The 112,546-nt window shown below is 43.2% G+C and overlaps 3 protein-coding genes and 1 pseudogene across 4 annotated transcripts; 2 read left to right on the top strand and 2 right to left on the bottom strand.

Annotated features, from left to right (window-relative positions):
- Positions 1-10,419: 10,419 nt before the first annotated feature.
- Positions 10,420-39,397, top strand: NCBP3 (nuclear cap binding subunit 3). Of its 2 annotated transcripts, XM_044249228.1 has the most exons (14): positions 10,420-10,605; positions 12,513-12,578; positions 14,425-14,530; positions 25,732-25,857; positions 28,069-28,197; positions 28,414-28,490; positions 29,246-29,354; positions 31,218-31,317; positions 31,612-31,715; positions 33,523-33,814; positions 35,373-35,527; positions 37,253-37,414; positions 38,258-38,420; positions 38,894-39,397. In XM_044249228.1, the coding sequence occupies exons 1-14, from the start codon at positions 10,423-10,425 to the stop codon at positions 39,000-39,002; spliced, it is 1,881 nt and encodes a 626-aa protein (XP_044105163.1). In that variant the 5' UTR covers positions 10,420-10,422; the 3' UTR covers positions 39,003-39,397. The 2 variants fall into 2 exon arrangements, with proteins under 2 accessions (XP_044105163.1, XP_044105164.1); XM_044249229.1 differs by having other exon boundaries at positions 38,258-38,986.
- On the bottom strand, positions 22,810-22,900 carry LOC122908068 (annotated as a pseudogene).
- Positions 39,398-48,185: 8,788 nt separating the features above from the next.
- ITGAE (integrin subunit alpha E) lies at positions 48,186-111,389 on the top strand. The gene is made up of 31 exons (XM_044249231.1): positions 48,186-48,845; positions 65,084-65,204; positions 74,564-74,655; positions 75,883-75,950; positions 76,328-76,445; positions 76,658-76,789; positions 77,185-77,300; positions 77,897-78,048; positions 79,219-79,372; positions 79,960-80,110; positions 80,596-80,663; positions 81,403-81,538; positions 82,118-82,260; positions 82,611-82,751; positions 83,392-83,616; positions 84,634-84,764; positions 86,098-86,228; positions 86,994-87,160; positions 88,527-88,655; positions 92,468-92,541; positions 95,966-96,098; positions 97,735-97,833; positions 98,369-98,448; positions 99,201-99,278; positions 99,756-99,819; positions 99,907-100,014; positions 103,301-103,357; positions 103,663-103,758; positions 104,879-104,974; positions 109,471-109,584; positions 111,084-111,389. Exons 1-31 carry the CDS (start codon positions 48,812-48,814, stop codon positions 111,177-111,179), a joined length of 3,504 nt encoding a protein of 1,167 aa, XP_044105166.1. The 5' UTR covers positions 48,186-48,811; the 3' UTR covers positions 111,180-111,389.
- HASPIN (histone H3 associated protein kinase) lies at positions 99,945-103,141 on the bottom strand. Its single transcript, XM_044249230.1, has one exon. It carries the CDS (start codon positions 103,100-103,102, stop codon positions 100,787-100,789), a length of 2,316 nt encoding a protein of 771 aa, XP_044105165.1. The 5' UTR covers positions 103,103-103,141; the 3' UTR covers positions 99,945-100,786.
- Positions 111,390-112,546: the final 1,157 nt, after the last annotated feature.

Consider the following 112,546-nt stretch of genomic DNA (forward strand, 5'->3'; position numbering starts at 1 on the left):
AGAAAAAGAACTTTGTTTCTGGGGCTCTCTGAAACCATGGTCTTAGAGGCCATGGGCTCAGCAATCTTGCATGATTGGTATTTACCTGTCTGTGGAGTTCCCAGTTGGGTGAAAGGAGACCAAGCCAAATGCTATCCAGTATGCTGAACAGTTGTTCCCTCTGAGAAATGGGTACCAAAGCTGTTCTTGCATGTTTCATGGTCATCCTGGGAAGGTCCCATGAGGGACTGTACCAAGTCTTCTCTAAGGGGCACTGGTAGCCAGGCAGAAGTTTCAAATACCAAGGCCAGTAAATAGGTCTATCCCCACTTCCTCCCCACCATCTCTCACTCCTCACTGGTCTCCTGGCCTTGGTCCTTGGGACTCTAATCCATCCTCTTACTGGCTACCAGAGCAATCTTTAGTCACCCACCTGACGATGCCCATCACTCAGACCCTTTCCACATTTCTCCAGTTGTCAGTCTGGCATTTGAGGCCCCTGTCATCAGGTCTGCTACCCTCTGGATGCTCTCCAGACCATGCCCCACACTCCATTCACTCCTTACTCTCCACGATTCTTCAAGCCCACCCACTCCTCTAGAGCACTGCTTTCCCCCATCCCCGCCTCTGTTTGTCAAAGTCAGCCCCACTTCCAAGGGGCTGGTTCATCCCCAAGCATTGCTCACCAAGCCCTGGGCCTGGGTTTGACAGGCCAGATCCTCACGCATAAGAGCTTTTAGGACCATGGGTGCATGATGTCATTTCCCCTCAAGGACAACCACTCTAAGAAGCAAACTCTGGCAGGGAAACTGAGGCCCAAGGAACAGTCTCACATAGCATAGTCACATAGCAAGTCAGGGAAGAGCCAGACTAGAGTCTAGATCCCCTGTCTATCCGCCCCACCCAGGTCTTCCCACATCAGCGGCCAGGAAAATGGAGAACCCTATACAGGGAAAGGACATCTAGGGAAACCAGAGACAGAGGCTGCCTTTCCAAGCCTAACCACACAGAAGAGCTAAGCCCAAGCCAGCCGGGTCCAGCTGAAGGCTAAGGGGGCAGTTGGGTTTTTCCTCAGAGGCCCCAATTACAGAGAATCTTTTTGGGCTCTGAAATCTACAGGCACTTTGGTCTCTGCTCTTCTCAATCCCTATCATCCTATATGGTCTCTGCCTGAAGTAGAAGGAAAGGGGGCTCAAGAGAAATGGGGTTTTTCAATTTTCCAGGGGGTCACCCAGACACATACTGAAACCCATATAAACACCCCATAGATTACTTAGTCTGTCTCTCTCTCTCTCTCTGTCTCTGTCTCTCTCTCTCTCTCTCTCTCTCACACACACACACACACACATAATCACACTCACACAGAGGCCTATACACCTACATAGCCTCCCCTTGGGCAAACAAGCAGGCCCGCCTCCTGGGCCATTGGGACTCTGCCAAAGGAGGCCGGGGGAGCCATGCAATGGGTGGTGCTGGACCCTGGAGGTCAAATGAGGCTCAGAAGGAGACCAGGAGGGTCTGGGGGAGCGTGTGCCCTCCACCTGGCCGGTAGAACAGTTTCTTACCTGCAAGGACTCCCTGAACCCCTCCAGCCTCTAGCTAGACTGCATGGCCATGGCTTAAAGGACCATCTCGTATCCGGGTCCCCTCTGTCATACACACAGAGAGACCTGGATTTTCCCTCTGGGATCTCAGACTCATTTATTTCTCTAGCTAGGATGTCCCAGGGAGCAAAGTCTCAATCCTTTCATTCTCCAGGGCAGCTGCCAGTCCCCTCCCAGGACAAACTGACCAGTTTGTCATTAGCCCATCCCAGCTTTGTGGTCAACCTCCCTGCCCTCCCCACTACCTAGCCCACACCCCCCAATCTCCAAATCACCTCCTCCAGGAAACCTTGCCCGGCCTCAGCCCCAGAGACACCCTTGGCACATGGCCTGGTGTCTAGTCCATCTCCTACAAGACTGGGATTCAGGGCCCAGGAATTGCAACCTCATCCACTGACTGATTCACTTTCTTAACCTATATCTGCCCACTGACTGTTCCACCATGATGAAGTCCATTCGAAGAGCATCTCTCAGCTGAATCACAAGATGCGGTCTTCCCTCTCTCCACTTGATCCCCTGTAAGGCCCTTCTCTGGCTTGTATCTGACTGACTTTTTCTGGTCCCCTGTTCCTGCTCCCCAGCCGGCAAAATAGTTTAGGCCTCCCCTATAGCTATAACCCAGATTTCCATCCCGTGGCTTTCCAAAGGCTACTACCTCACACTCCTGGGCATATAGGAGGAAGCCCCTCCTCCCTCTCAGATGCCCCCTACTCTGACTCCTTCTTTCCTGTTATTGCCTGACTCACTCTGTCCCATTCCCAGCAAGACAGGTCACTTTCCTAGTCATGGTCCATGCACTTGGCTGATACTGTCTGCATTAAGAGCCTTGTGACACCCCCACCCCACAGACCTTTGGTCTCCTCAAGAGCCTACCTTCCATGGCCCAGACAGGGGTCTATGCTGAAGGAATGGAACTGGAATAATGGGGAACTGCAAAACAGGAAGGAGCAGGTTAAGCCTGTATACTTGCTCTCCCCCAGAGTCCAGGGAACCATCACTAAGGCCCTGGAACTTTCACAGAAGAGGATCCCCTTGCCCTCAGGTGCTCCCATCTCCTTCTTTAAGACAAGCTGACCCAATATCTACCCACCTTCCTGGGAAACCCACCCCAAAGCTGAGGGAAGGCTCCCCACTCTGGTCTGTCCCTCCCACTCCCATTTCAGTCTAAACAGTAGTTATCAAAGTGCCTACATGCTAAGATCTCCTAAGGAGCTTTGGGGAAAAAAAAAATCAAAACAAAAACCCTGATGCCTGGGCTCTACCATCAGAGATTCTGATTTAATCGGTCCGGGATGTAGTCTGAATGTCAGGATTTATTTTTTAATTAATAGGCTATATTTCATTTGCTGTGCAGAAGCTTTTGATTTTGATGAAGTCCCAGAAGTTTATTTTCGCTTTTGTTTTCTTTGCCTTTGGAGACATATCTTGAAAGAAGTTGCTGTGGCTGATATCAAAGAGATTACTGCCTATGTTCTCCTCTAAGATTCTGATGGATTCCTGTCTCACGTTGAGGTCTTTTATCCATTTTGAGTTGATCTTTGTGTACGGTGTAAGAGAATGGTCGAGTTTCATTCTTCTACATATAGCTGTCCAGTTTTCCCAGCACCATTTATTGAAGAGACTGTCTTTTTTCCACTGTATATTTTTCCCTGTTTTGTCGAAGATTAATTGACCATAGAGTTGAGGGTCCATATCAGGGCTCTCTACTCTGTTCCACTGGTCTATGTGCCTGTTTTTATGCCAGTACCATGCTGTCTTGGTGATCACAGCTTTGTAATAAAGCTTGAAATCAGGTAAGGTGATGTTTTTCAGCATTTCCTTAGCGATTCGGGGTCTCTTCTGATTCCATACAAATTTTAGGATTATTTGCTCCAGCTCTTTGAAGAATGTTGGTGGAATTTTGATCGGAATGGCATTAAAAGTATAGATTGCTTTAGGCAGTATAGACATTTTAACAATGTTTATTCTTCCGATCCAAGAGCATGGAATGGTCTTCCATCTTTTTGTGTCTTCTTCAATTTCTTTCATGAGTGTTCTATAGTTCCTCAAGTACAGATCCTTTACCTCTTTAGTTAGGTTTATTCCAAGGTATCTTATGGTTCTTGGTGCTATAGTAAATGGAATCGATTTCTGCACATTGACTTTATATCCTGCAACGTTGCTGAATCGCTGTATGAGTTCTAGTAGTTTGGGGGTGGAGTCTTTTGGGTTTTCCATATAAAGAATCATGTCATCTGCGAAGAGAGAGAGTTTGACTTCTTCATTACCAATTTGGATACCTTTTATTTCTCTCTGTTGTCTGATTGCTGTTGCTAGGACTTCTAATACTATGTTGAACAAGAGTGGTGAAAGTGGGCATCCTTGTCTTGTTCCTGATCTCAATGGGAAGGCTGCAAGCTTTTTCCCATTGAGGATGATATTTGCTGTGGGTCTTTCATAGATAGATTTGATGAGGTTCAGGAATGTTCCCTCTATCCCTATACTTTGAAGTGCAGACAAAAGGTTGAGATCCAGGATCTATAATGAACTCCTCAAACTCAACCCACACGAAACAGACAAACACGTCAAAAAATGGGCAGAAGATATGAACAGACACTTCTCCAATCAAGACATACAAATGGCTATCAGACACATGAAAAAATGCTCATCATCATTAGCCCTCAGGGAGATTCAAATTAAAACCACATTGAGATATCACCTTACACCAGTTAGAATGGCCAAAATTAACAAAACAGGAAACAACATGTGTTGGAGAGGATGTGGAGAAAAGGGAACCCTCTTACACTGTTGGTGGGAATGCAGGTTGGTGCAGCCTCTTTGGAGAACAATGTGGAGATTCCTCAAGAAATTAAAAATAGAGCTTCCCTACGACCCTGCAATTGCACTCCTGGGTATTTACCCCAAAGATACAGATGTCGCGAAAAGAAGGGCCATCTGTACCCCAATGTTTATAGCAGCAATGGCCACAGTCGCCAAACTATGGAAAGAACCAAGATGCCCTTCAACGGATGAATGGATAAGGAAAATGTGGTCCATATACACTATGGAGTATTATGCCTCCATCAGAAAGGATGAATACCCAACTTTTGTAGCAACATGGACGGGACCGGAAGAGATTATGCTGAGTGAAATAAGTCAAGCAGAGAGAGTCAATTATCATATGGTTTCACTTATTTGTGGAGCATAACAAATAGCATGGAGGACAAGGGGCGTTAGAGAGGAGTAGGGAATTTGGGTAAATTGGAAGGGGAGGTGAACCATGAGAGACTATGGACTCTGAAAAACAGTCTGAGGGGTTTGAAGTGGCGGGGGGGTGGGAGGTTGGGGTACCAGGTGGTGGGTATTATAGAGGGCATGGCTTGCATGGAGCACTGGGTGTGGTGAAAAAATAATGAATACTGTTTTTCTGAAAATAAATAAATTGGAAAAAAAAACTACAACCTTCAAAAAATAAAAAAAAATAGGCTATATTTCAGAACATTTTAGGTTTATAGAAAAGTTGAGAGGAAAGTACAAAGAGTTCCTATATACCCTCAGCCTCCTTTCCTGCACCCCAGTTTCCCCGTTAGTAACATCTTGCCTTATTGTGGTGTGTTTGTTAAAACCAATGAGATAGTAAAGACCATAGTGTACTTCAGAGTCCACTCTCTGTGTTGTACATTATGAAATTTATGTAAGTATGATAAATGGATATCACCTATCACCCTTACAGTTTCATACAGAGTAGCTTCACTTCCCCAAGAATCCCCCATGTCCCACTTGTCCGTCCCTCCCTCCGCCCAAACCCCACCCTCACCTACCCTCAACCCCTGTTAACCACTGATCTTTTTACTGTTGCCATACTTTTGCTTTTGCCAGAATGTCATAGAGTTGGAATCATACAGTATGTAATCTTTTCAGCTTCCTCATTGATTTTTAAGTTTTTTCATTATTTTTAATTGAGATGCAATTGACGTGTAATATTCTATAAGTTTAAGGTGCACAACAGGTTGATTTGATACATTTGTATTGCAATATGAGTGCCACCATAGTATTAGCTAACATCTCTGTCTCTTCACATAATTATCATTTCTTCTAGTGGTGGGAACAATTCAGATCTAGTCTCTTAGCAAGTTTTATATTTATAATAATTTTGTTGTCTATAATCACTGCACTGTGTATTACATCCCCAGGACTTATTTATCTACTAGTTACAGGTTATGTATCTTAACCTAGGTGATTTTAATGAACAGTAATGGCCGGTATTGAATAGCCCTGGTCTAGAATTTGGTAAAGGTGGGTGTAGATCTGATGCTCCATGTTTTTAAATTTAACGTGGGCAAAAGTCTTGTTTTCTTTTGATATGCCCATCCATCCATCCATTCATCATTTCAGTACATGTCCAGGGCCTTCTATACCTGGGCACTGAGTTAGACAATCAGCTCAATCAACACTGTTCCTCTTCTCATGGCTCTCACAGTCCATTGCCGGAGTCAGACATTAATCAAGTTGCCATGCATGTATGTGGATGATTTTTTTTTTAAAGATTTTATTTATTTATTTGAGAGAGAGACAGTGAGAGAGAGAATGAATGAGGAGAAGGTCAGAGAGAGAAGCAGGCTCCCCGTGGAGCTGGGAGCCCGATGCGGGACTCGATCCCGGGACTCCAGGATCATGACCTGAGCCGAAGGCAGTCGTCCAACCAACTGAGCCACTCAGGCGTGGATGATTTTAAACTGATATGAGTGATATATAGAAACTATGTTGTGGTGATTGCTCTCTAAGAGTAGTTGGGAGGTTTCCCAGAGGAAAAGAAGCTCTAGCTGAGATCTGAAGTTAAGGAAGAACTAGCTAGGCCAAGGAGGAGGAAAGAAAGCTTGGGAAAGAGACCAAGCTGTGCAAGACCCTTGTGGTAGGAGGGAGCCTGGTGCTTACCAAGAACTGAAGTGGTGATGTTGGGAGTGAAGAGGAACACAGTACAAAATGAAACTGGAGAGGAAGGCAGGCCTGGATAATGTGTCCTGAAAAGATCAGTCTGCCTACTGTGTAGAGGAAGGATGAGGGTGGAGAAACCAGAAAAATGGAGAAATCAGTGGGAAGGCCACTGAGTGTCCAGACAAGATAGGATACGATGATGGCCGGGATGGAAAGAAGCTGAGGAATGGTAGCCATGAGAATAGAAAGAAGCAGATGGACAAGAGGGATATGTAGGAGAAGAGAGGTGCCTTGAGACATTCAAGGGAAGATGTGCAGTAGGCAGTTAGACATGTGGTTTGGAGCTCAGAGGAGAGGGGAGATTTGGAGATGGAGATGTGGGCAACCTAGGGGTATATATGGTGGGGGAACTGGAAGCCATGGATATGATAAGATGGCTTAGACACTGAGTATGTGGTGAGAGGAAACAGGGTCTAGGACTGAGTCCTGGACAACTGTTAATATTGGATAAAGAGGAAAACCCCAAAAAGGCACAGGAGCAGGATCAGCAGGGAAGGTGAAAAAGGAAAACCAAGTGTGGCTTTATAACAGAAGACTGTGTGGTTTCAAGAACTAGGGAGTGACCATCAGCATCTATGATACGGAGTTGTCAAGTCAGATGAAGAAAATGAGGGAAGATAGTCCTTTCAAGAATTTATCTGTGTAGGACGTTAGGGAACATGAATACAACTCCCTTAGCAGGGTCAGCTGCCTCATGAGCTTTCCTTTAACTGTGGAAAGTTTTCCTTAACTAACAACCTGCACATGTTCCAACGATAGACATAAACTGAGGGGGCGGGGGGTGTGAGGCATGGGTTGTATGTACCCAATTTAGAACTGCATTAAAGAACATCTCTGAGTAGGCATCACGTCTGGTGAGAGGACCATGTTACCAGTCCTCAGGTAGCATTTGATTTCACCTTAGAAGCTTATATTACATTTTAATAGCTTTTCCTTTTGTTACCCCTATGAGAGGTAGACTTCTACTATTTTTATTCCTCTTCTCCATGAATGGGAGAGAGAAAAAGGACAGGGTGTGGCCGATTTCAGTCAAAGGAAAAAAAAAAGTGAATTCTGCAGAGGACCCTGTTAATATCCTCCATTGTCCCCTAGCCTCCATCTTCACAAACTTTTTAAAAGACTTGTCAGTACTTTTCACATTCCACCATTAATCTACCTTCTCCTTCATGGGCACTGGTCTCCTCAAGGTCACCAACAGTCAACAAACCTCTACACCCTAGCCAAGTTTCACTGAATTTGACACTTGATCACTTCCTTCATGAAACTCTCTCTCCTGTTTCCCCCCACTGTTCTACTCTCCTGGTTTCTCCTGTTAATAAGAAATCATCCAAACTTTGGAAATAGGAAAAAGAACAGCAGTGATGTCCTCTCAGAATAGTCTCTGGTGTTATTCAATGTGTCAGTTTCACCTGGGGATCATTGATTTTTTAGGGACGTGTACTTTTGCTTGACTTCTGATTTACTACTGAGTATTTTACAACTCTGTAAGAGTAGAGGCTAATTCATAGGAAACTTATAATGAGTAAATGATTCTTGTCAAATAGCAATGCAAATATTTTCTGTCTGATAAAGGGGAATCCCAAAGGTTGCACTTTCTTGCATTGTAGGGCTTTAAACTTTATTGTCAAGTTCATTTCAGCATTCCTTTGACTGACCAACTTTGTATTCATTCTCAGATTCTCTTGTAAATTAGTATTAATATCTTACTGATGCCTACATTAATCAGTGAATAAAAGCTTTGACATGTGTATGTTTTATACTTACATCACTTTTTTTTTTTTACCTTTTGTTTATTTATTTGACAGACAGAGATCACAAGTAGGCAGAGAGGCAGGCAGAGAGAGAGGAGGAGGAAGCAGGCTCCCTGCTGAGCAGAGAGCCTGATGTGGGGCTCGATCCCAGGACCCTGGGATCATGACCTGGGCTGAAGGCAGAGGCTTTAACCCACTGAGCCACCCAGGTGCCCCTTTTTTTACTTTTTGAAAATTATCCTTACCCCTCTTAATTCTGTTAAGTGGCTTGCCAAAGTCCCACATGGTGTAAGAGGCAGAGCCAGTCAGTTTGAAACCCAGACATGTGTGATGCTGATTAAGCCATTCCTTGGTTTATAGTTATTTGTTCCTCCATTAGTAGAGCTATTAGGGCCTCTGAGAACCTAGGGTCTCACTTACACCCTCTTCAGATGGGAATACTGGCTCAGAGAGTGGCCAGATCTAGCCCAAGGTAACACAGGAAGGAAGGTGCAAAATCAGGACTCAAAAGCAAAAACTGACCAGTGGTAACCTCTGGAAGCCTGTCTCCCTGTCTCTCCCTGTCTCCCAACCAGGATATCAGAAACGTTGCAAGAAACCATGCTCAGGAGTTTACAGTGGACTGAGCCTTGGAGAGTCAGGAAATTTGGGTTCAAGCTCTGGGCTTTGGGCAACTCACTACTCTTCTGGAGTCTCAATATTTATGTATTTCAAATGGGCCAATTATTGGGAGACTTGAAAGAGACACCAAGGTTGGCAAGGCAAGGAGACAGTAAACCTACCAATAGTCTAGAAGTGAAGGATCAAGGCTCTGGAGCCTTAAGCTCAGATTCAGGTTTTCTTTTCTTTTTTTTTTTTTTAAAGATTTTATTTATTTATCTGACAGAGACAGATCACAAGTAGGCAGAGAGGCAGGCAGAGAGAGAGAGGAGGAAGCAGGCTCCCTGCTGAGCAGAGAGCCCGATGCGGGACTCGATCCCAGGACCCCGAGATCATGACCTGAGCCGAAGGCAGCGGCTTAACCCACTGAGCCACCCAGGCGCCCCAGGTTTTCTTTCTTTCTTTCTTTCTTTTTTTTATTTATTTATCAGAGGGGGGGGGGGAGAGAGCGAGCACAGGCAGACAGAACGGCAGGCAGAGGCAGAGGGAGAGGGAGAAGCAGGCTCCCTGCTGAGCAAGGAGCCCGATGTGGGACTCGATCCCAGGACGCTGGGATCATGACCTGAGCCAAAGGCAGCTGCTTAACCAACTGAGCCACCCAGGCGTCCCCAGGTTTTCTTTCTTAAATAGCCTGTCACCTGGGTACCTAGGTGGCTCACTCACTCAGTTGAGCATCCCACTCTCGATTTCAGCTCAGGGGTCTCGATCTTAGGGTTGTGAGTTTAAGCCCCACATTGGGCTCCATGCTGGAGTCTATAGAAAAATAAAAAAAAATAGGGACACCTGGGTAGCTCAGTTGGTTAACCGCCTGCCTTCGGTTTGGGTCATGATCCCAGGGTCCTGGGATTTGACCCCTGTCAGGCTCCTTCCTCCGCGGGATCCCTGCTTCTCCCTCTGCCTCTGCCTGCTGCTCGCCCTGCTTGTGCGCACTCTTTCGTTCTCTGACAAACAAATAAAGAAAATCTTAAACAATAATAATAAATAAATAATAGCCTGTCACCTTGGATGAATTTCTATGCCTCAGTTTCCTCATATGTGAAAGGGTGCTAGTAATAGCACCTATTCAATAGAGTTGTAAGATATCAAGCAGTCAGAACAGTCACTGACATGTAACGATCATTTAGTAAAGCTGACTTTTATAACATGTTTAATGCTCAAGGCGTACCTATTCTCTAAGCGAAGGAAACATCGATCTTCCCCAGGCCCCGCCCCCTCCGGCAGCCCCCGCCCACGTCCCCCCTCGGGCCCTCCTCTTCACCAGGCCCCGCTCCAGCTGTCCTGGGTTCCTCCCGCCACCAGGGGGAGGGGGCGCTGAGGGGGAGGGGTGTGGAGCTTCTTGCCGAAGTAGGCGACACTCTAGAGAGCAGCGGCGACTGCTCTGTGGCCAGGGGCGGCGACGCTCTAGCCGGCGAGTGTACGAGGCGGGTTCTCAGTGGTGCGGCCGGCGGGCGGCTATGGCGGCCGTACGGGGCCTGCGAGTGTCGGTGAAGGCAGAGGCCCCGGCGGGGCCGGCTCTAGGGCTCCCGTCGCCTGAAGCGGACTCTGGTTTGGAGCGTGGCGAGCCGGAGCCCATGGAAGTGGAGGAGGGCGAGCTGGAGATTGTGCCGGTGCGGCGCTCGCTGAAAGAACTGATCCCGGTACGGGCGGGGGGCGGGGGCGAGGAGGAGGTCGCCGAGCTAGTTCCCCGCTGCGGAGCCGGCCCGCCGGAAAGGGAGACGGCTGGCGCCTGGGCCCGGGGAAGTCAGGGGAAGGGTAAAGAGGGGAGTGAGCGCTCAGGGCGCGGAGGCGCCAGGCTTGAGGAGAGTCGGGGACGGGAGAAGGGACGCCGGGGCGCCCGGAAATGGGTGTTGAGGGGGCTGGAGAAGATGGGGGAGACTAAGGGGTATTTGAGGACACTCCCTTTACTGCTTCTTTGAGCCAGGCTGTGCAGGGTTGTGAGCGAGGAGGGGCTGGAGTTGTCTGGGGGCTTGAGATAAAGGCGGGGCCCGGGGCGGGAATGGGAGGAACTGTCGGGTGACGCCTGCATCAGGGTCTCCGTAGGAGCTGATGTTTGTTAAAATACAGTACTCGCGGTTTTTCTTAGAGGGTTGGTTTTGTCAGCAGCCGAAACTCGGTGTTTCTTTTGTGACTTGGGAGTCATCTTGTCCCCATTCCACTTGATCTGTAGCATCTACACCGTGGCCCCAGCATGTGACCCTTAGTGAGACCAAAACATAAGCAAACCAGCAGTAGTCCTTGGTCCGTCTTTCATCACATGGGGAGGGGCGGGGAGAGGTGTTTCGCTTTTGGTCTTCTGGTCCTCTGTCCCGTTCTTAGAGCGGTCTCAGGCCTGCATGGCTTTTATGTACTTAGTTTCTCATCTAACATGAACTACTTTTTAACCACATGTCAGCAAGTCTGGGTTTTAAACTGAAGTTGTGGGAAAAGGCGAAGAAGATAGGATCACTAAAGATAGCAAATGATGACTCTGGTAACAAAAAATAACATAGTGGCATTTTACTATTTACTACATTATGTTGTTTAAATTTCACTGCAGTTGTGAAGTAGATATTATTCCTTTAGTGCAATATGGAGTTATTGCATCCCCCACTAGGTGCCAGGCATAATCCTAGGCACCTGATCAAGGTCAAGATCAAACTGCCTCCGGGAGTTTGTTTTAGGAGGGGGACATAAATACAGAATTTCTAATAGTGGTAAATGCTATGAAGAAGGTAAAACAAGTTAATGGGACAGAGAGTGCAGAAAACAGGGTAAGTGTGCAGAGCCAGAAACCAAATGCGATAGGATGGTCAGGGAAGTCCTCTGACAGTGACATTTAAGCTGAAGCCTGAGTGACAAAAAGGAGCCAACCATGTGCAAGTTTGGAAGAAAGTATTTCCAGCAGGAACAACAGTAGGTGCAAAGAATCTGAGATGGGAACAAAATTGTTTTGTTAGAGAAATGTAAAGTTCTGTAGAGCAAATGGGAGAGCAGTTAAGGAGGTCAGGAAGGTAGGCAGATACCATGGAGGAAACCCAAGCCCAGAGAGGCCAAAGGAATTGTACAGTGGCAAGTAATTAGTGAATCTCAGAGCTGTGACTTCAGTCTTTGGCTTCCAAATCCCGTCCTTTTCATTGCACTGTGCTATGTTTTCCCAGGAGGTCTAGATGAGTCTGGACTTTTGGTAAAGACTTGTGCTCCACCTGGTGGCCTGACGTGATGGATTTGTTTTGTGTGTGGCTGGGGAGATGAGTGAGTGTGCCTTACTTAACTTGGACATTTTTCATGAAAGCCTGTATTTTCATTTACATAAATACCTTCAGCAAATGGACTTAGTTAAGGTTTGGGACAGGGTTTGATCTAGATAAGACGACTTCTTAGAGTGGTTGATTGTGTATTACCTGGTGTTACAGAGACAGGCTTCCTCATGAATAAAGGGTTGCCAGGGTGAGGAGGGATTGCTGAAAGGAATGACTATCCAAAAGCAATCTGTTACAGGGCTGTCTTTTATCACGAGTTTTTCTTCAGTTGCTGTTAGCATTTTTCACTCTTCCCCTCGTGTTAGGACACAAGCAGAAGGTATGAAAACAAGGCTGGCAGCTTCATCACCGGAATTGATGTCACCTCCAAGGTAAGACAGACCATAAATTATTTATTCATTTTGATAAGCCGGTGAACTTAATGAACTTGGTCCCTAGGATTTGTGAAGCAGCAGTTATTCTTTACCTCCTTTTTTCTTTTGTTGCTTCATTAAGGCCTTTTTAAACTTAAATTTTGTATTACACAATAATGTCTTCATGCATCCTTAAAAACATACAGACAGCATTTGTGTTCTTACATTTATGGAAAGATAAAATCCATGTACCTAGTTGCCTGTGCTTAGCCATATTTAAGAAAAAGTTCTTCACTTGGGATGCTTTTTTTATGTTACATGAGCTCTTTAAAAATGTGTTTTTAATGCTGTTTCCACTTCAAATGAGACAGAACATGAAAAGTACCTAGCATATATAGTAGGCTGATAGTAAATGTCTTTATTCTTTATTGATTGCAGGCTTAGAAAAATAGGATGTCCTGATTGTGTGGCTGTCTAAACTTTGAAAGCCAAATCAGCTGAATTATTCTCAGTACCTGGGAGTATTGCCTTTTTTCTAGTGACTGCTATTACTAGGTTACCAGCTTTCCTGTAACTCTTTACAGAGCCTAACCTATTGTTTTCCTTATTATAAACAGTCAGGATACATTTGTTGCTTTAATTGGTGATATCCAACTTAAACATTCATTCTGATTTTAATGTGTGCAGTTTAGAACAGAATTTTGAATTATAATTCTGAGTAATGTTTAGCTATATTGGGTGCATAAAAACAAAAATAAATATGTCATGCTTACCTTTTTGTATTTTATCTGGGTCTCATTCTCAGATTGCTTAAAAGCCAAAAGAAAGAACTAGTCATCTTTTAGACAGGCAAGGAAGTAGAATAAAGTGAAGATATTTTCTTACTGTAATTGAAAAAGAAGTAGATTGTTCTGTTTACTTTTGTACAGTTAGCCGTTATGTGAAACATCTATGAGGGAAAGGGTGGTACTCCCAGAACTGGGACTTAAATTGTTACTAAGGAAAGGTAGATTTGTTGTTTGCACAGGGAAGACTTCAGTAAAGAAAATTAGCATAACTGTTGGGAAATAACAAAGTGTTGCTGCTTTACCAATCCCCACAAGCTTTCTTGTAGTCAGACCTTCAATTAGTGTGGCAAAGTCAGTGTACAATTAGTGAAGAGTTTCTAAGAGCGATCAGAAACCCATAGTTGGACCTGGACTTATTTTAGCTCTTGGAGAAAAACTTACGAAGCTGATTATTTTTTCAGGGAAGTATCTGTGCTTCTTGTCACTTAAAGATGAAAACTGGCAATTCCATGGACATAAGCCTAGAATAGAGGAGAGAGTTTCTTTGCTTCAAAATTATTTTTAAACAGGGAAAATGCTTTAGGAAGTGGACTGCTCAGGCAGACATAATGTGATAGGTGTGATTACCATGCACACAGATGATGTGAAATGGGGGTGGTGGTGGGGCTTCTAGAAATAGTACTGAGATCAGAAGATCTGCACTCCCACCACCAGCCAGAGTATCTCCAGCAAACCTTTTTACTTTTTTGTATCTCAGTTTCTACACCTGGAAGATTGGAGTGAGATTGTTTAGTTGTAATTTGTTTGCATGATTGCTAATAATAAGTAAAATGTCAGAGAACCAAAACATTCATTACTCATTGAATCATGGAGGTTATTACAAATTATAGCAGTATTAGTATATTCTCCACCAGTCATTGACTAAATATCCGTTTCTCTGCAAAAATTATTAAAGGCACAGTGTTGGTTATTTCTTCTGATTTACTTTAGGATTGTCACTGAAGCATTGTGTTGCATTTATGATTTAACTTTCCTCCTCCATGTGTCACTTCTTTGGTTTTTTCTGTATCTTCTAGGAAGCAATTGAAAAGAAAGAACAGCGAGCCAAGCGCTTCCATTTTCGATCAGAAGTAAATCTTGCCCAAAGAAACGTAGCCTTGGACCGAGACATGATGAAGAAAGGTACAATGTGTTGGGGTATTTTTCTGCATTTTCCCAGAGAATGGGTTTTCCCTGCCATGGCCTTGTGCTTCTGGCCTTCCAAACACTCTGAAAAGAAGGGACTTATCAAACCTCCATTTCTGAGTGATGTGTTTAAAGTTGAGCTGCTGGGGCATCTGGGTGGCTCAGTCCCTTAAGCATTTGCCTTCAGCTCAGGTCATAATCCCAGAGTCCAGGATTAAGCCCCACATCAGGCTCCCTGCTCAGCAGGGAATCTGCTTCTCTCCTCTGCCCCTTACCCCACTCTCATGCTCTCTTTCTTTCTCAAATAAATAAATAAAATCTTAAAAAAAGAAAAAAATGAAGTTGATCTGCTGCTAGCTGTGTCTTAGATGCTATAGCTGGAAGAGAGATCATCTTGTCAGAAAGCCCAGAGACGGTTACTCGGTTAGTGGCACAGCTGAGATTAGAACCTGTACTTCTACAGAATCTTACTCATTTTCTGCTTTTATCATGGAAGTGTCAACTTTTCTTTGCCTGTGAAAGTGTGGGATGTCTGGGTGGCACAGTCGGTTAAATATCCGACTCTTGGTTTTGGGTTAGGTCATGCTCTCATCGGGTCATGAGATTGAGCCTCATTTGTGCTCTACGCTCAGTACAGTCTGCTTAAGTCTTTCTCCTCCTTCTGCCCCTCCCCTCCACATGCTTGTTCATATACACTCTCTCTCAAATAAATAAATGAATCTTTTAAAAAAATGTAATGGAAGTGTATCACACTGATGGTTTTTTTTTTAAGGGGAGTCAGAGGAATATTGGGATTTTAGGGGAAAGCCATTAATATTTGTGTGATCCAGGTTCGTAATTTTATTTTTGTGTTTTATTAAGGTAAATATTTTGCTTCCTAGAGCTCACCCTGAGGTATATATAGTAATCTGCTGTAGTCTTCAAAAGCAATTTATAAAAAAGGAAAAATTAATACTTTTTAAATTCACAGCCCATATTATTTCATTCTAATATAAATGCATCAATACAAATGGTCTCCTTCTCTAGTATTTGCAAATTTGGGTATTTGAAGGGCTTAATAGGCATCCCTCTAAATGCATGTTAAAGGTCTCTGCTTTGATGTGTGAGTTTCTCTTGTTGGGAGCTTGCTGTCTTACCAGGCACTATGTTAATTAGCACATTACACATTTGTTTCTTAATCATTTCTCACAGCAACTCTATGAGGAATATATTTTTATCCCTATTCTACAAAGAAAGATAGAGGCTCAAAGAAATTTAATAAATGCCCAGGGTTACACAACTAATACAAGTAGAGTCAGGATTTGAACCCTGGTTTTCTGACTCTAAAGCCTTGCTCTGAATTACTTTGCTGTTTTGCCTTATAGTACGTATATGATACCATAAACCTAAACCTCCTCAGTCCATCCCACTGGATAGAGTAGTTTGGATACAGACTCAACTCTGGATGCTGCTTTACTCTTTTTCTGCATCATGAGTTCAAGTTGGAAATATGACCTTGGTTCCTGTGCAGGCTGGGTTTCCAGGAATCTGCTTGAGTGGATTTCTGTTTTAGGAAAACAGAACAGCTGTGCAGCTTGGCATTCATGTCTGTACAGTCTGGGCTCAGGTAGACGTCTGAGACCTCTTAAAACTCCACCTTTAAACACCATCATTTTACTACAGCTGTTTACTTCTAGTCCTGTGAACATTTCTTGTGATATCCCTTTTTTTTTTAAGATTTTATTTATCAGTCAGAAGAAAGCAAGCAAGTGTGCACACAATTCAGGGGGGAGCTTCAGGCAGAGGGAGAAGCAGGCTCCCTACTGAGCAAGGAGCCCCATGTGGGACTGGCTCTCGGGACCTTGGAATCATGACCTGAGCCGAAGGCAGATGCTTAACTAACTGAGCCATCCAGGTGTCCCATCTTATTCATGCCTTTCAGTCGGGTGATTAGCCCTTCCTATTGTCCCATGCTTTATCTGGTTTGGATGTCACTTCCTCCATAAAGCATCCCTAATCACCCACTCAAATTTCTCTCCTACTTCTGTTGGAACTCTTTAGCATGCTAAGCCCTCCTGGAATTCAGTCTCAGTTTCTTTGTGAATGTGGGCAGGTTATTGAACCTTTTTAGGTCTCAGTCTCCTTGTTTATAAAGTGGGAAAATGATACCTACCTGAAAAGGATCACTTTCAGAGTTAAGTTTTAATTTAAAAAAAAAAAAAAAAGTTTTGTTTGCTTTTCTGTTTTTTTTTTAAAGATTTTATTTTATTTTAATATTTTTTTTTTTTTTAAGATTTTATTCATTTATTTGACAGACAGAGATCACAACTAGGCAGAGAGGCAGGCAGAGAGAGAGGAGGAAGCAGGCTCCCTGCCAAGCAGAGAGCCTGATGCGGGGCTCGATCCCAGGACCCTGGGATCATGACCTGAGCTGAAGGCAGAGGTTTTAACCCACTGAGCCACCCAGGCGCCCCAGCTCTAAAAATACTTCTAAAAAGCAGTAGATCTACCAGGAATGTACGCTAGAGCGGTTGCTCATCACTACATGATTCTCATGTAGGAGGGAGCAGCACCTAGGATAACATTGAACTCTGGAGAACTCTGGTGTTTATCCATATCATTTTAAGTTAGAATGGGAGGGAGGTTGTAAAGGTCCCAGAGATAGTTCTTTCTTTTGTGTCTCCCCTAGTAATTCTACTGTATAGTCAGGATCGAGAGCCTTTACTCTTATGGTTGAGAGCCTGGGTTCTGAAGCTTAACCTGTCACTTTCTAGTTCTTTGACCTTGGGCAAGTTACTTAGCCTCTAAACCTGAGTTTCCTTATCTGGAAAGGCAGATTAACAGTAATTTTTATATGGTTATTGAGAGGCTTTACTAAAATGTTACAGTTCTTAGGGTGTCATATATAGTAAGTGCCCAGTTAATGTTGTAATTATCTAATGTTCTCCATCTCAGGCAGTCATCTAAGTGGCCTAGCCTCTTGGGAGAATGGGGACGTTGGAATAAGTATCTTGACTTCCTGCAGCTGCACCAGGTGTCAAGTTATTTTTCCTCCTCTTCCTCCCTTTCCCTGCACCCCCTTCTTCTTCTTACTCCTCTTCATTCCAATAATACTGAAAGATACCACTTGATAAATGCTTATTATGTGCTGGTCACTCTGCTATGTGGTTAACTTACCCTTTGACGAATGCTGTGAGAGAACAGTATTCATCATTTGTTTTCCTGATGGGGAAACTAAGGTGCTGAGTTTGAGAAGCTCACTCAGATCCTACAGCTAGGACGATCCTACAGCAAGACGAATTTGAAGGCTGGTCTGACCGAGGCCTGTGTTCTGTGACCTTTCTGCCACATTCAGGGACATAATTTGGGATATATTACACTAGACCATTCTGCATCAGGAGTTCTTGCTACTCTTCTTGAGTGATTCGGTGTCAAGCAGCTTTAGTCTCCTTATCCCCAAGATCAAAGCTCTCATGTTTGGAAGGGACTTAGAGGTTATCTACACCCAACCTCCTACCCAGTGCTGCACGCCTTTTGGCAAGGTTCTCAGTGCTCTTTTGGCCTTTGCCTGAACATTTCCTAGTGGTGGCACCAGAACTATTTATGAAGCGGTCAGTCTTATATTTGGATCCATCCTTGTATTGAGCAGAAATTGCTTTCTAGTAATTTATGTTAGTTACTTTGTGACTCTTAGAACAACCTTAAGTCCTTTCCTTATTAACACAGTAAACCTTCTGGTGAGGGAATTGGCAGGCTGTGCCCTAAACTCTCTTTATGTGACATGACTTTCTGGTCTCCTTCCTCTAGACTCTTTCCAGTCTCAAAATGCCCTACATAAGGGGAGGTGTAGATTCCAGACATGGTTGGATTCATGGGGAGTGTGGCAGGACTATTACTGTAATCTCTGTCCTATCTATTTCATAGTGTTGTTTTAATCTTCTAGTGCACCTGAGCATCCAGGGCTTTTCCCCAGGGATCAAAAGTCTTCCCATCTTGTACTTGAAACATTTTTAAAGAATTACCTTTTTATTTATCCTTACCAATTTACATCTTGTTGATTTCAAGACTGTTTCAGCTTATTGTGTTGATTTTATCATAACTACCTTTAAACATTTTAGCTATACCTAATCTACACTTTGGTATACATGGCTTCTGCATCTCTATCTGTTGGTAAATCTGAAACAAGATAATCCTGATGTTAGTTGTTTAGATTTTTATGTTTATTACATTAATTCTCTTACATTAGTCATTAGTAATTTACTGTTTATCTTCCATGTTTGTTCTTTGACAGGTTGTGCTCCCCTAAACTCTGCTGCCTTTTCTTTTTGAGGATCACCTCTCATACTTTGAGTTATTATATTTAGTGTATTCCAAAGTTTTTGATCATTTTATTTTTAAATTTGTTTTTAGGATTTTATTTACTTACTTCAGAGTGAGAGAGAGGGAGGGAGGGAGCTCAGAGAGAGAAGGAGGGTCAGGCTTCACAGGGAGCCTAACACACAGGGCTCTATTCTAGAACCCTGGGATCATGACCTGAGCCAAAGGCAGATGCTTAACTGACTGTGAGCCACTCAGGCGCCCCAAGTTTTTAATCAAAGGCCTGGAATTGACTACTTTTTCTCTGGATTTTCAGAAATCTGCTTTCCTAAAAACCTGAGTTTTGTGTCCTACTATCTGTCATTCTTTGTCTTCTTTCCTGCTAGGAAGTCAAAGATGATTCCCTCACCGCCTTGCTTTTACGTTAGTACTCAGTAAATGTCCAGTCTTCATTCCCCAGTGCATGTTTTCAGTGCCACATCAGCAATTAGCCCTTTCTCATGGTTGGACATAAATCTAGGTGCCTTTTTTGTTGTTTATTTTAGGCAGTGACACCAGCAAGGTGAGGAGGTATTGAGCATCCTTTTTTTGGGGCAATCTTCCATCAAATCTTGAACTTAACAAAGTTTCCATCTCCAATGGATCTTGCCACTGTCACCATCAGTCAGTTTGGTTCTCTTTTGAGAATGAAACTTTTTTATACTCCAGCTGACTGAGAGTAGTTTTTGTCTGGCTTTTGCATCCCTTTTTTACATCTTTGCTTCTTTTGACCAAGATTGTCCATTGCCCATTTCTAGATTTTTATGTCATTCTCTCTTCTTCAAAATATAAACATCTGAGCCTAGAAGCTTTGTTCCTTCTACTCTTTTCCTTTTGTTTGTAAACTATTTTTTCATTATAGGGTTTTATTTTTAATGTTTTAATGTTTTGATAGAATAGTGCTGTGATATTCTTGATACTTATTTTTGTCTTTTTTTTTTTTTTGGTTTTTATTTTCTTTGCTTATCTCACTTATGACTAAATCCTTGTTATCAGATCAGCAAGTCTCCAGAAGATATTTTCTCCCAGGTTTTGTCATTGCCCCTTCCCATATAGCTCTGAGGATCACTCAGTCTGTTCCAACTGCTGGGCCACTGCTCTCCCTGTTATTTGTTACTTTTTTCAGAACTGTGTCTTTACATCCCGTGGGATTTTTTCTTCCAAAGTCCTGATTTAGCTAGAAGAACTAAGAAGGCTCCTGTCTAATGTGGACAGCCATCTCAGTTGTATTTGGGCTCTGTTCACCATTGAACTGCTCGTCACTAATAAGGACTTGCCAGGGCTCATAAATCTTGATGGTATCTCTGTCTTCATGAATCTGGCTGCAGGAAAACACTCCCCTGATTTAGTCTGACCATACTTGTATGGTTTCTAATTAAACCTATCTTTCACTCTTCAAAATGACAAGTATTTAAACATTTTTTTATCTGAACATGTTCACATACTTTTAAGTGAATATGTAAATACTTTTAAGTTCATTAGTTTTGCTTTTGTTTTGGGGTTTTTAAAAAGATTTATTTATTTATTTATTTATTGAGAGAGAGAAAGAGCATGTGCGACAGGGAAGGAGCAGAGGAAGAGGAGAGAGAGAATTCTAAGCAGACTCCCTGCTGAGCATGGAACCTGACATGGGGGCTGGACCCCATGACACATGAGGTCATGACCTGAGCTGAAATCACTAGTTGGGGTTGCTTAACCATCTCAGCTACCCAGGTGCCCCTAGGTTCATTTGTTTTAGATAGATATATGAAAATATACTTGAGAGTAATGAACATTGAATTCCTAACAAAATTACTTCAGAGAAGGGAGGGAGAGAAGGGATGTGGAGGAGTTACACAGGCCTGTTTTGGAGGTAATGTTTTATTTGCCTCAAGTCTTTTGAAGAAATTAATTGTAAAATTAGGTGGTGGATATGCAGGTATTTAAAAAAATTTCATTGGTACATTTGCATATTTTACAACTACAAAGATTAAGTGAGATATATGAACTGAAGTATTTAGTTAAAAAATAAATAAATAGGGCGCCTGGGTGGCTCAGTGGGTTAAGCCGCTGCCTTTGGCTCAGGTCATGATCTCGGGGTCCTGGGATCGAGTCCCACATCGGGCTCTCTGCTCAGCGGGGAGCCTGCTTCCTCCTCTCTGCCTGCCTGTCTGCCTACTTGTGATCTCTCTCTGTCAAATAAATAAATAAAAATCTTTACTAAATAAATAAATAAATAAATAAATAAATAAATAAAAATATCACAATCCGGGTAAGGCTGAGGTTCTTTTTTTGGAGGATGTGACCTTTATTTATTTATTTTCATTATGATTCTTGTACTCTTTAATCCTTATCACCTATTTCACTCATCCCTCCACCCCCATCCGCTCTGGTAACCATTAAGAGTCTGTTTCTCGGTTTGTCTGTCTCTTCCCTTTTTTTTCCTTTGCTTGTTTCTTTTGTTTCTTAAATTCCACATATGAGTGAGATTATATGGTGTTTGTCTTTCTCTGACTGACTTCTTTCACTCAGCATTATACTCTAGCTCTATCCATGTTGTTGCAAATGGCAAGATTTCATTCTTTTTTATGACAGTAATATTCCTGTGTGTGTGTGTGTGTGTACACCACATTTTTTATAAAGATTTATTTATTTATTTGAGAGAGAGAGGGAGACCAGGAGGGGCAGAGGGAGAAAGAGAAAGAAGCAGACTCCATGCAGAGCCCCACACACAGCTAGATCCCACTACCCAGAGACCATGACCCAAGCCAAAACCAAGACTCGCTCAACTGCGCCATCCAGGCACTTCTGTATACACCACATCTTTCTTGTCCATTCATCTGTCAGTGGACAGTTGGGCTGCTTCCTTAATTTGTCTATTATTAATAATGTTGCATGTATCCCTTTGGATTTGTGTTTTTGTTTTTTGGGGGTAAATGCCAGTAGTGTGATTATAGGATTTTAGGGCACTTTTATTTTTAACTTTTTTGAGGAATCATCATACTGTTTTCCACAGTGGCTATACCAGTTTGCATTCCCACTAAACAGTCCAAGAAGGTTCCTTTTTCTCCATATCCTAGTCAGCTCTTACTGTTTCTTGTGTTTTTGATTTTAGCCATCCTGACAGGTGTGAACTGATACTTCATTGTAGTTTTGATTTGTATTTCCCTGATGATGAGTGATGTTGAGCATTTTTTCATGTGTCTGTTGGCCATCTGGATGGCTTCTTTGGAGAAATGTCTGTTCATGTCTTCTGCCCTTTTTATTTTAAGTTTTAATTTTAATGCCAGTGTTTCAGATGTACAATATAGTGATTCAGCAATTCTATACATCACTGTGTGCTCATCACAAGTCCACTCCTTAATCCCCATCACCTCTTAAACCCATCCACTCTGCCCTCCTCCCCTCTGTAACCATCAGTTTGTTCTCTGTAATTAAGAGTCTGTTTCTTGGGGCTTTTGGTTGGCTCAGTGGGATAAGCCTCTGACTTCTACTCAGGTCATGGTTTCAGGGTCCTGGGATTCAGCCACACAGTGGGCTCTCTGCTCAGCAGGGAGCCTGCTTCCCTCTCTGTCTCTGCCTGCATTTTTGCCTGCTTATGATCTCTCTCTCTGTCTAATAAATAAATAAAATCTTTTAAAAAAAAAAAAGAGTCTGTTTCTTGATTTGTCTCTCTTTCATTTTTTTCCATTCTTTGTTTTGTTTCTAAAATTCCACATTTAGGGTGCCTGTGTGGCTCATTTGGTTGAGCAACTGCCTTCGGCTCAGGTCATGATCCTGGACTTCCAGGACTGAGTCCCACACTGGGCTCCCAGCTCTTTAGGTAGTCTGCTTCTCCCCTCTCATGCTCTTTCTCACTCACTCTCTCTCAAATAAATAAATACAATTAAAAAAAAAGTTTTAAAATTCCACATTCAGATGGTATTTGTCTTTCTCTGAGTGACTTTTTTCGCTTAGCATTAAAAAATGTGGAAGGCTGTCATCCTTGTTTAGGGACCATGCTCATCTTCTCTGTATCATTCTGATTTTAGTATATGTACAGCTGAAGCAAACACTTAATGCCCATTCTTAAATGGGATTATTCATTTTTTGGATGTTGAGTTTTATTAATTTCTTTATATATTTTGTGTACTAACCCTTTGTCAAGTATGTCTTTTGCAAGTATTTTCTTTTCCCATTCAGTAGGTTGCCTTTAAGTTTTATTGTTTCCTTTGCTCTGCAGAAACTTTTTATTTTGATGTACTCCCAGTAGTTTATTTTTGCTTTTATTTTCTTTGCCTCATGAGATCTATCTAGAAAAATGTTGCAACAGTCGATGTCAGGGATACTACTACCTGTGCTTTCTTCAAGGATTTTTATGGATTCAGGTCTCACACTTAGGTTTTCAATCCATTTTGAATTTATTTTTGTGTATGGTCAAAGAAAGTGGTCTAGTTTCATTCTTTTGTATGTGGCTGTCCAGTTTTCCTGATGCCATTTGTTGAAGAGACTCTTTTTTTTTTTTTTTTTTTACATTGTATTCATTCATCCTTTGTTAAAGATTAATTGACCATATAATTATAAGTTTATGTCTGGTTTTTGTCTTTTGTTCCATTGATCTTTGTGTCAGTTTTTATGTCAGTACCATACTGTTTTAATTATGACTGCTTTGTAATATGAGTTGAACTTTGGAATTGTGATACTTCCATTTTGTTTTTCTTTTTCAAGATTGCTTTGGATATTCAAGATCTTTTTGTGGTTCCATACAAATCTTAGTATTGTTCATTTTAGTTGTATGAAAAATGCTGTTGGCATTTTGGTAGGGATTGCATTAAATCTGTAGATTGCTTTGGGTAATATAGATATTTTAACAATATTTGTTCTTCCAAACCATGAGCATGGAATGTCTCTCCATTTCTTTGCATCAACTTGTATTTCCTTCCCTGGTGTTTCAGATCTTTCATTAGGTTCCTTTTTGACTATAGCCTTCAACCTTTCTTCCTCCCTAGAGGTAGTAACTGTTATCAGTAGAATTGTTCCAGGCCTCTTTTTAGGTATTTGTATACACAAATATGTACCTTTAGAAAAATGTATGGTGGCATTTCTATTTTATTTTTTTAATGTCGTCATATTATATGGGAACACCTTTTATTGCATTTTGCAGATGCTGCTTTTTTTTTTTTTTTTTTAAACAAATTGAAGGTTTGTGGAAACACTGTTAAACAGGTCTGTTGGTGCCATTTTCCCAAAAGCATTTGCTCATATCAAATCTCTGTCACATTTTGGTAATTATTACGATATTTCAAACTTTGTCAGTATTATTTTATTTGGTATGGTGATTTGTGATCAGTATCTTTGATGTTAACAATTGTAATTATTTTGAGATGCTACAAACCACTCCTTTATAAGATGGATAACTTAATCCACAAGTGTGCTTGTTCTGACTGCTCCACCAACTGGCCAGTTTCCGTTTCTCTCCCTCTCCTTGGGTCCCCATTTCCTGAGAGAAAACAATATTGAAATTAGGCCAGTTAATAATCCTACAACAGCCTGTAAGTGTTCAAGTGAAAAGAGGGTCCATGTCTCTCACATTAAATCAAAAGCTGGAGGTGATTAAGCTTAGTGAAGAAGATATATCAAAAGCCAAGAAAGGCCAAAAGCTAGGCTTCTAGTGCCAAAGAGCCAGTTTGTGAATGCAAAGGAAAAGTTTTTCTCAAAGAAATTAAAAGTGCTACTCCAGTGAACACATGAATGATAAGAAGTGAAACGGCCCTTTTGCTGATATGGAGAAAGCTTTGTGGTCTGCATAGATCAAACCAGCCCTTTTCCCTTAAGCCAAAGCCTAATCCAGAGCAAGACCCTGACTCTTCTGTAAAGGCTGGGAGAGGTGAGGAAGCTACAGAAGAAAAGTTTGAAGCTGGCAGAGGTTGGATCAGGAAGTTTAAGGAAAGAAGCCATCCATCTCTATAACCTAAAAAGCACAAGGTAAAACAGCAAGCATGTAGAAGCTGCAGCAGACTATCCAGAAGATCTAGCAAATTAGGGAAGGTGGCTGTACTAAACAACAGATGGGCAGTGAAATCTCGTGTTTTGTTTCCCATGTGCACTTTCCTGATTACTGGTGAGATCAACCATCTTCTCATTTGTTTATTGGCCGTTTGTATTTCCTTTTGTGTGAAATGTGTGCTCATGTTCATTTTTATTTTGGGCTATCATTTTATTATCAATTTGTAGGGTTTCTTTTTTTTTTTTTAAAGATTTTATTTATTTATTTGACAGAGAGAGATCACAAGTAGGCAGAGAGGCAGACAGAGAGAGAGGAGGAAGCAGGCTCCCCGCTGAGCAGAGAGCCCGATGAGGGACTCGATCCCAGGACCCTGAGATCACGACCTGAGCCGAAGGCAGCAGCTTAATCCACTGAGCCACCCAGGCGCCCAATTTGTAGGATTTCTTTACTCTAGTTTCATACTTTGCTTTATATTCAGGAGCAGCGTCTCTTCCGAATAGTCTTGGCTATTGCACATCTCTATTTGACATATATTCTAAAATTATAGAATCAGCTTGTCAGGTTGAAGGAGTAACCCTGTTGAATTTGGTATTGCTTTAATTACTACAGATTAATTTGGGGAGAGGTATCATCTTTTTAACAATACCATTTGTTTAATCTTTCTCAGCCTAATATACCTTTCTGAAGATCATTTGTTTAATGCTGTTGCTCTGTGATAAAAATTAAAATAGCATACCTTACTGTTATATCTCATTTCTCTGAAAATAATTGTCATCTCTTCTATAGCACATTTCTTTTCTAAACACAGGTTATCTGAGCTGTTACAAAGGGGTGCTGCTGAGATGTGCAGCAGCAGGTGAGAAAATTCTATCATCTCTTTTTTGTCTTGTTTTTCTAGCAATCCCCAAAGTGAGACTGGAGACAATCTACATTTGTGGAGTAGATGAGATGAGTACCCAGGATATCTTTTCCTATTTTAAAGAATATCCTCCTGCTCACATTGAATGGTTGGATGATACCTCCTGTAAGTACACTCAAGTTTTTTGTTGTTTTTGCCATCTCAGATGGTGAATATTTGTGATTGAGACTACTCGTCTGTTCCCTAACCTCTGCCTTTAGCCTAGGGGAGAAAGAATGCCCATTGATGAGAATCACATTGCCTTAGCCAGTCTGCCAGATCATATTCCATGAGTATTTCAAGTCAGCTCGGATGTGATGACCAGGAATCTAGAAGATTGGTTGCTGGTATCTGAGTCTTGTGTACATGATTGAGGCCTCTTTAATTCCCACAATTTCCCAACAAAGGGGTGGATCCAACTATATAGACTTGAGGCTCTGTGTTCAGGGCCTTAGATTTTGTCATTGCACCTTCCCATATAGGTCTTCACAGGCCGGGTCTGCCTTAGTATCTGATCTAGGACTAAACTGGAACTTTCTGATACTGTATGGAACCTCTCATCTCTGCTTGCTTTGAAACTTCACTTGCTTGGGGCGCCTGGGTGGCTCAGTGGGTTAAGCCTCTGCCTTCGGCTCAGGTCATGATCTCAGGGTCCTGGGATCGAGCCCCGCATTGGGCTCTCTGTTCAGCGGGGAGCCTGCTTCCTCCTCTCTCTCTGCCTGCCTCTCTGCCTACTTGTAATCTCTGCCTGTCAAATAAATAAATAAAATCTTTAAAAAAAAAAAAAAAAAAAAAAAGAAACTTCACTTGCTTGAATTAGCTAATATTTTTACTTGCATCCCCACTCCAAGTCTGGTAGGACCTGTGGTAACCACTCTGCTGGCTTCTTGTCTTAATTCACTTCTAGTCTGGCTTAGCTTACTGCCAGCTTGCTGACCTGCTAGGCTGTACCTTGAATAGCTGCCTGGTTTTCCCTGCCGCTTTTTTATTTATTTATTTTTTAAAAGATGTTGATTCAGCATTGAAAGGAGAAACATGACAGAATTGAAGAGTTTTCTCCGTTTTTCCTTTTGCTTTACTTACACTACCTAAATCAAGGGTTGGCAGACTTTTTTTTTATAAAGGGCTAGACAATAAATATTTTAGGTTTGGCAGGCCATACAGTCTTTGTTTTGTTATGTCTATTCAGCTCTGCTATGATAGCGTGAAAGCAGCCATAGACGTATGTTACTGAATGAGCCTGCCTGCTTTCCGCAGATCTTTTTTTAATAAAAAATATGTTGGATGTGTAGTTTATTATTTATTTATTTGTAATTTGATATTTATTTATGTGTAGTTTATTATTTATTTAATTAATTATACCTATATAAAGCTGGTGTAGATATAAATAAATAAATAAATGAATAGGTGGTGGGCTGGATCTCCTTTGCTAACTCCTGATCTACGTTACTAAAACTGTAGCTAAGGGATATTAGAATCAGAGAGACCCTTTAGACTTAACCATTTTTACTAACTCATGTTGAACATCAGTACTGAGAAGCAGAGAAGGAAAATTGTTTGCCCAAGGCCACATTGTATGTTTGTAACTAAAGTGAGAATCTGTAGGTCTTCATATCTGAAACTGAGAATGTAAAGATAACTCTAGTTTGAGAAATGCTGCTTTAAATGAGATTAAGTAGATTTATTTTCTGTAAGACTTCTCAACATCTTTTTCTTGCTAAATTCTCTTGCTTAAAGAAGCAGATTAAATTAGTTGCTACAAAGCCAAGTGGCTGTCATGGCTCCACTGTATATATTCCATGGATACCATCATCACCCACACTTTATAGTAGGAAACAATCATTTAGCGTGTCTGAATGACAAGGTACAGCAGACGGCTTCCCTGTAGAGGGCAGTAGTAAACAAGAGTCTCTTTTTTTTTAGATTTTATTTATTTATTTGACAGAGACAGATCACAAGTAGGCAGAGAGACAGTAGTATAAAGGCCAATCCACATTTATTTGACAGTAGTCTTCTTGCTATCATCATCATCATCATCATCACAAGAATGCTAACACTATATAATACTTACTGAGTCAGGCATTTTTATATATAGAACCCTTTTTTCATGGAATACAGTTATTTTGTGGAACTTCGTTTGGCAATGCAGCTCTAGGCTAATTTCATCAAGGAGTTTTACTGCCACTTTCTGTACTGCTTTCATTAGTTGGTTCGTACATTTACTGATACCGATCTGTAGCTAGATGAGGCCATAGCAATGACTATGTTGCAGTCTCTGTTTTTAAAAAATTTACCATATGGGTATGATATAATGTTTTATTTTATATTTTGTTTTAGGCAATGTGGTTTGGCTGGATGAAATGACAGCCACACGAGCCCTTATCAATATGAGCTCTCTGCCAGCCCTGGATAAGATAAGAACCAGGGATGCAAATGAGGACAGGTCATCTGAGAAAAGTAAAAAAGGTAACAACACAAAGGAGGGGCTTTAGGGCTGAAAGTCCTGTTCTTTACACTCTTGGTTTAGGTTTCTCTGCAAAGCATTATATAGTATCTCATTGTCGGTTATTTCTAAGATAAGCTGTGATGCTTTGGATCATCAGTATATAGGAGAAAATAATGGACTTCTAAGTTACGTGAGATGGAGTTATGTTAAATTTCATCTTGTTCCTTGTATTTTAGACAAGCAGGAGGACAGTTCAGATGATGATGAGGCTGAAGAAGGAGAAGTTGAAGATGAGAACTCAAGTGATATAGAGGTTAGTAATAGGGCAAAGATATAAACAAGGTTATAGTGTAAAAAAAAAACCCAAACTGTTGACTTTCTTTTATTTAAGGCTTAAGGACTTACTAAGCTGTGTTCTTCCTTTGATTGAACCTTTTGAGATTATATGAGGCTCCTGGCCTTTAAGTTCTTATGGCTATAATGAGTGACTTTTCCTGAAATCTTAGAATAGTACTCATTCTTCTATTTAAGAGAAAATGGTTTTATTGAGGAATACTTTGAAGTAAGAAATTAAGAAAAAACAAGTGACAGAATATTTCCTAATGGGGCATGTGCTGTTATTAAATACATTAAATACATTAGAGTGTATTCATTTAAAAAATATTTATTGAATACCTACTATATACCAAATTCTAGGTCCAATGGATATAGCATCAAACCAATGTCCTTCTCTCTTGGAACATATATTCTAGTGGAGAAGACAGACAATATACAGATACACAGATATATAATGTCAGAAAGTGAGGAGTGCTATGGAGAAAAGTAAAGAAGGGTAAGCAGATAGAGAATGATGGAGACTATTCTTTTAGACAAGGTGTTCAGGGAAGACCTCTGACTTAGAAATGTTTCAGAAGAACATGTGCTGTCCTGCTTCAAGAATTGTAGAAGAGAAGAATGAATGTAAAAAAGAATGTAGAAGAAAGAATGCTTTCTCAATGGTGACTTTGCTACTGAATAAATATGAAAGAAGCTTTGATGTTTATATTGAAAATGCTCTTTTTTCTTAAGTTGGACACATTGTCTCAAGTAGAAGAAGAGTCTCTGCTAAGAAATGATCTTCGTCCAGCCAACAAACTTGCTAAAGGAAATAGGTTATTCATGAGATTTGCTACAAAAGGTAAATGTGATATTTGGCATTAATTTTTAGTTTTATTCTAAGTCATGTATTTTTGAGTGACATCCTTTTCTTTTGAAGAGGAAGTTAGGTCAAGTAATCTCAAATCCCTTCAAACTGTAATGTTCTATCTTTGTGAAATTATGGCTTGCTGCCTGAATTGAATTTCACACTTTGAAGGTTAATGTTAGCTGTTTGTATACTTTTGTGATTTCTGGCTAAATTAAGTTATTTTCTCTTAAAGCTAGTTCTCTGTGCTTTTCAGCCAAATTATCTTCTGAACTATGAAAACATTTTAAAATTATACTTTCTTATTCATCATAGCAATATCCTCCTGGACATTGCTAGTAGTGCCATTCAGCCTTATCCTCTAAGGACCTAAAAGCCTTCTAGGCTCTCTGTGCACAATGATTCTGGTGTGCATTAAAATATATATGAAATTTGAATATGGTATACACTTCTGGTTTATTTTTCTTGACTGAGACATGTTTAAAGATTCTAGGCTCGTTATTTTATAGACTGCCCCTCAAGTTTGTTTTTTTTACTATCTCCTCCTGATTGAATCAGACACTGCATATTAGGCAAGAGTATCACAGAAGTGCTGTTGTGTCATTTGCAGTACATCCTGTCAGGAGACACGTGATATTTACTTGTCCTATGTTTGGAGGTGTTAGCTTTTCTCACTTAGTTAAGGTAACGATAGCCAGGTTTCTCCTATTTTCTGTTTGTAATACAAAAATTGGCAGGAGGTACTTTGAGATTATATAAATAGACTTTGGTTCATCATACTTCCACTCAGCATCCATTGATGACTTTTTAACTCTACATTTCTTTATTAGTTGGCATTGTGCTTAAGGAAAAATTTTTTCTTTTTACCCATTTATTTACTTATTTACTTAACTGTATCAGTTTAGGTTCATGAGTCTTATTTTATTTAGTGGGTTATTCATTCATGTCTTTCTTTCGATTTACAAATCTTCTTGGATTTGGCCAGTCGAGCCCCTTCAAGCTGTATTATTTTGACATGCCTTCATGATTCTTTGAACACTTTCATACTTTATGGCACAGTAAAACATCTTGTTTTTCCATACTCAACATGTACTATCCCTGTCCCAGATCTGGAATCAGCCATTTCTCCCAAACAGCTGGTGGGCATGTCTTTTAAAGGGTGCACATACTGGCTTGTGCCACTGTTTACTTATAGCCCTGGATACGTGTGCCTTGGTAATCATCTTCTGTAATCAGTGAGTGCCTCAACGAAAATGTGTATGATCAGTGACCACCTTTTCTTTCTATTAACTGGCATTTTAACTTGATGAAAGTGATACATTCTAGATAAATGGTGCAATACTGTTTTCTTTAAGCCATTTTACGAAACGTCATGATAGATTGGAGAAAATGTTTTATGAGATATATGGAGTTATGTATAATCTGTTTCTTTAATACTGATTCTTTGTTATTGGAGTGTTGTCATTCAGAAACAAATGCCATCTTTCAGGGGAGCAGGAAAAATGCTACCTCCTCTAGAAAGACCTTTTCGTTCTTCAACAGCTGTAGTGACTGAAGCTCTCATAAGCTTCCTGAAACCTTGTATGTTGCGTTATTGTTGTTGTTAATAATATTTTCTCTATGAGGTCATTCAGCTCCTTAACAGCAGCTTAACTTCATTCATCTCTATTTTGCTCCACCTGCTCTATACTGCACTGCTTTTTAGGCACTGAGAGTGAATATTTGTAGCATATCTTTCCCTTTTGTTGGCAGATTGTGCTGATCTGACCTCCGCTATGGAAAACATATTTTTAAACCATTCAACATTGTCTTCATACCAGTGGGAAATCCTAGGTAACTGTCGTAATTAATTTTTAGATGACAAAAAGGAACTTGGAGCAGCCAGAAGAAGTCAGTATTATATGAAATATGGGAATCCAAATTACGGAGGCATGAAAGGAATTCTTAGTAATTCTTGGTGAGTCTAAAACTTTATAATAGTTTAAGTAGTACTTAAGCTTTTCTTAATCCCTCAGTTGGTATTCTGCCGTGGAATGTCAACACCATGTGTGCACTCAAAGGAAGACAAGAAGAAAGAGTTCAAGATTCTTAACTCTAGGGTAAATGGTATGAAAGGCTGAGTTTTAGTTTCACATAGAATGTCTCTGTTTCAGTACCTAACATTTCATCAGTGTATAGTTGAACTTAATTAGTGGATTTCAAAGTCCTTCCTGTTGGTTTTTGACGATGTGCTTATTTTGGAATGTTGCAGGAAGCGAAGATATCATTCCCGTCGCATTCAGCGGGATGTGATCAAGAAGAGAGCCCTGATTGGGGATGACGTTGGCTTGACATCCTATAAACACCGACATTCCGGTAGTTGCCTGCTCAGCTCTTGGGTAGACACATGTTTGGCTCCCGAAATCATATTCTTATTCTTAATACAGTCTTTTAAGGTTCCAAACTTTATCATCCTCTCTTCCTTGCCCTCACCCTCTGCCAACATATAGGAAAGTAAGTCAAGTCACGATTAATTTTAAATTGCCCATACAAAAGAGGTCAAATGATTTAATAAAAGCTGTTCTAACAAAAAAGGCCAAATGTGACATAGGAAAAATTGAAATAAAATTTTCTGTAGGAATCTAATTTTTCTACTATTTATATCAAAAGCTGCATGAAAATTTTTTGTTATTTTATCAGATGACTTGATTTTATTATTTCTTTGTCTGATGATAAAAATAGGCTGCTGTGTCTAATGTTTTATGCTTATTTGCTTGCGCACACGAATGCCTCTGTTAAGTATCATGACTTGGGTTTCATTTTGTTTGTTCTGTCCTTCCTTCTTTCTTTCTTTTGGTGCTTACATAAGAAGCATTTTCATTATGTTTTTAGAAAGATTTGTTTCTATTTTTAATCTAATCTGTAGAATTTTCTACATGCTTTGTAGAACTGCTAAGTCAGCGTACAAACATGGGATAACATGTATACGTGTTTATCATTGTAACAGGGACAGGTGAAGTCCATCATTTTTATTTAATGCATATATCCAAAGTTGTATATTTGAAATCTGCATCTTTAAAAATGCACATACTTTTCTGTTACACAGTTACATAATTTCAGTTACTCTAAGATATTCTTATCATATAATCTTTATCTTATCATATAATCATTATCTTGCATTAAGTTAAAAAGCAAATTGCCCCTAATTCTGGCACTCTAACATAAACAACTGATTTCATTTTACATTTTTCTTACTTTTCTCTTTTCATAATAAATATAATTGTTAACATATATTTTATAGTCTTCTCCCACTTAAAAGCATTTTTCCATGAACTTTAAAGTTACAATTGATTTTCATTATTCATAGTGATTATGTTCTATAAAGTTATTGTGATCATTGATATAGTGAATACTAAACCGTTCAGAGACTCTGGTCACACCATTTTCATCAACTGATCAATATATAACCTTTTTGGATTGTGTTTCTGTTTAAAGACATCTTAGTTAATGCATATTGTTGATTCATTAACATTGGACTCACAGCCAACAGCACTGTATCTCATGCTTGAACAAAGCTTATTTAACACATGTTTATTCTATAAGGCACATCACAGCCTTTTTGGGCTTAGGGACTCTAGACAGCTTTGGCAGTACACTTAGAGGACATTTTTAAAAATTTTTAAATGAAATCAACAAAAGCCACAAAAATATGAAAAGCATGGCACTTAAGAAACTGCAAAAAGAGCACTTGTTTACAGTATGAGAGCTGAAACAAGAAAGCAGAGTGTTGCCTCGTTTGACCTCAGCTGGGAATATGCACATCTGATGATTCAGTTTTGTGCCACTATGCACATGTTCACAAATGACAAGAAAACAACACTACAGGTGTTGGTGTAGAGTTACAAATAAATTTGGCTGAATACAGAATTTATGATTAATGACAATCGACTGTACTTTAGATTACTTTATAATATTCCATCAGGTTACTGGATCATACTTTACCTAGCCATTCTTCTGTTGTAGGTATCAGAGTGGCAACTAGATGGGCCCTTACATAGATAATGCTCCAGTAAGATCTTGGGCATGGGAACCCCACCTTTTGAAAAGATCACCAATATAGAGTAGAAAATCAGATTTGTTAGTTTTAGTGCTTTTCCTAATGTTTTTTGGTTAAATTTCTTAGGACTAGTAAATGTTCCAGAGGAACCCATTGAAGAGGAAGAAGAGGAGGAAGAAGAGGAAGACCAGGACATGGATGCAGATGACAGGGTGGTGGTGGAGTACCATGAGGAGCTCCCAGCTCTCAAGCAGACCCGGGAACGGAGCACATCTAGGCAGTCCAGCGCCAGCAGTTCAGACTCTGATGAAATGGACTATGATCTAGAACTAAAAATGATTTCCACTCCTTCACCAAAGAAAAGCATGAAAATGACCATGTATGCGGACGAAGTGGAATCTCAGTTGAAAAATATTAGGTAAAAATATTTTTTCTTTTTAGCAATGCTAGCTTTTAATTTTATTTTAAATACTAATCATAGCTTTCTCTTAACTCCTTTTCATTCTGTAATCGCTTTTATCTGTTTTCTTATCAGTCCATTGAAGAATTTGAATAAAAGCATCCAGTTTTTCTTGTACATATACCAGAAGTAGTCCTTGTTATAAAAAGTGAGATAGTAATAGAAAGTGAAAATCACCCATAATGTCATCTTTCCGAAAAGAACAACTTAGCCATTGAATTAATAACTTCCCTGCTAATTTTATGCCTATACGTAAAGCATGGAGAAATTATATAGTTCTACAAAAATGAAGTTGTATGTATATGGTTTTGTAGTGTGCTCTTTCTGTTTAATATACTGAAGATTTTTGCTATTTTTTCACCCAGTACATTGTTTGAAAGTATCGTGATTTATTTAACCAGTTCCTTATTGAAAGACATTTAGGTTTCTATTTTCTTACTGTTGCACTAACTAAATTTCTTGAATCCCATTTATTGTACAAAACTACATAAATGTTTAAAAATGTGATGTTGCTAGGAGTACGTGTGTGGCACAGTTGGTTGAGTATCCAGCTCTTGGTTTCAGCTCAGGTCATGATCTTAGGATTGTGAGATTGAACCCCGCATTGGACTCAGCATGGAGTCTGCTTAAGACTCTCCTTTCCCCTCTATCCTTCCCCACCCACCCCTATTCTCGCATGTGCGTGGTCTCTCTCTTTCACTCTCCAAAATAATAAATCTTCAAAAAAAATTGGTTTTGCTAAATATCCTTCCAAATAGGTTTTACTCACTTTATAACCTATTACCTATTACTCACCAGTCTTAACCAGTCTTTCTAATTTTTGCTAATTTTGTGGACCAAAAAATAGGTATTTTAATGTGTATTTCTTTGATGACTAGTGGGGATGAGCAGATTCCTGAGGGCAGATAGCATATGCACAACTCAAAGTGTTGGGGTCTAGGGGTTCTCTAAGTGTTCTTGGTAGTGTATTTGGGGAAGGGAAAAACAATTCAGTCTAATTCTTTTGTATGGCTTTGTTCATATCCTTATTTTTAGTTGTCAGAGAACTTTCCAGTGTTGAATACTGCCAGAATAATGCTGGTGCCTAGCATGGTAGCAGATGTCTTTGACAGAGAAGTCTGCCCTTTACTGTAGACTCTTGCATCTTGACTACAGCAAAATCACAGCATGGGTGAACAGAGATCTGTGAGCCCTTTGCAGGCCTTACTTGACATTTGTCCTATAAGGGAGGGGACTGAGATTCACAATTACACATTCTTTGGTAGTTTACAGATACTGTTTGTGGAAACCGCCCTGGACAACTCAGAAACCTTCTTGCCCTGATTGATCTCTTTATAGCAGGCTGATCATATGTTATTGTAAATAAATAATTATTGGTATGTGGTATTTGTGAGTGAATATTGGCTATATTAAATTGGGCTTCTTAAATTGTTTTCTCCAAAGTATATGAGATTATTGCATAGTCATTACCCCATAGTTGAAGGTCGTTAATTGTACCTTTTTTTCTTTTTTAAAGGAACTCCATGAGGGCAGATACTATATCCACAAGCAATATAAAAAACCGAATTGGTAACAAATTACCAACTGAGAAGTTTGTAGATGTCCGACATCTGTTAGATGAAAAACGTCAGCACACACGTCCACGGCCACCAGGCAGCAGTACTAAGTCAGGTATTGTTCAGTTGTGTTTCTGAGCTCCAGAAAGCAAATCAGGACAGAGATAGGTCCTTGGATAAAACATTGCCAGTAATGAACTGATTTGGTTGTCCTAGTTCATCACTTCTAAATTTTGCATTAGGTATTGGAACTTTAGGACATGAAAAAGAATCATACTTTTGCAGTATTAGCTTTCAGTATTTTTGTCCCAGTTATTTTATTCTGTATGTCATTGATATACTTTTTACATAAAGATGATAGAAATTAAGTTGAGTTGTTGGTCAAGAATTTGAACTAGACGCCTGGGTGGCTCAGTTGGTTGGATGACTGCCTTCGGCTCAGGGCATGATCCTGGAGTCCCGGGATCGAGTCCCACATCGGGCTCCCAGCTCCATGGGGAGTCTGCTTCGCTCTCTGACCTTCTCCTCGCTCATGCGCTCATGCTCTCTCTCACTGTCTCTCTCTCTCAAATAAAGAAAGAAAGAAAGAAAGAAAGAAAGAAAGAAAGAAAGAATGAATTTGAACTAGATGGTATACAAGTGCAAAGTGGGTACTTGGCCATGCCTGCTATGTGCTGGACCCTGGGTTAGATGCTGGGAGTGTTAGAATCTTTGGAGGGGATGCAAAGTCATCATAGAACTTAGATGGAGAAAGGCAAGTGCGCGCATTCAGGTAATTCCTGAATTGCAAAACAGAGTGGAGTAAGTGCTCTGCTACATCTATAAGCTGTGGGCCATGGAAGAACAGAGAGGAGTTAGATCTATGGGGGGAATTGTGGAAGGCTTCTTAAAGAAAGTGGCTTTAGAGCAAGGCTGACGGAGGGAGTGGGATCTCTGTTAGCAAACCTGTGTTTTTGAGGTGGGAAGTAATCTGATCTTATATCTATTTTAGAATGATAATTTGTGGCAGGATGGGGTAGAGTAGAAAGTCAAATAAGTAACACGGGCCTGAATTAGATCAGGGAGAGTGGAGGTAGAATGGATGAGAACATCAAACCTTGTGAAGGAAGAAGACTTGGTACTAGGAAGTGAGGGAGCAAAGGGAAAGAAGCCAAAAGGCTCAGACCTGAGAAACCAGAAAGTTGGGGATGCTGCTCTCTGAGACGATAAACAAGATGGATGAAAGCCCCAGTACAGTGACTTGCTAATACACATGTTGTTTACATGCTGTCATTGTTAGAGGGAACTCAAGAGGACAGGTTTCTGGAGGGATTGGAGGGAGGAAAAACAAATTTGATTTGACATATCTTCCCTTGATCCTTTGGTTTTTGTCAATCTCATTACATTTACTGTTAAATATAGTAAGTTTATTAAGAATTCCTTATATGTTGAAAGGTTTATTATTTATTATATTTATATTTATTATTTTATTATATTTATTATATTATTTATTATTTATTAGTTACAGTAATGTTTGTTAGCTGAAATGTTTGTAAATTCTTTGGTATGCTTGGTCCTACTTAAAAAACAAAAAGCTTGCACAAAAAGCAAAAACAGCTGGTTTTGTGTCAGAAGGTCCTTTCTGGAGCAGTTCTTTTCCACTGAAAGCCCCTATATCTGACCTTTCCTAGGGGAATCCAGACTGATTATTTAGAGAGAAGGATTTTAGAAGTTTGATTTTGTAAGGCTCTTTGTCATCATTTGGGGAGATTGGCACCAGGTCCTCTAGGGATCTCAGGTTGACAGTATCATTAGCAAAGCTCATGTTTGGTCACAGTAATACTTCTTTTTCTTTTTCTAGATATACGCCAGCGATTAGGAAAAAGACCGTATTCTCCAGAAAAGGCTTTTAGTAGTAATCCAGTCTTTCGGAGAGAGCCTTTTTCTGATGTACATAGTAGGCTGGGTGTTCCCAGACAAGACGTTAAAGGCCTCTACTCTGATACACGGGAGAAGAAATCAGGTTGGTAACACTTAAAACTGAGTGAGATAGGAATTGGGTAAGAGCAGACTATAGCATAGAAATACTTTGTTGGTCAAAGGCAGGAAATAGCATATGTCAAAAATAAATTACTTTTCCTCTTCCATTATAGTCGTCATAATTGTAATAATAAAGGTATGGAAAATTCAGGAAATAGGGGGAAAAAAAACCCCCACCTTTGTTCTTTCTGTTTAGTGCAGATACTTTTTAGGCTTAAGTCTCTAGTCACATCTTTGTCAATATACATACTCTGCTTTGCACATACAGGATTTTATTGTGATCATTTTTCACATTGTTAAATTCTTTATAAATAAAATGTTTAATTGCCTTTATAGTGTAGTATGCTATGAAATCCTAAACACATATTTCTCTATTGCTAGATATTAATAAAGTATATTTTAAAAAGTATAGTGGGATAGTGGGCCAGATCTCTGGAAGTGTACAGTATAGCAGGCCTATCAGTTTGCAGATTTTATAGCTGGTAATGATCTGGGAATGGCCCACTCCTGGCAGAATGAAGCTCTACAGAGAATGGTGAGTCTCACCAGGGAGGGGCAGGTGTAGCATAAGCAGCTTCCCAGGTGTTTCTGTTAATACACGGGAGGCACACGTCCCCTAGCTGCGAGACCCCAACTGGGTCCAGATCCCTCAGTTCACAGGCAGGGATGATAGCCAGGGAAATGAGATTATCTTCCTAACGCTGCACAGAGGTTACAAGAGCCATAGACCCCTCTCAAGAAGGGCAGTGCCCCTTCTTCCTCAGTATTACCCTGCTTCTCAGCATTGATCGAGCACCAAAACTGAAATGCCTTCTCACCCAAACAGGTAGTTTATGGACGCGCTTAGGATCTGCACCCAAGACCAAAGAAAAGAACGCAAAGAAGGTGGATCACAGGGCGCCAGGCACTGAGGAAGATGACTCTGAGCTGCAAAGGGCATGGGGGGCTCTGATAAAGGAGAAAGAACAGTCTCGCCAAAAGAAGAGCCGGTTAGATAACTTACCATCTCTCCAGATTGAAGTTAGTCGGGAAAGCAGCTCTGGTTCAGAGGCAGAGTCCTGATGCCCTTGGGGCTAATGGCAGCTGCCCTAAAATCTGACATTCTCATGCAGGGTGGGGTGCACAGTAGGAACCTTTCCCCTCCCACCCCCCTGCAGGAGTTGGCGCCCCTCCTGCTCCTACACAGTCACCCTCAGCTCTTGCTGCTTCAGCAAGACATGTTAAGAATGTGACATGTTTTGAAGGGCGTCTGTCTATCTTTTGCTGCAGAGTAAGAGTTCTGGGCCCTCAGTTCTTTCCCCACTACCCCACAAGCTTTACCCTTTGAGGAGAAGGCAGCCCTCCAGATTTTGTAGACGTTTTTCTTAATATTTTTAACATTGTGTCTTTTAAAGAAATGTTTTACACAGTTCATCCAAAGAGCAGAGAACTGAACTTCTCACTATTGCCTTGGCCCTGACAGCTGTTACCAGCACCCTTTTCCCAAGAAAAGTCAATTCCCAGGTGCTTATTGGACAGCCTTCGAGGGGGAAGATGAGGGAAGCTGCCAGCTCACCCTTCCGGGACCCTAGTGTGGGGGCCGAATCTCATGGACCTGACCTCAGAGGTGCACCAGTGCCGCCCAGGTAGATAAGAGATGCAGCATCGATCGTGCTTCCGTTCCTCCCTGGGGATTTCTGTTACGGGCCCCTTAGCAATCAGCTTAAAGTGAAGATCAAGTTCAGTGCTGTGCGATTTTTAGGAACAAAAAACTGTGACTTCTGGATTTGGGGTGGATTTTTGTGCTAGGGGTGGGGTCATAGGTTAATGTTGAACAATTTTTAAGTCTGTATTATGTTTAAAAATATTAATGATTTAAAAGTTTAAATTTTTAATTTTTATATGTGAAAATACTTCCTGTTGGCTACAAGGGAAGCTCAAGTGGTGTCTTATGTGTGCTGTAAAATATATATTATATACTTTGGAAGACGGCAAGGAGAGGAGTCTCATTATTTTTAAATGATCCTAATTGTATAGTCTTGTCTGTTGTATATAGTGTTCAGCTTGCTTTTTGGCCACTGTAGGAAAAAAATCCATCCATCTGAGATGGGGTCCTGTTGTTTATTATCACTTCAGAAGTGATACATTAGTATTTATTCTTTGTATTTCCAAGTTCTAGCACCTGAAGATATCTTTAAAACTGCCAAATAAGATAATAGTTACAGAAATTTTAGTTTATTTCTCATTTACTTCTAAACTCCTTTCAGATTATTTTAAAGGCAGTAGATTATTTTGTCTTCCTATTTGATCTTTATTTTGAAGTATTTAATGTTTGTATTCTTCTGCAGGCTTAAAAATAGTGTTTCACTTCAGTTCACTAGAACTTAAGAATTAGAGAGTAAGCCCTTGTCCCATTGTGATATCACAGCTCCTCACCTGTCTGGAGTGTTTCAGTACCTGGTATAGTCCTGGATTCTAAGATCTTTGCTTGTGGCATTGAGAGTTGATTACAGTGTGGTGTGATTAAATGCAGAACACTGCTGCTAATAAAGGAAGGAAAGGGCTGCAGGACTTGAGAGCTGCAGCAACTTTACTGTACCATGTTTTGTTGGTTAACCTGTTTTTCACTCCCTTTGGAAAGATTAGAGGCTGTAACTATGGTACGTTTCCATTTCTGGAGTGGCTTCTTGGAGAGAGATGGTTCTCTGCCAGTTGAAACCTAATGTTTCTGAGGTTCCTCCCTTTTTTGTTCTGTGGAGCATACAGCTGAGAGCCAGATTCTTGAGATGGGCAAGGTTTGGGGACTTGCTAGAGTGAGAAGAACAAGGACCTGAGAGTCAGAGACCTGGATGCCAACCCCTGGTTTCTGTTCCATCTGTCCCATCTAGCAAATGAATGGAGGTACCAGAGCTTCTGACTTTGTTGGTGCATCTCAGTGGTGTTTTACTCTTCTGAAGCAATGGTTGTGGTGGGCTGGCCAGCACTGGTTTCTTTTGCATGTGTGGGGAGGGTCAAGAAGGGCATGCATGAGGTTTTGGGCAGGGATTCATCCCTATCCCATTTCCATTACAGTCTCTGGGTCTTCTAGTGGGACAGAGATATCCTTGTGGTCAGGGTCCTAACTGATGTGGTCTCAGCAGTATTTTAAAAAAGCCCTTCTTCTGTGTTTGCCAATTATGACCTTTTCCACCAGTAGTTCGGGCCCATCTACCCCATGGTCTAATAGCCCTTCCCAGTCTCCTGCTAGAGATCAGAGAGTGCTTTCTGGAAAGGTGGTGGTGTATAGTCAAAACTGGGCCTTTGATCTAACCAAGAAAAATGCCTGCTTAGGCAGCCTTGCAATTCTTACAAATATACAGATCCCAGAAAAGTATCTTAGAAGATTTTACTTCCCCAAGTTATTATTGGCCACCTCTTCTCTCGCTCTCTGGCCCCCCCTCAGGCACTCAGATCTTGCAACATCTTACACGTGCTCTGAATGCCCAGGCCCTTCCTTTGGAGTTTGGGAGTGAGGGTGGACTGTTAGGATGGTCCCTTGGTGGCAGCTCGTTGTGCCTGGGTGCTCCTTATGTATGTGGGCTTCAGGGCTACACACTTTTTTATATTCTTCTTAGTCTTTATGCATATGAGATTGCAAATACATTTTTGCTGCTTCATAGTAATTTCAAATACCTCATTTCTGTTTCCTACTTTCCCTCTTGGGAGAGACGCCAGCTACCTAGGAGAACTTGTGGAGCTTGTGACAAGCCCTCCTCTGGCCCCTTTGTCTGGTCCCATGAACCCTTCTCTTTAGTTCAAATCACTGTCTCTTCTCCCACTTTATGCCTGTGACAGCCTCCTCCCTGATCTCTTCCCATACCGCATCCCTCCATCTCTGTTCTGTGTACTACAGCTGGGATGAACTTTTGTTGTTTGCAGCTTGACAGCTATTATTTACATAGCATACCCCTTCACTCCTTTAAAGTATACACTTCAAGGTCACTTGGCTATCTCAGTTGAAGGAGCATGCGACTCTTGATCTTTGGGTTGTGAGTTCAAGCCCCACGTTGGGTGTAGAGATTACTTAAAAAGTTTTAGGAAAAAAAAATGAAGTATACACTTCAGTGGCTTTTAGTATATTCAAATTGTGCAACCATCACCATAGTCAGTTTTAGAACATTTTCATCACCAAAAACAAACCCTATATCCATTAGCAGTCATTCCCCATTCCTCTCCCCTCCTGGCAACCTCTGCTTTTGGTTTCTATGGATTTGCCTATTCTGAACGCTCATGTAAATGGAACCATACACTTTGTGGCATTTGTGATTGGTTTCTTTCACTAAACATATTTTTGAGGATCGTCTGCGTTGTAGCCTGTATTAGTACTTCTTTTTGTTAAAATAATATTCCATTGTATGAATACAGTACATTTTATTCATTCACCAGTTGATGGACATTTGGGTTGTTTCCACTTTTGGCTGATGTGAATGATGCTGCTATGGAACATTTATGTACAAGTATTTGTATGGTTATGTTTTCATTACTCTTGGGTTATATAACTAGGGTGGAATTGCTGGGTCATACAGTCTGTCTTAACCCTCTGAAGAACTGCCAGACTATTCTCCCAAATGGCTGCATATTTTTCCATTTTCCCCATTAGTGTATGAGGGCTCTAGTTTATACACAGTCCTTGACAACCCTTGTTATTTCACAGCGCGAATTGGTATCTCATTGTGATTTTGATTTGCATTTCACTGATGTCTAATGATGTTGGGCATCTTTTCTTGTGCTTCAGAATGAACTTTCTTAAAGTTATTCTGTTACTTTTCTGCATAAAACCTTTACTGTTGTCCTTGGAATAAATGCCAAACTCCAATGATAGCTCACAAGAGTTGTCAGAATTTAACTTTTGGTATCTTTGGCCAGTTCTCCCTGCCTCCCCTGCCCTGTGCCTTCTAGTTCCTTGGACCCATCTTGATCTCACCAGTCTTTCAAAATCTGCTCAGTGCTTTTCTCCCCTAGCAGTGACACACTCCCCTGGCTCTTTCTCCCTTCTGCTTAAGCTTTGCCTTCTTTTTTCCCTCATCCTCAAGGACTTAAAGACCCCTCCAGGTGGCTGCCTCCAACTTCCAGAGCCAGGTTATGGGCCCCTGCTATGTATCCCACAGTACTGCCATGAATGAGACTCTGCTCATTTCAGGGTTGGGCTATACAGTCACACCTAAGATAAAAATGGAGTGTAATCAAAATTCCACTTGGAAATCCTGAGGAAGGTGCCATGTTGAAAACCAGCATCATGGGTTCCTGCCTGTGTGGGACCATACTTTCTTTGGTTGAGTTATAGGTGAAGTGGTTGGCCTACAATGAAGGCCATATTTTGTAAAAAAGAAAAAAAATCCACTTATTTTTAGGTGTTAAATTCACTCAGGCAAGCAACTCACTTTTGAAGAGGCTCTTGGGAACTGTAACAAGCCACAGGTGTGGCGGGGCATAAGCTTATCTTTAGGTGAATGGAGGTGAAATGGCCCAAATGACTTAAAATTACTTTGCTTTTTCCTTGTTTGTTTGTTGTTTTATTCAACTTTTTCAGGAAAATATACCATTGTGTTTGCCTAAGTGAAATGTGTGTATGATGCCAAATCTCTGTAACTGCCCCCAAAGCCAGCACACCTATACACTGAATTGTAATGTCCTATTCCTGCTTTGTCTTTTTTGCTAGATTGTAAGCTCCATGAGAGCAGGGACCAGGTCTGATTTGATCACGAGGGTTTCTCTAGTCTTAGAGAAACCTGGCAGGTTATCTGTAAACATGCGGTGACTGTATAAATCCCCCAACTGCAGGAACAGCTTCAGTCTCTGAGGCCTTTGGGTCCTCTTACAGGCTAGTCCTTGTTTTCTGCCTTGTACACACGATACTTGATGTTCATGTTTTATTTTCCCTTTTAGCCTGTGAGCTCCTAACGAGCCGGTGTCTTCATGTTGTTATCTCTGTATCCTCCTGACATACCAGTCCAGAGTAAGTAGTACTTAAAAAGTGTTTGGTAAATGAGTGAATTATGGTAACAACCCAGCTCTGACTCCTTTGCCTACAGGCTAGTCGAATTCTAGCTGACACTACCAGATTGAAAAAGATGAATATTATTTAGAAGTGCATAAACTGTATTTGTATAAGAAAAAAATGGCATTAATTAGACTTCCATAAATTTCAGATTTTGGTAATCTGGCCACATCTAAGCTGAAGTTTACCTGCTGTGTAAAGAATTTGCAAGAGCATCATGTAGAGTATTTTTTTGGAAAGCATTCATCTGCCCCAGGAGAGCAGGAAGGGAAGCCGGCAGCTGGTTGAGAGGCCCCAAGGAGGAATTACTGAGTCAGTTCTTAGCTTTGGTTCCTATTGGAGAGGAAAGTGGTGGCAGTCCAAAGAAGGCAAAGAGAAACAACTTGTTCAGGCAGCAGCTCTTTGGCCTCCAGTAATAGTCCACCTCTCACTCAGAGCATTCTTAAAATTACGCTGAAATGCTAACAGCCCGTTTGGATTAACATTAACAGCAAATCATGGCTTCACAGATTAATTAATTGCTGTATAAATAAATTTGGTTACGAGTACTTGCTTTTAAACTTTATATAACAAGGAAGAAAATGAGAAGTTAATGCCTTTTTTTTTTTTTTAAGAACTAATAGGACAGAATGTTTTTGATAATTTTGAGAATATCACACTTGAGTCAAGGCAGATTGTTATTGCATAGTCTGACCAATGAAAATCCAGAACTTTTCTTACATGTTTATAAAATAAATCTTAGAAGAAAAAATATGGTAGCATTTTTTCAAATGAAATTCTATGAGCATTTCACAGGATTTTGATATTCCTGGGATAAGTTAGAGAAATGCTGGCTCAAAAGCCTATTTCAGATTATGAAGCACTGAAGTGGGACTTTCTGTGCTATAAATAAAACTCTAGAGTGTGGGTGGTATTAACCTGCAAAAGTCAATTCCCTGCCCTAGGATTCTTACCTGTTTTTACTTCAGCAGTTTGGAGGCCTTCTTTGCGTGACCAGATTCTTTAGTAGGTGAAACTTTGTGTTGCACAAATTGCATGTCACCCTCACCACTGACTGATGTAGGTTAGTGGAGGCAAGAGGCCCACACCGTTGGCAGGAGAGGAGACATGACCTTCCTATCCCTTCCTGGCTTTTTGTGTGTTTAATCATGTGGCGCATCCCCTCTTATCATTGGCAAGGAATACTCAGGAAGCCTATGATCAGGAGGTTACTCTTTTAGCTCAGGTAGAGTGTCTTTGGAGGATGGTCAAATAGAATAGTGTCAGACTGGGCCTGAAGCCCTGGGGACTCATTTTTTCGCACACACAAACTGGAGAAGACTGAATAAGTCCCTTCACCTCTTTGGACCTCAGTTTCCCTGTCAGATGAAGGGGTCAGCTGGGATGGTCTCCAGATTTCTTTCTATTGCTAATGTGAGTTCTAGGATCTTTGCTCTACTTTTGTAAAGACCATTAGAAGCCCAAGTTGAATAAGAAGGTAGTTGGGCAAGCAAGAGGCCTAAGCCCTTGGACCCTTAGTCCATAGTCCAACCCCTCAGTTACAGAGGAATAAGAGGATTCTCTCCCTTGCTTCTTCCCCACTAAGCCCACCTTCCCCAAGAAACACGTGCGCGCACACACACACACACACACACACACCCAAGTGTTTTGTTTGGGAGGCTTTTTAGGAGGTAGTCCATTGTATTAGTTTAGGCTGCCATAACAAAATACCACAGACTGGCTTAAACAACAGAAATTTATTTTCTCTCACAGTCTAGAGTCTGAAAGGCCTAATGAGGGCTCTCTTCCTGGCTTGTAGATGGCCATCTCATCATAGTGCCCTCACATGGCCTTTCCTTGGTACATGCCCATGGATAGAAAGATCTCTCTTCCTTTTCTAAGACTGCTAAGCCTATTAGGGCCATATTATTTATGACCTTAAATTATCTCCCCTAAGGCCTTTAGACCTTATCTCCAAATAAACTCAAGTCGGGGCTTTATGGCTTCAACATATGAATTTGGCAGGGGGCACACAATTGAGTTCATGACACCCAGTGATGCAAAAATCCCAGTATATGTTTGTGAATGAGGTCTCTGCTTTTTAAAAGCTCATGAACTGGGAGGAATTTAGACCCATGGGTATGAGGGTAGGAGGATTGTAGTAGTTCAGAATCCTGATACTGGAGGAAAGCACTGAAGTGGGACTTTTCTGTGCTTAAGTCTTAAGTCCCAACTCTGCCACTTATTAGCCATATGGCCTTAGGCAAGTTACTTAACTTCTCCAGTCAAGTATCCTCATCTGGGAAATCAGGATAACCAAGTAGGTTGGCTGTTAGGATGAGATGAGGGCTTTGCATGGAAGGCCCTTGGCACTGAATCTGGCATTCCCTCCTTAGTGCTCAGTCAATGGCAGTGATTCTTACTGTTCCTCAGACTTCCCCCAGGTGCCCTTTGCCAGCAGTCCCATCTCAGTAAGTCCTCACTCTTCCAAATTTCCTCTGCCCAGCTTCTCAGGACTCAGAAGGCTAGTGGGTAGTTAGAACATCTGTGTCCAGAGGCGATGAGGCAAGACGAGGGGAACTGTCCCATATCCGCTGGTGAGTCCAGATGTCGGAGCTTTTGACTCACTCTCAAGACAGGGAGCAGTTAGTACTTTTACCTCTTGCTGAACAGGTCTTCTCCATCCTGTAACTTTTAAGACAGTTTTGAAATATTTTCAAAATTACAGAAAAGTTTCAAGGATAGGACAAAGTACATTTTGCCATTCATTCTTTCCCTCCTGCCTTCTGTCCCCCCATCACCTCTGAAGCATGACCTATTTGAGAGTGACTTGCATACACCTGTCCATTTACCCCTGAATATTTTAGTGTACATTTCCTAAATTTCTTAGGAAATAAGGACAGTTTCTCATATGACAATGACATAATTATCAAATTTAAGAAATGTATAATTTTATCTAATTAGTACAATAGTAGCTAATCTTTAGATACATGTTTCATTTTTGTCAGCTATCCCAATAATGTTCAGTAATGTTTTTGAAAACTTTTTTTTTTTCCTGGTCTATGATCCAGTCCAGGATCACACTGCATTTTGTTTCCTTTCCTTAGTCTCCTTTAACCTGGAACAATTCCTTAACCTTTGTCTTAGGATACTGATGTTTTTGAAGAGTTCAGCCCAGTTATGTTGTAGAATATCCCTCAAGTTGGTCCCTTACCATTTGTCTAAAACCTGTATGAGGTGCCATACAGAAGCATTGTAGAACACAGTCTGGCTCTTTCCTTGTGAATCTTAGGTTTGGATTTGTGGGATAGTAGTTAATCTCAGATAGGCTCAAAGGACCTGTGTGTGCTCTGTGATTAGGGTTGTGCCATGCTGACACCAGCAAGCTTGGGTAAACACATTTTTGAGGAATGCAGGATGGGTCTGCATTCTAGATGTCCCCAAGGATGCAGAAATGGCCCTGCATCCTGTCCATCCTCCAGTCATCAGCTTGGCTTGGCCTCCTGAGGTGCCCTGAAGTTCATACTACAGACAGGAAGTCCTGCTTTCAGAAATCTTGAGCATCTGCAGTCCTGGGTTCTAATGTGTCCCTCCTGCTGATCTGCTCTGTGGCCTGGGGCTACTCTCCAACGCCTCTGGGCCAGTGATGGGGAGAGGAGCCTATCCTGGCTCTGCAGAGTGCCCCTGGCACTCCAAACAAGTGTGGGGTAGGGGGAAAGTCACTGAGCCTTGGAGTGTTAGGAAAACGGGCCAGGGGTCTGGACCACGACAATTTGGAAGCCAATTTGGATAGTCGTCTTTTATCTGGCAGGCGGAACATCAGACCTGGAACTTTGTTTCCAGCTGTCGGACAGTGTCAGAAACAGTGAATTGTAATCTCTGTTCAAGCAATCATACAGCATCAGGGAACTGTCACAATAGTTGTGGGTATTTTGTCAGACCAAAGCAGACAATGCAAGCATGTTTTAAGTGTCAGTGACCTCCACAAGACTGGCCAAGCAAACTTTCAAGGTGAGAAACAAAATAAAATTGATTTTCATCTTACCGTTAAGTCAACGCCCTTGTCTGCTTTAACGCTTGCATTAACACTACAGCATGCTCTCCCTGGGGATGCAGAGACAAAGAATCTCCTGCCTTTTTGAATGTGAATTCATTAAAATTAAATAAAATTTAAAATTCAGTTCCTCAGTTGCACTGGTAACATTTAAAGGGCTCGGCAGCTACATGTGGTTAGTGATTACCATATTGGACAGTGCAGATCTAGAACGCCATCATAGTTAGGATGGACAGCACTGCACTGCACATAACAATCTGGGAAGCGGGGACACTTCCTTCTGTGACAGATGACAGACTTGGTCACAGGGAAAATTTGACAAATTGTGAAGTGAGCTTTTAAAGATGACTGCAAGCTGTTGGCATTGTATCGTTGGGGATGCTGGATTGAATCAGAGGTATGCTGGAAAGATTTATGGAATTTTCACGTTTTCTGTCTGGTAGCTCAGAGCTCTGTTAAGTTAGTTCCCATGTCATGGTACTATAGCTAGTTTTTTGTTTTTTTTTTTTTAAGATTTTATTTATTTATTTATTTGACAGGTAGAGATCACAAGTAGGCAGAGAGGCAGGCAGAGAGAGAGAGAGAGGGAAGCAGGCTCCCCACTGAGCAGAGAGCCCGATGTGGGGCTCGATCCCAGGACCCCGAGATCATGACCTGAGCCGAAGGCAGCGGCTCAATCCACTGAGCCACCCAGGCGCCCCTATAGCTAGGTTTTAAAGAGAATGTAACCAAGCTGAATTCACTGAGGTGGTGATTTCAGTCAGTGCATTGGGTCTTAACATTTAACGGGCCCTCCATGGCCTCAGGGCCTTGAGACCAGGGGCCAGGTGCAGGAGCCCAGTTTCTAGCTGTGGGGGTACTTCAGGTGGGAAGGGGACCTCATTCTAATTGCTGAGGCAGTGCCACTAAGGACCCTGGGCTGGGTGTTGGGCTAAGGTATCTGGTGGTAGGTTCTAGAGCAGGTCCGGAGGCTGCGACTCACTCACATGAATGATAAACTTCTGGATTAATACTATTTCTGCACTCAAACATCTGATGAAGACATCCAGAGCTATGTTCCCAGGCTAAGCCTTGTCTCACTGTTCCACGAAGTGTGAGTCATGGGGAAGGGCTGATAAGTGTCTCTGAGCTTCCAGGACCCAGCCCACAACTGCTGAGGAAGCCTCACAGCTGGCTGTGCACAAGTGGGAACATCCGTGTCTATGTGAAAGTGCCTGTCTGCCTCTGGGTCCTTGCTTCTGTGTGTGCCTGTCCCCGCCTCCTGGCCACCAAGCAGAGGAGGGGAAGCTGAATAAGCTGAGGTCCACGCTGCTGCCTCTGCTCCAGCTAGGATGTGGCTCTTCGACACTCTGCTCTACATAACCAGTAAGTCAGCCTCACCCCCGTCCTGAGAGGTTGCTGTGCCCTCAGCACAGCCTATCTGTCTAAATGGGGCTCACTCAGAGTGAGAGGTCAGAGACCGTAGGGAATCCCTAAGGGAGTCGCTCTTGTTTGCTGGGTTAGATCCTCAGCCTTGCTCAGAAGGGCCTCTGAGGCTGTTGGCAGTGCTGATATCCTGTGGCTTCAGACTCCAGAACTCTGCCACCCTGTTCCTCCTCCAACCAGTTTACCCTCCCCACCCTGGGCCTTTTCCCTACACCATCCATTCTGGGCAGATCCCTGGGTCTGTACAAGTTTGTTCTCAGAGTATGGAGGCTAACGATATCCACCTTCCCCAGCAGAGCACTCTTCCATCCCAGATTGGGGCTCAGCTGATAAGGGTGGGGGACTGAGAACATGAGCATTGAGGAGAGACTTGGTGGGGGGAGGGCATGTGTCTGTCTGGTAGAATGCGAATGTACTGGGGGACCCTGCTTCCTGTTTCTGATGTTAGGGCTAGTATGAGAAACTGTGTGTGGGTGGAGGGGGGCACTTCCTCTTCCCCCAGGCTGAGGGGTCCCATTCTGGCCTTTAAACTTACCATGGAGGCCACCTGGGGCAAGGCAACCCATGAGCCTGCACCTGTCAAAAGGCCTTAAGGACGAGATTGAGCATAGTCAGGGAGCCCCTGGAGGCAGCTCAGATCAAGCTGGGGGCTAGAGTGGTCCAGCATAGTGATCAGCACAAGCTTCCCCAGGGGTCTCCTGCATTGCTCAGAAGCTTGGTAGAAGAATGAGATAAACATCAGGCAGATGTTTTCAAGGCTCTTGGGAGCCTGAGTTCTCCATGAAGGATGGGCAGGGGCCAGCAACTGAGTACCAGACTGTCTGAGAAAGCTGAATCCATTGTTGGGGGGAACTCAGAGTTAGCATCCACCCTGCGACCAGGTCACCAGGAGGCAGGCCACACATATAAGGGACCAGCAAAGCATACGTTTTGGACACATTTTAATATTTGATATTCAAAATAATCATTATGAAAAGGTCAGAACTTTGTGAACTTCATTTTCCTTACTTTACAGTTTAGACTTCTTTTTATTTTCAGTCACATACAGAGTGTGGAGAGGGTTTCACACTTTTTATGGTTTAGGGCTTTGATCCCCCATCACCAAGTATGTCTGAAAAAGAGACTAGACTCTGGAACCCAGAGAGATGCAGTGACTGTCCAGAGGTACAAGCAAGTACATGTAGAAATGGGGCTCAAGCCCAGGCCTCTACCCTGACTCCCAGCTCTAGAATGGTCTGGGGTGCTAACCTTGGCATCATTCTGAGTTCCTGCTATTCAGTTTCCCGTGGCCTCTGACATGAACAGCTGTTGCCCCTTTTTCAGCAACGCTGATCCACGTGACATTTCTCAAACCCCTTCTTGGGCCGAGACAGTCTCCAAGCTGATGGACAGCTGATAGCAAGGTGGAGCAGGCTTGCAATGAGATCATTTAGCTCACAACTTGGCTAAGCGATGGAAAGGTTGTGTGAGCAAGGCCTCAGAAGCTCCATTCTGAGTGGGAGAAATGAAGCTGTGACAGGTGGCATGGAGGGGTGGGCCAATCCTGAAGTGTTTCCTGGAGGAGGTGAGACTGGTGCTGAGTCTTATGGGCTAGAAGAGTCTGAGAAAGTGACATGGAGACGCAAGGAGGGTGGGAGGAAGCCCCAGACTAGGACTCCAGACCCAGGGCTGTGAATCCTGTGCCTGGCTGGGCTTCCCTAGACTGGAGGAAATCTAGACATTCTGGCCTGACCCTGATCTTTTACCCTTCCCAAGATACCCACTATGATGATGTCCACTTCTCATCTGTGAGAGCAGATGAGATAACATCAATTGTCTAATAAGAGTTTTTAAGCCAGGAGCAGATACACAGACCTACTACAACCCTGGAGCCACCCTTACCCCCACTCCTAGCCCTGACTTGCCCTGCTGCCCTACAGCTTGCTGTCCACAGCTCTGCCTTTACCCTTGAGCTATTCTTTGACCCCAGTCACTGACTTCTCCTTTCATCATCACCGTGCAGTGGTAAAGAAGGAGCCAGAAGTCTAGGGCCTGCTGCACTGTTGTACCAAATTCAGGCTGAGCCCTGTTCCGTCCGGAGTGGAAGATGTCAGACCTGGCTCTTCCCAGGGCACACCCCAATACCTGTGGGCAAGTATTTGATGGAAAACCTTGGTTGTTAGGGATGAGAGACCAGTGTCCAATGTGGCCCTGAAGATGGAGGAGGTCTTAACAAATATAGACTGTTGGAGGGGGGCCTTTCTGTTTAGTATGGACAAAGACAGGGAGTGTGAGGAGTCTGTTTAGGAAGAATGCAAGTCAAAGATTGAGTGGGAGCAGCAGAAAGCTGCTGTCACCACCACCCCCGCCCCAGCACTTGCTGGGCCCAGGGCGTGAGGGTGCACTGTCCCTGTTCTGGGCCCCTGTGTGAAGAGAAAGCAGGCTGCCCAACAAACTCTAGCCGGAGCTAGTGGGTCCATTGAGGATGCCTTCGGTTCTCACACATGGGGGTTGGGAAAAGGGTGTTTCAAGCAAAGGCAAAACATCCGTTAAGAGCAATGTTTGTGGGCAAGCCAGGTGTGGACTGGGTCCCTGTGGGAACCAGATGTTTCCAACCTTTGCTGGAAGGCTGGCTTGTAGGGTGTATATGGGGGGCTTGTGGCCAGTCAAGTTGGAGAGGTCCAGGATGGTGGTGGGGATATGGAGGCTAAGGGAGCTTAGACCTCACCCTGAGGGGAATGGGAAGCCACAGCAGATCTTGAGCAGGGTGACAGCAGTGAGATGTACATGTTGGAAGGTGGAATCCCAGAGAAAGGGGATGAGGCTCCTGTGTGAAAGAACAATGTGGGTGACTTGAAGGTGAGCTGCCCCACAGGACAGGCAACTTGCATGTGGCTATGAGGCATGAGTTTCCCCTACGGCCGTTTTGGGTGTTCTGGGCTGATTGTCAGATCACCCGACTCTAGTCCTAGTTCTACAGCCAGCTCCTTGTATAAATTTGGACAAACCATTGCCCCTAGGCCCAAGTTTGCTAAACCAAGAATAGTGCTGTGAGAATGTGTACTTAAAATGCCCATAAGAGACTCTTAATTGTAGGAAACAAACTGAGGACTAATAATACACTGTAATACAGTGATAATACATTATATACTAATGAATTGAATTTAAACAAAATAAAATTTAAAAAAACTAAAATGCCCAGTGTGTTGGAGGAAGATAAAGATTTAAGGGGGGAGGCAGTGCTGGCTGACAGGATGAAGGGAGGGTCTTATTCTTACTCAGCAGGCCTAGGTGGCTGGAGACAGCTTGGGAGAGGCAGCTCTGTGGGTAGTGTGGTGACAGACACTGGTTTGGCTGGGCTCACGTGTCTGACAGCACATAAGAGGGGCTTGAGATGGAGGGTAAGGCTGTCGGAACATGACAGGCCCTCCCTTGTGGTTATAACACTAACAGCAGCGCCCACATACTGAGCCTTCAGCGTCAGACCCTGGGCAGGCATTGTCCTGTTTGCTCTGCACAGCCATGTATCTCAGATGAGGAAACTGAGGTGAGATGACAAGTCCAAGGTTCTTCAGCATGACTCTGTGGCAAGGCAAAGATTTGAACACAGGACTTTGTCTGTCTGGGGCCCATGCTATATTTTCTTGAGTCTCAGTGGGAGGTGAACATGATAACCACTACACTATGGAGACACTGCATCTGAGTCTCAGTGGGAAAGGAAAGGCTCACCCCATCTGGCGACAACCCAAGCAAAGGTAGAATGTCAGGGGCATGGAGGGAATGTGCTCTAGCAAGGTGGCCCATGGCTGGCAGATCCCTGGCTCCAGCCAGCTCTCAGGGTGGGTGCTGGTGACTAGGGAAGCTCAGTGAATATGGTAAATCCCCTCTACACATGTTCTCATGCCACTCTGCTTGCACAGGAGGTTCTCGCTGACCTAATTAAACAGCTGTCTAACCCGGAGCTCTGCCCAGGCTCAGTGAGGGGCTGGCACCACTGGGAGCTCTGCCCAGCAAGAAATGTGCCCGGCTTCTGGGGCCATTTGTAACTCTTTTTTCTCTGTTTACCAACCCCTCAGTGCCTCCAGCTTTCACTAAAGGCTTGGGTTAGGCAGACCTGGGCCCTAGACACAAGTATTCAATTTGCCAATGGACCACAAACAAATCACTCAACTTCTCTGAGCCTCAGCACCCTGTATGGTGCCTGGAAGAAATCAGGTGATCTGGGAGGGTAGCTGTGATTATCTCTCTGCTCATCTGCTGCCCCTTCCCACCTTTCAAGGATCTTGCATCAAGATCTTTCAGGTGAACAAGGCAAAAATGAGGATGGGTGGGGTGGTGAACAAGAATTTCTGGCCTACTCTGACATTTCCAGGACACTTCTGGGTCTGGCGTTATGCTGAACTGGGCTTTGTGGTTGAGGGGGAGGGGTGTCATGGATGGCTCAGATCACGTTTTGGGGGAGACTGACTTAATCACAGATCACTCTGACCTAGACAGGATTTTAGTCAGAACCAGAAACACTGCAGGATGTGGTGGGGGCTCAGGGACCAGTGAGTTACTCTAGCTGAGAATCTGAAGTAGCTCCTGGGAGCAGGGAGTGCCTGAACAGGGCCCCAAAGGATGGGGCGAATGTGAGAACAAGGAAGGCATACTGGTCAGGGGGAACTGCTTGGACAAGGGCCCAGAAGTGGGAGGTATGGGGATGGTGTTCAGGGAGTTGGGGTATAGAGGAGCTTGAAATGGCTGGAGGGCAGACCTGGGAGAGTGGGCATTGTGCTAGGCAGGGAGATGCCACAGATGCCCGGATGAGGAGACTGGACCTATCTCAGGAGTTTCAAACCTTGTCTATCAGTTACACAGGAAAACACAGAAAGAAAGCCTCCTAGTCGCCCCTTGCAAGAATTTGCTAGTTCATACTCTTTTTAAAAAAAAAAAAACATTTATTTATTTATTTTAGAGATGGTAGAGCTGTGAGGAGCAGAGGGAGAATTTTTTTTTTTAAGATTTTAATTATTTTTTTTTATGGAGAGATCACAAGTAGGTTGGGAGGCAGGTGGGAGGGGGGTGAAGCAGGCTCCCTGCTGAGCAGAGAGCCGATTCAGGGCTCGATCCCTGGGATCATGACCAGAGCTGAAGGCAGAGTCTTAACTCACTGAGCCACTCAGGCACTCCAGGGAGAGAGAATCTTAAGCAGACTCTGCCCTGAGCTCAGACTCCACCAAACACGGGGCTCTGGGGCTCCATCTCATGACCCTGAGATCACAACCTGAGCTGAAACCAAGAGTGGGGTGCTTAACCGACTGAGCCATCCAGGCGCCCTTTTAATTTTATTTTTAAGTAAGCTCTACACCCCATGTGGGGCTCAGTCTCACAACTGAGATAATGACCGGAGCCAAAATCAAGAGTCGGAAGCTTAACTGAATGTACCGCCCTGTCACCCTGTCACCCTTAGTTCTTACTTTTAAATTCTCTCCTAATCAGTTTGTTCACCATAACCTGACTGATCAAGAAACACAGGGCTTCTCATAAAATGAGCCAAGGAGCCTAAGTCCAATCCTGTACTCATGGAGAACAGTTCTCCCCATTCCCCACCTCTAGAACCCTTGAGGGTCCCTGGGTTGGCCACAGGGATTGTCTTTGAGCCCCCTTCACCCATCCAGCACCTAGTAGGTGTGGGCCACCATACCTGGCCCTGGGATGACATGGTGAACAAGGCTGACTCCCAGTCTTCGCCTTCAGAGGGGTTCACTGGTGGCAGGGGAAGCAGTCAATAAGTAACAGGCAGTGATAAGTAAACAAGGCGTTGAGGAGAGTAATGTCAGTTTGTGGTAAAAGGCTTACAAGGGTACAGAGTGCCTACATAGGGGTCTGGAGGTCAGGAAAGCCTCTTGGAGAAGGTGAATGGGAAGATTCAGAAGGAAGGCAGGAGATCACCTCAGAGCAGAGCACTTTTAGCAAGGATAAGACTTGGGAAATGTACACTTGGGTAGGTGGGATGGGATCTGTTGCTCACCAATTCTCAAAAGTGATCTTTGGCCCCCAAACGGAATTGCTCATGGTCTGATTATGTTTTCTGTATTATACTTGGGTGATGGCAAGCAAGACACGAAGAATAGCTCCCAGGTAACTTGGGATGTAGGTTTGTTCATTCACTGCTATTGTTTTTTGTTTTTTGTCTTTGTTTCAACTCTGCCCCATTCATTCATTGTTCTTGTGAAGAGAACCTTGGGAAACATTTTTTCTGGTTTTCCCGCTTCACCAGAATAATTCTTTTCCCAATTGTGTGGACTCTGTGAATAATACAACTGATTATTTTCATCCTTAAACTGACTTCAGGAAAGTTCATACATTTATGCAGTTATTCAACAATTAATTTTATTTGTCATCCACTGTGACTTTATACTGTGTTCAGAGTCCAAAGGGGGACCCACCATAAGAAAGTGCTAGCACTTGCTGATGCTCAAGCCAGGTGGCCTCCTTCCTGGTTTAATTGTGCCCTTTCATGTTCATCCCTCTTTCATTTTCTTTTTTTAAGATTTATTTATTGAGAGAGAGAGAGAGAGAGAGGACATGTGGGCAAGGGGCAGAAGGACAGGGGAAGAGAGAATCTCAAGCAGACTCCTCGCTGAGTGCAGAGCCCAGTGCAGGGCTGGATCTCACAACCTTGAGGTTATGACCTGAGCCGAAATCAAGAGTTGGAGGCTCAACCAATTGAGCCACCCAGGAGCTCCTCACCCCTTTTTTCTAATTGTCACTTTCCTTCCTTTTTTTTTTTTTTTTTTTTTGGCTTGCCCATCATTTAAAAATAAGTTTTACCTTACTGTCTTGTATATTTTTATGAATTGCCACAAATCATTCCGGGCAAGGCCAAAGTATAAGGGAGAAGAAATAAAGTGCAGATGTCTGCTTTCTGCCGGCCTCAGGGAGAGGGCTTGGGAATTGAGAAATGAGAGACTGAACACTGCCTTCTCACAAGGCACCCCCTCCTGAGCCTTTGAAAGGTGTGTTTTTAACAAAATTTTAAACATGTACAAAAACAAAGAGAAGAACTGTAATGAAGTTGGTATACCCATCACCCAGATTACACCATTATCAAGACTTGCCATCCTTGCTGCATCAGTTCATGTCCCCTTTGGTTTCCTTTAAAGCTGTGCTGTTCAAAGTATGGCGTGGTGATCAGCAGCAGGGCATCATCTAAGATCTTGTTAGACTATGCTCTCAGTCCCACCTCCTGATCTACTGAATCCGAATCTGTATTTTAACAAGAAACTTGGGTGATCTGTTAGCACTTTAATGTTTCAGAAGCATTATTATAAGGCAAACCCAAAACATTGTGTTGTTTTACCCCACACACTTCAGTACACATTTCTGAGGTATGTGGTTATTTTTCTTACTAGGCCACAATGTTTTTACCATCTAAGAAATTTAACAATAATTTGGGGGTGTCCATATTCAAATCTTCCTGTCTCAGTTTATCACTTTTTAACAGTAAGTTTTTTGGAGTCAAAATCCAGACAAGGTCCAGATTACATTTGGTTGCTATGCCTCTTTTAGTCTAGAGTGGCTAGTTGCCTACATTTTGGTTTGTGTGTCCTTTTCAAGTCTCTGCTTCACTCCAGGGCTTGGTGGCTTGTCTGGTAGAAGAGCGTCATTCAGGATTTGTGTGTTTGCTTCCTTTTGGTGTGGTTTGCCCTTTTATCCCCGGAATTTCCCAAAACCTGAATGTTAGCGCTAATGACTTCGTTAAATTCAGGTTTAACTTTTTAGGAAAGCATACTCTATAGTGGGGATTTTGCCGTATTTCCTAGATTTATCTCACTCCCCTCTGTGTTTCTTTTGCCGAAGTATTTTAAAGACTTACTACTCAAAATGTGGGCACCACTTGGGAGCTTGTTGAAAATGCAGAGTCTGGGACTCCTATAACCTTCTTATGGTGTCATACTCCGAGGCACCTATGTCTGAAGACTCATTCTTGGGACATTAAGATTGACTATTGGGTTCAGGGGGTGTCAATCTAATTGTAAAGTTTTCTATGAAACTTCCTTCTGTTGATGATCATGGCCTGAATTCATTATTATACTATGGTTTGCAAAATTGTGTTTTTATGATTTTATTATTCTGCCCACATCAACTAGGACTATTTGGTGACCCTGAAGTGCAATTTATATAGGAAAGATAAGAAAAGTACTTAGTAATTTCTCTTTAATAAACAAATTTTAGAGTAAGGGAATGGTGCCTTCATTACTTACAGTGCTAACCAATGCAGTGTTTTAATTTGTTTTGGAGTTTTTTTTTCTTCTCTTTTAAATATTATTATTAACTGACAGAATTTTTATATATTCAATATATTTTAGAAACTTGTAATTATATTTTAATGTAAACTTTTTTGAATTACACAATAAAATTCTGATTAATGACTTTTCAAATTAAATCAAATCCATGTCACCAGTACCCATTAAGAAACAGAATATGACCAATGGCCCAGAAGTACCCTTTGTTCCTCCCTCTAGTCATTCATTATGTCATCGCCAAGGATAACCACTCTCCTAACTTCTAATACCATACATTATTTTGCCTGTTTTAAACTTTGTGTAAAGGGAATTATACGGTATGGTCTGTTTCGTTCCTAGTCTTTCATCTCATATTGTGTTTATGAAATTCAACCACCTTGGATGGGTTGGGTGGTTATTTTCACTGCTTTAGAGTATTCCATTGATTAATATTCACAGTTTTTCCTTTCTACTGCTGATGGATATTTGGATTGTTCCAATTTGGAGTTATGAATAGTGAGGCTGAGAACATTCTTGTACATGTCTTCTTGTGAACATATAGACACACTCCTGCTGGTGATATACCTAAAAATAGAATTTCTGGGTCATAATTTGTGCATATGCTCAGCCTAGTTATACTCCCAAATGGTATTCTGAAATGGTTGTGCTGATTTATGTTCTTACCAGTAGTATTTGAGAGTCCTAGTTGCTCCAAATCATTGACAACACTTAGTATTATCTTTTTCATTTTCATCATTCTGGTAGTTGTGTAGTGATATTGTATGGTGGTTCTAATCTGCCTTTTTCTGAAGTCTATTGAGTGCCTTCTTATTTGATTACTAGCCATTTGGATAATTTGTTGTGAAATGTCCTATTTCTATTAGCTTACATGCCTTTTTCTTATTGAGCTCTTAGAATTTTGCACATATTCTAAGTCTTCTGTCAGATATTTGTGTTGCAAATATCTTCTCTCACTCTTTATTCTCTTAATGATGTCTTTTGATAAACAGAAGTTATTAGGTTTAATGAAGTTCAGTGTATCAGTTCTTTCCTTTATGGTTAGTGCTTTTTGTGTCCTGTTTAAAAAATATTTGTCTACCCCAGGTCCTTTGTTTTCTCTTAAAAACGTTATTGTTTCATTTTTCACATTCAGTCCATCTAAATCCACATTTTAACCTATTGGGAATGTGTGTGTGTGTGTGTGTGTGTGTGTGTGAGAGAGAGAGAGAGAGAGAGAGAGAGATGGGGTGAGAATAGTCAAGATTAATTTTTTTTCAGTATTGATATTCAAGTGACCCAGCACCATTTATTTAAAAAATCATTCTTGGCCACCTGGGTGGCTCAGTCAGTTAAGTGTCTGCCTTCAGCTCAGGTCATGGTCCTGGGATCCTGGGATCAAGTCCCACACTGGGCTCCCTCCTCAGTGGGGAGTCTACTTCTCCCTCTCCCTCTGCCTCCCACTCATGTTCTCTCTCTCTCTCTCTCAAATAAATCAATAAAATCTTGAAAAAAATAAAAATAAGAAATTCTTTCCTGGGGCGCCTGGGTGGCTCAGTGGGTTAAAGCCTTCGGCTCAGGTCATGATCCCAGGGTCCTGGGATTGAGCCCCACATTGGGCTCTTCGCTCTGTGGGGAGCCTGCTTCCCCTTCTCTCTCTCCGTCTGCCTCTCTGCCTACTTGTGATCTCTGTCTGTCAAATAAATAAATAAAATCTTCAGGAAAAAAAATTCTTTCCTCACTGTTCTTCACTGTTACCTTTGTTCTAAAGTAGGTGATCATATGTCTGTTCCATTGCTCCATTTGTCTGCCTGGTTGGTCTATCTGTCTGCCCTGTGCTAGTATAATTCTGTCTTAACTATAACTTTGTAATATCTTGATAGATGATAGTATGTTATCAAGTCTTACAAGTTTGTCTTACTCCTTTAAGACTGTCTGACTATTCTTGCCCTATACAATTTCATATAAATTTTTAAATTGTCTTGTTAACATACCTCACCCTTCCCCAATAATTTGCTGGGATTTTGATTAGGATTCTATTGAAGCTATAGATCAGTGTAGTGATAACTGACAACAATATTGAGTTTTCATTCATGAACATGATCCAGCCCTCCATCTATTTAGATCTTTAATCTCTCCTAATCTTTTATAGTTTTCAGCATGGAGGTTTTGCATGTCAACTAAAGTTAGACTTTTTTTTTTTTAAGATTTTATTTATTTATTTATTTATTTGTCAGGGAGAGGGTGGGGAATCACAAGCAGGCAGAGTGGCAGGCAGAGGCAGAGAGAGAGAAGCAGCCTCCCCACTGAGCAAGGAGCCTGAATATGGAACTCCATCCCAGAACCCTGGGATCACGACCTGAACTGAAGGCAGCAGCCCAACCAACTGAGCCACCCAGTTGTCCCAAAGTTAGACTTATTTTTGAGCATTTGATTTCTCTGTCTTTTGCTAATGGCATCTTTAAAAATTGTTCACTGTTTATTTGATCATTGACGGTATATAGAAGTACAGTGGTTCTTTGTATATTGCCTCTATATCAGTAACCTTGCTAAAAATTCTTGTTAATTCTTAGTGTTTGACTGTGGATCTGTTGTATTTCTCAATGTACTTAATCATTTCATCTGCAAATAATGGCAGTTTTATTTTTTCCTTTCTAATCTTAAGGAAATTCCTTTTATTCTGGTTTACTGTGATTTTTTTTTTTTTTAATCATAGACCCGGAGGAGATTTTATCAAATGCATTTTGCCTCTGTCTATCATAATGATCATATGATTTTTCCTTTTTTTTCCTGTTAATGTGATAAATAAATCAATTATTATCAAATGTCAAACTGCCCTTCCATTTCTGAAAGAGACTCAACTTGGTTGTAATGTATTATTCTTTGATGTCACCAGATTCGATTTGCTAATATTTTGCTTAGGATTTTGACATCCATGTCCAAGAAAGAGATCTTTTATCCTTCATTGTATTGCTCCTGTCGGTTTTTCTCTGATTTTTGCTTGTTTGTTTTTAAAATCTTTGCTCTTGTTGGGTTTTAATATCAATGTTATTCTGGCCCCATAAAATGATTGGTAAGTGTTCTCTCAATTCTGTTCTCTGGAACAGTTTTTGTAAGATTGGTATTTCTTCTTTAAATGTTTGGAAGAGTTTTCAGGGAAGCCATCTTTGCTTGGAATTCTTCCTAAGGTTTTTAATAACCAATTTAATTTATTTGATAAAGATTATTCAGCTTGCACTTTTTTCATCAGTTTTGGTAAATCTTTATTTCAAGGAATTTACCTATTTCAACAAAATTGTGAAGCGTAGTGGCATAAACTGTATATACTATCCTCTTATTATTGCTTTATTTTATTTTACATTTTCACTCTTACTATTTCTTAAATGTCTTGGGATCTATTCTGATGTCCTCTTTTTCATTCATATTGGTAATTTGTGTGGTCTTTTTTTCCTTGATCAGTGTTGCTAGGGGTTTATCAGTTTTATTAACCTTTTTTTAAAAACACACTTTAGCTTTGTTGATTTTCTCTACTGTAAGTTAGTTTTCTGTTTCTTTGATATATGCTCATATCTCTATTCCTTCCTGGACTTTCTTTGGGTTTGATTTGCTGTTCTTTTACCTTCTTGAGATGAAAGCTTAGATAATTAATTTTTACCCTTTTTTTTTTAACACATGCACTTATGACTGTACATTTTCTCTAAGCCTTAACTATTTCCCACAAGTTTCGATTTGTTGTAGCTTAATTCTCATTTAGTTCAAGATATTTAAAAATTTCCATTGTGATTTCATTTTTGGCTCTAGGTTATTTAGAAGTGCATTGCTTAATTTCTGAGAAGTTCAAGGTTTTTGTTTTGTTTTGTTTTGTTTTTTAGTTTCCTTTTTGTTATTGGCTTCTAATTTAATTCCACTATAGTCAGAGAACATAGTCTGAATTATTTCAATCCATTGAAATTTATTGAGGCTTACTTTTTGATGCAGCATATGTTCAGTTTTGGCAAATGTTTCATGTGCATTTGAAAAATGCTTATTTTATCATTACTGGGTACAGTGTTGTATTAATCAGGTAAGTTTTGTTAATTGTGTTATTCAGATCTTCTATATCCTCCTTACTGATCTTTTCATAGCTTATATGAAAGATTGTTAAAGCATTAAAGCCTCTCATTTTGGTTGTGGATTTTGTATTTTTCCTTTTAATTCAATTAATATTTTTATGTATTTTGAAGTGTTGTTATTGGATACACACAAATTTTAAATTTATATCTTCTTGGTAAATGAAGAACAATGTACTTATATGTATGTATTTCTTTCTCTTCCTTATATAAAAGTCTGTAAGCTTTTCCTTTGCCCAATGAATGTAATTTCTTTTTACAATCTCTACTGCTAAGGGAAAAGCCATTAATCGGGGGGGAAAATTCCATCAATTTCAATGGAAAAACTGGTTCATAACATCCAGCCCAATACCCAAACAGTTTTTTCTGATGGAAAAAATTTATTAATTGGTCAATAAAACAAGTTTATACTAAAAAAATTTGAATTTAAAAATACAATTTACATATACAACTTACTGCAATAAAAGTTTATTACCCTCATTAAAAGAGGAAATGAAGACTTGATGATGAGTAGTGGAGGATAGTTGTGAAGGAGTCATTATTATGAAAGCTATAATTTTCCTTCTGCACCATTTCTTCACTGTTTCTTCAGTCTTTTGGGTACTCGTGGTTATCTCGTATTCAAACTACCTTTAAAAATAAAGTTATAGCACAGAAAAATACATTGAGGGTAAAATAAATACTAAACCTGAAAGTACCGCAAAATACATGGAATAGTTGATGCATTTAGCAGACTTCAGAGTCACAGAATCTACTACCTCTCCAGCCCTTTCAATCAGCACGTATATGCAAAAACAAAGCATTTGGGTTTATCCAAACAAGGCAAGCCTTGCACATTTGTTTCCTATGATATTGTTGGGCTAGAAACTGTTTTATTAAATTTAGTATGTTTTTGCCTAAAAGTATGATATTAAAACATTATTCCTTATAGCATGTTTATGTGGTGTATTTGGGGAAGAAAAAGGCATTGTACCACCATAAAAAAAAAAAAAAAGTGTTTTCCAAAAAGCAGCATCAGTTTTCAAGAGCTACTGCAAAAAGTTGTTCATTGAACAGTAGTTGAACAGATGAATTCTGTTTACTGAACTTCACCTTGCTCTTTTTCTATGTAAATATACATTAGAGTTTTTACAGTGGAGTGGCATGGTCAGACCATGCTTCTAAGAATTCCTGGTAATTGGTATAATTGGTAATTGGTAATTGTATTGAGAGGGACAAGACTTGGAAGAGAAAGGTTGGGAGACTAATGAACGTATCCAAGCAGGAGACAATGAGGTCAGTAGGGCAGAACCAAGTCCCAACAGAGGCCCAGATGCATATGGGAGTTCTGAGAATGATAAAAGTGGTACTGCAAGTCTATGGGGATAAGATGAGCTATTCAAGAAATAATGCTGAGACAATTTCATTTGTGGAGAGAAAAAGTAAAACCTGGATGGCTATTTTACTCCACACACAAAAATAAAGATAGATGGATCAAAGATTCACGTGTAAGAAGTGAAACAAACAAAAAAAAAACCCCAAATATAGAGGAAAATATGAGTGAACTTAAAAAAATAATCACTGAATGGGGAAGCATAACATAAAACTTGAGTCACAAATGAAAAATGATAAACTATAGATGTGGGGAAAGATATCATGCAAGTTAAATAGCTAAGTGAGAAACAATATTTTTATCACATTGATAATTTCTTTTGATTCAAAAAGCTCTTACAAATTAATAAGAAAGCAATAAATACTTAATACAAATGGATAATGTATATGAATAGGTGGTAAACAACTTAAAAATTAAAAGGTTTTACCTCATTCATAACTTAAAAATATATTTTGGAACAAAATAATAAGATACTCTTTCAAAATAAGGATGAAAAGGTCTGCACACAGCCCAAGCTGTGCTGTGGGGAAATAGGACTTCTCCTATTCTGTTGTTGTTGTATGAACTGGCACAGCCTCTGTGCGGGGCAATCTGTCAATATCAATATTTCCTCAAAACTTTTAAAAAAATTTTTAAATTTATTTTCAGCGTAGCAGTATTCATTGTTTTTTGCACCACACCCAGTGCTCCATGCAATCCGTGCCCTCTCCGATACCCACCATCTGGTTCCCCCAACCTCCCACCCCCTGCCCCTTCAAAACCCTCAGGTTGTTTTTCAGAGTCCATAGTCTCTCATGGTTCACCTCCCCTTCCAATTTCCCTCATCTCCCTTCTCCTCTCTAACTCCCCCTTGTCCTTCATGCTATTTGTTATGCTCCACAAATAAGTGAAACCATATGATAATTGACTCTCTCTGTTTGACTTATTTCACTCAGCATAATCTCCTCCAGTCCCGTCCACGTTGCTACAAAAGTTGTGTATTCATCCTTTCTGATGGAGGCATAATACTCCATAGTGTATATGGACCACATCTTCCTTATCCATTCATCCGTTGAAGGGCATCTTGTTTCTTTCCACAGTTTGGCGACCGTGGCCATTGCTGCTATAAACATTGGGGTACAGATGGCCCTTCTTTTCACTACAACTGTACCTTTGGGGTAAATACCCAGTAGTGCAATTGCAGGGTCATAGGGAAGCTCTATTTTTAATTTCTTGAGGAATCTCCACACTGTTCTCCAACTTTTTAGTTAAAAATTTCAAATATACAGAAAAGTTGAAATAAATGTGCAGTGGAAAAGTATATACCACACTTCGATTTGACAGTTGTCAACATTTTGTTATATTTGCATTACCGCATATATATCATACATATAAACATGTATCTATATATCCATCTTCATATATCCATCTATCCATCATCCATCAAGCCGTCTTGTCTTTTGATCCATTTCAAAGTAAACTGCCGATGTTGGTATACATTATCCCTAGATATTTCAGCATACATATCAACTAGAGTTTAAGGTGTGTTTATGGTTCTTTTTTGAGGGAAAATTTACCTTCAGTGAAATATACAAATTTTAAGTTGACCATTCAGTGTGTTTTTGACAAATGCACACATCTTTGTCATCCAAATTTCTTTCAAGATCTGGGATACTTCCATCAGCCTACAAAGTTTCTTCCTGTTCCTTCCCAGTTAAGCCTCATTCCCATATCTCCAGGAAATATTTTTTACTATAGATCAGTTTTGCTGGTTCTAGAACATCATGTAAATGGAATTACATAGTAGATACTCTCGTGTAAAGTTTCTTTTACTCAGCACAATGATTTTTGTGATTTACCTATCTTGCTGTGTGTGTCAGTTGCTCATTCCTTTGTATTCCTTTGTATTCCATTGTATGACTACACCACAGTTAGTTTATCCCTTCCCCAGCTGATGGACATTTGGGTGGTTTCCAGTTGGGAACTATTATAAATAAAGCTTCTATAAACTTTCTTGTCCATGTTTGAAGACATGTTTTCTCTTGGGTCATTTGAATGGAGGGTCATAGATAGAATTTATGTATATCCTCTCCCTGGGGCTCACAGTCTATTTTAACTTTAGTATAAGACTCTGTCATGAGTATGTGCTATCTGACAGGTACAGAAATTGCATAGTGGGAGGTGTGAGAAGGTGGGAAGTACTTCTAGGGGAGAACAAGGGAAGGCTTCCTAGAGGATGTGGCCTTGATGCTGACACAGTTAAGTAAGAGGATTGGGGAGTGCAGAGTCTGGGTCAGACATGCCTACATTCTTGTCCTATTTCCACAGGAAAAAGATCCAGGGAGTCTCATTTTCTCATCTATAAAATGGGGATGATTACACCACAAGATGTGGCTGAATGATAGGAATCAAAGGCCCAGCCATGGCCTCAACAGGCACCTCTTTTGTTAAACATTCCTCTTTTCTCCACAGGCCTTGCTCCTCTGGTGGCCTTCAATGTAGATGAGGCCCAGATCTGGGTGACTCCTGAGGGAGACACACCCTATGTGCTCAGCTCCCTTCTGCACCAAGACCCCAGCACCAAGAAGACCTGGTAAGTGGCGCCCAGCAGATGGGACGCCAACTGAGGATGCCTCTGGGGAGTATGAACAAGCCCCAGAGAAGGCCTTCACACCCAACCCCCACAGTCTGGGGACAACCTTCCTTCATTTTCATAAGGGTGTGCAGGAGAGAGGATGTGAGCACTGGGCCAATCCTGGCCGTCTTTACTGCTGGGGAGCAGGGACAGGATACGACCTCAAAACTATTTTAAAATAAAGTTTATTAAGGTTGTTTTGTCTCTTATAGAAGTAACACATGCTCAGTATAGAAATCTAGGGCAATGACAAAAAGATCAAAGAAAAAATGGAAACTATGAGCAGCAGGGAATGTGGTTAAGATGCAAGTTGTGGGTCTGGTAGCCATGGGTCCGTGACAGCTTTACTCTGTACTTGTGCAAAGCACTCAACCCACAGCCTCTTTCTTATCTCTACAGAAGGGGTAGAGATTTCCCTACATCCCGGGGTTGTTGCATAAGACTATTTAAGTTAATGCATGTAAAGGATTTATTACAGTTTCTGGCCAAATTCAAGCTCACTAAACATTGCATTTTCTGTTTTTAAAATCTCATCTGGGGGCACCTGGGTGGCTTAGTCGGTTAAGTGTCTACTCCAGGTCTTGGAATTGGGTTCCTACATTGGGCTCCCTACTCAGTGGGGAGTCTGCTTCTCTTTCTCTCTCCCTCTGCTCCTCCCCACTGCTTATTCTCTCTCTCTCTCAAACAAATAAATAAAATCTTAAAAAAAAAATAAAAATCTCATCTGCACTCATTAGATAAGCCACAGATTTTAAATGTGGCAAAATTCTGCTGCTGAGGATGTGGGAACTTGTGGGGTTGTAAATTGGTATAAGCAACTCAGAGAATGGTTTTACCATATCTGGTAATGTCACAGATTCCTTTGACCTGCCATTCCACTCCCAGATCTGGCCAACCTTAGAGATACTCCCAGGCACAAGTAAAGGTATTTACTGTAACATTTCTTGGAATAGTGAAAGACTGGAAATGGTCCTCATTAGGAAAATGGAAGAAAAAAGCTTTGAATCACATATGATGTGATATTAGAAGCAGGTCAAATTAATAAAATGAGCACAGCGGTTGTTAACTTGAATCACTCTTGAAACATAAGGTAAAATTGGCAGTTGTATAGTTATATATACCATGGTCATTTACTCAACAAATATTTAGAATGAAGCATAAATTATTTTTTTACTCTTTTTTTAAACCATTTTTTGGTTTGTTTTTTGTTTTTTAAATTAACATATAATGTATTATTTGCCCCAGGGGTACAGGTCTTTTAATCATCAGTCTTACACAATTCACAGCACAATCCATAGCACATACTCTTCCCAATGTCCATAACCCAGACACCCCATCCCTCCTACCTCCTGCTCCCCAGCAGCCCTCAGTTTTTTTCCTGAGATTAAGAGTCTCTTAAGGTTTGTCTCCCTCCTGATCGCATCTTGTTTCATTTTTTTCCTTCCCTACCCCCACAACCCCCTGCCCTGCCTCTCAAATTCCTCATATCAGAGAGATCATATGATAATTGTCTTTCTCTGATTGACTTATTTCGCTCAGCATAATACCCTCTAGTTCCACCCATGTCATTGCAAATGGCAAGATTTCATTTCTTTTGATGGCTACATAGTATTTCATTGTGTGTGTGTGTGTGTGTGTGCTTTATCCATTCATTTTTTTTTTTAAAGATTTATTTATTTGAGAGAGAGAGACAGTGAGAGAGAGCATGAGCGAGGAGAAGGTCAGAGAGCGAAGCAGACTCCCCATGGAGCTGGGAGCCTGATGTGGGACTCGATCCCGGGACTCCAGGATCACGCCCTGAGCCGAAGGCAGTCGTCCAACCAACTGAGCCACCCAGGCGTCCCATATCCATTCATTTTTTTTAAAAAGATTTTATTTATTTATTTGACAGAGAGAGAGAGATCACAAGTAGACAGAGAGGCAGGCAGAAGCAGGCTCCCTGCTGAGACGAGAGCCTGTTGTAGGGCTTGATCTCAGGACTCTGAGAACATGACCTGAGCCAAAGGCAGAGGCTCAACTCACTGAGCCACCCAGGTGCCTTTCCATTCATCTTTTGATGGACATCTAGGTTCTTTCCATAGTTTGGCTATTGTGGAGATTGCTGCTATAAATATTTGGGTGCACATGCCCCTTCGATCACTACATTTATATCTTTAGGGTAAATACCCATTAGTGCAATTGCGGGGTCATAGAGCAGCTCTGTTTTCAACCTTTTTAGGAACCTCCGTGCTGTTTTCCAGAGTGGCCGCACCAGCTTGCATTCCTACCAAAAGTGTAGGAAGGTTCCCCTTTTAGAGCATAAATTCTTATGCTGTGGGGAGATAGACAATGAGCAAGCAAGCAAAATATGTATTTTATCAGATGGTGATAGTGGGGATATGCTAATGTAGAAACATATCTTTAGTTTTGTCCCTTATTGTCACCAAAATGACTTTGAGCTGCTTTGCTTTGAAGCCAGGATCCAGTCAAGGTTCCTGTGTCGCATATTGTGTCTCTTTATTCTCTTTTAACCTAGAGCAATTTTTCCTTTCCTTTCTGTTCACAATGGTCATATGGCTTTCTCTGTGCTTGCTCTGTGACCCAGCCCTGCTCATCCCCTGCCCCAGACCAGTTCCCTCCCCATCCCCACTGCTTTGCTTCTAGTCAGTGGCCTTCTTATACAGCACAATGAGCCATGAGCCCAACATCCAGACAGGCTTTGGGGGCAGAGCCATATGAGGAGCTCGAGGTTTCTGGCTGATTGGAGTTTCCCATCTTCCCAAGTTGAGCGTAGTAGAAGATCTGTTTGGTGGAAGATGGGTGGGCAGTAGCAGCTCCTGAGGCAGGCTTACAGCCCTGGGACTTGGACCATGACCCCGCCAGCCAAGCATGCTTGGACCCCTTGCCAGACTGTGATTTCCTCACTGTACAGTGAAGAGGCTGGTGACCACGTAAGCGGGGAGGGCAGGGTCAATTGATTCATTCATCCACACATTCAGCAAGTATTTATGGAGCATCAACTCAATCACAGGCGAAGTGTGGGGATAAGACAGCAGAAGAGGCACAGTCCCTGCCCCCATGGAACCCTCTGGCTCATGAAGGAGATAGACAAGACAGGCAATGACAAGAGGAGCGATAGCTGCTCTGGTGGCGATGTCTAGGGTACTCTGGAGACATAGAAGCAAAGCAGGTGTATCCCTTAGCCACAAGGCGTGCATCAACTCTGAACTGAGGAGATGATTACGAATTAGTGTGAGAAGGCAGGGGAGGAGGAAGCCCTGCCAAGAGCAAAGTGGTCAGGAGCCTGGAAGTTAGCATGAGCAAAGTCAAGGAACAGAAAATGTCAGGGGGTTGAAACTGAGTGTAGTGAGTGCTAGGTTGGGAGAGGAGGGTGGTGCCTGTTACCAAGGCCCTGGGGGTTTGAGGAGCCAGAAAGGTTTGGAACAGGGAGGGCTGGTGAGAAGGTTGTTAATCAGTTTTTGGCTGCAGGAGGATGAATTAAAGGTCAGTGTTTGTTGTGATTTTTTTTTGGGGGGGTGTTGTTGTTTTGGTAAAATTTTTATGGACATTTGCCACACAGAAAAATGCACCCATCATTAGCGTGTAGCTCAGGGAATTTCACAAAATGAACCACCTGTGTAAGCAGCATCCAAACAAAGGAACAAAACATTACCAGCCTCAGGATGCCTGGGTGGCTCAGCTGGTTAAGCGTCTGCATTTGGCTCAGGTCATGATCTCAGGGTCCTGGGATCAAGTTCTGCATCAGGCTCCTTTTCAGTGGGGAGCCTGCTTCTCCCTCTGCCTATTGCTCCTCCTGCTTGTGCTCTTTCACTCTCTCTCTCTGGCAAATAAATAAATAAAATCTTAAAAAAAAATACATTGCCAGCCTCACCTAAGCCCCCTCTAGCCTGGTGCTCCCTTTTAGGCACATCCCTTGCTGAAAGTTAATGCTCTGACCGCCATCCATCTCCTTGGATTAGTTCTGCCTGTTCTTGAACTTATAAATGACACATGCTGTTATGTGGTTTGTTGTCAGGCTTCTCTCCCTCAGTATAGTCCGAATTTTGAAAGTGGTATTGCCTGAGAAAATGATACTTATTCTCATTGCTCTCAGTCTTCCATTGTGTGAACAGTACTGACAATGGGCATTTGGACAGTTTCCTTGGACAAATTATACTGCTTTCTGTGGACAGGTACACTAACTTTTATCAGGCCTGTGCCCAGGAGTGGAATTGCTGAATCATGACTTGTGCGTAGAGCCAACATGTAGTTTCCCAAACTCGCAGTGCATGAGTGTTCTGGTTTCTCCTCATGCTCGTGAAAGCCCAGCGTCAGTCCCAGTTATTTGTGACCTTATCTTGCCCAGTCCCCTCCCACCAGTACCCCAGCAGGGCCCTCTCCAACTCCAGGCCCCCTGCTTCAGAAACCAAGGTGAAAGGACATGGTGGATGAGAGGAGTTTGAAGCCCCTGGAGCAGAAGGCTCTGAGTCCACTATAGGGTGGGGAAGAGCCTCACTGGGCTCAGAAAACCTCTTTGAACACCTGATGAAGCAGAGGGGGTTCATGGGAGGATGTGGTAGGAGGAACTTCTGGGTTCCTGCCACAAATGGTGAAGCCCAAGACCACGGGCCTGCCTTGCTGAACAGGAAATGCACTGCCGGCCACCCCAGGGCCACAGAGAGCAGAGGAGGCTGGCCTCCCTGTGAATGTGTAATGTGTCTCTCTCACTCGCTTGTGCTGTTTCTCCCTAAAATAGAACACTCAGGACTGGCAGCAGCATGGGTGTGGTTGCTGCAGGGTGAAATGAGTGGACCATAAAGGCCTTCCACATCTGAAACTAATGTAATATTGTATGTCAATTAGACTTCAATAAAAATGCAAATGAAACAAAAAAATAAATAAAACTTGGGGACCGAGCACCCAGGTGACTCAGTCCTTTAGGTGTCTGCCTTCTGCTCAGGTCATGATCCCGGGGTCCTGGGATGGAGCCCCATGTTGGGCTCCCTGCTCTGTGGGGAGCCTGCTTCTTCCTCTCCCTCTGCCTGCCACTCCCCCTGCCTGTGTTCTCTCTCTGTGTGTCCAAAAAAATAAATAAAGATCTTTAAAAATAAAAAAAAAACTTAGGGAAAAAAGAAGGTCTTCTCCTGAGAGGTATGGGATTTGACTCAGAATGGACCTAGGTTAGAGGTGGGTGAAGGCAGGAGATGGACCCTTCTAGCCCAGGGTACAGTAGGGTCCTCAGAGCTGTCAGCTGATGGTGGGTTTGGTTATTGTTAGTCATTCAGTCAACAAACCTGGAGATCAAGAGACTACCCGTCATGTGGGAAGAATGGGTAGGCAACAGAGGCAGCTCAGACTGGGCCCCAGGCCACAGCACTGCATGATTTGATATGAATGGCAACCTTGGTTTCCACAGTTCACAGCCTGGACAGCTGTACATGGTAGTCTCTTGAGAACTCATAGTCTAGGTGAATATGGGGGTGGGTTCCAGTAGTCAGGGAGGCCTTGGAGGGGGTCAAGTTGCTTCTTTCGGGAAGACTTCCTGAGGAGCTGGGGTTTAGGATGACTGTTGGCAGGAGAAGGAGGTGGGAAGGAAGTAGCTTGGGCAATGGCCTGAAGGAGGAAGGAGAGCCGAGGCTATTCCAGGCCTGGCCCTCCCCCACCAAACCATGATCTAGAATGGAGGCTAGTTTTGCCCCCACCTTTATGGGGGAGAGGGAATGAGGTGCTAGACGGAGGGCTGAGGTTCAGGCTGGGGAGGAGTCTGGAGCTGAGGCAGGGTTGCTAAGCAGGCGACCTATTTTGGGAGCTCAGCTGCAGAACCCACAGAGCTGCCCCTCTGCTCATCAGCCCTGCCCCACATTAGACCCCTTACCCACGGCCTGAGCGGTCATTCAGTCAGTATTTAGCCATATTTACATAATTTATTTATTTAGCCCCAGTTCTGTGCCAGTCGTTCTTCCATGCTCTGGAAATAACATGGTAAACAAGATTAGATGTGATCCTTGAGGAATTTACAGTCTAGTGTTGGGGGAGAGATATTAAGCACATAAGCAAGTAAAGAGGATACTATAGGACGTAACAAGTTCTGTAAAGGAAACAAAACAAGGTGACATGAAGCTGAGCAGGTGTGTTGTGAGGTGGGGCTGGTTAGAGAAAGCATTTATGAGGAGGTGACAGTTAAGCAAGGCCAGGAGGTGAAATTGAGTCAGACTTGGGGAGTGAAAATCAGGGCTTCCAGGCACAGGGCACAGCAAGGCAGAAGGCTTGAGCAGGCAAGAACTCGGGCTGTCCAAAGAAGGGGCTAGAACAGAAGCCAGCCAGTGTGGAGCTGGAGCTTAGAGAACAAAGAAATGGGAAGAGAAGAGCACCTGGGTGGCTCAGTCGGTTAAGCCTCTGCCTTCAGCTCAGGTCATGATCCCAGGGTCCTAGTATTGAGTCCCAGATCAGGCTCCCTACTCAGCAGGAAGTCTGCTTTCTTGGACCCTCTCCCCACTCATGCTCTCTCATTCACACCCTCTCTCTTAAATAAATAGATAAAATCTTAAAAAAGAAAAAGAAATGGTGAGAGGAAGTCTCAGAGGCAGGGAGGGCTAGACCAGCAAGGCCCTGTAGGGTGCATCAAGGAGTACAGACTCTTTTTCTTTCTTTCTTTTTTTTTTTTTTTTAAGATTTTATTTATTTATTTGACAGACAGAGAACACAAGTAGGCAGAGAGAGAGAGAGAGAGAGAAGCAGCTCTGCACCGAGCAGAGAGCCCGATGCGGGGCTCGATCCCAGGACCCTGGGATCATGACCTGAGCCGAAGGCAGAGGCTTTAACCCACTGAGCCACCCAGGCATCCCCGGACTCTTTTTCTAAGTGCACGGGAGGCTACTGAAGCAGGGGAGTAACACGGTATAAACTGTAAGGGTAAATTTCAAAAACAAACACTACCAGTTAGGAGACTAATATCATAGACCAGACAAGGTGCTGGTGGCCAGGATGGTAATGGGGAAATGGAGAGAAGAGGTGCTCTGTAGATATAATTTGGATGAATAATCCATAGGGTTTATTGATGGACTTGATGCAGGGATGAGTGAAGAGATAAAGCAAAGATGTACCCAGGCTTCAGGCTTTATAAGGTAGTGTTTGGTGCTACCATCTATTGCCTTGGGGAAAATGGAAAAACACAGGCTTGAGGCACCTGGGTGGCTCAGTCGTTAAGTGTCTGCCTTGGGCTCAGGTCTTGATCCCAGGGTTCTGGGATCCAGCCCCGCATCAGGCTCCCTGCTCCACATGAAGCCTGCTTCTCCCTCTCCTATACCCCTTGTTGTGTTCCCCCTCTCTCTGTCAAATAAATAAATAAAATCTTAAAAAAAGAAAAAGAACAAAAAGCACAGGCGTGGGAGGACAAGACTCCCAAGTTCTGTTTAGACAATCTAAAGTTTAAGAGGCCAGTTAGAGGACAGTTAGCCATTGTATTTGTTTCCTATGGCTGTGGTAACACCCACGAAATTAGTGGCTTAAAACAGCACAAATTTATTATCTCACAGTTCTGGAAGTCAGAAATCCAAAATAGGTCTTAATAGGCTAAAGTCAAGGTGTGTTAGCAGGGCTGTGTTCCTTCTGGTGGCTCAAGGGGAGAATCTGTTTCCTCACCTTTTTCAGTTTCCAGAGGCTAACCACATTCCTTGGCTTTGGGCCTTTTCTTCCACCTTTAAAATCAGCAGTGTAGCATCTTCAAATCTTTCTCTCACTCATCCTCTTGTCTTCCTCTTATAAGGGCCCTTGTGATTACATTGGGTCCACCTAGATAATCCAGAATAATTTCCCTTATTTCAAGATCCATAACTTAATCAAGTCTACAAAATCCATTTAGCCACAAAAAGTAATATATTCACAGGTTCTGGGAATCAGGACCTGGATATCTGTGGGGGGGTGTATTTCCTACAGCAATTTCCTAGATCCTATATCAGACAGATTATGCTGGTCTGACATCTGGTGGAGGGACCCTAGGGCCACAGAACTTCAGCATTTGCAGGTGTATTGAAACTATGGGATTGGAGGGGATTACTAGGGAGAATGTGCTAGCAAGGAAAACAGGGACCAAGCCCCAAGGCTCAAACAACATTTAGAAATTAGATGGTGAAAAAAAATAAATAAATTAGATGGTGAAGAAGCCAACAAAGGAGTCTGAGAAGGAGTGTTGAGAGAGGAAGGGGGAAATCAAAAGGAAAGTATTTCAAGGAGGGGATGGTCACATGTCCAGGGCTGCTGAGAGGTTAAAGGTGAGGACCGAGAGGTGTCCATTAGATTTGGCAGTGTGGGGACCACTGTTGACCTTGACAATAGCTGTATCAGATGGTGGAATCAACCTGGGGTGGTTAAGCTGGGGGGTGGGAGCATGTACACAGGTGTAGACTTAATATTATTCTTCTTAATCCATAGAGATAAGTAAATGATCTATTTCATAATTATAATAGAGTGACAGGAAGTGAGGAAGTGGAGATGGTACCTCATTCCTGCCACCCAACCCACCATAGCTGCATCATGATCTTTAGAAAGTACAGACTAATATTCCCCATTATAATGTCCTCCATGACTTCCTACTGCACGCAGCACAAAGATCTTGGAACTGGTTCCCTGTTACCAAAGCCCAGTCTTGGGCCCCCTTCCTCAATGCCCTCTACTCAACCCAACCCCTAAGATGCAGAACTCACTCCCTGTCTTGAGACAGACCAGTTCTCCCTGGGCAGTGCGGATAATGAGAATGCTTAGGCTGACACTGGACTCTGCTGTCTCCCTGGGCTTGGGATGAGGGGCAAAGTTTGCCATTGGGAATCATACCTCTGGAGGCTGCTTTAATGTGGCTAAGGTGCTCCCCCCTCAAACCACCATTTCTGACTGACCCAGAGGGTAGGAACACCAACACACTCTTCTCAGGAAATACTATTACCGAGGCCAGGTGGGGTGGTTTCCCTGGCAGCCACCAGAAAGCCAGCACCCCAACAGAACCAGCTGTCTTGCTGATGGCTTCCTGGTACCTACCCACCCTTGCCCCAAAAAGTATATCACCCCCATCTCTGTCAGGGGGAGTCAGCAGGCAGAGAGCAGATGCATTTAACCATTTCCTGCCTGGAGCTATATAAAGGTAAATGCTGAGCAAATGCTCAGAATCCACCATTCTGGGCTGGGAGTCTGTCTGCCTGCCCCATATCTGTACCTCCTCCATTAGTTTTCCAGATAGGGAGCCTGCGAGCCTGTGGACCTGGAATGGGAAGACTATGCCTGGGCAGGCAGAAAGGAGAAGGGAATCATTGGCCAGCTCAACTTTGCTGTCTACCTTTCCAACTCAGGCTCCTGGTCACTGGCCCTCAAACCAAGGAGGAAGGAGGCCTCCTGCATTGTTGTTCCCTCATCCAAGATAAGATCTCTTGCGAAAGAATAGGTAAGTCTGCCTCAGTTTTGGGCAATGCCCCTAGACCTCCTTCCAAGGAATCCCATTTTTCTGGGCCAAATCATTTGAACCTACTCCAGTCCCTGCACCCTAGGTTCTACCACCACCCCCAGCAGGTCTTCTACCCCAATGCCCAATCCCATCCCAACCCAATCCTAATCCCCAGCCCATCTTTCCAGACCCAGTCCTAACAAAAATGATACTGAAAATGTACTGAGTGCTCACCATGCGGCTGGCACTCTGCTAAGTGTTCACTTTAAATCCTCAAAATCACAAAATCACACCATTTTATATAAGAGGAAGCTATCGTTCAAGAAGTCCTTTGATTGCCATTATGACAAAGGTCGTGCATCTAGCATTGGCAGCAACAGCTGGCAAACCCAACTCTGTCTGATTCCAAAACCCAACCTGTCCCAACTCATCACACCTCAATGGAATCCAATCTTACCCCTCCCAACCTGTGGCCATCCTAACATCTAGCATGGGGACTGGCATATATTAGGCACTCAATAAATGCTATGAACAATGAATGGAACTAATTAACTCATTAACCAACTCTACGCATCCCACTGAGTCCCACTTAAGTCCTGCATTTGCTGATGACCCTTTGACTGTGTGTGGTAGAGTCCTTGTCTCTGTGAGACATACGATGTGGAACAACCTCACTCTGATTCAGAGGGGATGCAAGCTGGCAGGGCAACTGGGTGATCCTATGGCTCAAAAATGCGTCTCCTGAGGCCCACAGTGTAGAGGGAAAGGAGTGAGGTACATTTTCTTGGGGATTCCCCAGGGACAGAACTTTGAGAGTGGGGAGTTCATCGATCCATATAGTCAGTCCTTTAACATCTTATACACCTCCCTGGTGCTGCACACACCCACCAGCTAGTGCTTCTCTACCCTCCTGCCCCTCCAGACCATGAGCCCCTGTAAGAAAATCACCAGCTCTCAGTTATTTCTAGATCCCTAACACCATCCAGCATGAGGCCAGGCACAGAGCAGACATCACAGGGCATCTGTTGAATGAGTCAGTGAATAAGTCTGACGAATAGGCATTTTGCCCTGAGCATGTCTAAGCCTGTGCTTGAAGGCCCCTCAGCCAGCTTCTAGAGGCTGCGCTGAGTGACCAACAGTTCTTTATGGGGCCCTGTGACATCTGACCTTGGCTGAAGTGTTGCCTCCCAGCATACCTCCCTCCTTACCTGGCCTTAACTGTTTCAGAGACTGTCCCCATCCCAAAGGGGAGGTACCGGGGAGTGACAGTTGTTCGGAACCACCACAGTGTTTTGGTAAGTGTGCATGAGATGGGACGATGGAGGACTTAAAGGAGGGTGGCACTAACCCTGTGGTTGACCAGTGTTAATACCAGTCTGACTGGTATATTCTCAGGGCTGAGCCCAGCTATCTCCTTGGTACCATCCACAGGGCTGACCAAGGCTCCAACTTGGGTACACCATGTGATGCAGCACACTGACCCAAGTGCTTAACCTCAGCTTTGACCCCATCATGCTCCCACCCCTGCTGAGGCATAAACAAGCTCTTCCTACATCCTCTGCCTCATTGATGAACTTGATTCTGGCATGGGATTGATGGGGTAGCTGTGATTAGGGTGACTGTGCTGAAGGTGACTTAGGCTTTTTCCTCCCTTTCTTCCCCTCTCCCCTAGATCTGCATTCAAGTGCGGACCCCGCAGCCCCACAGTCTCAGCTCAGAACTCACAGGGACCTGCAGCCTACTATCCAACAACTTCCAAAACCACACCCAAGTCCACTTCTCCAACCTTGGTAAGATTTGGACACTCACTGACCTTGGACATCCCTGAAGAAGTCTCCTTGGGTCTCTAAAAAGAGGCACAGCAGGGCCACAGAGGCCCAGAGAGGAGAAGGCAAGCCTAGGCCCCTGTGAAGGGAATCAGGGCAGAACTAAACGTGGGCCTGCCTGGAGGTGAACAAGGATGCTGTCTGACTCTGAGTTCTTCCATGTGTGTTTTTTAAAGAAAACCTGGATCCCAGTGCACACGTGGATGACAGAGACTGCTACAGGAACAAGAAAGGCAACACAGAGAAGCCAGCCAGGTGGCGCCGGGCTCTGAAGATACAGGAGGAGGAGGAGGAGGAGGAGGAAGCTGGTGAGGAAAGGCAGATCTGGGCTGCTCCCAGAGGCTGTCAGAGCAGATCTCTAGGCTGGTGACCTGCAGGAGTGAGGTGTGCCCAGGTCTGGAAGATGGGGAGCAGTGGCTAGATTCCATAGACCTGGCCAGTCCCAGCTCTGTGCCACCCCCCCAACCATATGAAAGATGGGGAAATAGGCTTAAAGAGCAGGAGCAATGGGAGTGACTCACTCAACAAGTCAGAGTGAACAGGCTCTGGCTGCCTCTGCCTCGGAGACAAAATCTTCAGTCTTGGGAACTTTACCAACTTCCCTCCTGAACTGAGCCCCCAGAGCCTGAATACGGTGGGTACCCCGAGGGAAGTACATGCTGCCCTCACTGTTGCCTCAAATTCCACACTCACTCCTGACCAGGCACTGAGATTGCCATCATCCTGGATGGCTCGGGAAGCATTGACCCCCCAGACTTCCAGAGAGCCAAAGACTTCATCTCCAACATGATGAAGAACTTCTATAAGAAGTGCTTTCAGGTAGGCTTCCCTAAGAGGTAGGCTCGTGTGGTCTATCAGTTCTCTGTTGCTGTGAACAGATATCCTCAAAACAACAACCCCTTATTTGCTCACAGTTCAGGGTCAGTTATGTGGGCTGGGTCAGCTGGGTGGTTCTTCTGCTGGCCTTGCCTGGAGTTGGTCCTGCAGCTGCAGACATCCTGTTGCTTGACTGGATGGCCTTCCTTGTCTGAACCATGTGCCTCCAGCAGGCCAGTCCAACTTTTCCATGGCTACAGTGTTCCAATGTATGCGTGCACTTTTCAAGGTTCTGACTATCACATTTGCCAATGTCCCATTGGCCAAAGCCAGTCACTTGACCTATCCCATAGTCAATATGCAGGAGAGGGACCACACACAGACATGGTTTCAGGGACAAGTCTATGACTCACTGAGAGCCATTACTATCATAGCTTCTTTCTTCTCTATTTGCTTAGAGACTTCCCTCTGCTTTAGCATCTCCTCCTGCCTGAATGGATTCTTTTACTACTCCCAGGGGGAGCCACCTAAAGGGCAGGGGGTACTTTGCGCATGGCGACTCAGCCAACCTCCTCCCCACCTTGGTTCCTCCTCTCTAGTGCAGCTTTGCCCTGGTGCAATACGGGGCAGTGATCCAGACTGAGTTTGATCTTCGGGATAGCCAGGATGTGAGCGCTTCCCTCGCCAGAGTCCAGAACATCACTCAAGTGGGGAGTGTCACCAAGACTGCTTCTGCCATGCAGCATGTCCTGTAAGTATGAGGGCAGTGGGAATTCCCTGAGCACCTACTGCATGCCGGCTCACAGCCCTGCCCAGAGGCTCCGAGGCGTCATGCCTGGAGAGGTGGCTGGAAAGAGCTGGGAAGAGAAAGGATCAGGTTCCAGCTCTTCCTTGGCTGAGGGAAATGTGAGGTCAATCCAGCCCTGGCTGACGGAGGACATCCCAAGACATTCTCCAAAAATTCTTTCAAAAGCTCCTTTTGTGAGCAGCAGTAGAGCACGGTGCTTATCGTATGGGCTTTGTGGCTGCCTGGGTTCAATCTCAGCTCCAGTTTGTACTTCGGAGACCTTGGGTGAGTTGAGTTGCCTATCCTGTCTGTGCTTCAGTTGCTTCACTTTCTCTCTTTTTTGAGAGAGAAAGAATGAGCTCACATGGGCGAACAGGGGTGGGAGGGTGGAGAAGGGCCAGAGGTAGAGGAAGAAATAGAATCTTAAGAAGGTTCCATGCCCTGTGTGGAGCATGATGTGGAGCTTGATCTCATGACCCTGAGATCATGACCTGAGCCAAAATGCTTAACGGACTGAACCACCCAGGTGCCACAGATGCTTCACTTTTAGGATGAGAATAAGTAGGGACACCTGGGTGGCTCAGTTGATTGAGCAACTGACTCATGGTCGTGAGATCAAGCCCCGTGTCAAGCTCTGTGCTCAGCATGGAGTCGGCTTCAGATTCTCTCTCTTTCTCTGCCCCTACCCCTGAGCACACACTCTCTCTTTCTCTCTCACTCTCAACATAAATAATAAACAAATAAATTAAATAAAATGAGAATAATAATTGTACTTGTCTTACAGGATTTTGTGAGGATTAAATGAGTTAAAATATGTATGGTGCTTACAACAGTGCCTGACAATTAAGTACTATGTAAATATTAGCCACTATTATTAATATCATTATTATTCACAAGAGTAGATTGAAGTGTGGTCCAAAACCTTTCTGTGGGAGGAGGTGAGGGGCAAGGTCTGTCATAGCCTCCCCTCCACCTGGCCCTGCTGTATGCCAGAGGGGGGCTTTTTGGGTTTTTGTTCCCATTTTGAAGGGCTCCTTAATCCTATCCAATTCTAAAACAGGCCAGTGAATAAAATTTCCCCAGAGATCAGTATCCCTCTGGCGAAGTTCTCTTCATTTACTGTCCCCTACTTAGAGACAACATCTTCACGCCAAGCCACGGCTCCAGAAAAAAGGCATCCAAGGTTATGGTGGTACTCACTGATGGGGACATATTTGAGGACCCACTCAACCTCACTACTGTCATCAATTCCCCAAAGATGCAAGGTGTTGAGCGCTTTGCCATTGGGGTAAGTGCCAAGAGCTGGGGGGAGGCCCTCCCAACCCTGTGCAGCCTGGGGTGGGGAGGAGCCAGGTTTCCTGATAGGGGCTTCTGTAAACTGCTTACTCAAGCCTTGCTCTATTCACAGACACTTAGCAACTGCTATCAGTCCCTATGTCCTGAAATTTCCCCATTCCATACTGGGTCTTCCCACAGAGGGCCTATTTCCCATTGGTAGGCACAGCTCACTTGCCCAGCAGTGAAGGGGAGAGCAGTGAACACTGAGAGACCCTAAAGGAAGGACATCAGGGAAGGTCCCTGGAGGAGATGGTGCTGAGCTGAGTCTTGGAGGACAAATAGGAGTAGCTGGCCTAGGGTGTGGGGGAAGTGGGAAGGGCTCCGCAGGCAAGGGGCACAGCATGTGAGAATGAGGCTGGTGTGCGAAGGAAGGTGTGTGTGCAGGAGAACAGGGAGCAGGGAGTGGATGCAGGTGGTAGAGGGCCCTGAAGGCCAGCAGAGGGACTCAGCCCTCTCCCGGGGCCTGGAGAGCTCTTGGGGCTTGGGAACCAGCCTACTCTTATGATCCTGATCCACTGACCCAGGGCCCCTGTGCAGGTGGGAGAGGCATTTGAGAAGAATAGGACCTACAATGAACTGAAGCTGATCGCCTCAGACCCTGATGACAGATACGCCTTCAAGGTGACCAACTACACAGCACTGGATGGACTGCTGAGTAAATTGCAGGAGAATATCATTCAGATGGAAGGTGAGAGCTCTGCTGGGAAGTCCCCTTAGGATTTGGCAGGAGGCCAATCCCTGTGCTCCAGCTCCACTCCTGTCCTCCCTCCATATGGCTCTCTGGGCATCCCATCACTTCTCTGAGCCTCAGCTGTTCAATCTCTGAAAAGGCAACAATATCCCCAGCCCTCCTCACTTCCCGGGAATTCCCTGAAGCTCTGATGAGAAGCTCCTTTTGATGCTGGAGAAAGAAGGATGACTGGGTTTGGATCCCATCGTCAGGAACTCACAGATGAAGAAACTGAAGCCCAGAAAGAGGGAGTGAGCTGCCCAAGCTTACTCTTCCAGTGGCTACTAAGGCAGGACCAGGTTTCCACTCTCAGCCTGGTGTATGTCCCATTATTCTGAACATGGTTCCCTCTGGGTATGAGGTCAAGCTGGGCGGTTATCTGACTTAGTCTCTCCCTTCACCTCATCCCACAGCAGTGTCTCACTGGGCTTCTTGGCTTCTAGGCACGGTTGGAGAGGCCCTCCACTACCAGCTGGCACAGATCGGGTTCAGTGCTCAGATCCTGGATAAGGTATGTGGCCAACTCAGTACCAAGCAGGGTTATCACAGAGGAGAGGCCCCAATGACCCCCAGGGACTCAGGGATCCCTGGATCACAGTGTAGAGCTCTGCCCTCTGAAAGAGCCCTTTTAGGATAAAGGAAAACCATTTGTACTTGCTTGCTCTAATCTGGACCTTTGAGGTAGATGAAAGAATGGCCATATTCATTACAGGTGGTCGTTTTGTTCTGTGTACTCAGGATTATGCACTACTAACACAGGCTTTGGCTTAGGTCACTTGCCTACCAAGTTCCATACGTGTCCTCACCAGAGGCACTGTTCCTTACCACGGGAAAAATGCAGGCGTGGTGAGGACACCAGGCTTGCAAGGAGGTGGAATTATGGTCAGCAAATTGCTTGACACAGGTAGACCTTATGTACCAGGCAACGTGCACAGGAGATGAACTGTGTATTGTTCAATCATACTTTGTTTTCATGCTCAACATCTGGGGCGTGGGTCAGATTTCTGTCCCGGGGGTGATGGGCACTGGAAGGATGGTTGTCCTGACAGGGTCATGGGTACAAGGCAGGAACCGAGTACTTGCTATCTTGCCTTCCTCCTGCATTTCTAGCCAGGTGGTCCGTGATCCCTGAAAGTGAACGTGCCCTCCACCCCCAACTCTGCGCGCCGCACCCATCATCCCCCCTATCCCCGCTGTGGCTGGCTCGGGTCCCTCCCTCTCGGATGGCCTCCAACCCTCATCCCCTGTAGGGGCAGGTGCTGCTCGGTGCAGTGGGGGCCTTCAACTGGTCGGGGGGTGCGCTACTCTACGACATGCACAGCCGCCGGGGTCGCTTCCTGAACCACACTGCAGCGGATACCGAGAATGTGCAGTACAGCTATCTAGGTGAGACAGGGCCTGGAGGCTTCCTGGGCGGGGGCGGGGCCTAAAGAGCAACTTGGAGGCTGGGCATCAGGCTGAATTAGGCTTCCCAGTTAGGGCAGGCTCTGGTCAGTTAGGGCAGTCACAGGGACTAAGCGATAGGCCTTGGTTGGGGACCCCGAGGCTGAGAATTAGGGCCTTCTGGATGAGGAGCAGGCCTCCTTTGGACGGAAGCTCACGGCTACCTGAGGAGGCGGGGCCTCACCATTAACAGTAGTGGTGAGTGACCCTTCACCCTCGTCCTTGGTCCTCATATACCGTGTGTGTGAGATGAACGTGTGTGGTGAATGTGTATGGAGTGTGTTTTGAATGAAGCTGTATATACACTGGGTGCATATCACTCCTGTGTGGTGGGGCACATGTGTGTGAGAAAGCCCAGTGGTAATTGGGAGCACTCCCTGATGCTCGTTTTTAAAAGGATGAGAAAGATCTGCCCCCCTGCCCAGGCTACTTTGAAGAACTGGTTGGGAAAATGGTTGGGGGGATCAAAGGAGTGGCCCAATGGGCGCTCCCAACCACAACCACAACCACTCCTTCTCTCAGGTTATGCAGTGGCCCTACTGCACAAGGCCTGTGGCCTCTCCTACGTGGCGGGGGCTCCACGGTACAAGCAGCGGGGAGCCGTGTTTGAGCTCCGGAAGGAGGGCAGAGAGACCAACTTCGTGCCAGTACTGGAGGGAGAGCAGGTACCTGCTGGAGAAGGATGCCCCCCGTTATTGTAGACGGAGGATCTGGAGGCCCTGGAGGGAATGGGATAGGCTGCAAGGCATGCAGTGGGTTATAGACTCAGTCTGGACTGAACTCAGACAGAATGCAGTGCCATTGGCCCAGCTCTGCATGTCTGTTTGGCCACTGGGTTCCCCCGTTGTTGGGGATATAGCTGCTCACCGGGCTTGTTACTCTGGTGAACAAATTGATCTGGAATAACCCAAACTGGTAGTCCAGGAAGAGCAGGAGCAGGTATCTAGCCTTGCTGAGGGGTATCAGAGGAGGCCTCCCCAGCACCCTTGTGAGCTGAGTTCCTTCTGGGCTATAGATGGGATCCTATTTTGGCTCTGAGCTGTGCCCTGTGGACATTGACATGGATGGGACCACGGACTTCTTGCTGGTGGCTGCTCCATTTTACCACATTCACGGAGAGGAAGGCAGAGTGTATGTGTACTATCTGAATGAGCAGGTAGGAGTCTCATCTTTGCAAACTTGCCGAGGTTGTGGCTGCTCAGCCTGGTGCAAATCTGATGGAGGCTGGGAGCACCCTGGGCTTGCCTCTTCTGGCAGGACAGTGATGGGGAAGTGCTCAGGGTGGATGATGGCCAAGCAGAGCACCATCACCTTTCCTCCCGTACTCTTTCTCACTTTCCCCACCCCATCATCTCATGTTGATGATGATAATATCCCACGTAACTGCATAGTTGACAAAGCATGTTCTATGATCTCACTTGTTTCTCACAGTAACTGTGTCACTCCCATTCTACAGATGAGGAAGCTGAGGCTCAATGATACTGAGACTTGCTCAAGTTTACATAGCAAGTGTGTGGTAGAGCCAAGACTAGAACCCAGTCTAGTAATTGCCAGTCCAGTACCTGTAACTGTGGGAACAGAGGGGGCAGGCTGTGGGTTCTGAACTGCAAGGCAGGAGGATTCCAGCATTACCACTCATTCCCCATGTAACCATGGGGAGGTCTGTTGCCTTTTCTGAGCCTCAGCTTCCCTGCTATAGAATCAGAAAGAAGTCCAGTGAGCATGCCTCCTGGGGTGGCATGGGTGTGTACCCCACATCCCTCCCTTGAGGGCTGAGGTGCCTCTTTGCTTTACAGAATGGTTCCTTCTCCTTGGCATACACTCTGAGTGGGCACCCTGGATTTACTAATGTCCGGTTTGGCTTTGCCATGGCAACAATAGGGGATATCAGTCAGGATAACCTCACAGATGTGGCCATTGGGGCCCCCCTGGAGGGTTTTGAGGCAGCTGATGGCAACAGCTTCGGCAGCGTGTACATCTACAATGGACGCCAGGATGGTCTTTCTACCAGCCCCTCTCAGGTAACCTGCAGGGCTCTCTTCAGCCTCTGCTCTGGGATTCTGACCTCCCCTTGAGGTGATGGCCTGAACCCCAAGCCAGCTCCAGTTCTAACTGTCAGGTGGGTCCCAAGGGGTCAGGAGTGCCCAGTGAAGCCCCAAAGTTGCATGGAGGTTCCAGACCAGGGCTTTACCCCAGACACTTCCAGTGGGGTAAGAGGTGGTGGCAACATTTGTCTATTTCCTGACCTGCATCTCCCTTTTTTTGGCATTCCTGACCATGGAACTACCTCAGATTCATTTTCCTCTCTTTCTGTTCCCTCGGTGGCTCCTGTCCACGCCCCTCCCCAACTCCTCCCTGCCTAAACTCTCATCTCTCATGACTCCCTTGCCAGCCTCTCCTGTTACATATCTTGTGAGCACTTTTACCCACCCTAGATCGTAGTTTCTCTCCTAACTCTAGTCCTGTATGTCTAGATGTCTCCTGAGCACCTCACTGGATGGCCCCCCCAGGCATCTCAGTCTCATGCTGTCTAACCCAAAGCATCCTCTTCCCCCAGACCTGCTGCTCCTCTGGACGCCTTCCACTATCCTCCACACATGTCCTAATGATTCTGCCTCCCATATCCAGCCCCTGGCCTGGCTCCTGTCTCTCTTTGTACCCACCCCTGGCCTGGCTCCTTCTGATCCCTGTCTTCTACTCTGCGTCTGATTACACAGGACCACCTTACTGCCCAGCCCCTCATCAAGCCTCCTTGTACCCAAATCTCCTTGTGTTCCCACTGTAGTGGCCCCTAGCTAGGTCCTCAGATGGCCCTGCTCTGCCCCATACCCTGCTTCCCTCACTCTTCCCATGTCAAGTCCCACCTGCCCTTCAGGGCTCCATTGGAATACCACTTCCCCTGGGAAACCTTGCCCTTCTTTTTTCAGTTCCTCAACTGAGGGCTTCCTGGGTTGGGGAGGAAAGCTGATCATGCCGATTTGAATAAAACCCAAAAGGACTCCCCTTCTCCTCCATGCCTTGTGTTTCTCCCTCCACAGCGGATCAAAGCCTCAGCGGTGGCCTCAGGACTCCACTACTTCGGCATGTCAGTGGCTGGTGGCTTAGATTTGACTGGTGACCGCCTTCCTGACATCACCGTGGGCACCCTGGGCCGGGCAGCTGTGCTCCGGTAGGGGATTACCCTGCCTTCTGTGGTCCCAAGTCCCAGCCTCAACCTAGTTAGCCTGCCTTCATTGACCCCATGAAGACATGGGGCGTGGCCATAAATGTGTCTGTTAAGGGCATCAGCTCTGGAATCTGCTCATTTGGCTTTGAACTTCAGTTCTCAATTAACCATGTGCCCTTGGGCAGGTTATTGTATTTGAGTCCCAATTTTCTCCTCTGTAAATGCAAATAACACTAGCCTCTACCTCACAGAGTTATATATAGATTAAGAGAATCTTTGCAAGGTGTTTGGCACTGTGCTCAGTGAAGGCTGTTATTTTGATGATAAGAATTTCAGAGCTGCTGTGCTCCATCTCTAAGTGAATTATCAAATCACATGGCTGTAAATACTCTGGCAAAGCACCTATCTGCCCTGTGCCCTCCACTGAGCTCCAGACTTGGCTGTCTATTCAACACCCCTCTTGGCTGTTACTGTCAGGCATCTCAAAGTCTAAACATGGGCCTCATATTCTCACTTGATCCTCATTTTCCTAACCTGCACTTTCCCATGCTTCCCAGCTCAGTAAAGGGTGCCATTTATTCAGGACAAAAACCCATGAGTCATCCTTGGTTCTTCTTTCCTTCTTCTGCCACTCCATTGAAAAGATTGTGTTGGCTCTGCCTCCAAAAACCTCCCCATACAAGATGCTGTCATCTCTCACTTGCACCATTGCCATGTCATTCTTCCCTGGCCCCTCTCTTGGTGCTCCATTCTCCACACAGCGGACAGAGTGATCCCTTTATTCTGCTGCTTAAAACTCCTCAGCAGCTCCCACTTAGAGAGTAAAAATCCAAATTCCTTCCTGTGACCCATCCTCTCCATGGCCTGGCCCTGCCCATCACTCCATCCCCATCTCCTCTTACTAACCTCTATCTCACTAATTGTGCTCAAGTCCTGCCAACCTTCATGTTCCTCAAACGAATCAAGCTCATTGCTGCCCCACACCCTCTGCACTAGCTGTGCTTTCTGCTTGGAGTGAGGTTCTCCTTATCTCCAGCTCTTGTTAACAAATCTCAAATGTCTCATCAGTGAAGCCCTCCCTGATCACCCAGGCTAACTAGCCCCCAATCTCTGTTACCCTATTCTATTTTATTATCATAGCATTACCTGTACATAGTTTCTTCTTACTTGTTTACTATCTGTTTTGCCAAGACTTGTCTCTTTCCCTACTGTATCCTGAAGATGCAGAATAGTGCTTGGTATACTCAAGATGTTCAATATTCATTGAATGAATGAATGAGCCAAGTGCTGAAGTCTTATGGTCACTTCTCATAGTTCTCTTTGCTGTCTCATTTAGCTCAAGACCTGTGGTTTACCTGAAGGTGTCCATGACCTTCACCCCTATGGCACTGCCCATTGGCTTCAACAGCAGTGTGAATGCACGTTTGTGTTTTGAAATCAACCCTATGACCACAGTTGCTAACTCAGGTAACAGACAGCCTAGCTAACCACCCCCCACTCCTACCCCCCTGCCGCATGCCAAGTGTGGTCATTCCTTGTTGGCTTCAGTAGGGGACAGGAAAAGAGGCCTGCCAGGGAGGGGTACAAGAAGTGTTATGAAGTCCTGGTGCTTGAAATCCCTCTATTAGAGCTTAGTTCCTTTGACATTAGGTTCTATTTACTGGGAAGTGCCACAGAAAAGGATCGTCTCCTATTAAATCCATACTATGAAGGGCTTTATCTGACCCCTGCTGGGAAGAGGGGCTCTGTATCCCTTCCTCAAGGATTAAGGATTGAATTCCTGAAAGAACACTCAGAAAAAAGTAGCCAAGTCTCCATCTCCCATCTCCGCCTATTCTGTACAGTAAGGGAATTAGCCCAGGTAATCTGTAAGGTGCTTCCAGCTCTGCCATCCTTGGTTTTACTCTAGGGTTTCTCTCTCCATTTGCTGAATTATTCTTTCTCCTCATTTTCTCCTTCAATCATAGCCTCTTCTCGGAGCCCTCCTTCCCCTAAGGGAAGACTGAGTCAGTCCTGAGAATGGGTTTGGGGCTGGGGCACTGAGGGATGCTATCCAGGTGCCAGAAGACCATGATGAAAGTACTTTTGAAGTGAAGAAACTAAGGAATCCATCACAAGGGACTGGGTGGGGATACCACTCAGGAGGGGCTCATAAGGCAGGCAGGCGAGGGATGCTTTTTCTCAGGCTTATCCACTCCAGCCTCATTATGAAGGTCTGGTCTTCATTCCCAGGCTTCAGAGAGACATTTCTGAACTTCACAGTGGATGTGGATGTGGCGAAGCAGAGGAAAAGGCTGCAGTGTTCAGACAAGAGTAATTGTCAGAGCCACCATCAGGAGTGGGACACCAGTATGTCCCAGCTTTGTGAGTCCCTCCTGCTTATTCCCACAGAGGGAGAGGTAAGTGGGGTTTAGAAGAAAGTCCAGAGGAGTGTATGTTGTTGAGAAAAGATTTGAGGTGCATGCAATGAAGGATATATACCCAAAACAAACTAGGCAATTAAAATAATCCTAATAGATTAAGAACCACATAATGGCATGAGAGATGGAGTTAATTGTACTGGAACTCCAGAGTAAAGAACTCTGCTGAAATGGAACATTAATTATACCTCTGAGCTTCCTAGAACCTCAGCACAAAGGGAAATGCTCTAATGGCTGACATTTTTCTTGGTAACAAATTAGGAATAATAGGGGTTCCTCCCACCTCATGTCTTCTCACCTCACCTGGTAGTAGCATTGGAGCTGAGTGCTTTTATATGAATGAACATCAGCAAAATTGAATGAGAAAGTAGAAATCAAGACAAAATCATTTATAAAGGTGCTAGAGACATAAAAGAAATGTATTTGTCAGCATTCAGAACCTGACAGGGCCTAGAAGGACCTATGAGGATCATTTATTCTGGTAAACTTGTGATGATGCTTCTGCCTACACATGTGTTCCTATGTCTGTTCAGAGTGTTAATTGGATTAGGAAAGACTTTCTAGCAAGTCTATGCCTTCCTTAAATAAAAGCTACATTTTCTGTGCAGGAATCATGCTCACCTCCTCTGGGGTGTTAAAAGCTCCCACCATGGCTGAAAGGCTCACTTAAGGAAAATAGCCAATGGCACCCTACGGAATCTCCTTTATCTTCAGCTTTTACCTTTCTAATATGTTTCTCCAGGTTGCTTTGAGAAAGATCTTTATTAACACAGATGTGGCCATGATTCTTCCCTTCTGTGGCATCCATTTGCCCTCCAAAAAAAAAAAAAAAATCAAATTGGTTTTTAACTCCTGTTGGGCAGAATCCCTTTGTGTTTGGGATGGGAACCAACAGGAGTTATTAGGCCATCTGGGCGCCTGGGTGGCTCAGTGGGTTAAGCCGCTGCCTTCGGCTCAGGTCATGATCTCAGGGTCCTGGGATAGAGTCCCGCATCGGGCTCTCTGCTCAGCGGGGAGCCTGCTTCCTCCTCTCTCTCTCTGCCTGCCTCTCTGCCTACTTGTGATCTCTCTCTATCAAATAAATAAATAAAATCTTTAAAAAAAAAAGGAGTTATTAGGCCTGAGGGCATAGCAGATCAAGTGAGATTTTTTTCCCACAGCTCTAGGCAGCTTGGTTGAAAGAAGTTTCCCTTCAGCTTGGCTTATTTGGAAAAGGCTTACAACTTCTGACTCACCACTTGCTTTGTTTATTTCTTATTATGACACATTAAAATTAAAAGTATTCTCCTTGTCCTCTTGTCTCCCACATGCCACTTTGACCCTGCATTACTTGGTGACTCTGTAGCTCTGTGAGGAGGACTGCTTCTCCAACATCAGTGTCAGCATCAGCTACCAACTCCAGACCTCAGAAGGCCAGAGGGACCATCCCCAGCCCGTTTTGGACTTCTACACTAAACCCTTCACCATCTTCCAGGTGACTCAGCTATGTGAGACTCTCCTGGGAACCACACCCAACAAACACCTGTTCCTCTAACTTCAAAGACTGTTAAAATTAGGAGGGCTCTCAGATAGTATTTGGGCCCCTTCCCGTTTAAATGGGGGGGGGGATGGAGTTCCTAAGATGGTGTTAATTTGCCTAGGGCCTTACTGGTGGGTAACACAAAGTCTCCAAACCACATGCAAGGTTAGTTCCTTCATGTTCACAGAAAACGTGCTTGCTCCATTTTTAATGATGCATAGAAATATGTCCTCCAGCTTGGCAAGGGTCTCTGATGAAGTGTGGTGGAGTTCCTGGTGTGATGGGGGTTCTGCATGGGGCCTGAACTAGAGTTAACCTGCTCTGTGCTGTAGACAGGATGCCCTTTAGTGCACCTGCTGACCCAGGTCCTGACCATAGCCTTCAGCTGAGTGTCTGGCCTACCACACCTATACCCTAACGGGCAGGTAATTTCACAAGAAACTTCTCTCATAACTAAGGGAATTCTGAGGGCAAAATAAACAGTCAGATTTCCCAATTCTTTGCTATCTAAGGTGATTTGGTTCCCTCCTAGGCCCTGGCCCCCATGGTATTCTGCCAGTCTTCATTTAGAGAATCTTATGGCATATAGAAAACTCAGCAAGATCAAAGTGACAACGTGACCATTTAAGTAATAATTACAGTCAGCTGGAATTAGTTGCAATTCCAAAAAGGAAGAGAAGCCAAAAGCAGCTCATACTGGCACAGAAAAGCTTCGGGTAGTATAAGTTTATTTCCAGGTAATCATAGGACACTCATGACTGTCTAGTAGTTTTACAACAATGCTCTACATAAATTAAATCATATAATTCTTTGGCTCAGATTTTGGCCAATATCCAATGAATCAGTCACAAATAGTAAAGAAATAAGAGAGTAGCATAATCAGGGTAACTGTTTTTTATTGCTTATCTGCCCAGGAAGAGAGAGAATCAGATTCCCTATGAGTGAAGATTGTCAGCTTGATTATTTTAGGCAAGAAATGTTATTTTAAATGTATTTATTTATTTATTTAAAAAGATTTTATTTATTTATTTGACAGAGAGAGAGCGCATGAGATCACAAGTAGGCAGAGAGGCAGGCAGACAGAGGGGGGAAGCAGACTTCCTGCTGAGCAAAGAGCCCAATGTGGGACTTGATCCCAGGACCCCAAGATCATGACCTGAGCTGAAGGCAGAGGCTTAACCCACTGAGCCACCCAGGCATCCCTGTTATTTTAAATTTATAATAGTGTACTTATTTTGTAAAGAGCTTTTTAAAATTTGGTATTGATGGCAAGTTCGATGATTCAGAAAAGATTAGGAGAACTAATGTCACAGAATTTTATCAATAAGTAGATAATTACTACTTATATATATTTTGGTATTTTAGAAACTTTTTATTTTGAAATATTTGGCTCACTAAAAAAATTAAAGAATATTCCAAAGAATTCCCATGTATCTTTTATTCAGATTCCCTGAAAGTTACCATTTTGACATTTTATCATATTTGCTTTATCATTCTTTCCCTCCAACTTATACACACCCATATATGTATGTATATATGCATATCACACATTTATATTTTGTAGCCATTTGATACTAAATCACAAATATGATACCTTTTACCCCCAATACTTCAGTATATATTTCCTAAAAAACAAGAACATTCTCTTATAAAACCACAGTACAAGGATCAAAATCAGGAAATTAATGGTGACAAAATGCTATGTTATCTAATGTACAAACTTTACTCAGATGTCACCAGTTGTCCTATTAATATCCTGTATAGCAAAAGAGAACAATTTTTTTTTCTGGCCCAGGATCATTCATTACATTTTTTTCAGGACTTTTTTTTTTTTTTTAAAGATTTTATTTATTTATTTGAGAGAGAGAGACAGTGAGAGAGAGCATGAGCGAGGAGAAGGTCAGAGAGCGAAGCAGACTCCCCATGGAGCTGGGAGCCCGATGTGGGACTCGATCCCGGGACTCCAGGATCACGCCCTGAGCCGAAGGCAGTCGTCCAACCAACTGCGCCACCCAGGCGTCCCTCAGGACTTATTTTTAGACTCCTTTAATCTGCAATGATATCTCAGTCTGTCTTTGTTTTTGATGACCTTACTATTTTTGAAGGATCAAATAGGCCACTTCTTTTATTGAATATGTTTCCTCGTGATTAGATTCAGGTTATGCATTTTTGGCAGGAATAGCACAGAAGTGGAGTTGTGTCCTTCCAAGTGCCTATGCATTAGGAGGCATGTCATATAATTAATAAAAATGTTATAGGGAGATGCTTTGAAATGCTTTAAGTGTATTTATATCTTATGTAACATCCATTCATAATTCTTACCTAAATAAATTATTACTTTGATGTCCAGCAAAGAGATTTTTAAAAAAATTTATTCCATCAATAAAATGGGTGTGGAGAAATTATTTGGTGTTGGGTTAGGCACATAGATGTTTCCAAAGAATGAGTTCTAGCTGGAAGCTTGGTTTAATCCTGCTCTCTTCCACTACAATGGAGTGAAAAACAAGCTACTTCACTGTATTAAAAGCAAAACTAAAAAATTTGCCTCAAACTGTTGACCTAGCCAGATAGAGCTCCAGGATCTGACTTCTGCAAACTGTATCTCCCTTCTCCAGGAAGTAGGCTTCCTTTCTAGCTCTGAGTTCCCATTCCAGCTCCAGGCCATGGTAACAGTCTTTGCAGAAAGCTGCTGAGGTGGTCACTGCCTGCTGGGGACATAAATACAGAGATCTGCCTATGTTTCCTTCATAATAAAAAAGTAGATACAGCTCCTTTAGAAAATTTGATCTTTCTGAAATAAGTCAAGCAGAGAAAGACAATTATATAGTTTCACTCATATGTGGAATATAAGAAATAGTGCAGGGGGACCATAAAGGAAGGGAGGGAACTCTGAATAGGAAGAAATCAGAGAGGCAGACAAACCACCGAGAGACTCTGGACTCCGGGAAACAAACTGAGGGTTACAGAAAGGAGGAGGATGGGTGTACGGGGTAACCAGGTGATGCGTATTAAGGAGGGCACGTGGTGATGAGCACTGGGTGTTATATGCAACTAATGAATCGTTGAACACTACATCAAAAACTAATGATGTACTATATGTTGGCTAATTGAACATAATAATTTTAAAAAGGAACATTTCAACTAGTTGAAAGAAAAAGGATCTTTCAACTTAACTAGGGCTGTTCAACCTTGACTGGGCCTTTTGGAGCCTATGTAACCTTCCATATTAGTTTGTTTTAGTGGAAGCAAGATTATAAGGGGAAGACTGGCCATGGGGGACAAGAACCTCACAGGACTAGACCTGATAATATGTGATTAGGTATATCCTATTCCTGCCCCTCCTGTTCCTGTCTTTACTTGTAAAGGGACTAAGGAAGCTTCTTTTCACTTAGGTTATCTCCCCCCAAGTGTTCAAATTAGTGAGTTGTGAACACTGCTGCTTAATTCACATGATATAAATATGACAGACACCCGCACCTTTCCATGAAGGTTACCAAATCTTTTACTTTGACCAGAGGCGCGAGTCATGGTGTACCTGTGTTGTAAGACGAAGCACACTCCCTACCCCTGACAGGTCAAGGAATGTAAGTCCCAGCTCTCTTGGCCCTATGGGCACAACCCCAGTCTTCAGCCTTCACTTCCTTGTACCTGTACTTCTCAGAGTCCAAGGAAGGATAAGTATGTCTTAAGGAGAAGATCATGAAGCAAAACTACTGGAGATGGTGGTATTCCTGGACTGACCCCTGTTTCTCTCTGCTTGGTTACAGCTGCCCTATGAGAAGAACTGCAAGAATAAATTGTTTTGTGTTGCTGAGTTACAGATGGCCACCACTATCTCTCAGTGAGTTGGACCCAGTCATCATAGTTTCTGCAATTAACTTCCTTCTGAAGGTTCACCTGGGCAAAGCCCTCATCAAAATTGACCCAACCTCATGGCCCACAAAGGGCTTTGCATGTATTATCTCACTGGGTCCTCAACCATACCATGAGGGAAGCAAGAGATTTGTATCCTTCAGTAGGGAACAGACTCAGTGCTTGGAAGGACTGTGTGTGGTCACAGTGCTCATTTGGTGGACTCGAACCCAGGTCTCTTGACATCCTGGATAATGCTACTTTCATAACCCAGTGTCCCTTGCTCCTAGGACTATCCCAGTTAGAGGTAGCCTCTTCCTTGACTCACCTCTTAACCAATTTACTTAACTAATTCATCAAATATTGACGGAGCATCTCCTCTGTGCCAAGAACTCCACAAACATGCTGAAGATACATCAGCAAACAACATAGACAAAAATTCTTGCCCTCCTGGTGTTTTAGGTGGAAAAGATAATAGGTAAATGTTATATTGATGAGATATACATAGTACACTATGAAGAAAAGGCAGGGAAGGTGGGAGAAAGTGCTGGGTAGCGGTGGGTTGCAGTTTTATTTTTTTAATGTTTTTTTAAAGATTTTATTTATTTGACAGAGATCACAAGTAGGCAGAGAGGCAGGCAGAGAGAGAGAGAGAGAGGAGGAAGCAGGCTCCCTGCTGAGCAGAGAGCCCGATGCGGGACTCGATCCCAGGACTCATCATGACCTGAGGTCATGATGGACTCAATCATGACCTGAGCCAAAGGCAGAGACTTAACCCACTGAGCCACCCAGGTGCCCGGGTTGCAGTTTTAGAATGGTCAGAAAAGGGCTCACTGAGCTGATGTTTTGGTACACACAGGAGGAGGTTGAGGGATGAACTAGGTGGGTGTCTGCAGGAAGAGCAACTGCAAATGCCCTGAGATGGGAGCATGGCTTGTGGGTGGAGGAATGGCCAGGACACCGGTGTGGTTAAAGTAGGATGAAGAAGGGAAGGGTAAAGCCAGGGCAGGGAGAATCGTTATTCACGGTTTCTGAGGCCCTGCATAAAGACTCTTACTGTGGACTAGTAAGCCAGAGTAATGACAGAATCTCGCATTTTAACAGGCTCATTCTTGCTGCTGTGTTGTAGACTATAGGAGCAAAGATGTGAGCAGGGAGACAGTAAGGATCTATTAGAATTCAGGTGCAAAGTGATGGTGACTTGTCCACAGTTTTAAGCAGTTGAAGGTGGTTATATTTTGAAGTTAGAGCCCACAGGATTTGTTGATGGATTAGATGTGGGGAGTGAGAGAAAGAGAAGGGTCTAAGGCAGCTTCCTTCATTTCATCCTGAGCATCTAGAACTTTGCAGTCCAGTACAGTAACTATTAGTCACATTTGGCTATTTAATTAAAATTAAGTATAATTAAAATTTTAGTTCCTCAGTTGAACTACGCACATTTCAAGGCCCTACATCCACATGTGGCTGGGTGATCTTCAGTAGTACAGATACAGACTATTTCCATTCTTGCAAAAGTTCTGTTGGATTACACTGAACTCCAGAATAATGGCAATACCAAGAACTGAATTGGCGTAGGAAGCCTTTAGAAGAATGATCTTGGAAGGCAGGGTGGAGAGGAAGAGATGAGGAGTTTGGCTTTGGACATGTGATGGTCTTAAAATACCCTCCCTGGCTACTAGTGCTGTATATGGAACATGGTACTGATGGCCTGTTGGCCAGGGTAGGCATCTGTGCTTAAGAACACTGATGCCTAAGTCCTAGTAAGCCTTTTTGTAGACATTTGTAGGACTTGTGGATGGCTTAGCCTATCTCAATTACTGAGGATCCAATTGAAGACTTTTGAGTGCTTTGGAATCCAGCCTAATAAACAGATGCAGCTGTTTCCAACAGGAATTAATTACAGCTGAGAAATTCCCTCCCACCCAGCTCCTTGTGATATGTAGCACATGCAACTGGCCCCACATCACCCCCTAGTGTAAATAGTAATCCGTCTCTTCCTTTTTTCAAAAGCATTATTGAGTCTAATCCTTAGCATCCAAACATTTCAGTGTTTTCCACCTTTTTCTGGATATTGGTCTCCTAAAGAACCTAAGGAAAACTACAGACCCTACTCCCTAGAAGATCACATGTGCATACATAAGCGTTTGCATTGGGGGCTTTCCAAAACTATCCATGGTCCTCCGGTTAAGAACCCCTGTGAAATATTCCAGTGGCTCCCAGAGCCCTCTCCTGGGCTTTAGAACAGTATATCCAACTGATTTTTCAACATCTCTACCTTACACCATTGGCACTTCTCATTATATCCCTAAGTGAACTCATCTGGTCAACTGCCACCCTGGTGGTGGTACTCTGGTCTCCCCCATGAAGAGCACCACTTGGTCATCCATTCAAGACTTATTCCTGGATCACTCTCTCTGTTGCTCTGGTTGCAAGTGTGGCTTTACTGTATCTGGCTTCAATCCCTTGTGTCTATCACCACTACTACTATGTTACACAGGCATTTGCCATCTCTCAATTGGATTTCCACATACAGCAGGCTCTAGCTATCTCTGCCCCCCCTCTCCCACTGATCAATCTATTCTCTTCTCAGCTGTGCTAAAACAAAAGCAATATAACAACAAAACACATGTCACGTTGCTTCCCAGAGCTTCCTATCCTATTTTTGAACATTTTGGATGGTTAGGAGATTTTCTTTGTATTGTTAATAGTGGATAGTGGTTTTATACTCTGGGGCCCCACAGCACCTCAGCAGACTGAAAGAAGCTCTCACAAATCACCCAATCTTCTCTTCTCCAGTCTGAAAAGACTGTTTTAAACCAGTCCTTAAACTGGAAGGGCCTGAATGAGTTTGCGAATGGGAAACTGAGGCCAAGAAAGAGACAGGGACAGTATCCGTCTCAGACACTTCAAGCAGCTCAATCTCTGGTATTGAGCAGAATATCTGGCACAGAGAAAGTACTCCGTAAGTATATGTGAAATGTATGAACTTGGGAGAATGAAGTATCTTGCCTAGGGTTGCAGTGATTTGGTAGTAGAAAGAGGATTTAAATATAATTTTCCCAACCGTCTGTTGAGAATGCTAGACCTAAGGCAAATTAGTTAGACTCTCTTGGCTTCTGTCCTTTTCTATGAAATGGAGAGTAACCATACTATCTTATAGGGTTATTGTGAGGATTAATTCAGGATGTGAAGCATTTAGCACAGTCCCTGCCACATAGAAATCAACATGGTAGCCTTACCATCATCTCACACACCAACTGAGGTGTGTGTGGCGGTCCAGGCATTTGTTTATGTTGAGCGGAAGAAAATCTAGGCAATCTAAGGAGTCAGTTAAGAATGTACTATTGTACTGCTTTTCATTCTTAAAGATTAAATAAACTGGTAACTTGTTTCTATTTGTCTATCCGGTGTAGGCAGGAATTGGTGGTTGGTCTCACAAAGGAGCTGACTATGAACATTAACCTAACTAACTCTGGGGAAGATTCCTACATGACGACCATAAATTTGAATTACCCCAGAAACCTCCAGTTTAAGAGGATACAAAAGGTAACAGTGATATATGCCACACATGGCTTTCCCTCCCTGTATGCCTGCTTTTTTATGGAAAACCTCCCAACTTGTCTCCCTGCCTCCAGTCTCATCCTGATCCATCCAATAAATAATTATTAATGAGATGAATCCCCTCCAAACCACTACACTCCAAACCACAGCTGTGCTGTGAGTCCAATCACGCTGCTCTCTGTCTCCAGAACCTTCAGTGCGGCTGTTCTGCAGTCACTTTCTTGCCTGCGGCCTTTCTTAACCAGGGTTTTGAGAGGGGAAAAAAAATCGCTAACACATGAGCCTGCACTGGGAAAGTAAGAATCTGCCCTTTCACTCATGAGCCTGGGGTCACAGCCTGGAAGCTGGCTGCAAGAAAACAGGAAACAATGTTTCTCCCAAGGACATCCTGCAGCTGCGAAGTACTGTAACACTGTGAAGTACCGTAACACTGTGAAGTACCGTAACACTGAGAAATCTTCTCAAAAATCATAGGCAATCAGAAAACTTTGCTGTTTAAAGTTCTATCTGTAATTATGAAACCATTTCACTTGACTAGAGAATATAAGTCACTTTAAAAAGAAGCAATCTTATTTTCCATCTGGCGTACAGAGTTTCAGATACAGCATTTCTGGACACAACTTTACAACTCCCTAAGAGTTTCCAAAGGAATGGGTCCCTGGGTCCAGAACTGATGTCCTTTGATACACAACCCTGCTTTTTTTTTTTTAAGAATTTATTTATTTGACAGAGAAAGATCACAAGTAGGCAGAGAGGCAGGCAGAGAGAGAGAGAGGAGGAGGAAGCAGGCTTTCTGCAGAGCAGAGAGCCCGATGTGGGACTCGATCCCAGGACCCTGAGATCATGACCTGAGCTGAAGGCAGTGGCTTAACCCACTGAGCCACCCAGGCGTCCCCACAACCCTGCTTTAATTAGAGCCCACCAAAACTCTGCTTTACCTCTATATTACCTGAACTCCACTCTTCCCCACCATCCCTTAATAACTGTTTTGGATTTTGTTTGGTGAGACACCACAGTGCAGTTTTCTCATGGTAAGGAGTCAGTAAACCTGGCTTTGTCAGGTTACAGATTTGTCCCTAGGGTCTTAGGCTATTTGGGCTAGGATAGCATCTATTATATGAAAATAATGAAATTATCTCATAAGCTTCTCAAGTGGAATCAGTGCTGCACTATCCTTGGGAGAATTAAGAAAAGTGTCACTGAAATCTCCTTCCGTATTCAGTGGTCCAGGTGAAGAGCCCTGGTTGAGAAAGGCTGTGTGGCAGTGTGGGGGCTCATGCTAGCCTTCCAGCCCATCCCAGTATGATAGGTTTGCACAGCTCAAATGTCTCCTACCCCTGAAGATTTTAGAGATTCCTCCTAGTTGGATTTTACCTCTTGCAATACTGTCTTTCCTTGTACCTTCCACAGAACCACTTGGGCCTTGTATTTAAATTCCTCAACAACCTATTGATCCCTTCTGCCCAGCTTGGGAGGAAGACAGAAACCAAGTCTGATTAGTGTCCCAAGGCTCCTGGCAGATGTCTGGCATGTAGAAAATCAGTGAATGTTTGTTGAACTGGTATCAGGAAACTGCTTCTTTTCTTGCTCTTTAAGAACAGTGTCTTCTCTGTGTTAACAGCCTCCTTCTCCGGACATTCAGTGTGATGACCCTAAGCCAAATGCTTCTGAGCTGGCCATGAACTGCAAGATTGGTCACCCTGTACTCAAGAGGTCATCTGTGAGTGTTTGGGTTGGCTGACTCTTCTCACTGTCTTGGAGGTGGTGTCTCCTATATCCCAGTGTCATTTGAATCTTAGCTGTGGTCTCCATATTTCCCTTTATTGCAATCTGTCCACAGCAGAGCTTAGAGCTACCAAGTTTGCTTTCAAAGTAAGGAGTGGTGGGCTGGGGGATACAGCCACAAACTGTTGACTCAGCCCCATACAGCAGAGTGAAGTTGGGAGTAGTATGGGAAGAGCAGCAGGCGCAAAGTTACTAGTGGTCAGTGAGTCCCTCATCTGCCACTGATGATCTTTGTGCTGTGCTCTGAAATGGCTTCCTCAGCTGTGAAAGAGGAATAATGCTGTCTGCCCTGCTTACTCCATATTGACATTGTGATGCTTATGTGGAATAATGGATGTGGAGGCATGCTGTGCTAAAAAATGTGAGGCATAATAATTGTTTCCCAGGTCAGTTTAGTTAGTAGGAAGCAGTTTGAATTGTGAGTGGTAGGGAGGAATCAGTGACCTTTTCTTTTTCCTTTTTTTAAATAGGCAGACTTTTCAGTAGTTTGGCAGCTAGAGGAGAATGTCTTTCCAAACAGGACAGCCGATATCACTGTGACAGTCACCAAGTAAGTGGGCCCTATATCCTGCAGGCCCAGGCTGTGGCCCTGGAAAAAGTCTCCCTCCCATGTGCATGTGTAAGAGCTGTGGCTCTGTCACTGCCCAAGAAGAGCCTCAGTGAAGCCACAGAAGGAATCTGTGCTGCTGCAGTGACTTGGTTTTCCCTTCTTATTATCAAAATAGAGTTGTTTAAAATGTCCTTTTTTATTGACACACAAAACAAAACTATGGTATAATCTAGTAAATGAGCCTTGGACAGAGGTTCTATTCCTGTCATTTCACTTGGAGAAGCCCTGCCATCTGCAGTATGGGTATAGCGGTGGGAAAGGGTTCTCAAACAGGGATAATTCTGTCCATTGGGGCAATGCCTGAAAACATTTTTGGTTGCCACAACTTGTGGGGTGCGGGAATGCTTCTGGTATCTAGTGGATAGAGGCCAGGGATGCTGCTAAACATCACAGAGTATACAAGATGGTGTCTCATGAAAAATTATTTGGGCCAAAATGTCATTATTGTCAAGGTTGAGAAAACCTTTTTAAACCAATGTTTCGAGCTGGCCGGTTAGCTCAGTTGGTTAGAGCGTGGTGCTGATAAACCAATGTTTCTGCAACTATGGTCTTCTAGCAAGTCTTCTGCACTCTTAATTACTTATCTTCAAGCATCTTTTCTTATCTGACTTTCCCTGACCCCGAGAAGCCAAGGTATATAAGCAGCTGTGTACAAAGTGGGTGAGCAGTGAACTGACACTCTTATTTCCTAGTTTCAATGACAGAAATTCTTCAGTCAAACAGAGCCACAGCCTTCAATTCAAGCATGCCTTCATCGCAGTTCTTCCGAAGTAAGTACTTCCAAGGGGCCAACACCTGCAGCTTCAGGTGGTCAGGGTGGATGCAAGCATTCCCCATCTCGGACAGGAGGCTGCTTAAAATCTAGGCTCCCACTGATCGCTAAGGGATGAAGTTTGGCCCCAGAAACCCCATGGTAGTAATCAAGGGAGGAGCAGTACCAACTGGTCTTAATAATACTAAAGGTTACTGACATAATACTAAGGAGGGAAGAGAGGCGCTGTGGGATTGGGAAAGAAAGCCAAAAGTAAGGCCACCAAGGATTAACAATTAGACACAGAACCAGCCCAAATATACAGAATTCAAATATTTCTACCTGAACTGCCCTACCACCACTTTACATTTTGATATTCAGCTTTGATTCTTCTTAAGGATATGGTGCCCTCTGTCCTAGTGTATCCAACTGGTAGCATTCAACTCATTTGAAATAAAGGGGCCTTGAGGCCTAACAAATATCCTCTCATTTGCAGACCTTCAGTGATGTACATGAACACAAGCCAGGGGCTTTCTGTCTACAAAGAATTCCTCTTCAATGTAAGTGCTTAGTGCTTATTATTGCAAAGTTACAGGTGGCAAAACAACACCAGTTTTGATTTCCCATTCTCTGATTTTATTTTGTAGATACATGGGGAAAATCTCTTCGGAGCTGTATTCCAGCTGCAAATTTGTGTTCCAATCAAATTACAAGGTCTCCAGTTTATAAGAGTGAAAAACCTGACGAAGATTCAGGTACTTAGAAGTTTTTTTTTTTTTTTTCTTTTGTTTTTTATCACAATCACCTCTCTTTCCAGAGTGACTGTGGATTCTTAAAGGTGTAAAACTAGAATTCTAGGAAAGGAGTAAAAACAAGTTTAGTTAACTTAGGAACACATTAGGAGTAAATTACCAGTCATGTTCACAAGAAATAGCAACCATTCGGTTCTTCAAACATTTCAGTTTTCCTTCCCTTGATGAAAAATAACCAAAAATTCAAACCTTTTTAATACCCATGGACATATATATTTTCCCTTTGAAAAACTGATAAATTCTGCTTCTTTGTAATTGACAAATAAGTTTGATAAACAGGTATTTCTTGCCCTTCTCCCTATAAATTTACTATCTTTCCTCCCTCCAGTCTGTTCCTGTCTCTGCTTTGCTACAGCCCCTTTGCTCTCAGTTGACTTCCCTTATGATACCCACAGCCACAGGCTCTGATCACTATGAAAGCTGAGGCCTTTGGCTTCCCTGAATTTTTTTTTTTTGCTCAGGGTTTATGAAATGTCAAGGTTCAAAAATGAATATATGGAAAGGCATTTATAGAATGGAGTCTGTTGACAAAAAGAGGGTTTATATATTGTAATCATTTGTTCCCAGGTATAGTTTATTTTTAAAGAACATTTGTTAATTTCTAGAAACATTTAGAATGGGAATTCCACCCTGCTCTGGGGATGGAGATTGAAAATAGTATCAGGGGCTTTAAGACCAGTGTCCTCTCAGTTTGGTCCAGTAAGGCACCTCTGGCTTATTTAAATAGACTGTGCTGGCAAAGCAAGTCAGTGGCAGAGCTGAAGTTCAGCATTGTCCTATAAAAATGCTGGATCTTTCTCTTCATTTGTTTCATGGCAGGGGTGTTACATTTAATCTTGAAGGTCATCTGTTTCAGAATCTTATCTGTTAGGTAATGGAGCCAGAGCACATTATTGTAAGGGTGATAGTCACCCCAGCAGTTGTTGTTCTCCTTCCTCATTAGCCTATAGATCTCAAACTGGTAGTCACCTTCACCTGTAAATAGGTCCTCATCCATTGAAATGTCACAGAACACCACAATCCCATCCCGCTCCAACCGTGACAGTGTGTAGTCAATGATATTGACTTGCACTCCACGGGTGGGGATACTGCTTGTCTTCCCATTAAGGGTGTAGTGGAGCTCTTTGAGGCTGGTTTTCTTTAAGAGCACGTTCCCCCAGTGTAAGTCTCGGTGCTCAAAGTGCAGTGATGCCTCTGCCACCGCGAGGGATGCCGTGATCTGGTGTAGGATGCTCTTTGCAGTAGCCATGGAGGACAACTTCGTTCTCATTTGCTCTAAGTCAGTCCCTCCAAACTCAAATTCCAGTACAACGAAGAGCTGGTCTTCCTCAAAAAAGTCAGGCCGGTCATTTGCAGACCCTTTAGTTGAGTTATAATGGTCCCAGGCTCGGAGAAGCGAGGGAGGGTAAGATCCTTGAACACAGTGCACTGAGTTCAAACCAATAAAGCCTTCCGTACGGTTGCATACCTCATCAGACAAGAGGCTCAACTCTTTGGAGATGATTATCTCTGGCAGAATTTCCTCAAAAGTTTTTTGATGGGCTCCATTGACTAAATCTGGTCCTTCAATAGCAATGATTTTTAGGGCAACAGGTGTGTGATTAGCCACTGTTTGAAACACTTCTCCAAACACTCCTTCCCCAATCTTCTGACAGCACTCCAATTTTTCTGTGGAAAGGCAATGACTAAAAGGGATAGGACCTTCCTGATTGCATTCCCCATAAACTTTCTCAGCATCAGATGCCTTTTTGTCTGTGACATGTAATGTCTTTAAGGGGGTTAGCAAATACATGGAAGAGCAGTGCCAAGGAGACAGAGCACTATTTGTTCTGTTCATAATAGGAGGGTTTGAATATTCGGATATGAGGGACTCAGAGAGAGAACTGGCAATGGTGTGGCTGCTGCATACTTCTGACACAGCAGTCACCATCTTCTTCTTGTGGAAACTGAAGGAAGCCCTGGCTTTGGTCCAAGAGCAGTCGTTCTGTAAATGAGTCAGGTCCTGGGTGAGGAATGAGTCTTTTTCTATCTTTTGGCTCTTCTTAAATTGGTGATAATGGAGAAGGGAGGTTTCTACTGTTTCCTGAAGTTTCCTTTTTCGCCTCGGCCCAGTTCTCTCAAACCTGTTGATTTCCCCAGGTACAATACAGCCCTTGCAACCATCTGCCTCCTCGTCCATCTGGGCAGCCCCTTGAGACCCAATCTCTTGACACGAGTCCTGGTCTGTGGCCCTCTTCTTACCGATGCTTGATAAACCTGGCCTCTCCAACCTCTTCCCAGCCCATTCCCTTTCACAGCAAGACTCCCTCATATTCCTCCCATTTGCCCCAAACTCAGAATCTTCAGGGTTTCCAGAGTCCATAAGACTAAAGAGAGCTGACCTGAGGCTGGCATGGGCTTGGTGGGCCAGTCTGGTGAACCTGCTTCCTCCCGTTGCTGCCTCCTGGAAGCCATGGAGGGATGTTGGGTCCGGGGAGGCTGCTGGGAGATGGTAGCCGCTCGGGACTTCGGAGGCCGCATCCAGAGAGGCGGAGGGGCCAGGGCCGGGAGAGGCCAGACTGTTGAACAGGGAGGCACTGGTGCCCAGCTCGCCGCCGTCCTCGGGCTGGTCGCACGTATTGAGGAACGGGCTGAGGCGGCCTGGGTTGCCCTTAGGAAAGGGCGGCGGTCCAAGCGGACCACAGGGGGTGCTGCACTTCTGCGGAGGCCGAGCTCGCAGCCTCAGGCGTCGTGGAGTCACGATCAGACTCGGCCAGTCCTTGGAGGCTTGGCCGCCAGGGCGCCTCCGCCGCTGACTTACCGGAACGTCGAGGAAGTCAGGGTCGTCGGGATCGTCGGAAGCGATAGACCCCGAGGGGCCGCCGCTGCTAGCGTCGCTGCTACTACCGCTGCTGCTGAAAAAACGCTTCCGGTCTTGCGGCGGGAACCACTGCGCGACTGCCCGGTCCGGCCGCCGCCGCGGCCTCCCGCCGCCCACAGCCCCATACGTTCGGAAGAGGCGATTCCCGAGTCGCTGGCGTGACGCCGCCATGGTCGGCACCCGCCCGGAGATTCAAATGCAAACACCGCGAGACTTCCTTAAGACAGACGCACGGGCGGGCCTGACTGCTGGGTCCTAGCGTCCGGCCATGAGCATGCGCATCACAACGGGTCCCGCGGGAGGAGGCGGAGGGTGGGTGACTGGCAGTTTGGCATCTTCTTATCCGTACTGTCATGGCTCTCGTTTCAGGCCAACACTAAGTGCAACTCCAGTCTGGAGAAAGAATGTGGGAAAGACCCCGTTTGGGTGAGCGCGGCCTTCCCGAGAGCTTAGGGAGGGAGGAGGGCTTGAAGCGGGTGACGTGAGCGGCGCGGGGCTGCTGCTGCGGGCGTTCGCTGCTGAAAGCGAATGCAGGGTGGCCTCCAGGCTCTCCTTACCTTCTTCTCTGGGTCAAGTCAGCCACGGTTGCGGCTTTGCTTGAGCCAAGGTGAGCGCTGAACCTGTTCGCACCCCTGTTCTGGAACTTGAACGTCCTCTGCGTACTGTTAAGTTTTCTGCTTTTTCACGCAAAAGGGGATAGTTCTTAACTGTAATCAGAGTTTCCTTTTCAGTATGTGGACCAATGGTATTCAGTGAACTGCACCATCACTTCAAATAAAGAAAATGTAACGGTGGCTGCAGAGCTCTCCTTGAATCAATCTCAGCAGGTACTGGAGATGGCGAATGCTTCAGATTTGATTGTTCTGCTGCTCATTGTGCATCGGCTCTCTGTCCGAGAAAAGTTAATAGCATCTCAAATGTAACATGTCCAAAACAGGTGTCTTGATTCACCTTTGGCCCCAATCTGTTCTTTACACAGTTACTTGGGGTAATATACTAGGGTAAGTGATTGTAGTTACTTAACTTAGGAGATAGTTGTGACTCCTTCCTCTCCTACATCCCCACATCTATTCTCCATCATTCCACCTCCAAATGATGTTATAAATCCATTCACTTCTTTCCATCTCCACTGCTACTGTTGTAGTTCAGGCCACCATCTCTTGCCCAGGCCGTTGCAGTAAGCTGTCTTTTCCTCCTGTCTCTGCTGTTGCCATGCCTTCTACAAATTTTTCTTCACATAATAGCTATTTTAAAGTAAACATTGTGCCATGGCTCTGAAAAGAAAAAAGTTACATTTGAATGCACCCCAAGTAAAACACATACTTTTTCAATGGCCTGCAAGGCACTGCATGATCTAGTCTCTGCTTCTTCAACTTTATCTCCTAGTACTCGGCTCTTTACCACTTTGTATACTCCAGCTATTCTGTCCTTTCTGTTTCTCCAATATTATTCTGGCTACAGGATCTTTGCCTCTGCTCTCCCTTCTCCCACTGTTCTTCCCCCGTATCTTCATGTGCATGGTTTCTTATATTTAGCTCCGATGTTACCTTCTTAGAGAGGCATTTCCTGGTCACTCATTCTAAAGTGGGCATTAGGATGAAGTTTAACTCCTCACAGTGATCCAGGTAAGAGTGATGATATCTGAACTGAAGGAGTAGCAATGAAGAATGGAGAAAAGGGACAGACGTGAGGAAAGAAAAAAAAAAAAAAAAGAATCGTCAAGAACTGAATTGGGGCTGGTGAGTGAGGCTGTGACATGAGGTAAAGTGTATAGGAAAAGAAATTGGGGAATGATTGTAGGTTTCTTGCTTTGGTAACTTTGTGATTGCCAAGACAGCTAACTAGACAAAGGAATACAGGAGAAGGAACACATTTAAAGGAAAAGATACTGTTCAAAACAGTAAGTCTATGTCTAAAATGTGTTTTTATCTACCCTCCATCTCACAGTTACCAAGAGGTGTAAATGAACTGCAGATCCTTGGTGAAATCGATTTCAACAAATCTCTATATGAGGGGCTGAATGCAGAGAACCACAGAACTGAGGTAATCCCTGGCTATTTTCTGGTTTTCTGAGCAGTGTTCCGGGGAAAACTATGCCTAACCTTAGAGTCTCTGTACAGGCAGCTCTTCCTGTTTTCAGTCTTGCCACCTCTGATTTTGACTCTACCGCCATCTGCCTCTGGAACTTTGAATTAGTCAGCTTCTGCCTCAGTGTTTCCATCTTTGAAATGGCAATTGAATAAGAGGACTAAGCCGAAATAACTAGGCTCTAATCAACAGCTATGTGTACTTTGATTTGAAAAATATATCTTTAAAATGTGCTAAGTGAGAAATTATTATCTTTTGTATACATTGACAGTCTTCCTAGTGTACAGTGTCCATGTTTATATTAACCAGTTACTCAGGAATGTGTAATTCTTTTATAAATTTTAAATTAAATAGGAGAACTCTTGGGATTTCTTTTGCAAAAGTGCGACCACAAATCAAACTGATGTCTGTGACTGTGGGCTAAATAATCTTGTTGACACTTAAACTAGATGTGGTTAATTGTCAGCTGGCAGCAGCGACTAACTTGAGAGATAATCCATCTGTGGGCTCGTTGGTCAGGCATGATTATTACTGGAGGGAATGTCAAGAGAGTGACACTGGATTTCTAAATATTAGATCCTCTGATTTCTTTTCTGGAGGAGGAGAAAGGAACAATTCTCCAGACATGTCAGAAATAACATTTCCTTTTTATTTTTAAGTATTTCTAATACAGAAAATTATATGGAGGAAAGAATCGCTCCATTATCCCACTGCCCAGTTTAAAAAAAAAAAAACAGCAAGAAAATCCAAGCCTGACAGAAAAATATCAAATGTAAAATAATGGTTCCTCACCCCCCCCATGTCCCCAATTTCTTCACAGTGTTACAAGTAACAGTTTCGTATATGCACATATTTATAAATAATTTATTTACCTCTCTTAGTGATGCATTTATTTCTGTACATAGTTTCCTAATAATTATTTTCCTTCCTTTAAATTCAGCATCCTAAGCAAAGTATTAAGTTGTTCCTGACAATAAGCAAATAAGGTAGCGTGAACCTATGAGTATAAATAGCCATGTATCCAAGTGCATTTTATCTGCAAGTAAGGGAAGACTTCCACTAATGTACCATAAAGGCATCTGTTATTTGTTTGGTCAAGGACCTGGCTCCTTTGGATCTTGTGCCCTACCATCTGTGTTGGTGCCGCCTTCCCTTGTAGCCAGCACAAAGATGCCACCTTTCCCAGTGCTGTTTCTTCATATGGCAGGATACAAAGTAGGAAGCAAGAGATCAGTAGATGCAAAAGCAATTTTTCTAAGTGTGTCTTCCCTTTTTAGGGAGGGAAATTTTCCTAAAAACTCCCAGCAGCTATCTCTATATATCTTTTCAGTGAGAACTGGCTCTCATGTCAATCACTGGCAAAGGGGAATAGCTCTGTCATGATTAGCTGAGACCAGTCATGATTTCTGAATAGAAATTAAAAGGAGAGAATGGTTGTTGGGTAGACCGCCATCAGTGTTTGACTACAAGCACTAGTATTCTGTGTCCTGTTTCTCTCTCCATCTTAACCAGGGTAGCTTTATGTCAAATTTGGAACTTGTGGGTTTAGAAGAGGAAAGGGGGAAGAGACTATGAGAAAGAGGAGCATTTCTTCTACTGAAATCTGTCCTGTTACATCACTATGACCTTGGGACTTGTTTCATTACTTTCCTAAACCCAGATTCTCAAGTCCTTCCCCACTGCCCTCCACTTCACTCTTCCATAGAAGAAAAGCCAGCTTTCTTCTTTTTCTTCCTCCCTCTCTGTTGCTTTGCTCCCTCCCTATTTGCAAGGCCCAGAACTTAGTCCTGTTAACCTCAGCTACATGTGAATTAAATACTTACCTGGAGGGTCAACTATAGGAAGTAACCGGCATTTATAACTTAATTGGAAGAGGCCTTAAAGGTGAATTTGTTCAGGGGTGCCTGAGTGGTTGAGTTAGTTGAGCATTCAGCTCTTGGTTTCAGCTCAGGTCATGATCTCAGGGTCAAGGGATGGAGCCCCTCATCAGTCTCTGTGCTCAGCACAGAGTCCGCTAAAGATTCTCTCCCTCTTCCTCTGCCTTTCCCTGCTTGCATAAGTGCATACTTGAACACTCACAGAAATAAAAAAAATCTTAAAGGTAAATTTGTCCACCTTTCCAACTCATATAGAAATGATCTCCAAAGGCCTCCTGACCTTGGTGCCTAAACATGTGTATGAAAGGAGCTCAGTGTTTTGGGCAGGCAGAGAAGTCTTGGTGGCCCTCTGGTCCCACTTAAGTCCTGGGAAGCTCTGGCCATGGGAAGGCCATAACTGAGTCTCACTTGGGAAGCAGTGTCCCCTGAGCTTTTCAGGTGAGTCCTGTTAATGAGAAGAGGGCTTAGACTTCTAAAATTAAGACAGCCTTTAGACAACAATGCTGGGAGTTGGCTTCTGATAGAAGAACTCTGTAAGTACATCTGACTCTTGAACAACATGAGGGTTAGTGGTGTCAACTCCCCTCCTATTCAAAAACCCATGTATAACTTTTAACTCCCCCAGAACTTTACTAATAGGATACTGTGAACCAGAAGCCTTATTATATTAAATACTCTACTCTTATAATAAAGTAAGCTAGAGAAAAGAAAATGTTAAGAAAATCATAAAAGATACATTTACAGTACTGTGTTTATCCAAAAAAATATGCATATAAGCAGACCTATACAGTTCAAACCCGTGTTGTTGAAGGGTCAGCTGGAGTGTACATGAGGGCCCTTTTGCATTTATTATGTCTTTGAGGTAACATACACTTTAGTTTGGTGACGAGCAGACCAGTATCTCTGTGATATATTTCATGTGGGATTTGTGCAAGGTCAAAAGAGCTGTCAGAACAGAGTTGAAAAGGACATAGAGATTATTTGAAATCGGTCATCATTTTGAAGAAGAGCTTGGGGCTCAAGGACACAGAGTGGCATAGCTGGATGTAGAACTGATTTTCTATCTTTCAGTGTTCTCTAAAACCTAGAGATTGTAATTCTCTGAGACTTCTGTTAAAACTGGCAAAGAATCCTTAACAGATCTCCTGACAGAACAAAATAATTGGAAGTATTTTGTTCCTTAGATAATTTTATTGTGCTGTTGTTGGTGTGTTTTTTCCATCCAGTGTTTGTTCTCTTTGCTTTTCCTGGATTCTTTTCGTGTATCTAGTTCAGAGAGTCTTTCGTCAGCCATGCCAGTCTACTAATGAGCTCATCAAAGGCATTCATCATTTCTCTTACAGTGTTTGTTGTTGTTGTTGTTGTTTTTAAATCTCTAGCATATCTTTTGGTTCTTTTCTTTCCTTCTTTCTTTCTGTCTTGTTCTTTCCTGGGGTTTCCATCGCTACTTAATTACCTCTCTGTTCTTTGTCTTTGTTCTTACATGCGGTCTACTTTATCCATTAGAGCCCTTACCATATTAATCATAGTTGTTTTAAATTTCAGGTCCGATAATTCAAACATCCTTTCTCTGTCTGGTTTTGATGCTTGCTTTGTGTCTTCAAATTGTATTTTTTGTATGTTTTATAATTTTTTTATTTTCTTTTTTTTTCTGATAATTTTTTCTTGATAGCTGGACATGATGTACCAGGTAACAAGAACTGCTCTAAATAGGTCTTTACTAATGTGGTGAGGTGTGGGGAGGGGAAGTGCTTTACTATTCTATGATTAGGTTTCAGTCTTTTAGTGAGCCTGTGCCTCTGGGCTGTGAACTTCACAAGTATTTCTCTTTTTTTTCAACCCCCTTAGATGGGACAGGATCCCTCTAATGGGCTTGAGTTGGGTATTTCCCTTACCCCTGGTCAGTTAGGCCCTGGTAATACCTTAGCAGGTTAGGCTCTAATTAACTAGTTTCCCCTGAGGGTAGGCCAGACAGAGTGCTCTGGCCTATTTCCAAATGATTCCTTTTCCTCTCCCCTTGCCAGAAGCACAAAGGGATTTTTCTCCAGTGTTTACTGTAGGAACCTGGTAAAGCTCCTGGAAGAAAACCTTATAGTATTGTGGGAGCTCCATTATGACTGGGTTCCCTTGGGTTTTTAACTCTGAGAGTTGTCAATACTGAGCTTCTTATAATTCATTGATTACAGATCAGGTTTTCATACACCAGCACTGGGAAGACTCTACTTCCTATATTTGTCTTTCTCCCTCACCAGTTAGAGGCAGCAGTTTGCCAAGTGTCTTCCCTCTCTTAGAAACTCAAGAGTTGTTGATTTTTCAGACTGTTCAGCTTTGTACTTGTTAGTATGGAGTGGTGCCCATCATGCACTCCACATGCAGGATCAGAAACTGGAAGTCTCTTTAGATAATTTTAGATGATGCAATCAAGAAATGTTTAGCTTTTTGTTTTACTGTCAGCCTCGGTCAATATACAGAATGTTGCCAAGTTCTATTTTGTTCCTTAAAATAACATGTAGAGTTTTTTTTTTCTCATCTCCTTTAGCAGACTTATTGGATGATCTCCTTGTCTTGTTCCAGATCACTGTCATCTTCCTGAAAGAGGAGCATTATTTGCCTGTCTTCGTTATCATTATTATAAGCAGTGGTTGTGGCCTTCTGGCTTTGACTCTGATTATAATCATCCTATTCCAGGTCAGTTCTACTCATGTGAAATATCAGAGTGCAGAGAGATTTTCCTAAAACAGATATGATGATCATTACCCTATTTAAATCCTTTACTTTCCTTTCCCTGTTTTAATGTTCAAACATTTTTGCTGCTTTCAGACCCTCACTCTGTGGCCTCTGCCCCTCTCCACCCTTAAGTCTCACTTTTTCCTCTGAACACATGGAACGGTAAGTTTGTGTTTCTGTGCTTGCTATCTATACTGCTATCCCTCCACACCAATGCCTTTCCCCACTTTTCCACCTTGTTCACACTCTTCCCTTAAATCTCAGCCCAGAGATTCCTCAGTCTCTAAGCTGAGTTATATGCTTTTCCTGTGAACAAGCTGTTTTCTGGAAACCCTTCCAAGTGGCAGGCATCACACTGTATTGTAATTATTTTTGTTCCTACTAGGTTGTGAGTTTTTTTTTAAGATTTTTTAATTTTTAAGCAATCTTTACACCCAGCGTGAGGCTCAAACTTACAGCCCTGAGATCGAGAGTCACTAAGCCAGCCAAGTGCTCCTAGACTGTGAGTTTCTTGATGTAGGAGGCCATACTATCCATAGTAGGCGGCATATTTTTACATAAATAAGATGCATTACAGCCGAAACTATAATACTTTGCAGAATTAGTTAAGTTAAAAAGGTTAAGGAGTTTGGGGACTTAAGAGGAAGGTGATTTTTCACTTCTGACTGGAGAATGGGCACCAGAAAAGGCTTGTGGAAAGGCAGCATTTAAGATGGATCTTGTACAGATGTAGTCAAAAGAAAGGGTACATGTATCCCAATGTTCACAGCAGCAGCAAGGTCCTCAATAGCTAAACTGTGGAAGGAGCCAAGATGTCCTTCAGCAGATGAATGGATAAAGAGGATATGGTCCATATATACATTGGAATATTATTCAGCCATCAGAAAGGATGAATACCTATCATTTACATCAACGTGGATGGAACTGAAGGGTGTTATGCTAGGTAAAATAAGTCAGTCAGAGAAACGTAGTTATTGTATGGTTGCACTCATATGTGGAACATAGGAATAGTGAAGAGGACCATAGGGGAAGGCAGGGAAAAGTGAATGGGAAGAAATCAGAGAGGGAGACAAATGATGAGAGACTCTTGACTCCAGGAAACAAACTGAAGGTCACAGAAGGGAGGAGGTGGGGGGGTGGGGTAACTGGGTGATGGGCATTAAGGAGGGGACCTGCTGTGATGCCCCCTGGGTATTATATGCCCCTAATGAATCACGGAACACTACATCAAAAACTAATGATGTACTGTATGTTAGTTAACTGAATTTAAATTAAAAAAATTTTAAAAAATATAATAGTTCCTGATTTAAAAAAACAAACAAACAAACAGATCCTGAAGGATCACATAATCAGGGAGAGATTCAGAGGAGGCATGAAAAGCCGAGGAATACTCCTCTATGGTTTTCTGAAACAAGTGGGTATCTTAGGTCTGTAATGGGACTTCCCCTTGTTTGTTTTAGTGTGGCTTTTTTAAAAGAAAATACCAAAACCTGAACTTGGACAACATAAGGAAGACTCAGCTGAAATCAGAAAATCTGCTCACAGAAGACGATTAGGACCAGCTTCCTCATCTTTGGGGAAAGAACATCAACCAGTCTTCGTGTCATTTTTTTTTTTTTTTAAAGGATGATCTAGAGTAGAATCTAACAAATTGTTTGAGGAATATTGTTTTTTAACCATACATTGTACCAAAAGTGCTTGTATGTTTTGCAGAAAATAAACTTGGGAAATATCTAATATTAAATAAAATTAAACTGTTTTCTTTACAGACGTGCCTTTAATACAGAAATATACTTTGTGATATTTTTTCCTCAAGAGAAGGTTTAGCAATTTCCAACCTTATTTGCCTAAGAATGCTTTTTCTTGGCATTTATATTAATGTTTCCCAACGTGGTCTTCTACAAAGTACATCTTGGGGGACAGTGGTCAGAAGCTTTTCCTAGTCTAGCATTTTCAGGATCCTAAGATGTTGTCTATTATTTCAAATCAGGCCATCAAAAGCACCACCTGTAACAAATGTAAAAGGTAGAAAAACAGAAGTCACCAAAACAGGAACTAGGGAGGTGAAGAGAAAACCAAGACTTTGTTCTGTAGTTTCATTTCTGTTGTATGTATGAGTATATCTATTTAAATAATGCACTGTGCTAATCCTTACCCAGCTTCCTGCTTAGCGAATTGCTTAGGAGACTTTTGTTGCTCAGTAAATACTGTCACTAGGAGAGAGCACTCTTCCACAGGAGGAGATGGAACTGGCCTGGGAGTTGGGAGCACAGATTAGGGCCTTGTTACAGGCAGACTCTGTTCTTTTTTTTTTTTTTTTTTAGATTTTATTTATTTATTTGACAGAGAGAAATCACAAGTAGATGGAGAGGCAGGCAGAGAGAGAGAGAGGGAAGCAGGCTCCCCGCTGAGCAGAGAGCCCGATGCGGGGCTCGATCCCAGGATCCTGAGATCATGACCTGAGCCGAAGGCAGCGGCTTAACCCACTGAGCCACCCAGGCGCCCCGGACTCTCTTCTTAATATCTTATTTTATCTTTATGCCCTATGTTAAAACTTGACTCATCTCTGTACTCTTAACCCTACAGTGGAGAAATCTTTCTTTTCATGTATCATAAAAGTTATCGCATAAAAATTAAATGGTTTATTAGTATATAATGTACAAAGTGATCCTTATCTTTAATTCAGATGCTTCATTATTTCTTTTAAATTTTATTTTTTTTCTGAAATGTGTATGTGTATAAGGTATGAATTAGGGACTGGATTTTGTTTTTTCATTTTTCATTTTGTTTGTTTTCTGCCAGAAGCATAACTAACTTTCCACCTCCTTTGCTTTTCTACACTCCTGTATCACAGGGGTTAAAAGACTAAACATTTCCTCCCTTGCAGGTGGGTTTCTAGTTTAGGTTTTGGCAGTGAGAGGCA

Source organism: Neovison vison, chromosome 5, assembly GCF_020171115.1.
Source record: "Neovison vison isolate M4711 chromosome 5, ASM_NN_V1, whole genome shotgun sequence".
NCBI lineage: Eukaryota > Metazoa > Chordata > Mammalia > Carnivora > Mustelidae > Neogale > Neogale vison.

Excerpts from the sequence above, each read along its gene's own strand:
- NCBP3 (XM_044249228.1), top strand. The coding sequence starts at position 10,423 with ATGGCGGCCGTACGGGGCCTGCGAGTGTCGGTGAAGGCAGAGGCCCCG. Across the intron at positions 10,606-12,512 it reads CGCTGAAAGAACTGATCCCG|GACACAAGCAGAAGGTATGA; the intron begins GTACGGGCGGGG and ends CCCTCGTGTTAG. Across the intron at positions 29,355-31,217 it reads CATGAGATTTGCTACAAAAG|ATGACAAAAAGGAACTTGGA; the intron begins GTAAATGTGATA and ends ATTAATTTTTAG.
- HASPIN (XM_044249230.1), bottom strand. The coding sequence starts at position 103,102 with ATGGCGGCGTCACGCCAGCGACTCGGGAATCGCCTCTTCCGAACGTAT.
- ITGAE (XM_044249231.1), top strand. The coding sequence starts at position 48,812 with ATGTGGCTCTTCGACACTCTGCTCTACATAACCA. Across the intron at positions 76,790-77,184 it reads GGAGGAGGAGGAGGAAGCTG|GCACTGAGATTGCCATCATC; the intron begins GTGAGGAAAGGC and ends ACTCCTGACCAG. Across the intron at positions 103,358-103,662 it reads GTGGGAAAGACCCCGTTTGG|TATGTGGACCAATGGTATTC; the intron begins GTGAGCGCGGCC and ends TTTCCTTTTCAG.